This window comes from Mustela erminea, chromosome 6 (assembly GCF_009829155.1).
Source record: "Mustela erminea isolate mMusErm1 chromosome 6, mMusErm1.Pri, whole genome shotgun sequence".
Taxonomy (NCBI): domain Eukaryota; kingdom Metazoa; phylum Chordata; class Mammalia; order Carnivora; family Mustelidae; genus Mustela; species Mustela erminea.
In genome coordinates this window covers 54,452,288-54,586,283 of record NC_045619.1, presented here as the reverse complement: position 1 = coordinate 54,586,283, position 133,996 = coordinate 54,452,288, and the positions used below count along the sequence as shown (strand labels likewise).

At 40.1% G+C, this 133,996-nt stretch overlaps 3 protein-coding genes and 1 pseudogene across 14 annotated transcripts; 3 read left to right on the top strand and 1 right to left on the bottom strand.

Annotated features, from left to right (window-relative positions):
* Positions 1-22,478: 22,478 nt before the first annotated feature.
* Positions 22,479-23,052, top strand: LOC116593275 (40S ribosomal protein S10-like). Its single transcript, XM_032347316.1, has one exon. It carries the CDS (start codon positions 22,509-22,511, stop codon positions 23,004-23,006), a length of 498 nt encoding a protein of 165 aa, XP_032203207.1. The 5' UTR covers positions 22,479-22,508; the 3' UTR covers positions 23,007-23,052.
* A 17,960-nt stretch (positions 23,053-41,012) lies between these two features.
* On the bottom strand, positions 41,013-44,543 carry LOC116593482 (annotated as a pseudogene).
* A 3,888-nt stretch (positions 44,544-48,431) lies between these two features.
* Positions 48,432-73,728, top strand: YBX3 (Y-box binding protein 3). 2 transcript variants are annotated; one of them, XM_032347313.1, is made up of 10 exons: positions 48,432-48,907; positions 52,924-52,987; positions 54,026-54,059; positions 56,710-56,799; positions 59,946-60,068; positions 63,856-64,059; positions 69,356-69,453; positions 71,306-71,477; positions 72,140-72,239; positions 73,703-73,728. In XM_032347313.1, the coding sequence occupies exons 1-9, from the start codon at positions 48,646-48,648 to the stop codon at positions 72,203-72,205; spliced, it is 1,113 nt and encodes a 370-aa protein (XP_032203204.1). In that variant the 5' UTR covers positions 48,432-48,645; the 3' UTR covers positions 72,206-72,239; positions 73,703-73,728. The 2 variants fall into 2 exon arrangements, with proteins under 2 accessions (XP_032203204.1, XP_032203206.1); XM_032347315.1 differs by lacking the exon at positions 63,856-64,059 and having other exon boundaries at positions 48,435-48,907.
* A 14,687-nt stretch (positions 73,729-88,415) lies between these two features.
* STYK1 (serine/threonine/tyrosine kinase 1) lies at positions 88,416-128,995 on the top strand. Of its 11 annotated transcripts, none has more exons than XM_032347303.1 (12): positions 88,422-88,524; positions 108,206-108,432; positions 110,485-110,638; positions 114,367-114,514; positions 114,968-115,102; positions 117,851-118,117; positions 118,802-118,983; positions 120,586-120,669; positions 122,831-123,039; positions 124,574-124,614; positions 125,227-125,323; positions 127,925-128,995. In XM_032347303.1, exons 4-12 carry the CDS (start codon positions 114,469-114,471, stop codon positions 128,127-128,129), a joined length of 1,266 nt encoding a protein of 421 aa, XP_032203194.1. In that variant the 5' UTR covers positions 88,422-88,524; positions 108,206-108,432; positions 110,485-110,638; positions 114,367-114,468; the 3' UTR covers positions 128,130-128,995. The 11 variants fall into 11 exon arrangements, with proteins under 11 accessions (XP_032203196.1, XP_032203194.1, XP_032203202.1 ...); XM_032347307.1 differs by lacking the exon at positions 88,422-88,524 and adding an exon at positions 105,634-106,749; XM_032347306.1 differs by lacking the exon at positions 88,422-88,524 and adding an exon at positions 106,843-107,122.
* Positions 128,996-133,996: the final 5,001 nt, after the last annotated feature.

Below are 133,996 nucleotides of genomic sequence, written 5' to 3'. Positions count from 1 at the left end.
TTGGACATTGTAGAGAGGGTCCAGGTGGGGGATGATAACTTTCCACAGCACCTTGGAAGGAAATTTAAGACAAAGTAACCTCTATGGAAGGGAATTAGAGAGGTAAAAAGTAAATAAATAAAAGTTGGCTTTCCTGCACAAATGTGAAAGGTCAGCTCCAGTGATTTCCATGAACTTAGGACTTGGTTCCTCCATTTATTGTCTCTTTGAACTTGACCATTAAAACCTAAACAGTTGATGAAGTGGAATGAGAAACAAATGTCAACATAATAATCCCAATTACAAATATTCAGAAAATCTTAAAAAAGAAAAAAAAACATAAACAGCTGAACAAAATGCTCTCTGAAGATATACTTATGTCAGCTGCTGAGAGTCTGAATGGAGGTTTTAAGGATAGAAACTGCTATTTTATCAATTGTTTATAGAAAAATAAAACAAAAAATAAAAAACAAAAAAACCCAAACCCAACCTATTTTTAGAACAAGGAAAATTCATGTTTGAAAGAATACACCTAAAAAAGGAAACTCCTTTCTTTTTTTCTTTTTTTTTTTTTTTTAGATTTTATTTATTTATCTGACAGAGAAAGAGAGATGGTGAAAGCAGGAACACAGCAAAGGGAGTGGGAGAGGGAGAGTGCGGGCCTCCTTCCTGGGACCCTGGGATCAGGACCTGAACTGAAGGCAGATGCTTAATGACTGAGCCACCCAGGTGCCTCAGCTCCTCTGGTTCTAAGGAGCAGAATACGGGGGCTAAATTTGTGCACTGGTCAGATGTCGTTTCAAAATCAGTCCTCATCACTCATTAGTTGTATAATTTGGGCAAAATAGTCAATCTCTCTAAGTCTCATTCTTTTTGTCTATAAAAGAGAAATAGGAGTAATTAGCTTAAATTGTTTTTTGTGAGAATTGAGGAAAATGACCCACATAAAGTGCTTGTCCTGGCTTACCAGAAATGATCAACAAACATTAATGATGAGAAAGATGATGATAGTGACATGGTATTTCTTAGAACGTACGAATTCTTTTTTGGTGTTAACAGATGGATGAAAGAGAGAATGACCTCCCATCTACGGAGCCTCTAACAGTATAAAAGGTAGGTGTGGGGTGGGGATCGGTGGGTGGGGGATTGACAGGTAAGAGAGTCAAGAAGAGAGTTGAAACCATGATGTGACCCAAGGCAATAAAGACAACGTTTTGAGGGTTGGGGTGGTATTGGCAGAACAGAGCAGAATCAGAGCTATCTCCTAAAGGAGAGAACTTTGCAGCTGCCGTGGAGGAAGAGTTTCCTCTGCCCTTCCAAGTCCTACTAGCTGAACTAAGAATCAACCCAAGATTGTCACTGGGGCCCAAGGCTGCAAGGGCACCTAGCTGCAGATGTTCTGAACAGATCAGGTTTGGACACTTGCCACTGATCAAATCCCAAGGCAGAGAGAGGAGTGGTGATAAAACAAGAAAGGAAATTATTTCAGGGAAGCTGACACCGGGAAGACTAAGGCTAATGTCTCAAAGACTATCTCCAAAGGGGTAAACCTACTTCTTGGTTTACAAGGCAAATGTAGGACAAAGGACAGTAGACATGCATGTGGGCAGTATTGTCAAGTCAATCACTGTCTTGGGGTCAAGCATGCAAGGTCTTCCTGGCATCAGGGCAGTTCTTACTGCTTAAGGGAATAGTTTCTGTTCACATCACAGGATGCTTTCCTTAAAGTGTCCTTTCCCTGAATTAAAGATAAGCTATAGAAAAATTTAATCAGAAAGTACAGATTATCAAAATTGAGATAAAGTCCTCTATCAAAGTGAGTCAAATCAACAGGAGAAAATAAAATGTTACTTTCCACACATGGGGAATCTCCACAGACATGAGAATTGCAAAGACAGGCACAATGAGATCTCTCTGTCATTCTGAACTAAGAAGGGTGTAGGCATCTGAAACTTCAAAGGGACAGAATCAATTTCCAGGAAGATTAAAAAGAGTAACGATTGGAAAACCAATGTGTGTGCCATTCAGAAACAATGGCATCTAGAGGACTTACATCAAACTGGCCTTGTTAGGTTCTTCTGTGTCTTCTAGACTTAGTTATGTAGGTATCTTGGGTGATAACTCTCTTTTGGGGGCAAGCCCCCTAGCTCAATTTTTCTTAGACAGTTGAGGGGAAGGTAACGAGTTTTCCCAGAATCGGCTGATTTGGTTGCTTTTTAACTCAAAAATAATCTTCATGCCAGTAATTTTCTTCTTGGGGTGACCTGCCCTTGGTCCCTACACAGCCAACTGTCCTTCTATCCTAACTTGTATATAAGGTAAGGCAGAAATTATTAAACAGGATAGTGTCCAGAAGTGTTGTATAGTATTGGGAGAGGCGGGTAGCTGGTCGTGGGACACAGGGACAACTGCTGGGGTGACCAGAGCAGCCTCAGAGATCAGGGACCATATGAACATTGCAGTATCTTTACAGTCTCACAAAATTAGGCCCAGCAGGTAACTGAGCAACAGTTTTTATAAACATGGAGCAATGCCACATTGCGGTTTCACCACTGCCTTTTGTTAAATTCTGCATTCTTATATTGATGTGGCCCTTTCAGTGAATTCCTATGGATTTCTTACAATTTCATACAAATATCCATTTCTAACCTTTCATTTTCCTTGCTGATTCAAATGACAACATTTATTAAGCATTAACAAGGGGTATGCAGCGTGCAAAGGGCTGAATAAGCTTAGCTCGTGCAATCACTACCAAATATCTTAAGTATGTCCTATTATTGTTCTCATTTGCCTGCAAATGTCACACACCTAAGGGTTTGCAGAACTAGAGGCACTCCAATTTCAAAAGCCTAAGCATCTTAGCTCTTATTCTGGTTGTAACGGGTACCTGAATTCCTCAAACATGAACATAAGATAAGCTGGAAAATAGTAAAGGAAAGAAAACTAGCATTTCTGAAGTAGCTACTATGTGCAAGCCCTGCTAGTTCACTTAGGCCTTGTAAAAACTAAAAAAGCTCACTGAAATGTTCCCCATCTAGTGTGTAAGGAGACCGAAGCTCAGATCTGTCCAAAGATATATGGTAACACTACAGTAAAAAAGAGAAAAAAAATCCAAGATATTTGTGTTTTGTTAAATTTGCTTCTCTTCCTATAGAAATCTCCACAGCTTTCCTAAGAGATACTTCAGACTATCCAAAGTCTGGAAAAAAAAAAAAAAAGACCTCACTTTTAAAAAAATTATTAATTTCTTTTCAGCGTAACAGAATTCATTGTTTATGCACCACACCCAGTGCTCCATGCAATACGTGCCCTCCATAATACCCACCACCTGGCTTCCCTAACCTCCCACCACCCACCCCTTCAAAACCCTTAGATTGTTTTTCAGAGTTCATAGTCTCTCATGATTCACCTCCCCTTCCAATTTCCCTCATCTCCCTTCTCCTCTCCATCTCCCTATGTCCTCCTTGTTATTTGTTATGCTCCACAAATAAGTGAAACCATATGATAATTGACTCTCTCTGCTTGACTTATTTCACTCAGCATAATCTCTTCCAGTCCCGTCCATGTTGATAAAAAAGTTGGGTATTCATCCTCTCTGATGGAGGCATAATACTCCATAGTGTATATGGACCACATCTTCCTTATCCATTCGTTCGTTGAAGGGCATCTTGGTTCTTTCAACAGTTTGGCCACCGTGGCCATTGCTGCTATAAACACTGGGGTACAGATGGCCCTTCTTTTCACCACATTTGTATCTTTGGGGTAAATACCCAGTAGCAATTGCAGGGACATACGGAAGCTCTATTTTTAATTTCTTGAGGAATCTCCACACTGTTCTCCAAAGAGGCTGCACCAACTTGCATTCCCACCAACAGTGGAAGAGGGTTCCCCTTTCTCCACATCCTCTCCAACACATGTTGTTTCCTGTCTTGCTAATTTTGGCCATTCTAACTGGTGTAAGGTGATATCTCAATGTGGTTTTAATTTGAATCTCCCTGATGGCTAGTGATGATGAACATTTTTTCATGTGTCTGATAGCCATTTGTATGTCTTCATTGGAGAAGTGTCTGTTCATATCTTCTGCCCATTTTTTTATATGATTGTCTGTTTTGTGTGTTGAGTTTGCAAATATCTTCTCCCATTCCGTGGGTTGCCTCTTTGTTATGTTGACTCTTTCCTTTGCTGTGAAGAAGCTTTTGGTTTTAATGAAGTCCCAAAAGTTCATTTTTGCTTTTGTTTCCTTTGCCTTTGGAGACATGTCTTGAAAGACCTCACTTTTTAACGTACGTATGTATGTATGTATTTGATCTCTACATATAGTGTGGGGCTCAAACGTACCCCCCAGATCAAGAGTCACATGCTCTTTGGACTGAGCCAGCCAGGCACCCTCCACCTCATGTTTTGAAAGAAACGGCCCAATAACTGGACTGTGGTCCTTTGGCCTGAATGCAACACAATTTGAATAAAAAGATTATTTGAATTGTATTTTAGAAAAAGTTAAGGGCTGTTTAGTTAACAACTATCGCTATAAAGGGAATATGTAGATCCAAGAATAGAAGGAGAAAGAAGTCAGCAGCCTAACATAACACCCTGTGTAATCAAGAGCAATTTCAAAGAGCCCTTCAGTCCAAGAAAAAGCTTTTGAGTGGGGGTAGGAATGGAAACTTTTCTCGGGATGAAAACCTTCCCTTTCAAATCTGAATCTTCAGACTTCCATCTCCTGTAATGCTCCTCCTCCAAGGGCACCATCTGCTGTGCAAATGTCAGAAAGAACACCGTGCTTTGTCCATGGATATCAAACACGTGTTTTCTAAACTGATTCCTACCACTTGTGCTCATAAAAAAATATCGATTCTCATGTGTATCAATAAAAGTGCCTATGACATAGTAAAACCAATTATCCCTAACTAGATGTTGTTCTTTCATTTTCTCCTTTAAAACATAAACCTTTAAATCAGCTTTATCAATCTAAATTTTATCACAAAATGATGACATTAAAATTAATATCTGAAAATAATTTTTATAGAATTTTTATTTTTAATATGAAGAAAGTGAAGTAAATTCCAGAGTGTTTTCATTATTCTTCTACATTCATATCACTCATTATGGAAGAAAAATGAGAAGGAAGACTTGGATCTTAACTCCCTAGAATGTTTTCTTTCCATGTGCCATATATCTTTAGGACAGTTTGAAATAGGTCTCAGTATAGAATTTGGGGGTGTTTTTCCCTATCTGAGTGCTTCCTTGGATACAAAGGCTGGTTAACTGTGCTCTGTCTCTCATTTAAAAATGGCTAAGTGACCATAATGGCCCTTTGGGAATTGTATACAGACTTTTGGTTACTGTAGTCAGAAAAAAATTGTGAAATGTTTAAAAATATTGCAAAATCATAAAACATCAATGTTTTGAAATGAATTTACTTCACTTTCTTCCTATTAAAATAAAAATTCTAGAAAAATTATTCTCAGATATTAATTTTAATGTCATCATTTTGTGATAAAATTTAGATTGATAAAGCTGATTTAAAGGTTTATGTTTTAAAGGAGAACATGAAAGAACAACATCTAGTTAGGGATAATTGGTCAACTAGTTGACTGGGCCACAACTGCTAATTACAAAACAAAAAATAAAGATATTTGCAATGCAAGTCTTTGAGAAGGGCTTGTATCCAGAAGTTAAAGAAAACTCCTTCAACTCAGTAGGAAAAGTGAAAATCTCTGTATAATAATAATTATTTGAACAGACACTTCATGAAAAACTAATTCCAAATGGACCAGAACATAAGAAAGGATGCTCATCTTCATTAATCATCATGGAAATGTAGTTAAAATAATTCAATTAGATATACTTGAGAAAAAAATAGAGGCAAATCTGGAAAAAGAAAAAAAGAAGAAGAAGAAGAAAAGCAAACACTAGAAACCTAGTCCACTTCTTCAGAGTAGGAGTTGGAGCAGAAATATTGCTCCTGCTCCTGAGGTACTACAATTTACTCACCGCCTGAAGAAGTCAGAAACCTTGGCTGGGAAAGGACAGAGCTTACAGAACAGCATCTACTGTTTCTCACCTAGACCTAGAGGGCACTCACTTTCCTCCAAATCAAGAGCTTAATTGAAGAATCAACTGACAAGTCCTCTAGTTTGACTGGAGAGGTCGTTCTACAAGCATATTTATAAGTAAAATTTTCCCAGGCTATAGAATTAATATCTATGCACTACACTGTATATAAATTATTCCTCCAAAAAAGTTAGTTAAAAATCATAACATAAGAGTAATTCTCCAGCTGAAGTAACTTTGGGGGCAATAAAGGAGACTCCTCTAGGGGACAGCATTCATAAGCCTGAAGAATTTCACTAGGAAATACCAGTGACAGACACAGTAATATAGGGCTAACTGTTTTGGGGTTCCTGCTGGAGACGAAGACTTACATCTTCGAAGCAGAAGACTTGCATCTTCAAAGCAGAAGGCTTGAATGAAATCTAAGGTTGCTTCGATTTCCATATTACATATAAGGGAATCCTATTTTAAAATATACTTTGGGGGTGCCTGGGGGCTCAGTGGCTTAATTGTCTGACTCTACATCTCCTCTCAGGTCATGATCTCAGGATCATGGGATCAAGCCCCCTTGTGGGGCTCTGCATGGGATTCTCTTCTCCCTCTGTCTCTCCCTCTTGCTTACATGCTCTCTCTCTCTCTCCCTCTGTCTGTCTAAAATAAATATATAAATCTTAAAGAATAATACTGTGAAGGGATTCAGATCCCATTTAATATTGTGATACTAGCAACAAGAGATTCAAAAAGGAAATGGAAATTCAGAGGTTTCTCAGAAACTAATAGAAAGAGGAATTTCTTTCTTTCTTTCTTTCTTCCTTTCTTTCTTCCTTCCTTTCTTTCTTTCTCTCTCTCTCTTTCTTTCTTTCTTTCTTTCTTTCTTTCTTTCTTTCTTTCTTCCTTCCTTTCTTTCTTTCTTTCTTTTAAGATTTTATTTATTTACTTGACATAGAGAGACAGAGAGACAGAGAGGGAACACAAGCAGGGAGAGTGGGAGAAGGAGAACAGGCTTTCCTCAGAGCAGGGAGCCCGATACGGAGCTCAATCCCAGGACCCTGGGATCATGACCTAAACCGAAGGCAGACACCTAATGACTGAGCCACCCAGACGCCCCAGAAGAGTAATTTCTTAAATCAATGTAGGCAATGTAGGCAATGTCTACAAAGAAGGCAATGTCTCTAAAGTGTTAAAGAAGACAGAGTTTTGCATTCTACTCCCTGAGAGATAATATATAGATAAAGCATAAGATTACTGCTAACTTCTTAAAGGAGGGATTCCTTCTCGTTGATTTTTAGCTCGTGATTTGTGGACTATGCACATTTGGTAGAAATTGATAGTCTAAGCTGAAAACAATATTTTTTTCCCCATTTTCCTACCTCTGTGGCTGGCAATAATAATAAAGGAATATTGCTTCTCCTCATTAAATGTTATTGGTCAAGGCAAGTTCTAAACTTGAGTATAGAGCATTTTTGTAATTTTTTTATGTGCTATTATTTTTTTTTCTTCAAAAAATAGAACATATGAGCCACTCTGGGTGGACAGCAAGAGGTGATATTTTTTAACTTTAGAGATTTAAGCATCCATAATTATTCAAGTGACAGACGGCTCAAGCTCAGTTACAACAAAAGGAAAGTAGAAGCCACTAGGTATCTGGTTGACTTGGATAAGATGAGCAGGAAATGAACTTGCAGAGGAGAGTAATTTGGAATTTTGGGTCTTTTTGGTTTTTGTGTGTTTTTTTCCTTTTTATTTTTTACATTTTAGTTTATAAGGCATGGAAGCTTCTCTTTGAAAAATTAATAATAGGGGGCATTTTTTTCTTTGGTGTTTTTCGTCATAAACTTTGGGTTCATTTTGTAACTATAGTACCGTGTAATGAGGGTTTATGGGGAAAGAGGCTTGCTTATCCTTCACTATACCCTTGTGTTCTTGTTCCCATGTTTCTAGACCTTCCTCCCATCCTCTGCCCACCTCCCTTTCTGTTCCTTCTCAGGAAAGGAAAAGATTTACTAATCTGCTTGTTCAGAAACAAAAATATCAGGGTATTAACTGGGCAATACCATGAGAATGCACTTTCTTGTTCATCTGTTTCCTAGAGTAAATCCTACCTAGGCTTATTCTCTTAAGGCAGACTGGTCATTTTCTCCCTATCATTTGGCTAGGTCCGTTAGTACATGAGGGTCCCCTCTTGGGTTCAGCCTTTTTTTTTTTTTTAAAGATTTTATTTATTTATCTGACAGACAGAAATCACAAGCAGGCAGAGGCAGGCAGAGAGAGGAGGAAGCAGACTCCCCGCTGAGCAGACAGCCCGATGTGGGGCTCGATCCCAGGACTCTGGGACCATGACCCAAGCTGAAGGCAGAGGCTTTAGCCCACTGAGCCACCCAGGTGCCCCAGGGCTCAATCTTTTTGAGAGAAAAAGAGATAAAGAGAGTCAGAGGCCTCACTTAAATCTCCATACTTCCAATCTAGTTTATACCGAACAGTCCTGTATTACCTAGTGCTTACACAGATAATTTCCAATGTTGCAAAGAAAGCTTTCCACACACACATTTAGTTTATCAAAATATTGTATTATACACTGATCATCACTTGTACTAAGTACAACCCAGCTGAAGAGAGTCAATGTATATTAACAAATGTAAGGAAATTTGTGGGATGGATTTGAAGGATTTCTGTGACAGAAAGAAAGAGGAAAAGAAAGTGTGTTTCCTGTGGCCAGACATACCAGTGGTGATGGATTTGTTAAAATTCTTGAGAGACAGATTGAAGAATTAACTAAAGGCACAAAAAACATTGACTAACAAGGGCTTACAGGACCTGATATATAGTTGTAAAAATGAAAACAAGTGTAAAGTACTTTAACTTGAGGCATTTACAAGATTATCATGGGTAATTCTATCAACACGGATTTTCACCTTGTGTTCTGACTTTGCTTCTTTTTTTTTTTAAGATTTTATTTATTTATTTGACAGAGAGAGATCACAAGTAGGCAGAGAGGCAGGCAGAGAGAGAGAGGAGGAAGCAGGCTCCCTGCTGAGCAAAGAGCCCGATGTGGGACTCGATCCCAGGACCCTGAGATCATGACCTGAGCCAAAGGCAGTGGCTTAACCCACTGAGCCACCCAGGTGCCCCTGACTTTGCTTCTTAATGTGTGTTAGAGACTGCTCTAAGGCAATGTGCTTTTCTTTTGACCACTGTTCTTTTCATATAAACTCCTTAGTCCGACCCCCGTGGCAAAACCGTTAGGGGCAGAATCCCGGATGACTGTTGTAATGCCATCTACAGCAACCAAATCTCACTCTGTCTTCTAGGAATGTTTCCTTAACAATCTTTCCTTTCTACATCCATGGTACTGGCTTCAACTCCCTTTATTCTGCCTCATGACTCTGGAAAGGTCACCCTCCTCTCCACATGCCCTGAACATTCTGCCCGGAGATAGAGATGCCCCCTGATGATCAGCACAGTCAGCGACTGCTGGAACAATATCCCTGGCCACAAGGGAGCCACACTGCCCTTGTTCATTATGGTGAACTGTAAAAATAGCTCCGGCCAGCAAACCTCACTGAGACAAACAAGAGGACCTGTCGTGGCTGGCGCGACAGATCTACCAGGAATGTGAGGGTAAGAAGATGAAGAAAAGAACTCGAGAAGCAGAGAGATAGGGGCAGGAGGAACACTGAGGAGGATGTCCAACAGCGCTAAGTTTATTCAAAGCACTAAGGCCATACATATAGTGATAATAGGAGAAGCAATACACCTGTGTCTAGTTAAACAACCATGAGTTCCCATAATAAGTTTCACATTTAACTATAAGCAGACCTCATGACGCCCAATGGCTGATGCCAGTACAATTGTTCTGTATTGATACAGCAAACCTGAAAGTAATTTATGGGCTGTACTAGGGCAGCAAGGACCAGCAACAAATTTTTGACCCCAACCGAATTGTTCTCATTTGTTTAGCAAGCGTGTGGGAAATCACGTAGGTGAGCGCACAACACATAGCACAGACCCTTTCTCAGTGCTACTCAACTTTGCCCATCCTAAACCTTTTGTTAGGTTATTCGGACTTTAAAGGAGGCACAAGTCAGGGTCTGGTTTGGTCCTCATCTCAAGCCTTACTGCGGCCTCCCACAAGGACCATTTCCATGGTTCCTTGCCTTGACTGGAGCTCAGGTGTCTTTAGTCTGCCCTCAGTTCTGTCATCAGTAGCAGGGTCCTGCTCCTCCCTTATCTCTCTCCACAGGCAGGGTAGGTAGAGAACAGAGGATACTTTCTGTTGACTTATTTAAAGTACCCAAAGTCAGAAATCTTTGCCCATTTTGCTCACTGATATGCCCCCAGATGCCTAGAAATGTGCCTAGGACATGGTGGGCAGTCAGTGTATACCTGATAATTTTATATTTATATATTAATTACAAAGTATATTTATTGCACAAATATTAATATAAATTTAAATATTTACAATTAATTATATATTTATATCTTAATATACACCAATTTATTAATATACTTATATATTATTTATATCAATATGTAAATATATAGAAATAGTTGTATATTATTATGTTATTTATCTATATGTTTATATTAAAAAATGTTTGGAACCTGGAGGCTATTTCTTATTGGCTCATCCTGGAATAAAACACAGTAATGACGTAAGTAATGGAAGAATTTTTATATTCAATGATCTCTGATCAATACACACAATACACAGGAAGTTTAAATTTTTGATTTGTCTTAGACCATTCAGACCGGTATAACAAAATACCACAGACTGGATGACTTATGGACAACAGAAATCTATTTTTCACAATTCTGGAGGCTGGAAGTCCAACATCGGGGTGTCAGCATGGTTGGGCAAGGCCTTCTGGCGGACTGCAGACTGCCTCTCCCTGTGTGCTCATATGGTGAAGGGGGAAGAGCTGAGGGATCTCCAAGGGATGTATCATAAGAACTCTGTTCCCATCCACAAAGGCTCCATCCACATCACTTTAGCATCTCCCGAAGGCCCCATCTCCTCATACCATCACCTTTGGGATTAGGATTTCAAGATACGAATTTGAGGGGACACAACCACCCAGAACATAGCAGTTTCCTAGCATACTACTTGCAGCCCATGAACCCACTGATGCATATTTGTTCCATTTCGTTCACCTCCCTCTGGAACCTTGCAACAACAAAAACAAACAGAAGACCTATCCTTCTCTTTGCAATAGAGACCATGTGTCCAAAGACCTGACCTTCTTACCTGTCACTGTCAGATACTTTGTTTCATTTTGTAAAAGATAAAAATGGTAAAGTTTTGCTTTTGATTCTTATAGTAGAAACCATGGGTGTTCTTTTGTAACATTTTCCAGCAGTTTAAAAGGCAATTACTGGTACATCGGGGTGGTGCAGTCAGTTGAGCCTCCAACTCTTCATTTCAACGAAGGTCATGATCTGTAGGTCATGGGATCAACCCCATGTTGAGTTCCATGCTCAAGGAGAAGTCTGCCGGGGCTTCTCTCTCTAACTCTCCCTCTGCCCCTCCCCCTATCCATTTTCTTTTTCTCTCAAGTAAATAAATAAATCGTTTTTAAAAGGGGGGGGCAATTATTTTCCAGACATGACTTTGGGAAGATAACATCCTAGTCACTGTAATTGACCATGAGTATGTAAGTCTTTTGAGTGGTACATTGTCAAATGATTTCATGCATTAAAGCCCTTAGTACAACTGTAATGCCTTTGTTTTAGCAAAATCATTTTTTTAAAATATTTTATTTGTAAGTAATCTCTACACCCAATGAAGGGCTTTAACTCAGGTCCTGAGGTCTTGACCTGAGCCGAAATCAAGAGTCGGGATGTTCAAGAGTTTCATGCTCTTCCAGCTGAGCCAGCCAGGTGCCCCTAGTATAATTATATTTTTTTAACCACTTGCTGACTCTTTTGGTATGTAAGCTCCATGAGAGATAAGAGAATTTGACTTGTTCTATATAGTTTCTCTGGTACATTTTATATTGCCTAGAACCTAGAAGCACCAGATTAAGCTAGCACTGCAAATGGTTAGACAGTACTTATATACTGTGTGTATATTTGCACTTTTGGAGCGTTCTCTTTTTTTCTTTCTGACCTTATCCCTAAATTCAAAAGGAACTTTAAAATTAGTCTTGGGGTGTCTTGGTGACTCAGTCAGTTACGCATCTGACTCTTGATTTTGGCTCAAGTCATGATCTCAACATTGTGAGATAAAGCCCCATGTCGGACTCTGCGCTGGGCATGTAGCCTGCTTAGGTATATCTCTCCTCCTCCCTTTGTCCCTCCCCCTGCCCCTGTGCACATGTGCACACCCTCTCTTTCTCTCAAAAAAAAAAAAAAAAAGGTAGTAAAAGATGGTGGATATGAGTTCAAAATTCTAGTAACAATCATAATAACAACATGATGATTTATTGAGTACCGATTATGTGCTTGGGACAGTTCTGAGCTCTTTCAATCTAATCCTCACTAAAATACTTTGAGGCTAGTACTAAAATTAATAACATTTTGCAGACGAGAAACTAAGAGATGGGGAAATCCAAAGGTGATGCAACTCCTCTATAATTGAGGTGAAGTTTGAACCCAGACTGTCTTGATGGAGATTTTGTGCTTTTTTTTTTAAAAGATTTTATTTATTTATTTGACAGACAGAGATCACAAGTAGGCAGAAAGGCAGGCAGAGAGAAGGGGGAGGGGAAGCAGGCTCCCTGCTGAGCAGAGAGCCTGATTTGGGGCTCGATCCCAAGATCCTCAGATCATGACCTGAGCCAAAGGCAGAGGCTTAACCCTCTGAGCCACCCAGGCACCCCGATTTTGCACTTTCAATAGCTGTGTTAGAGTGGGCATTAAGTTTACTCTGCTGTGTACTAATAGTGTGAAGTTCAGGTAATCCTCAAGCGTGATTTTCTCAATTTGTTATTATAATGTTTAAATAAGACTTGTGGAGAGAATTTGGTGAGCTATATAAATGTTTTGGAAAGTGCAAGATGATCTCAATGTATATAAAATGACCTATGATAATTATTCAGTTTTACTCAGTCCAGTGTTTCCCTGATCAATTGATCAGAGATTGTTGGATACAAATATCCTTTCATTACTGGTATTAAGTGTGGTTTTCTAACAGCTGAGCCAACAAGAAATAGCTAGAAATGAGAATTACAATTAATAAATGGTTATTAATAATGAGTAAGTAGGCATTGGTACCAGAATGGGCAAATGCAACAAACTTCACCTCACAACAAGTCTTGGAAAATTAACTTAAAAGTAAGGAATAAATCCTTAACGATACTGGAAAAAAGAAAGAATGTCATCAGGATAGCTGAGATGTTTATCTATGTCTAAAGGATAGAAATCAGACAGGATTGAATTGTGGAAGGAATTTCGGTACAAAGACAGCACATAAAATGGCGGATCTGGGTGAGATTAATTATAAAGACTTTTCTAACTCTTAATTAATAAAAATAAAGAAGAAAAGGGAGCCAAAGACAACCATTAGGGTGACTACATAGAGAAGGAATGTAAAGCTATCTGGCAGGCTGGCTCTGTTACCACACCTGTGCGTGCATGTGCACACACACACACACACACACACACACAAACATCCACTTCCAGACTCAAGAAGCCAGTGTGAATAACCGGGTCACAGCCTTACAGGTTCCAGGTGGCTGGCAGCTCTCAAAAGGAACAGCGAAAATCCTCATAGGAATAACAGGAAGATTGTTTACTGGCAGATTCCAATTGTCTCTACTCCAACACTGGAGGCAGGCAACCCTGAATCTGTCTGCAGGCAGGAAAAGAGGAATTCTCAAATGCAAATAGAAGCCTACAATCAAGAATAGTGAAACACCCAGGGGAAAAACAATTTCCTTAAAGAGAGGTGTCAAATAAAACAGCAATAAAAAGGATTAAACAAATAAAAGGAACAGATATTGAAAAGAAAGCAAGGAAAGAGTCACATAACCATAGGTGATATAATTGCCTTTCCTTGAAATGCAAGAGAAATCAAATGACAGGAAAATTCAAGGGAGGAAACAAATTTGCCAGGGAAAAGATAACTAAAGGATTTAAAATAATGCCTGGCACATAGTTAGTGCCATGGAAGGATTAGCTGTTTATATGGCAGTGACTAATTGAAAAGGCAAGTTTGAAAAGGAAACAACTATAAAACCTTAGTATAAAAGCTTTAAAAGAAAAACATAAAATGTTACTGAAGGACATAATAAAGATGTAAATAAATGGAATAATAAACCATGTTTAAGAATGAGAAGAATAAATTTCTATAAAGTTATTAAGTCTTCCTGAATTTTTCTATAAACTTAGTGAAACCTCAATCCAAAATCAGAATAGGATTGCTCTGTGAAATTTATAAATTAATGAACCATCATTGTGCACATAGAGAGCAACAATTCCAATTCTCAGAACTAGGAATTTTAAATATAATCTGAAAAAAAAAATTTTCAGTGCATTCCTGAGCTGGCAAAAATAAAAGGAAATGCTCATAGCTTTAACAAAATTAAGCAAAAGCAATAATCCACAGAAGGAAGTAAAGCCTGAAGTTGAGAGCTGCCCTAAGGCTCTCTGTCCAACCAGAGAACAGCCCTTGAGAAAAAACACCAGACACAAAACGAGTACTCACTCAAGTTCCTTCCTAATGAAAAATCATTATTGAAGCTGGAGTGTAATTAATGGAAATGAACCCCTCCACACACATGCACCTGGTACATAGAAACTACCCTCTCATTGTGAGGCGGAACAAATTAAAGCAACAACAACAATAAACCACTCCTCTCCTCAGAAAAACTTTAAGATTTGAACCTTGGAAATGAGGGGAGAGCGGGAAAGTTGAGAATTCTATAACCACAGGGGAGCATGGGTTGCTCAGTTGGTTAAGCATCTGAGTTTGGCTCAGGTCATGATCTCAGGTCCTGGGTTGGAGTCCCGCATCATCAGGCTCCCTGCTCAGCAGGGTGCCTATTTCTCCTCTCCCTCTGCCTGAGGCTCCCCCTGCTGTTCTCCCTCTCTCTCTGTCAAATAAAGAAATAAAATCTTTAAAAAAAAAAAAAAAAAGATTTCATAACCACAAATCAGTCTTCAAACATGTTTGGATAACATTTAGTTCTCAAAACCTCAACCTGAAAATTTCTTTTAAAGTGATACCATCAGCTGCCTCAGAGAAGCAGAAAACAAAACCATTATGAGAGAAAGCAACTTGAACACAGATCCCAACTCATAGATAAATTGCTGGGAACTAAAAGTTGTGGGCGAAGTCAAACCCTACCTCCATGCTTGCTTTCTTGCCTGTCTCATACACACATGTGCACAAATGAAGACCTGGGCTGACAGAAAACCAGTAGAACAAAAAGCAATAATCTTCAACAGGTCAGAGGGTTTTGTTGTTGTTCTTGTTTTCCTGCTTGCTTGGAAAGGTGGAAATATGATTTTTTTCAAAAGGGGAAATGAAAACAGGGACATACACAGTGAATCAGGAAATACATATTAATCAGGTATATGCTGGGAATTCAAGCGCTCATGGTAACACAATTAAGACAGAGTCTTTGCTTTCAAAGAGGTCATGGTCGAGCTGAAGAAAAAATATATCCATGTTAAAATAACATACAAGTTGGGGTGCCTGGGTGGCTCAGTGGGGTAAGCCTCTGCCTTTGGCTCCGGTCGTGATCTTAGGGTCCTGGAATCGAGCCTCATATCAGGCTCTCTGCTCAGCAGGGAGCCTGCTTCCTCCTCTTTCTCTGCCTGCCTGTGCCTACTTGTGATCTCTCTCTCTGTCAAATAAATAAATAAAATCTTTAATAAAAAAAAAATACAAGTCAGTGATAGACCCCCCCCCAAAAGAGATAGCCCTAGTCACTGTCGCCTGAAAGTCTCAAAAGAATGAGAGGAACCTGAAATGTGCCCTGAAGAAATAGGATTTGCACAGCATCCGAGATGGGGAGGGATATTTCAGAAAGCAGACGGAATACACAGAACCAGAAATTTGCAAGGGATCTTCAGTGGATAGGCACAGGCTCTTGAACCATTGTCCAAAAGTTCCACCAAAAAAAATAAGAATGACAAAAAATGCTTCTGAAAAAAGAACATTGGCAGCACTCAGGAAAAGAGCAGGATCCCATGTAAATACAGTACTACATGGCAAATTAATTAACTGATCAACTAACTACCATCTACAAAATAAGCACATAATGAAAAAATAACCACTAGCTAACTGTAGATGTAAGCATTTATTGTGTAAGAGGGAAGTATGTTCAATTGGAAGTCAGGGGCCTAAAATTCTCTTCCTGAATTGACTACTGGACAGTCTGAAATTCAAATTATTGAGGATTCAGCGTTTATATTTAAATTGGGGAGGAGGGAGGTCTATAGAGGAGGATGGATTAATTAATGATTTCATTCCCTGAGGGTGGACTACATTCAATTTTATAAACTGAAATGGAACACTGAGGGTACTCATTCCTCCAACGCTCAGAAGAGGGCGCTCACAATGATGATTTCAGTAAAAGGACAGTAACAACAATCCCCCTTTTAATTTCTCGGTCTGCTTCGTTACTCAAGAAATCCACAGGGTGGCAATACTCCTGAGCTTAAAAGTAAATTCAAAGATGAATTCTAAGAAAAAGGTTTCTTCCGTGGCCCATGTTTACAGATTTCTCTTCCCTGTTTTTTTATGATGTCCCCAAGGCCAAAGAAGCTGGGAAAACAAAGGCTACACAGAAAGCAGGCTGGTGATGATTCCCACCTGGGAACCAACTACCATCTAGACCTTCTGCTCTCCTCACAGTCAAGCAAAGGGAACCTAACCATCCTCACCCTTATTTTGCAGAAGAAAGTAAGCAGCAAGAAACAAAGTAAATTATCCAAAGCAACAGAGAGTAAGTGATGGTACCGAAATTCAAAAGTTAGTGGCTCTGGTCAAAGTCCATGGTCCTTCCATCACACTTGCTGAGAGTTCTGGAAAAAAAAAAAATCCATTGGACTAACATAAAGTTACCATTCTTCCTTCCTAACCACCTTCATCATTATGTAGAAATGAGATGTTTGCTATTTTCTTTATAACTAAAAGGACTTTTTAAAGATTTGTTTCATTTTTATTTTATTTTTTAAAAGATTTTATTTATTTATTTATTTGACAGAGATCACAAGTAGGCAGAGAGGCAGGCAGAGAGAGAGGAGGAAGCAGGCTTCCCGCTAAGCAGAGAACCCAATGTGGGGCTCGATCCCAGGACCCTGGGATCATGACCTGAGCAGAAGGCAGAGGCTTTAACCCACTGAGCCACCCAGGCGCCCCAGATTTGTTTCATTTTTAGCATAGGACAAGACAAATAACTTTCCCAGACACTACTAAATAGTAGATTCATTGCTAAAGCAATTTCAGTTCTAAGATTTATTTCAGGACCACTCACATTTATTTCCTGCCACTTAAATGGAGCAGGAACTTTTTTTTTAAGCTTTTATTTATTTACTTATTTATTTGTTTGTTTGAGAGAGAGAGCGCGCGAGCGCACACAAACAGGGGGAGTGATGGAAGGAGAGGGAGAAACAGGCTTTCTGCTGAGCAGGGAGGCTGATGCAGGGCTTGATCCCAGGACCCTGGGATCATGACCTGAGCCAAAGGCAGATGCTTAACTGACTAAGCCACCCAAGCACCCCAGGAACATTTCTTCATTGGCTGTAATGTTGAGGCACCTTGAGTTAGTAACAGAATTTCATTCAAACTTAAAGAAAAAAAAAGAATGTGTTTTCAATGGAATAAAGGTAGGTGCATTTCAAAGATCCCAGGAACAAGAAGTTTCTTTAGGTGATACAAAAGATTAGAATCATTATCAAATCATTGATCAGAATCATAATACAATTATTATGTCAAAACTTAAACGCTTGGTGTTAGTCTCCATAGGAACCATGGCAATTGCTCATACTCACTGTCTCTTTCTCTCCATGTTCTCCAGTATATGATTTTCTTGACATGTCTGGGCTACTGCTTTCAAATAACTGGGCTTTCTCTTCTCTACACTGCATAACTCCTGTATTCACATACCTTCAGCTCCTAGCAGAGACTAGCCCACATCTTTGAATCTGATTCCCAACCTCTGAGAAAAACTTCAACATGGTATGACTATGGTTATAGAGTAAAGCACAGGTAGGGGTAATGATTATCATGGAAGAATGTTCTGAGTGGGTAGATATCGCAGAAAATGTATGTTGCAAATGCCTAAATATCTTTGTAAGAAATTAGAAAGGACATCAGGATGAAATTCTAGACTGTATGATATGTCCACATTCCCCCTATGCTGATGGTGAGAACTATCAAATCATAATTTAGGGCAAAGATTCTGATAATTTTTCAGAATATCTGAAGTTAGGCCAAAATTAGAAAATTTTGGTCTTATAATATCTATACCTCTGTCTGCCTATTTAAATATGAATTGTAGGGGTACCTGGATGGCTCAGTCTCTGGATTCTTGGTTTCAGCTCAGGCCATGAACTTCTAGTCATGATTTCCTAGTCGTAGGATCAAGCCCTGCATTGGGCTCTGAGCTCATCGTGGAATCTGCTTCAAGCTCTCTCTCCCTCTTCCTCCTGTGCAATCTCTCTCTCTCTCTCAAATAAATAAATAAAATCTTTTTAAGAAATGAATTGTAAAAATAAAAATGTGCTTTAATGACAGATCAAGTAACAATACACTTAAAATCACAAAAGATTAATTTAAATTTGACATACAGAAAAATTTTCTGACTAAAGCTGGAGTCACTAAAATAGGTTGTCACTTGTAAAGAATACCTCTTTCTGGAAAGTGCTCCTTGAATAATAAAGCAGATCTAGCAAGGATATTTAATATTCGAACCAGGTCAATGGAATTTTAGGCAACATCTTTAAGTTGCTTACAACCAACATTTTTTCTTTTTAGTAAAAAAGAAACTTGAAAGTTACCAATATGTTAGAAACGCTAGCTACTATCAAGAGCTAAAAATTACATGTTGCTTATATCCTACATCAGTGATTTTTAAATTGTAGTGCACTTCAGAATTGTCTGGAGGTCTTGTTAAAACACAAATTGCTGCCTGGTCCACCTCCTCCTGCCTCTCCAGTTTCTAATTCTTTAGGTCTGGCTAGTGTCTGGGAATTTGTAATTTGCATTTCTAACAAGATCCCAGATGGCACTGAGGTTCCTGGTTCCAGAGACTGCACTTTTGAGACCTCCTGCTCTAAACACTCAAGGCAAAGGAATCATTTCCTCTGGCCTCCCTCCCTTTTCTTTCATCTTCCTTCCCTCTCTCTCCTCTCTCTCCCTCCCTCCTTTCCTTCCTTCCTTTGTAACCTTATGGTCCTTTTCTATATTCATTTTAAAAAGTTCAGCAGTGGGGGCTCCTGGGTGGCTCAGTGGGTTAAGCCTCTGCCTTCCGCTCAGGTCATGGTCCCAGGGTCCTGGGATCGAGCCCCTCATCGGGCTCTCTGCTCAGCGGGGAGCCTGCTTCCCTCTCTCTCTCTGCCTGCTGCTGTGCCTACTTGTGATCTCTGTCTGTCAAATGAATAAATAAATCTTAAAAAAAAAAAAAAAAAGTTCTGCTGTGGGGGCACCTGGGTGGCTCACTTAGTTGAGCTTCCAACTCTTGATTTCAGCTCAGGTCATGATCTCAAGGTTGTGAGATTACTCTGGGCAAGGAGCTGATTAAGATTCTCTCCATCCCTCTCCCTCCATGCCATTCCCCCCATACCCCTCCCACCCCCCACCCCCAATGGGGAGTGGTGTCTCTCTCTTTAAAAAAAAAAAAAAAAGTTCAGCTATGTGGTATGTCAAGTGTCAGTCCCGCTCAGACAGCATCATTTGGGGGCTTAGGTGATTAGGAAAAACTAAGAGGGGGATTCTCTTTGGCAATGCATTCATCCTACAGCTAACAAAGGGTCTGGAAAGGTTATATGGAATCTGGAATTTAATTCAGGTCTGTATTTTAGCATCTCAATGGCTGATCATCTTACTGCTCTCTTTATAGCTTTACAGGTTCTCCCCGCCCCATTCATATCTGTCTGAGCTAAAGGTGTGCACAGTGCAGAATGTGGTTTAAAATGTGTACAAACTTCATCCAGATACTTGGAGTTTACCCAGCTGTCTTTATATATAAATATAAATATAAGCTTAATTGAGCTATAATTGGCAAAATTGTGAGATATTTAAAATGTACTTCATATTGTCAATACAGGTAGAGACTGTGAAAGATTCCTCCTGTCTAGTTAATTTTCGTGTTCATCACCTCACATATCTATATTCTTTTTGTGTATGTGAGAACATTTAAGTTCTACTCTCTTAGCAAATTTCAATTATACAGTACAGTATTAGAACTATAGTTGCCACATTTTACATTAGAGCCTTAGACTTTATTCATTTGTAGCAGAAAGTTTGTATCCCTTTACCAACCTCTCCCTATTTCTTCCACCCTACAGTGCCTGGTAACCATGTTTCTACCATTTTCTCCTGGGTTGCTTTTTCATTTTGTTGATGGTTTCCTTTGCTGTTCAGAAGTGTTTTAGCTTGATGTACTCTCACTGGTTTATTTTTGCCTTTGCTTTTAGTGTCAAATCCCAAAACTCCTTATCAAGACTAATGTCGAGGAGCTTTGAAAACTTCAAGAACTCCTGCACTAAGCTCAGGACACAAGATCCATTTCTAACTGGCATTTGTCTGAGCTCAGACATTTATACCAAATACAACCAAATGCACTCAAAACCATAAGCAAACAAACAAACAGCAAAATATTTTACTGGCTTCCTTCTCAGGGTCCTGGTTTATCCAAATTGGACATGGGGATAATGGCGGTTGGCAGAGTTAGATACATGTACACACATTCACAAGTAATATACCATTTTCTCTCAGAGATGAATGAAAGCCCAAAAGCTGGCATCCAGGCTCATATTAGACAACTGAAAACCAAAGCTCTAGGTGTCCAATTGTCACATGTCTGTGAAGGATCCTGGTATATTGGAATTGTTACAGAATTTGCTGCCAGGCCATCCAGAGTTTAAAGACTAGGTCGGCTACTTGCCGAGTATGGAATCATATACACAGGTTCTCATAATACCAGTTAAAAGTGAATGTTGAGAACACTATCAGGTAACATATGTTTAAATGTCTGGCACATAGCAGGCATTCCCAACTAATAGCCCCCATATATTAGAGTCCTGCTGTGTGCATGGCAGACCACTGGGCACGTTAGCTTGTCTAGTCCTCACGAGATCCCCTCCATTCATGGTCATTATCATCATCATCATTGTAACAACCATCATTCACACATTGCAAACAAGAAAACAGAATCCCCAGATCACACAGATCACATTGCAAGGTCAAAGCCCCAGCAGCAGTGTGATACCAGAAGCTTGCCTTGCTACAAAGATGGCTTTTTCTTCTCCCTCTTAGCTTTCTCATTTCGAGTTGCCTGGCTGTGATTAGGAACCAGAGGTTCTCACTCCAGAGCAACTTAACTTCCTCATTGAGTTGATTTCTAAGCCAAGCCCTCAGCTTTCTTCTCTCTAAGCAATGTTCCCATACCTGGTATCTTAACCCATCAAAACCTTGTTGGCAGACCTAATTAGGCAAAAATAAAATGTGGGGAAAAGTTTACTTTTAATAATCTAGTCTCCACTTTTCCCTACATTATTCCAATAATCCTTCAGTCTTTCTGCTATTAGATTCTGTTCCCAGGGGGAAAAAAATCTGACCCTGAACTTCTTCGACATGTTGCTCATCCTCTCTGATTATTCAATACCAAAGAAACACTATTATAGCAGAACCGATCTGTATTGTATTGTCAATGATATAAATTATAAAAAGGCATTTTCATCCTCCCTTACTCTCCCTTCATAATATAGATACCTTCTCAGTGATAACTGCCACCTCTCCCAGTCAAATCTCATCTAATGTCATTTTCTTCATGACTCTTTGCCTTATTCTCAGATTTTTTTAGCCTCCAAATCCCCAAAGCACTTTAAGTCACATTTTTTGTGTGTGTTTTTCCTTGCCCAACTTTCTGCATTATACACTACTTGTTTTCTCTTATCCCCCACTAGATTGTGATTTTCTTTTTTTTTTTTTGAATTTATTTATTTTTTCTTTTTTATTTTTTTAAAGATTTTATTTATTTATCTGAGAAAGAAAATGCATGGGGTGGGGGGCAGAGGACAATGGAGAAGCAGACTCCCTATTGAGCATAGAGCCCCTACCAGACCAGGGTTTGATCCCAGGACCCTGAGATTGCAACCGGACCTGAAGGCAGATGCTTAACCTACTGAGCCACCCAGGCACCCCCAGACTGTGATATTTCTTGAGAGACTGATCATTTATTTATTCATCATGCTTTTGATGCCTATTTTTAGTCAGTCACTCTGCTGGTGCTGCAGACACTATATGGTAAAGGAGACCAAGAATCAGACTTCCAGCTCCGGCCCCGGACGTAGCAGCCGCCGAGATGTTGATGCCCAAGAAGAACCGAATTGCCATTTATGAACTCCTTTTCAAGGAGGGAGTGATGGTGGCCAAGAAGGATGTCCACATGCCCAAACACCCTGAGTTGGTAGACAAGAACGTGCCCAATCTTCACGTCATGAAGGCCATGCAGTCTCTCAAATCACGAGGCTACGTAAAGGAACAGTTTGCCTGGAGACATTTCTACTGGTACCTTACCAACGAGGGTATCCAGTATCTGCGTGATTACCTCCACCTGCCCCCTGAGATTGTGCCTGCCACTCTGCACCGCAGCTGCCCTGAGACTGGCAGACCACGGCCCAAAGGTCTGGAGGGAGAGCGACCTGCAAGACTCACACGAGGGGAAGCTGACAGAGACACCTACAGACGAAGCGCTGTGCCCCCTGGTGCTGACAAGAAAGCTGAGGCCAGGGCTGGTTCAGCAACTGAGTTCCAGTTCAGAGGCAGATTTGGTCGTGGATGTGGTCAGCCACCTCAGTAAAGTTGGAGATTGTTTTGTGTTGAATAAATTTGTAGCCAGGAAAAAAAAAAAAAAGAATCAGACTTCCAGGGGCACATGATCTGACAATCTTAGAATATGCTTAGAGAAGCTGGGGAACATGTCATAAAGAAAGTGAAGTTTGAACACAGTCTTGAAGGAATAACGAAAGCTCTCAGATGCACAGAAAGGGAAGGTATATTCCAGACAGATGAATCAGTCTGTAAAAATGCACAGAAATGCGACAGCACATAGAAAAAATAAAAAGGATTTCTAGGGGGTGCAATGCATTTATTTACCTAGAAAGGCAAATCGAGCTCAGGAATTCCCCCACAAACCCCTTATCCAACTGTTTTTGACATCACCAATCTATCAAGGTTCTCCTTCATACTGAGCTCAGCTATCTCAGAGTTCTTCTGAGCAAGGTGGTCCAGGTCGTCATTACCATCAACCGAAGTTCTCGAGGAATATGAAATCTACTGACAAAAACTTCCCTAGCTGAATGTATTAACTTCTATTTCCAGTGACAACCTTCGGTCCATATGACAGATAAGAGCAAAGAGATGTTGGTGTTGCTGAAGGTGGGTTAGGGATGCGGAGAGAGGAAGAGTGGTTAAAGGAACAAGAAAAGAACATGCTGAGTCAAGTTCTGAGGCTTCTGTTACATTTTTTCTTCCTCTTACCACTGAAGTGAGTGATAAGAAACAGACTGTTAGCAGGAGAGGGAGCGGAGCACCTTCCTGGGTGGTCTGAGTGCTTACCTTTCAGTGGCTTTTTTGAAATTTTGTTTCATACTCATTGAATTCTGCTTAGGTACAATGTACCTTGTTCCTGGAATATGTCTGCAAATATTAGTCCCCGTGGTCAGTCCATACAATATTCTGCAAAGCTCTTTACTGCCTCCACGGGTGGGTCATCAGAACTGCCCCCTCATCCCTCCATTCACAGAGACTGCAGTATTGGATGGGGCGGAAATACCCGGCATTATTTCCTTATTTTTATGAGTCTCTCCTAAATTATTGAAATCTTTTGCTCTTTTTCACGAGCTACTCCTCAGAGCAATACTGAGAAATAGATCAGCGTTGTTCTAATCCTTTACAAATAGGAAAAAGAGGTCTCAGTTTAGCAGGTTGTTTTCGGAAGGCCTGACAATAAAAAACAGGCTTTTTTTTTTTTATAACTGGGATCTCTTTTGCAGTTTGGTCATGAGCAAAATAAGGAATTAAAGAGAATAACGTTATTTTCTTAGTTATCTTGGAATTTTAGTAAATCTTCATAATAGGTGAGGTGCTGCACAGATTACAAATCTGACATATGTTAAGGTGCTTAAGCAGCACAGAATGTCAAATGTATAACAGCCCGTATTTACTATATATAATGTGATGCATATTTTAATTTGGGTGCTTAGACAGAGTAAGACATTCACTCTCTTTCCTTCTTCGTCACCCTCATTTTGCTCCCTTCCCTACTCTGCCTGTTGACCATAATAATCTGATTGTTACAGAATTGTGATACTGCTTTTAGGCCTTCCACTTCATGATGCCCAGCCGAGAAGGGCTCCGATTCTTCTTCTGTGCTGAGATCTGTGGTTTTATCATAGCAATAGGTCGAGTAATAAATTTAAAAAGTAAATCTGAGTCCATAGTCTCACATGATTCACCTCCCCTTCCAAAAAAAAAAAAAAAAAAAAGTAAATCTGATTTGTAATGTCAGAAAAATGTATTTGAATGCATGCAACTATATTTGAATATATTAAAAAATGTATCTGAACATACATAGAAACATTGTAAATACATACAAAAGGCATGAAAACATGAAACCCATGTTTTTAAAATTGTTTTAACTTTTCATTAGCAAATACTTTCAAACATACAGAAAACTGCAATTAAAGTGTACAATTGCAATTAAGGAAGAGAGCCCACGTGCATTTTACCCAATTCCATCTATTAACGTTTTACCCCATTCGCTTTATTGTTCTCTTTTTGTCTGGATGATTTGAGGGTAAGTTACATAAATCATGACCTCTTACCCCTAACTTTTCAGTATGTATTCCCTAAGAATCGTGATAATCTCTTCTAAAACCACAGTTACGTATAACTTCAATACATTTAACATCCATATAATAGTTTTATCATTAAGTCTACTGCCTGAATTAATTTTGCAAATTAACCCAGCTATGCTTTTATAGCATATTTTTTCTCCTCTAGCACACAGATCCAATCTAGTGCTGTGTTTGGTTGTCATGTCTCTTTAGTCTTCTTTAATCTGGAATATTTTCACAGCTTTTCTTTGTCTCTCATAACATGGGCATTTTTGAAAAATACAGTCATGCCCTTTAAAAAAAAAGATTTTATTTATTTATTTGATACAGAGAGAGAGAGGTCACAAGTAGGCAGAGAGGTAAGCAGAGAGAGAGAGAGAGAGAAAGAGGGAGGAGGAAGCAGGCTCCCTGCTGAGCAGAGAGCCCGATGCGGGGCTCCATCCAAAGACCCTGGGATCATGACCTGAGTGGAAGGCAGAGGGTTTAACCTACTGAGCCACCCAGGTACCACCCAGGTGCCCCCCCCACCCCGCCCTGCCCCGGTCACTCCCTTTTTAATGCAACAGTTCTTATTCTGGGTTTATCTGGCATTTCCTTGTTATTAGAGCCAGAGTACACATTTGCAGCTGGAGCACTACCTGGGCGATCCTGTGCCCCTCACAGTGTCCCTTAGCTAGAGACACAAGACCTCCATCTGCCTTCATGCGTGGTATTAGTTCTGCTCACTCGCTCAAGGTGCTGTTCAATTTCTCCACATCATTACTCCTTTTTCTCTTCTGACTAAAAAGGGATCTGCGGGTGCACACTTTAAATCCACAGAAATCTCTTGCTCCTCATCAAATCTCTTTCTCCTCCACAGAGTATCCATGGATGAATCTTAGCTGATACAGTTTGTACCATAACAGTTAGAAAAGGCTGACTTACAACCCCCGCCCATCCTCCACTATCACCAGTCGGTACTTAGCATCATTGTTAAGCAAGCACACTCCCTCTTCTCCATTTACTTGTTTTGATCAGTCTGATTCATGAACTCCTATTTTTTTTCAATGAGTTATATTTCATCGTGGTACTTAATTACGTAAAACAGATTTAATAGTGGTTATCTCCGATGAGTGGGATACATGGGGAAAAGCTTTAAAGAGAGATTTTAACTTTTTACTCTTACAGTTTATGCTTTTTAACAGAAGTAGTACATATTCCTTTAAAAAAAAAAAGATCAAATGGAAAAATAAGTCGTGAGAGGAGATTTTCTTCGGGAACTCTAGAGGCACCATGTCATGTCATGTTCTTGACAAGATGAGTCCTCCTCATGTTCTTTTGCTTATATAAGAATCAAACTTAAGAAAGCAAATTTCTGGGGCGCCTGGGTGGCTCAGTGGTTTGGGCTGCTGCCTTCGGCTCGGGTCATGATCTCAGGGTCCTGGGATCGAGCCCCGCATCGGGCTCTCTGCTCCGCAGGAAGCCTGCTTCCCTCTCTCTCTCTCTCTCTCTCTGCCTGCCTCTCTGCCTACTTGTGATCTCTGTCTGTCAAATAAATAAATAAAATCTTTAAAAAAAAAAAAAAAAGAAAGCAAATTTCTGGAATTCAAACACCAGCAGTAGTAATGAATTTGTACTGATGACTGATGGCCTCTAAAAACCTTATGATTGATTGGTTAGGTGTACAAATGAGCTAGGTAGAACTGGTTTTACAGTATACTGCTTAAGAAACACAGGAAGTGTGAACTGGTGCAGCCATCGTGGAAAACAGTATGGAGGATCCTCAAAAAGTTAGAAATAGAACTACCCTAAGATCCGGTAATACCACTACTGGTATTTACCTGAGAAATACAAAAACACGAGTTCAAGGAATGTATGCATCCCTCTGTTTATTGCAGCATTTTTTACAATAGACATTATGAAAATAACCCAAGTGTCCATTGACCAATGAATGGATAAAGAAAATGTGAGATATATATATATAGATATCTATATATATATATCTCCTTTATATATATGTATATATATTTTGTATATATATTCCTTGTGTGTATACACACACACACACACACACACACACACACACACAATGGAATATTATTCAGCCATAAAAAAGGAATGAAATCTTGCTCTTTGCAATGACATGGATGGAGCTAGAGATTATAATGCTAAGTGAAATAAGCCAGTCAGAGAAAGACAAGTACCATATGATTTCACTGACATGTGGAATTTAAGGAACAAAACAAATGAGCAAAGGAAAAACAGAGAGAGAGAGAATGAAACCAAGAAACAGACTCTTAACTATAGAGAACAAAGTGAGGATTACCAGAAACATTTTCTGCCTGTCCATTTTAAGAACTGAGTCCTCTTGGAAAAAAGATCCTTTGCTTCTAGAACAGGCTCATGTTTGCCCATTGCCCACTGACAGAGCTGGCCTAGGATCTGTAATTAGCCTCAGATAAATTGGAGTTTCAAAAAATGGAATAACTGTGTGGGGTGTTAAAAGATAAAATGAGGCCTATTTAACATTTAAAGAGTTTCTTTGAGTAAAAACCAATTCAGGGACACCTGGGTTGCTCAATCAGTTGAGTGTCTGCCTTCAGCTCAGGTTATAATCCTCAGGTCCTGGGATCTAGTCCTGCATCAGACTCCCTGCTTGGCAGAGTGCCTTCTTCTCCCTCTCCCTCTGCTTGCTGCTCCCCCTGCTCTCTCTCACTCTGACAAATAAATAACATTTTTTAAAAACAATCCATTCAAATCAGGCAGAATCAAATCAAAAGTGGTTATGAGCACTCCAATGACATGTGCTAGGGACAAGACTTTTCTAGAGGAGACAGAAGCAAAGGAAGGAAATTGATTGGCTACAGTGTAAGCTGTTCTATTATCTGGGAAAGCCTTGTCTATCTATGATTGGTTGTCCATAGGTTTTAATTTCTCAATCTCGAGGCATTAACAGATTTAGTTTCTGGTTTGCTTATGTAGATTAAGAGACATTTTAATAACCTCAGCCTAATAGCCTCCTTGTTTAATTAATTGAACAATTTCCCCTTCTTGATCATCCTGTCATACATGAGAGATTAACCTAGAATTTGATACTAGTGCCACTCTCGGTCTCCAACAAAGACTTGTCTTGTCATGAAACTAGTAGTGTATGACGTCAGGTCCAGGGAAGCATTGTTTTTATTCATCTTACTGTTCATCTTATGTCTGTCCCTATAAGCACAGCATGACCATCTAATGTTCATCACTGGTAATGACTGTGACCACATATTTAAGACCCTGTGAGAAGAGAGCACATCAATGATGACTATGAAGAGTGAAATCCCAAGAGACTGAAGTATGCTCCTTAGTCAGAGCCCCCATGAACCAAACCAGTTGGTATCAAATAAATCAAAGACTGTACCTCAAAGAGGTCATCTACCTGTTTCAGTGAAGTGGCTGGTCTGTTCATTTCTTGTATTTGCTGTTATCAGACGTGTTGGTCCAACAGGAAGTATTTACTATGGCACAGATTCCTCCTTGTTCAGATCTCAGAAGTAACCTTATTGTAATCCTTAAAGAACTGTCCGCCTTAAGGTGCTGTTTAATTCTGGGTTGGAATCTTCCTAGTTAACTCTAATATTAGATCTCCAGCTGGTGTGCAGTCTAAGAATCTGGAGGGGCTCTTTTTAGTTGGGAGATATGCACACAAGAAGTTTGGCTGCCCACTAGAGAGTGACCTGGTATGGTGTTTAAGAGCCTCCCTTCTAGAAACGTTCCTCCCTTCTAGAGAGGTTCTTTTTTTTTTTTTTTTTTTAAAGATTTTTTATTTATTTATTTGTCAGAGAGAGAGCGAGTGAGAGCGAGCACAGGCAGACAGAGTGGAAGGCAGAGTCAGAGGGAGAAGCAGGCTCCCTGCGGAGCAAGGAGCCCGATGCGGGACTCGATCCCAGGACGCTGGGATCATGACCTGAGCCGAAGGCAGCTGCTTAACCAACTGAGCCACCCAAGAGGTTCTTTGTTCTTAGTGATTCTAAGTTAGAAGGATGGGAGAAAATGGAAAATGTTAGCTCAGAGAGTCATAGACAAATATTTTAAGAAACCAGAAAAACTCAGGATCCAGTCTAATTTATAGGTAAATAAGACAATGAACAAGAATAGAATTTAATACCCACAAGACTATGCTAACTTTCCATTGAAACATAATTTTTCTCTCTGCCGGCGTGCCTGTTTCTAGTAAAGATAATCCAAATTCTAGAGGGAACAGGCAGGGAGAAAAAATGTTTCAATTCTACAAAGGTATACAAAGGTATACTTTACCAAATTGCCTGTCATCTAATCAGATTTTTGTCATCTTTCTATCAGATGGGAAAGGGTAGAAGGCTCCTTCCAGGGTGGTGTAAAATCCTTTTATGTGTGGTTTCCTCTTAGGGTGGGGGCCTCTTTCCCTGCCTGTCCTTCTTTCTTCCAAACTATCCTTCATTATTAATTCTTGTTCTGGTTGAATCCAGCTTTTCCATTAAAGTTCTGAAAATTCTCACCCAGTTCAGTGGTATGATCTCCAAGCATCAGAAACCTAAGTCATGGAGTATTTGTTAGAGGCCTTTCCATGAATCATCTAAAGATAAAACCCTGTTACAAAAGTGTCAGTACAAAACAGTAACTGTAAATGACGAAAAAACTTTAAAAATGGCTGTGGTTAAAGATCTGATGAGAGTTCATTTGATAAGGAAACTTAGTTATTTCCATGGCATACAAGAATTTAAGACAATAATTGGACAATGAATGTACTGATGAACTCCTGTGAACTTCAACTTCTAGAATACCTGTATTAGTAACATATACCCATACACATACAACCTAAGAAAGTTTATGATCAGTTCTATCACTTCTTTTTTTCATGGTAATACCGTTACATTTTTAAAATTTTTAATTGAAGTAGAGGTGGCATATGATATGTTAGTTTCAGATATACAATATAATGATTCAACACTTCTGTACATTATAAAATGCTCACCACGGTAAGTGTAGTTATCATCCTGTCATCATACAAAGTTGTTACATTATTATTGACTATATTCCCTATGCCGTACTTTTCATCCCTGTGACTTATTTATTTTATAACTGGAAGTCTGTACCTCTCAATCCCCTTCACATATTTTGCTCATCTCTCCACTCCTCTTCCCTCTGTCAATCCAGAGTTTTTCTGTGTGTTTGTTTCATTGCTCCTTATGTGACAGTGCTTCCCACATACGTTAACATGCCAAATAGGTCTCATTAGTTTAACATCTTCACAGAGTGAGAGACACATCCTTTGAAATTTCTTTCAGGGACCCCACAGGAAATTTCAAAGTCAGTTTGAGGACAAAAAGATTTCATTTCGATTTGATTTTGGGAAGTTGTAAAGAACACCAAAAGGTTGAAACTTTGATCAAATAGGATCACAGGTCTTTATGAAATAATACTTACCTTCTTCCCAAAAGTGTTCATGGAAGATTTTAAAGGTAAATATAGAAGGTTACATTGCTGTGAACAAAACTTAGCTCTTTTTAATATTGAGTAGATTCAGGTCTCCCCTAATCAAAGCCCTGATCAAGAAAACATGAAGTATGGGAAACTGTTTTGGTAAGACACAAAATCTTTGCTTTCCAGGCAGATCACACAAAAAGATAAAGAAAAACCTTTCATAATCTCTTCCGAGGAAACTGTCATCTTTATGGAGAGAAAACTATATTCTATTTGCATCAGTATACTTTTTGATATTAAGGCTCATAGCCAGTTTGACCACACATAAATTTTTTTTTCCCCCAGAATTTTTTTTCTACAAACCTTCTACAGTGTTTTTGCATCCATTTGGGTTTTGTCCTATATTTTTTCATTCTCAGTTTGGAACAACCAGTCATTTCACTTTAGGACAAAATGACTCTCTTTTTCTCTCTCTTTTTTTTTTTTAAAGATTTTATTTATTTATTTGAGAGAGAGACAGTGAGAGAGAGCATGAGCGAGGAGAAGGTCAGAGAGCAAAGCAGACTCCCCATGGAGCTGGGAGCCCAATGTGGGACTCGATCCCGAGACTCCGGGACCATGACCTGAGCCGAAGGCAGGCGTCCAACCAACTGAGCCACCCAGGCGTCCCGACTCTCTTTTTCTCTTAACAAAAGCATGTCCTTTACACCTTTCCTTATCCTAAAAGCGCATTGTACTTTTCTTACCTACCTTTTATACAGTTTCCTTTCATTCTTATTATTTCTAGTATTTTTAATTACATACACTGATCAGAATTCTTAACCCTTAGAAACCTTCATTTCTAGTGAAAACTATGAAATAAGCAATTATGGACTGTTTGTTATACCTGCATTCTGTGATTGGGAAATTTATAAATACTTTTCATACTTTCTAGAAGTACATTCTTCCTCGTAGTACGTTTTTCAGTGTGACACAGGCATTTATACTAACTTTTTAACAAGAAAGCAAAAGTAGATAAACCTAGGTTTGGTAATTAACCTTTCAAAGCTTTATCTTATCTGGAATGATCTAGATAGTCAATGAATATCCATCATATTACTTAACAGTAGCACTTTAAGGTTTCAAGTTACAAAAAGATTTTGGAAACTATTTTTAAACAATTATGTTTAAATTGCTCATGAAAATTTTGCGTAAGACATTAAACAGCTATCTTCTTAAGTTACTCTTCTTGCTGACAAGTTCTGTAATGAGATAAAAGAGCTAACTAGACTTTTAGTAAACCTAGGTAGGATAAAAGTTGTATTTCTGCATTGTATTTCATGCTGATAACTCTGAAGACATGCCAGTTTTTACTAAACTAACAAAACAAAGTGGATTCATTTACTGAAGGTTATTGCAGATCACTTGAACTTGAAATATATTTGAGTTATTTTTCATATTTCTGCTAGAAAAACTGATGTATATAAGCCCTTAACTTTACTTCAAGCTAAATAAAAAGCTCTTTTACAAATTAATTTTGGCAATACCATCTAGAGGTAGAAAAATCACAAATCTATATGTATATATAACTAGACATAAAACATATAGATAGACACAAACAGACCTTATAGCTTGTATTTAAAAATTTTTTAGCCACAAGACAGGTGCAGTAGTGCAAAAATCACTGGTTCATAAAAGAAGAGTTCCAAACTGTGTTTCTGGCGGAAGGGATAATTTAAGTTTACCTCCTTATTTAGCTTAAACTTTGTGCTAATATTTATGAACAAGATTTTTTTTTTAAATTTTATTTATTTATTTGACAGAGAGAGAGCATAAGCCGAAGTGGCAGGCAGAGGAACAGAGAAAGCACGTTTCCCACAGAGCGGGAAGCCTGATGTAGTGCACGCCAATTCCAGGGTCCTGGGATCATGGCCCAGCCCAAGGCAGATGTTTAACCAACTGAGCCACCCAGGTGCCCCTATGAACAAGATTTGTAAGATTTTTTTCATTTGCTCAATTTCTACATAGCTTCTTCTCCACCCCCCGCCCCCCGCCATGGGAATTATCTCCCTGAAGTTTACATTTCAAAGAGATGGCTCTGGGTTCTTACCAAAGACTAGGTCAAAAATTTACATCTCAAAGGCACGGAGAAAGGATGTAAGTTTTCTCCAAGAAGGTGTTTTATTTCCAGTGTCTGGATCTTTTTCAATATCTGCAAGCCTTTTGAGGCGAATGGGAAAGGTTTGAGAACTGTTAAAAAGGATTGGTAGGCCTTGAATTGCTTCTAGTGTTGCATTTCTGTTATTTAAAACAAGCACATTTTTTGTTTTTAGTTTAGTTTAGTTTTGTTTTGTTTAATTCCTCAGATAATTGGGTTGCGACCTGCAAGATTATCAAGGGGCTGACCCACCCATCCAAACTATTTCTTAATACCAAGAAGATTTCCACCTAAGATGAAAATCAAAAGATTTAGAGCTGCATTTCTTGGGAATGTCTTAGTAAATCCTTCCACAGTAGTTTCAGGATGTTTCTTTCCCTCTGAGCACATTGTCGCATGTGAGCTGATGAGAGGAGGGCTTGAAAAGAGTTCCAGTCAGGCTCTAAATATCAGCTTCCAAGTTGACCAGTTTTTGACCATAGAGCTCATTAAAAAAAAATCCTTTCAAATATTTAATTATCAAGTTTTAGCCAGGACAAACAGAAATATTGCTGACTGTATTGAACTCCTTAATTTTTTTTTCTTTTAAGCCAAAGTTATATATTCAAATGATCCAAAAACAAAATCAATAAACCTTTTTTTTAAATAATTTTTTAAAATTTCTTTTCAGTGTAACAGAATTCATTGTGTATGCGCCACACCCAGTGCTCCATGCAATACATGCCCTCCATAATACCCAACACCAGGCTCACCCAACCCGCCCCCCCCCCCCGCCCCTTCAAAACCCTCAGATTATTTTTCAGTCCATAGTCTCTTATGGTTCATTTCCCCCCTCCAATTTCTCCCCATCTCCGTTCTCCTTTTATGGCTTAATCACAGACATAAGAGGCATCCTCAAAGAGAGTTTAAAAGCCATAGTCCTCTTAACATGCAGAACCACTCACAAAGATGACCAAAAGAAAGGAAGACCTGGGCAATTTTGGTAAGAGCTGCCAAGAGTCAGTAGGACATTTCTGCAAACGGGGTGAAATCCACATTTCATTAAGTATTTCTTTTCTTTTTCTTTTTAAAAATATTTATTTATTTATTTGAGAGAGGGAGAGAGAGAGAGAGCTCAAGGGCACAAGCAGGGGGAGTGGCAGGCAGAGGAAGAAGCAGGATCCCCACTGAACAGGATTCCAGTGGGGACTCAATCCTAGGACCCTGGCATCATGACCTGAACCAAAGGCAGATGCTTAACTGACTGAGCCACTCAGGTGTCTAAACATATTCTTGGGGCCTCAAACCTGGCTGTTAAACTGCCTTCACACACAAGAGCTGGCAACATGGATGCCCCAACAGAGAAAAAGCCAAGCCAAGTTCTCAGGACAAAAAATGAAACAAACAAGAAAAGAGTAGGGTCCTTGGTAGGGAAAAGATTGATAACTAATGGGCACTGAGGAAACAAATCACTAGAATCTGAATTTGGAAAGGAAGAGATAAGCGAAGTTTACTTTTCTTTCTTGACCAGGCACTCTGGACAGAAATCCAGAAAGCTGACTTTAGTAAGAATTCTTGCTCTTTGCCAGCTTCTGCTAGTTTTCCCAGGATCCCATCTGCAGGTTCCAGAAGGACAGGGGTGTCCCAGCAGGTCCCATCTGGATCATCAGAAACTGTAGGGGAGGGAAAATAATTTTTCCTCTACCCTTCTGAGTTCTTGGCTGAGACTCCTTTTTCTCTAGGGCACCTTATAAATGGATAAATTTATCTAGGTTAAAAGTCTCCCACTTCCATTGTAATTCAAGACTATCTTTCATAAGTTTAACCCATTTGTCCAGACAAACTTAAGTTCTGGGTTCATAATTTATGTACTTAAAATTAGCTGGGATCCTGGACTCTTTGGACTTGGAAGCACCTCTCTCTCTCTTTTTCTCTCTCTTTTCCTTAAAAGAAAATTTTATTTACCTGAGGTCTCACACTGGACCAGTCTGGTTTAGGTAAGACCCCATCTGATTTAAGTTGGACCCAATCCAATAAAAGGAATGCTCAAATAAAGTCTGGGGGCTCATAATGCAAAATTGTAGAGCTCATATATTTTAGAGGGACTTACTTGTGACCCCCAAATGGAGAAAGAATGCAGTGAGCACAATGAGCTCTGTGTGTGCCTATGCACGTTTACTGATCATTGCTCCCAGGGGTCGGGGAAAGAGAATCCCACTACTGACACCAGAATAGTAAAAAGATTAACAGAGGCTTATTAATAATTCTGAGAATATGTTTGAACAAAAATTGACTCAAATTGGCCAAACCAGAAATGATTAGGAGCACTCCACCAACGGGAAGTAGGGGAAAGACTTTTGTAGTGAAGACAGAAAACAAAGCCAGGAAATTGATTGGCTGTAGGTTTAGCTGTTGTATTATTTGGGAAAGACTAATTGACTGTTGGTGATTGATTGTCCTTAGGTTTTAATTTCTTAACCTTGAGGCATTACAAGCTTAGATTTTGGTTTGCTTACATAGATTACTAAGGCATTAAAGCCACTTCAGTCTACTGGTCTCCTCGCTTAATTAAATTAACAGGAGATTAGGACAGAAACACAGGGTCCATTGGTAGAAAGAAATTTGAGTTTCTCACTCAAATCAAATCTTTAGCCAAGCCTCCTCATCCTTAGAGGCACCATCTTCCTCTTTTTCCTCTCAGCCTTTTGGTCAGAGTCTTCTGCTCACATTCATCCATGTTGAGGTTGTACCTCTCTTCCCTTCAAATTCTGGTGTATTTATTATTTCCCGAAATCCTTCCCCAAATACAGCTCAGCAAATTTTCCAGGAGAAAGTCTTACAGGAGAGAAATTATCTGGTAATAACTAATAACTCATTTTCTGAGAAGATTGTGTAGAGCTAATGCTATTTGATTCATGGGCACATAAAGTAGATCATAAAAGGGTTGAGTTAAGGGGCTATGAGTCAAGCAAAAGAGGTGCCAATTGCGTGTGACCTCTACTGAGATGACAGTGGCCTGGGAACTTCAAAACACACCTTAGTCTTTCCTTCCCAAGCACTCATTGTATACCCAATCATGGAATGTGCATCTTCCTCAAAGGCACAATAAAAAAACAGTGAGTGTATCCCCTAAACTGTAAACAGCTCTCTTATAAATGTGTTTCTTCTGATGAAGAGGAGGAAGATAGACACTCACTGAATACTTTCCATTGGACAGGTACTTTTCTAAGACTTTTATATACATTAGCTTATTAAATCATCACAACAAGTTTATAAAAGAAGTACTATTATTATCTCCATTTTACAGATAAGAAAACGTAAGTAAGGAGAAATAAAGTTTCCCAAACTTACACAGTTTGGAAGATTAAAACCCATATTTCCTGGGTTTTAACACTATTCTTAATACTAACATACAGGTCAATGCTAGCCTCACTGTGGGGTCCACCTTTTTTCAGTCACAGGCTCTCTGTGGGTGCCTCAGTCCATCATACTGATTGCAAATTAAGGTCTATGAAAATTTGGTGAGAGAACCAGGTTTCACTCATCACAGAAGCTTGTTCTCAGGGGGAACTGGAGAAAGGAGAGGTAACCACCTCTTCCTATCTAAAACTCTGAAAAGTATCTGGCATTCAGAGACTTTTCCTGCCATTTTAATTCCCCATATACTCTTGCCTGGTTTGGGCCAATCAACTGAAGAGGACCAGTTTTCCTAAACTCGACCTCCCTTCTGTGGAAGCAAACAGCTTTTTCTTATTCCTCCTTTCTCACCAGCCTCACCTTTGGCAAGAAGTTTGGAAAGTGTTTGATTTCAGTCGGGTTAAGGTTTGCACAGGGAGAGATGCTCATCTTTTCTTCTGGCCACACTTGTGCTAAGTAGATAGCTCCACTTTTCCTCAGCCTTTGAGGGCAGATTCCTTTGTAACAAAGTCTATAAACTTACTATAAGTATAGTCAGCTTTCCCTAGCTTTCTCATAATACTTAGGAGGTTTGCCTACTATATTCTCTGGATTTAAGCCCTTGGAACCAACTCTCAAGCACCTTCAACCGCCTCCACTGACACATTTAATTGAGAGGGCTAATGGTCTCCTCAGATTGACCTCCTCAGACATTCCATAGATCATGTTCTTTTCTCAGCTCCCTGCTATCTCAAGATTAGCTTTATCAAGGGGAGAACTGTCTTTTCTCTTGAGATGGAAATTGTCTCTCCTAAAAACACTCTCAATTTCTGATGATCATTTCCATCACAAGCTAAACGGCCTTCCGTTAGCTCTATCATCTGCTCCAACATGTTAAACCATGCCTCAAATGGCATGTCCAGCTTTGGAGAATAATTTTAACCTTGTATCCAGGATTCTGACAATACTGCTCCTCCATCTTCAAGGAGTGATTTAATTTTTAACATTTTCCTCTGAAATGAAAGTCTTATATTCATGACCCACCAAAGGGTATTCTTGAAACAATTATTGAGCAGAGTGGTATTTATCCTAATTTTTCATCTCCTTCTGGAAATCAACTGGAAACATTATAATACCCCCTCGCTTTCCTCCTGACCTCACCCCAGAATGGGGAAGTTTCTAAAGATCTTAGGTCTGAGGGGACAAGGGGAATAAATGGTTACCAGAACCCAACCCAGAGAGATTAACTATAAGGGAGGACCACCAGGGTGCCTGGGTGGCTCAGTTGGTTAAATAAGTATCTGGCTTTGGCTCAGGTCATGATCCCAGAGTCCTGGGATCAAGTCCAGCATTGGGCTCCCTGCCTGTGGGAAATCTGTTTCTCCCTCTCTCATGCTCTCTTTCTCTCTCAAATAAATAAGCAAAATATTAAAAAAAAAAATTAGAGAGGGTCACCAAGTGGAATATGCTTTCTTCAGTAAAGGGGCCCAGTCAACCCACAAGAAGGGATCCTTGGAAGTAAATACCCCAGTTCATTCTCTTCTGATCTCCTCTGATCTCTGATCTCTTGCCCATGTCTCCCAATGACTGGACACAAATGGAATCCAGGGGCAAAGATGTCTACAGAAGATGCCTGGAAAGGTTAGCCCCTGAAGCACGGAACGGGGAAGAGAAAGGTAGAGAATGGATCTAAGGGACAAACAAAACTATAGTAATCTTACTTAAAGAACCTATCCCATCAAAGTTGTAAAGAAATTCAGTTATTAGTGGAATTCATACAGAAGTTCATATATTAATCTTCTTTCCCTTCCTGCCTGCCTGCCTTCATCCCAGCTAAGACCTTTACTGCATAGGGCAAACTAGTCTACATTGTATTTGTGGTTGCTGCTGAGATGGGCATTATCCAAACTTGCAAGAATGTCCAACAGCTGGGACTGAATTATAGCATTTATGGGAGTTTTTACCAGAGTTGAGAACACAGAGGAATGTGATACTACTACCCAAATGTGTACACCATGCAGAGAGCCTCCACAATACAAAGCCCTTCCAGAAAGTGCTAGGGGGGGCAGATCCCAGTCCCAGTTACCTACAGCGTGCTACTGTCCCCTTCCCAAGCTTGAGAATCTTCTTGCCATGGCCCCTGCTTTTGCGTAACTTTTTACAAGGACACTAGCTCCTCTTCCACTCAAAACACCTTCACATATTATCTTTAGTGGATTTGGGTTTTTATAAAATAAAGAGAAGGCTTCTTGAGTCCGCTTCTTTTGTCAGTCTTGCAGACTACTACCTACCAAAATCTTAGCTTTCTTCCTGAAACTAGGAAGAAGAAAACCACAGGGGGTAAAAAATGGTTAGTTAGAATTCTCTCTGATTCTTCTATTGCAACATAAATAACATACAGCTTGACTTATAGAAATCATACTGGAAATTTAAATTGTGTTGGAGTACTATTGAAGGGGAAATTGAGATGAATCCTAACATGTAAGACAGAAACCAGAAAAAGATATGTAAGTGAAGGAAATCAGTATATAAAAAGACAGAAAAATGGCCATAGCCTAGTCACTGAATTCACTCCTCATATATTCTTTCCCTCTTCTCATTTTGCTTCCGTGTGTCTGAGTCTCTGAGTGTGATAGAAATGGAGGGATGTGGGATGATACGAGTAACCACATAGTGATACGGCTTCATGTACCATTTTTAAACAAACTTACCCCTCTGAATGAATGTCAGGTTACTTTTTGGAGCTGGTAGCCTCACATAATCTATATGGATAAGAGTTAGGGGGAATATCACTGCAGAGCTGAAGAGATGGTTCTGGCTTTAGACCTTGAAAGACCTGAGTATGAATTTCTGTTCTATGATGCACAAGGTCTACGACCACTCTAAGTTTTGATTTCTTCATCTTCATTTGCAAAATTAGGATAATAATACCAACCTTGCAGAGCTGATGCTAGGATTAGAGATGATGAATATGAGACCCTGTTTAGTTCCTAGACCATGATAGATAGCAAATAAATGATGCCTCTTATTAGTATTTGAGCAATTGTACCCCCGTCACTACTATAGACAACAAATGAAATCCTAAGAATGGCAAAAGGAGGGGCACCTGGGTGGCTCAGTCAGTTAAGCATGTGCCTTTGGCTCAGGTTATGATATCAGGGTCCTGGGGTGGAGCCCCGCAATGGGCTCTCTGATCAGTGGGGAGTCTGCTTCTCCCTCTCCTTCAGTGCTCTCTCTTGCTCTTTCTCAATTAAATAAATAAAATCTTCAAAAAAATGGCAAAGAGAAAGGGTTAGCTGAAGAGAATAAAATGTCTCTAACTAGGAGCTATTTTTGTTTCTCTCTCTCTCTTTTTTTTCTTTTTTGTTTGTTTGAGGGATCCTGATCACAAAACTTGCTCTCAATATGAGTTTGGTCCTCATCTGGAGGAATAGGCATCAGCAATCCCAATTTAGCATTTTCTTGACAGACTTGTATTTCAAACAACACTGTGGCCTATTTCTGAAGGTATGTACAGCTTGCTTAAGAGTTTCAGCCATAATAGAGGTCAAGAAAGTGCCAGCTAATCTTAAGAGACTAGAATACCTTGCGATCAGAAACTCAGGTTAAGGTGTGCCCAGTTATACTTGCTGAGCAGCCATAACGCATCTTGTTTTCTGAGCTAAAATGAAGGGTCAAGTGATGGGGTGAAGTGGGCATTGCCCACCAGAGAAGATTCCCACTCTTGTCAAATCTGGGTTAAAAATAGCAATTAAACACAACACTGTGGGTCTTTCACAGTAAGTCAAGACTCTCTCCAACTACCAAGCAACCTCCTGCCTACAAAGATTGTTTCTGGAACCTTCCCAAATAGGAACACCTCAAAGTCATTTTGTCACGTGATGGAATTTCTCACCGTCTCAGGGTTAGATGCTATTAAACTGAGTTCCTTCTTGGTACGATTTCACTTGTGTTCTTTTGATTTACTCTTGTTAGAGATAAGAAAATAGCTGGCTAGCATTTTTATACATTAATAAAATTCAAATAAATGGTCATTCTTCAATTTCGTAGGCCTCAGTAGTGGGTTCCTTTAGAAGTTAGGTTTCATATGTTAACTTTAGGACAATATTTAATTTCATTATAGTTATAGATTATGAACCTTGGCTCTGAATAAAATCTCCTAAAATTAAGATACAGGAGAATAAGAGTAGCCATAGTTAAACAGCATAATACATGTCTTTACTATTATCTCGAAGCCATGTTTTGAGCATAGTGGGGTTTTTTTTCACAGTGGCAGAGTAATAATAATTATAATACATTTACATACACACATATGCAAACCATCACCCCAACAACCACCAAAACAACGTAACCTGCTCCGAAAACAAACAAAATCACTCCACTTAATTCCTGCAATCTTGGTTTTAAAAATTAGCCTACCTGAATTTGTGTTTCTTGTAGATATTATATAACTCTGAGTCTTTTTCATTTTCCATGTAAACTCTCACTGTGAGGACTCCTAGTGTGGTGTAACTTTAAATTCAAGAACATCTGCTTTCATCTTTAAAAACTCTTAAATTGCAGGATGCCTGGGTGGCTCAGTCAGTTAAGCAACTGACTCGATTTTGGCTCAGGTCAGGATCTTATGGGGTGAGATCGAGCCCTGCTTGGGGCTCCCGCCCAGTGGGGAGTCTGCTTAAGATATTCCCTCTTCCTCTCCCTTTGTCTCCTCCCTGATCTCGCATGTGCACTCTCTCTCTCTCACAAAATAACTAAATGAAATCTTCAAAACAATTTATTATTTTTTTATGAACATATCATGTATTATTTGTTTCAGGGGTACAGTCTGTGATTCATCAGTCTGACACAATTCACAGTACTCCCCATAAGACATTTCCTCCCCAATGTCCATCATCCAGCCACCCCATTCTTCCCATACCCTTCCACTCCAGCACTCAAAACAATTTTTAAAAAAACTCTGAAATTGCCGCATCCTTTTTAAGGTTTATTCTTATTTATTTTAAAGATTTTATTTATTTATTTGAGAGAGAGCAAGAGAGATCACAGAGGGAGAGGAAGAAGAAGACTCGCTGTTGAGTAGGTAGCCCAATGCCCGTCTCCATCCCAGGACCCTGAGTTCATGACCCCAGTTGAGTGGGGAGGCAGACGCTTAACTAACTGAACCACCAAGGCTTCTCTTAAACCAGAACATTCATCGTGTGACTAAATCCTGGAAATCCTTAAGATGAACTGGATACTCTGACAGCTGGCCTCTTGGTTTTGGGTGTTGTTCCTTCGTGGAATTCAGGTCTGAATCTGTGGTATACAATTTTTAGGTGCCTCACCCCACCAGCCAAGTGGTATTTTAGCTTTGGCACTCCAGTTACCCTTTCTCTTTCACTTGTCAGCATAGCTGCATGTGCTGCTGGTGACTTATAAAGGTGACAGCCCTTAGATCCACAGTGGCGACACAACGAGGGCGTCTTATTGTGATGCTTTCTAAATGATGAAGTCCGCTTCGTCCTCTCCTTTCTGCTGCCGAGACCAAAGACTAAGATCGCTCCACCTCTAACAATGAAACTACTCTCTTATGCGTCGCTTCTTTTCAAGTTAAATGGCATAATAAGTCAAAGAGAAGAAAAAACTGCCTTGTTGAGAGTCAAGAGGTTGAAAACCACTGTCAGTTGTCTAACCAGGAATGCAAATAAAAGAAAGACTATTTTACTAAAAGAATTTTTGAAAATATATTTCATGTCTCACAAGAACAGCAGTAGATGGATGTGTTTCTGGGAATTTGCAACAAGCTTATATGTAATTGTAAATCGTAGTTAAATACAATCTAGTTAGGACACAGGTAACCCATCATAATACTGATTTTTGTTCAAACTCAATGGTGACAAAATGACTTTCAGTTACCTCTGTTTGGGGAGGTTCTAAAGACAATGTTTGTGAGCAGGAAGTTGGTGGTGAAATAGAGTCTTGACTTATTGTGAAAGGATGTGTTTAACTGGGATTCTATGACCAGGATTTGACAGGAGCGGGAGTCTGCTCTGGGGGGTGATGTGTACTTTACTCATCACTTGACTCTTATAGCTCAGACTCGAATTCCCCAACATCCTCTATTTAGACCAACAGTGACAGGTGCAAAGAATTCAGGTGAAGGCAGAATAAAAAGAAGAGGACTAGATGGGGCACCTGGCTGTTTCAGTTGGGAGAGCATGTAACTCTTGATCTTGTGGTTGGGAGTTTGAGCCCCACACTGGGCATAGAGATTACTTAGGGGGGTGGGTGGAAAGGACTACAAATAGTTTTCTCAGAATGCAGTGAGATTTCTAGAGATCTAAACACTTGAAAGAGCTAGATATTACTCTGTTTAGTTCCAAGTGTAAAAATAAGTACACATTCATATTATACTAGCAAATATTGCTACTTTATACTGAGTTTTTTTCTTCAACATTGTGAACTCATCATATGGAAGTCAAAAGTCTGATGGTACTTAGTTAATATTAGTCTTCTCTCTTGCAGTTTTATTAGGAGCTACTTTTTCCCCTTACCCTTACAAGTTTCTTCCTTCTCAGTTTCTATTTCAAAGTTCCCATATTCAGGGAATATCACAATCAAATTGAACAAGTGTCCCCCAAACCAAAATAGGTCACTACAGGAAGCAGTTACAGTTGCTAACAGAATCTGACTGAGAGGAAGAGTTCATATTAAAGAGGAGAAAAGAAAGAATTTTGAAGAGCAAAAATTGAGGAAGAGATCTATTAGATGCTTTCCCTCTTCTCTTTTCTGGTTAAGGATTTATTTCCCAGAATTATCATATCCACCAAGAAAGGGAGGAAGGAAGAAAGAAAGAGAAAGGAAGAGAGGAAGGAGGGGAGAGAAGAGAAAGAAAGGAAGGAAAGAAGGAAGGCAGGAGGGAGGAAGGAACGGAGGGAAAGAAAAAAGAAACACCCATAAGGGATTAGATTTCCCAGAGTTAGGATTAGGTATCCAATTAGATTTAATTTTTGAACAGGAACAAGTAAAGATATAAATGAAAGTACTGAAGAAGATGAAAAGGAATAGGGAAAGTGGATTAGAACAGGAAAAAAAAAGTAATCTGCGTAGAAAGAGACAGAAGAAAGCTTTTTCAGGAAGAGGAGAATTATGCATTGTTTTAGAGAGTCAGTTCCAAATGCTATAAACTGAAATTGCACACAGCTGTTTGGTTTCCTCTCCAGGGGTCCTGGAAAGATGAATATCTTCTAGTGGCCAAAGAGCCTTGCACAGCTGATTCTTTCTCTCTCTCTCTCACTCTCTCTCTCTCTTTTTAAAGTAAGCTCCAAACCCAATGTGTGGCTTGTACGCACAATGGGAAGATCCAGAATTGTACGCTTTACTGACTGAGCCAGCCAGGTGCCCATCAGTTGATTCTATTTCTGAGGTGAGTTCAGAGTGTTTACAGATTTCTGTACGTTTCTTACATTCTACCAGATTCCAATTCTTATAAGCTTAATCAAAGAGAAGTTGGGGCGCTGGGGTACCTTAGTGGGTTAAAGTCTCTGCCTTTAGCTCAGATCATGATCCCAGGGTGCTGGGATCCAGCCCCCGCATCTGGTTCTCTGCCTGCCTCTCTGCCTGTTTGTGATCTCTGTCTGTCAAAGTCAGTGACACTGTCATACCACTAATCAGAATCATGGAATTATGATTCATGTAAGTTCTTTGGGTATTATGTCATAGGGAAGCTCATGTGAGCCTGACACCTAAACTTATCTTAATGGGTTACCACAGATAGATGTGTGTTCAGATTTCAAGGCTAGGACATTTTCACAATGGGCTTGTGGAGAATTACTCAGGCTAAACTTCTCCTTGTCTAGGAGCATCTGGCAGGCTCAGTTGCAAGAACATGTGACTTTTGAGTTCAGGGTTGTGAGTTTGAGCCCCATGTTGGATGTAAACATTAGTTAAAAAAAAAAAAAAAAAGAAAGAAAAGAAAAGCTTAAAAAATTAAACTTCTTCTTGTCTAGAATATTTGTACAGCTCAGTTTTGGTAACCACTAGCCTCACAGAGCACTTTAAATGTGGCAAGTCCAAACTGAGAGGTGCTGTAAGTTTAAAATACACATCAGAGTTTAAAAACAGTATCCAAAAAAAAAAAAAGTGTAAAACAGATAATTAATAACTTTATATTGGTTATGTGTTGAAATGATAATATGTATTTTGGATATATCAGGTTAAGGAAAATGTGTTAAAATCAGTTTAATCTGTTTCTTTTTACTTGATTGTTGTGGCTGGCAGAAATTTTAAAATTACACATATGTCTCATATTTGGGGCTCAAGTTGTATTTCAGTTATGCAGCTCCTTTAATACAGGGAATATTCTGGTCTTGATTTGCATGATATCTTTAGCACCTAATGTGAACGTATAATAACGTGCTGAATGCGTTATTCAACAGTGAGTGCCAAACAGACTTCCAGTCAAGCTATCTCCTCCCCTGGAAGGAGAAGAACATTGCTGAAGACCATGACTAGTCTCCTGCTCTCTTAATTCTGTATTTTTTATTCTAAACAGACCATTTGCTCACCTCGGTTGTTTTAGCATCCATCAGGTTTAGAAGAGCACTGTTTTTCCATCTCAGATATGCTAATATATCAGTGCTTACATACTTTAAAGCTCTAGTTCTCTGAATGGCTTAAACTCTCCTTAATCTCTGTGAGTCAACTGTATTTTCCTCCCTAGGGTGATATGCTGGATATAGTCTCTGGGCAACTCAACATCACCCTTAGCCTCTTCAAAGGCAGTACTGTATTTCCCAGAAGTTCCTTCCCTGTATGGTTCCAGGTTGGAATCTATCAATGAGACTAGTTCAAGATTTAGTTCAAGATCTAGAAGGCAGAATAGAAGGATGTCATTGTTTTCCAGTTAGTTACAGGAAGATACCTGGACAGACAGAGGTTCAAAGCTGCTTACAGATAAACTTCTTGAGGAACTCTAGCATCTACGTTGCTGATTAAGGTAGCTGGTATAGGGTGGACACATGCAGACACACGTAACTAAGGATGTATAGACCTAAGGGGCTTCTTTCTTGCAGGGGCTCTTTCAAGACTATGAGAGTAATTTTGTATTCATTATTTTTTTCTTAAAGAGAGGTTTGTAAATTGCATAAACTGTAAGTCTTCCCCAACCCAGCTATAGTCTTGAGTGGTTGAGAGTCTCCTACTAGAGATCTTATAACTCTAGTGGCATTGGGAGGGTTCCCAAGAACCACTGGCTTTGGGGCTGGATTTGTTATCTTCAGTGGAGTTTCTTGGATTTTCTCTCACCCCCCAACCCTCCAGCTCTTGTGGAAGTTGTGGAAGCTCCAAGTTTCTTCATCCTGGAACAGAATGGCTTTTATTTTCATCATCGAGTCAGTCATTGCTTAAAAATGTTTGCGGTCAACAATTAGATTACAATTCGTTTTTTGTATAGTCCACTTAATCTCAAATTTAAGAAGTGACATTTTCTTTTCTTTCTTTCTTTCTTCTTCTTCTTCTTTTTTAGAAATGACATTTTCTTAAAAAGGGAATGATAGTGAAAAAAATCATTTAACATCACATTAAAAAACTAACCAAACAAACAAATAAAACTTCAGTGCAAACTTCATTTTGGTCCAAAGTGGAGTCTCATAATGTAGCATTTTATCTGTTAGATAGTGTAGGCTTAGTAACTACGTGCTCAGTGAGTGTGTGAATTAATGAGTGAGTGAAGGACTGGAAGACTTTATGTGCATCTGTATCCAAGTTGCTCTTGAGTTATGATAATTAAAACAACATAGCTCTTGGGGTGTCTGGGTGCCTCAGTCGATTAAACGTCCAACTCTTGATTTTTGCTCTGGTCGTGATCTCAGTCAGGGTCATGAGATAGAGCCCCAATTTGGGCTCTGTGCTCAGCATGGAGTGTTTGAGATTCTCTCCTTCTTCCCCTCCTCCTCCTGCTTTTGCATGCTCTCTCTCCCTAAAATAAATAAATAAAAATCTTAAAAAAACCAAAAACAAAAACAACACCATAGGTCTTGTTTGTTCTAAATAATCCTCTCTAGATTTACTTAGCACAATACCAAGAATTACCAGCTGCTCACTGCTTTTTTTTGGATGTAAATGATGAGTAGTTTTGGGAGCCATTCCAGCACAAAATTCTAGGAAGTCCCAGGATGCATCTGTAAGTATTTTTGGATCTCCCAGAGGTTGGAAACCCTACCTGTTAACTAGGAATTATTTTCCAAGGGTGAATATACATACATGTTTCTCCTGCTATTGTTATGTAGAGTGTTTCCATGAGCCGGAAATGGCTTAAAAACACACACAAAAAAACAACAACAAAAAAATGGTAAATAAATTACCATTTATTTATATGAAAAAATTCTTGAGCATTCCCAGACCCAAAGATAATCTCTCTTGGGCTTTTATGATACCTTAGGACACATCTTGCTAACAGATGCACAAAATAAATCAAGAAAGAACACAGATGCTCAAAGACACAGTTCAAGGCTATGGCAGCTTGATTCTGAGATGCTGAGTGGGCTCCTGGGGAGAGAGCTTGGCAGGGCCATCCTCACTGCTCTGGGTGCACACTGCTCTGTGATGACTTGCCACAAAACGAATGTAGAATGCTATCTTCGATTTTTGCCTTTTTTTTTTTTTTTAATAGTAGCAAAATCCTCTTTGGATTTCTTTCTGTTAGTTGAAAACTGGTACTAATAGAGGTCTTTTGTGAAAGTGAAATGGCTTAATGTGAATTTTTGAAAGGTGGGGCATATGTGCATGTATTTTTAAAAAGGTCATGAGAATGGGGTTTGAAGAGTTCAAGCCCTCTCTTTTCTTGCGATCCAATTCTACATGGTAAACAGCATTGATAATAACTTTGTTGGCTAAGAAAGTCAATGGCCAGTCTTTGCCAGAATCAATCATGCTTATCATATAAAGACTAAAATCTTTAAAATTAAGAGATACTTTAATCATGCTAAGTGTTTGACCAGTATTTTAAAAAACGCCCACAATTAACATTACCATATACTCCATATTGAAGTCAAGCTAAAATATGAATCTGACATTTAGGCATTAATTATTTTGAAAACATATAAGTACATGGGAAAGTTTAAAAATCCCACATTTTGCTATTTTTTCTAAGAATTTATTTTCTTTAATTTGTATTTTTTCATGAATGGAGGAAGGAAGTAATAAAACTATAGTTAACACACTTGATAATGGGTGTGTTGATAAGTTTGGAAAATTTTGGTCTTTTTGTTCATTTGTTTTCATTTAGTAAACATTTACTGTGTTCTAGCTCTCTGCTAGCTAGGTACTGTGTTAGCCAGTGGGGATACGATGGTGAATTGCACTTGATAGCATCCCCTTGATGTAGCCACAAAACAGACAATTCCAGGGGAAAACAATAGGTAAATGATTCAGGACACTATGAAATGAAGAAAATGAGCTTTTGTTGGACAAAAGCAGCAGTTAACATATGATGATCTGACACTGGAGTTAACGTATGATAATCTCATCTCCTTTCCATAGTGCCTTGGAGAAACTTTAAAAGGAGGAAACACCCTCTGTGATACTTCACATCTAGTCTAAGTGAACTCTCTCAATAAACAGCACCACTAGAATTTTTACCTAGGGTTGCCTGGACCCTCTAGGCAAAGAACGCCAAATACTCCTACTAAATTCCAAATAGGCGCAGGGAACAGGTAATAAAATAGTCCCTCTAGCTACGCGTTTAACATCACCCAGTGCATTCTTTAAAGGCCATGTGGACCCTTCAAACTGGGAATATGTTTATTCGGTGCTTTGTTTCTCTGTACCCCTCATCCCTGAAGCTAAGAGGGCTCAGTTGCTTCAGCTTTCACCAGCAAGAGATGCAACCCGAGCGGAAGGTAGGATGTGAATTTATTCTCTAAGGTTTGCACTTCAGTTTCCTTACTTGTGGGTTATAGATAAAATTATCCGTAAGTTATCGCTTAGGAATAAGCGGCCAAGTAGAGTTATGATTGTTTCATTCCTAAGTGTTGTGTCAGAAATAATTTCTGGTACTTCATAAACGCTGAATGAATAAATAGAAAGGGTTTAAAAACAAGGGTATGGAGCAGAGAAGCGCCGCGTAATTCGGATCCCCTATTTTACTTCGCCCACAGCTCAGTTTCAGGTGTCTAGATGTCGCGAGGAAGGAGCCCCGCGGCCCGCTCCAACAAAGGGCCCGCAGCGCGTGGTCCCCAGCGAACCCCAGGCTGCAGTGCGAAGCTTACCCCGGCTTCCTCGCCACTCCAACGCGGCCCCTGCGCTTCCCTCCCGGGCGGATTGGTGGCCTGCAAAGGGCACTGGGCGCCTTTAAATGCTAATGAGAGTCGTGCCCAACTCCGGAGCCAACTTTCCCCACCCTCTTCCCTCGCCCGCCCTTCCCTCCCGGGCCGGCGCGCCGCCTAGAAAAACTTGTGCGGGGCCATTTTTGGGGCAGTAAGATCGAGCGAGGAGCCCAAGACCGAGCGCGCAGCCCGAGAGCTCGAGCCGCCTCCGCCGCGAGACCCCACCTCGGCCGCCGCCGCCCGCGCCGCGAGATCCGCACCGGCCTCCCCGAGAGCGAGCCCCGGCCGCCGCGACCACCAGCCGCGCTAACCGCCGACCAACCGCCACCGAGGTGCCCGAGTGAGAGCAGAGGAGGCGGCATGAGCGAGGCGGGCGAGGCCACCAGCACCACCAGCACCACCACCCTCCCGCAGGCTCCGGCGGAGGCGGCCGCCGCGGCCCCCCAGGACCCCGCGCCCAAGAGCCCGGTGGGCAGCGGCGCGTCCCAGGCCACGGCCCCAGCGCCCGCCGCCCTTGTCGCAGGAAACCCCGGTGGGGACGCGGCCCCCGCAGCCACGGGCACCGCGGCCCCCGCCTCTTCAGCCCCCGCCGGCGGCGAAGACGCGGAGAAAAAAGTTCTCGGTGAGTCAGGCGGCGGAGGGTGGGGGCTGCTCCGAGTGGGGCCGGCGGCCGCGGGCGGCTGCGCACGTGCGGGCAGCTCCCGGCTGCATTTGCCAGCGGGGCGGCAGCGTGACAGTCGGGGTGCCCGGCGCCGGTGGCCGCAGCCCGCCCGCCCTGCAGAGGCTCCCGGGTGAGCGCGCGGCGCCCTGCGCTCCTGTGTGCCCCGTGCGCGCCTCTCCCGGTCCCGGGCCAGCAGGTTGGGGCTTCACTTTTGTCACCTAGGCGCGAGCACTGTCACACACTCCCGCAGTGGCGAATACCTCGGTCCAAAGAGGAAAAGAGCGACGGTCTGGGAGGGGGTACCCAGGGTAGGGATGGATGTGGATGTAAGGGAGGGACAGACACGTGGGACGGGGACTGTGGAGCCCTTGCTTGGGATCTGGGTGAGGGGAGGATTTCCCTCGGGGAAAAGTTGGGGAGAGGGGCACAGGGAGGGCAAGGTGGAGAGGCTTCTTGCTGAGAAGGCTCAGGTGTCTGTCCCGGATGCCCTTCCCACATGGGCACGGGAAAGACGCCATGCTTCTGGCGGCCACATGCCGGCTCGGAGGTGTTGCAATCCTCTCCGGGAAACTTAGGTCTTGATCCTATGTCCTCCCTCTGCCCGTTGCTGCAAGAAAACCATTCTGTGTTTGCCAGTCGCTTACGCGTTTTCTTCTCCCCGGACTGTGGGAATGCGCTTGGGGCAGCAGCTGAAAAAACTTCGTCGATAGGGTGGGTATGACGTTTGTTCAGAATTTCCTTATCTAGGGACTTGTAACTTAGCAAAACAGATGGGAAGATGAGACGTTCGGGTTGGTGGGGCACAGCAGTGGAAAGGGTTTGTGCGGTCATTGTTGGTTTTGTCGCTTATTCAGCCTTCTGGAGGCTGAACGAACTCCCAGTGCAAGGCTTTAAGCAGGTGGGTGGTGAATAAACTGAAGGGTGTGTGCTTATGTCATTCACTCTTTTTTAAAACAGGAAAGTTAGGAGTTGGTGTAGGATGCTTCAGAGCAATTTTCCAGTATTTTGGGGTGGGGCATGTTTGATCTCTCTGAGTCTTGCCTACCCAATTTCCTAGGAAGAAAATTGAAGGACTAAGGTGAAGAAAGTGTAATACAATTCCATGCCCCGCCTCCCCCCTCCCCCTCCCCCAGGCCCGTTTTCTTGTTCTTCCAGGGCTTTTACTCAGTTACTGGGGTACAACATGCTAAATGTAACCTGTGTAGGTTAAGAAACAAAATTGCCCTAGTTTTGCTGGACTGAAAGTTACTCCAGTCTAGTCACTGTTGTATTGAGATATTGTTTCCAACAAGTGTTTCTTGGAACATGTCCATGTACAATGTCTGAGAGAGACAACCTTGGGGTTATACAAAGCAGTGTTAAGGTATATTCTTAATATTCACAACTTGTTTTTATATACAGGAACGTTTGCAGGTTTTCACTTGATCCTTGCATCCTTTTGAATCTAAACTAAACTGCTGGATTTCAGATGGAAGCAGTTATCTTTAAAGATGAAAGGAACAGAGAAATTAATTGTTTTTTCTTAACCACCAACTTCTCTTAAGCCTCTACCACATCCCAGGTGATCATTCTGGAGGTTTTTCATGTTTCCATTGTAACTCCAACTCTTAAAATGAAGAACAGCCTTCCACATGACATTTCAGCACTGTTTGTCCCTGTCCAGTGTGTTCTGCCATCTCCTCTCCTTTGCCAGGCAAACACATGGGTGCCTAAAATGTGCCAGGCACAGTGCTGACTGAAATGGATTCTGGTTTTGGATTCTCTCATTCTACTTCCTGCATACAGTCTTTAACTTCAGTGGATAGCCAGCCATAGGCCAGAGAAAGTAGTTTACCTGAGTGAAAGAAAACTAATAAATATCCTGGAAGCCATATGGTCTTCCTCGGTACATGCCCCCCTCCCTGCCTTCTCTCTTTGGGTATGTGAAGTGAGTTTATGGTTATAAAACAAGAGGTGTGCATGGATGTTGGATCCCATGATGTTGGGAGTATTTGTGGAATTAGGACATTTAAAAAAACTACTTTGAGAAGTAAAAATGGCCTTCAGCTTGGATTGAAGTTAGATTTGAAAATTTCATCTTTTTTTCCCATAAACATTGCCTTTCTAATCAAGATCATTCCTTTGACAGTGTTAGACATTAAATACGAAAATGAATCAAACAGTTCCTGTCTTTATATTTTTCGAAGTCATTAATTTTTGGGCAAATGAAAGGAGGCACAAAAAGCCTATTATTTGAAATAATGTGTAACTTAAAAGCATATGATTTATCAAAAATGAGCCTCTTCTGTGTACAGTTAGATCTAATACATTTTTTTTTTCTTTGACCTGTTGCTCTAATTAGAATGCCCTAAAACTGAAGATTCCAATGGTTCAATCTCTGCATTGGAGAGATCTTTGTTACTTGGACATAGAGCTGGAGATTTCTCGTCAGTGGTGGGCTGAATGACTTTGGAGGCATAATGAGTTTTTTTTTCCTTTTCTTTGTTTCTTTGTTTCTTTCTTTCTTTTTTTTTTTTTTTTTTACAAAGAAAGCTGACATACTTCTTTAGGCAAATCAATATAGCAAAACTGGACAGCATTTGGCCCACAACAAAGCAAAGCACTAATTACTATTTTAGTCTTGAATTTAAAAACCAAATCCTTATTGTTTATCCTTGGAAATTATCAACTTTGTACCTCAGTGTAGATTGTTGTTACTTTCATTCTCTACTAAACTTTTTTTTAACCATACTCTTATTGTCATATTTCCTGTTTCATTGAGTCTTGATAACTGCTCTATGTATTTCCTGAACGTAGGCGTTTCCTAGACATTCTGAATTTAGCATTCACAGTTGATTCAAAGGAGTCTTCTCAAATCGTGCTTGAGGGCTGACAGATGAATCTCTGAAGGACAAGTTATATGACCATAGTATTTGTTTAGATTCTCTTGAATTCCGTTGAAGTCTGGTGTTGTACAGAAGCTGTCCTCATGATGGAAAGTGGAGGTAATCAGGTTAAAGAGGGGGATTTTGTAAAAAATGCTGAGTTTGACTCTCACCAACTGCAGAGAGTAGGGTAAACAATGAAACAGAAGCCCAAATTCATCACTCTGGTTTGGAAAGGCCTGTTACATCATGTCTCGGGGTGGTGAGTACAGACTGGGATTGAGACAGCATTGGTTCTATTATTACTCTTGACTCCTCTGATAGGCCCCCAGCTGGCAACTACACGAGATACTTTATATCTTTGTAGATTAGCTACAAAACAGTAGCTTTGTAGGAACTACGGGATTCACTTACTCAAGTTTGCTTTATATGGCAAAGCTTTATATGTCAAAATGTGAAAGTGCTGTGTTGGAGTCATTGGTACTTACTTTAACCTTGTTCATCGTCTGCCTTATCTTTCATTGTGACCTTCTTTTGCACTTAAAAATTTTTTTCAGCATTGGGGCGTCTGGGTGGTTCAGTGGGTTAAAGCCTCTCCCTTTGGCTTGGGTCATGCTCTCAGGGTACTGGGATCGAGCCCCTGCATCGGGCTCTCCACTCTGCGGGGAGCCTGCTTCTTCCCTTTCTCTCTGCCTGCCTCTCTGCCTACTTGTGATCTCTCTCTGTCAAATAAATAAATAAAATCTTTAAAAAATTTTTTTCAGCATTAAAACTTGGAGTTTTAAAACTTAGAGTATTTTTTGTTTGTTTTTTTCCCTTAAATAATGCTTTCCAGTTTTAATTCCTACGGAATTGTATAGACTTATGACCACTCTTTATCTTATGACTTTACTGAAAAGTTTAACGAGGAAGAGAGGTTTAGTCTTCTAAAAAGTGTTTTCCTGTGGTAGCTTCCCTTGCTCCATTTTCTTTTCCAAATATATTTTAGATTTAAGCCTTTAATGGTTTCCTCAGGTATGTTTAGGCTTTATATAATGCTATCAAGACCTTAGTGATATGAGCTTTATCTCTTTGTAGGTCAGATACTAATTTATCTGCTTAATCTTATTTTAGCCACCAAAGTCCTTGGCACTGTCAAATGGTTCAACGTCAGAAATGGATATGGATTTATAAATCGGTATGTGTGTATATCTCCATACATGTTTTAAATGCATGTTTACTTTATGGCACCAGGAGTTTATAAATCTTTACCATACTTTTTAAAAGGCTTATGTAAGTTTGTTTTGTTTTATTTTTAACTGATGTCTGGAGTAAGTTTTAAGATTTGTAAGTACTGTCAACATTCTCATTTGTAAGCTACTGGTGTTGAATATTAATTAAAATACATTTCCAGAATACTGATAAGTAACGTTTTATAAAATTCCATCATTAAAAGAAAAAAGGTGAGGGAGATAAATGAGAAACAGGTAGGGACTTAGGATAATTGGGACCATATCCATAACTTCACAGCTGGAGAAATGGAGTCTTAGACTGGTTAAGCAACTTTCCTAAGGTCACACAACTAGTGAGTAATTGAGCTGGATCTGTAACTCAGGTCTGGCCTGAGTCCTATGTAGAAAGTGTAGTGTTTTCTTTAAGTGATTGTAGCTTCTAACCACATAAAAACGAGAACACAGCTGTAGGCTGTTGGGAGTATGAGGCTATTTTACATGATATTGTCCTTTTTTTTTGCCCCTGCCCCCGCCCTTAAAAAATTCCTTAATTTCTTCCTTATCTGATTTGGTGGGGTGGGGGGTGAGTTAGGGCACGAAGGATGGAGGGGTGCTGTTTTAGGTTTCAGTGTAAGGAGAGCCTAGTTCACAGCTGTGCCCTGTCCTTTTAACTGTCTTACTTTGCTTTACTGGGAGGGAAATCGCAGGCTCTGATTACATTCCACGTGATTTAGGAGGAGATGCGAGGGAAGGGATGTTTCTGTAGAATCTGCACATTTGGATCTGAGCACTCTGGTAGTATGGAGGAGTAAGACAGGTATCTTGCAGGTTTGAAAGTTTTTCACAAGGGCTGATTCCAGGCATCTGAGTTAAGTTGAGAGATTAAACAAAAATTTATGTTGTCTTTTTGAAGTCTTGGAATCAAAACCCATAAAAACATATGTTCTTTTAAGTATTTCCATATACCTAGTACTTTTATTTGTGAATTTTTTGTCTCCCAACAGAAATGACACCAAAGAAGATGTATTTGTACATCAGGTAAGAAGAATAATAAATGTTATATTTGCTGTGTGAGGGGAGGGGTGTTTGTGATCTGCCCTTGTCTTTTTTCCAAAATGAAGTCCTATAAACTATTATTCTACTCTAAACTCTTACTGTGACTTTTATTTTTTTCAAGGGAGCCCATTTCCACATTTTTAAGATTGGCAGGTAAACTCTTCTATCCCACGATATTAACTGTTTTTAGTTTTTATGTTTGCAGTAATATTCAAATGGAGTAATAATCAGTGAAGACCAGTTTCTAATTTTAAAGCCTTTGAGGCCTTAACAAAGTTGTTTCCATGTTAGCATCTTATTTTGCTGACTTTGTGGTTCCTCAGTGTTTGGCTGGAACTGATCTGACTTTTGCCTGGGTGGGTCTTGGTTAAAGCCCTTCTACCCGAGGAACTCTGACTTGAGGTAAATAAAAGCACAGTGAAGCAGATGGTTAGAGTGTGTGTATCCAAGACATGAGAAAACTCCCCAATTCCCAGAATAGTCCTCACTCCTGTTAAAATGAGGCATGGTTGGGGCACCTGGGTGGCTCAGTGGGTTAAAACCTCTACCTTCAGCTCCGGTCATGATCCCAAGGTCCTGGGATCAAGCCCCGCATAGGGCTCTCTGCTCAGCAGGGAGCCTGCTTCCTCCTCTCTCTTTGCCTGCCTCTCTGCCTACTTGTGATCTCTCTCTGTCAAATAAATAAATAAAATCTTAAAAAAAAAAATGAGGCATGGTTAGCACATCTCCGGGTCAAAAGGTCCACATTCCTTTGGATTCAAAGGAAATGTAGAAAACGGGTAAAATATGGGAACCGCAGGCTTCTCTCCTACTGGTATCTTTGTCTGTCCTTACATTCCTGGCCTGGGATGCTATTTATTTCATCATGTATCCTGGACTTGTTTTATAATGTTGGTTCAAAGAAGATATGCCTCCCCTTGTTCTTTTTATATATTTAATTTTCAGTGACTTGTTTCAAATATGTGGGAGCTCTTAGCATATAACAGGAAGGTATAGAGCCAGGTACCAGCACGTGGACCTGCAGGGCTGTCAAGTGGCTGGTTTTCTGTTTTTGTTTCCTTCTGTTTGGTGTTGTGGGTGGCTTTGAGGTGGGTGTGGTGACGGGAGCTGGGGATATCTAAGATTAAGCTCTCTAGTTGTGGTTTCTCTTGTTTACATTTCTGCTTGACTGGATATGTATCAGTCGTACCTAGATAAGGTGAATAGATTTTGTTGTTGTTGAGATACAGTGACTTTTGAAATCATAACAGACTGAAAGTATTGCATTTAATACCTAGAAGCTAATAAACAGACTTTTTGGGTAAAGAACTCTTGTGTCTGGTGACTGCTGTAGTAGAAGGACCTCCCAAGTTTCTGTACTGGTGGCCAGCATCACTAGCCTGCAAGCATATGACCTGATTCCAGCCCCCATGAGGTTGTGTGTGAGTCACCTCGATGTGTTGAGGCCTGCCCAGTTTAACAGGAAAAAGGGAAGGAGCCGGCAGGGAGGGGCTGTTTTTGGAATGGCTGAATGTTCTAACCGCGGTACATGTATCCTGTCCTGAGCTGCCTTTCTTCCTCTGTGGGTGAGGTCTCTGCCCTATTGGCTCAATTTTTTCCCTCCTCCCTCCCACTCGAGTAAGGGAAGGGCTGGATTACACATGCCTAATCGCTTTATAAAATAAGGTTGACCTAGTTCCACAGAAACTCCGAGCCCCTTTAACTATTTAGAGATACCAGCTAAAGAAATGGAAATTCATTGCAGAATTGTTCTCTCCCCTCCACGGACCTGAGATAGGGAGAAAGGGAGGCCTTTTAACGCCGCATAACAGCTTCATGAACCTTTTAATGCATCATCAGGGAATATATGTGTAGGGATGAGTGAGAGATGAATGGTGTGATGGGGAAAATACTGAATAAATATTATACAGTACAGGGGTATGCATTTCCACCACCCACTCCCCCTATACTTTCCCCACCAGGCTGTATCTTTTAGGCATTCTGCTAAATCACTAACCAGGCTTGTGTCTTCGTATCCATAAAGTGGTGGGGGTGGGGGCGGGTGGGGGGGAAGGAAGAGGCCAGATTATGATGATTAGTAATGTTTCATTCTTGAGATAATTTTGTGTATTCTGTCAGAAAATGATCCCTTTCGCATTTTTAAATTCCTTTTTTCTATTCTTCATCATCCCTCCTTTCTTCATATGTTTTACAGTTCCTCTTGAAGTTAGCAGTATCCCTTGTTTGTAGAAACCTCTCTACCTGCAATATGTATTGTGTGTTCCTTAAGATTTCATCACAGCAACTACCCCACCCCCCGCCCCCAAATGATGGATGTTCAGTCTGAATCTTAGATGCTTAATAGTTTGAGGGAACTAATAGTATCCAGTATCACAATCGGGTTGTAACAGAAGTGTGTGGTAACTAAACACTCTGTTTAATCCATCTATCAAGAAAAATTTCAGAAGATAGCATGAATCCAGAAAATAATGTGTAACATAGTTTTATAATGGCCTTTGTTGGTTTTGGAGATCAGGTTAGTGGGAGAATAATTTTAAAAAGTAATTAATAATACACACAGAAAACTTGAAAGATGAAATCTGTGGCCAGTATTGATGTATACTTCATTTAGAATTTTATGTTCTCTTGACAGACTGCCATCAAGAAGAATAACCCACGGAAATATCTGCGCAGTGTAGGCGATGGAGAGACTGTAGAATTTGATGTGGTTGAAGGAGAGAAGGTGAGAAAATACTGTGGCTGGGTATCAGAGTGTGCAGGCCTGTGCTTTTCTTGCATAATAAATGGTGCCTCAGCTCCTTTTGAATTAACATTCCTTTGGATTTTTGACAGGAAGAAGTGACATTTAAGTAGAAAAAAATTTATTTTAAAGATTTTATTTATTTGACAGAGATCACAAGTAGGCAGAGGCAGCCAGAGAGAAGGGGGAGCGGAATGCAGGCTTCCTGCTGAGCGGAGAGCCCAATGTGGGGCTCAATCCCAGGACCCTGAGATCATAACCTGAGCTGAAGGCAGGGGCTTAACCCACTGAGTCACCCAGGTGCCCCTAAGTAGAAAATTTTTGATTATTGAATATCATTATAAATGTTCTTTGACTTGTTATAAAAGGGCATTTTAATTTCTCACTTAATAAATGATGAACCCTGTTCAGTTATGGAGGGAGAAGCTAATTTTTCAAAATTTAAAGGAAATATTTTGTTTTGCTACCAAATATATACTCAAGTGTAGATTAAAATTTAACTTTAATCTCTGTACTCAATATGGGCTCAAACTGACAGCCCCAAGATCAAGAGTTGCATGCTTTGCCAGCAGAAACAGCCAGGTACTCATAATTTTCATAGTATTCAAAATAGATAAAAGTTGCTTTGGGGAGAAAGATTTCTTTTTTATAAGTATAAAATTTTCATACTCTGATTTATAAGCACTTCTGCAGAAATAGTACACATTAAAGAATGCCTTATCCTCAATAAAAGAAGATTCAAAAAGTTATTTTAAAGATTTATTTATTTGAGAGAGAGTGTGTGTGTGTATACACAGAAGGAAAGGGAGAAGCAGACTCCCAGCTAAGCAGGGAGTCTGATAGGGAGTTCGATCCCAGGACCCTGGGATCATCAGATCATGACCTGAGCCAAAGGCAGACACTTAAGTGGCTGAGCCACCCCAGCACCCCAAGAAGATTCAAATTTTTAAAAAAGATTTCTTTATTTATTTGAGAGAAAGAGAGAGCGTGTGCATGCACACACCTGGGGCTGGGGGCAGGACAGGGAAGGGGAGGGAAAGAATCTCAAGCAAGAGACTCCCCACTTGAGTCTGGAGCCCGTTGTGGGGCTCGGTCTCATAACCCTGAGAGTGTGTCCTGAGCCCAAATCAAGAGTCAGACTCTTGACCAACTGAGCCACTCAGGCACCCCCAAAAAGATTCAAATTTAACGTAATCACTCTGTTTTCTCGTTGGCTTGGATTTTGGAAAGCCAGAAGCATCTCCGTAGACTGTGTAACAGTTTTGGTCAGATCAGGAACCATACGAGAAGCTAATGGATCATCTTGAAATGTATCTACAGAACTTTTTTTATACTGTTACATATTTGTTCCAATATTAGTAATGTCCTTTATGCTTTGTTTTTAATCAACAGTCTATTACAGATATCAGTAAAACAATCTAGAATCAGAAAATATTTTAAAACCATATGTGGGGGGGCTCCTGGGTAGCTCAGTGGGTTAAAGCCTGCCTTCTGCTCAGGTCATGATCCCAGGGTCCTGTATCAGGCCCCGTATCAGGCTCTCTGCTCGACAGGGAGCTTGCTTCCCTCTCTCTCTACCTGCCTCTCTGCCTACTTGTGATCTCTGTCTGTCCAAAAAAAAAAAAAATTTAAAAAAAAAACCCATATGTGGTATAACTGCCATGGTCGCTTGTGACAGCTGAATTAGAAACCGAGAGAATGACTAGTGAAGTACTGTGCAAGTGCTCTTTCCACTTACATGCACATCATTTTGTGGTCCACACTCTTAACAGCTCTCAAGCTGTTTTGCTGAAAGAGCAAAAGTTACTGCATTTAATAGAGAAATTAAATGATTTTTTTTACCAATGTGATCCCTAGGCTGTCTTGCAAATCTAGAGTTTCAAGTCATCCACCAGTGAATGCTGACCTGTAGTGATTTCTGTTACCTCACTGAATCCTTAAAACTGTGTTGCCAGGTTATTTTTACCATGTATGTTTTCAGAATGTGAGGTTTTACAAATTGATGTAGAGAGTGAAATAGACTGTTTTGAATTGCTTGTCTGAATTTTTTATGTTTTTGAAGCATTATTTTATCTGCCCATTTGAGAAGGAGAATGTTAAGTCTGTTTCAAGGATAATAAGGAGGGCTAAAGTGGCACTACATTTGTGGAAAACTATGTCTTGCTAAATCAAGGACCCTTTTCTGTTGCTGCCAAGATGGGAGAAGTTTCCCTCTCAAACACTCTGTGCTGAACAGAGCCATCTGAGCCCATGAATAGCTATTCTCCTAGTGCCTCTTAGAATCATACAGGTTTCACCATTTTTCTTTTTTTCCTTTTTTAAATAAATACCTTTTTTATTTGAGACAGAGAGAGAGAGAGCGCGCGAGAGCGCGCACGAGGCAGGGGGAGGGGCAGAGAGAGAGGGAGAAGTAGACTCCTCACTCAGGGCTGGATCCCAGGACTCTGGGATAACGACCTGAGCCGAAGGCAGACAACTTAACTAACTGACTGAGCCACCCAGGCGTCCGGTTTCAATATTATTCTAAGAAGATAATGTGTCAGTTATTTTCCTTTGAGCAACATTCTTCCTGGCCTGGCATTATTTCTTTTATAATCGTATTATATTTACCAGTTTATGTTCTTAAAGAGGTACATCCTGTCTTGAACTTAGTATGCCGAACAGGAAGGAAAAGTTGAGGTTGTGTGAGCAAAGAAACTACATTCTAATTAGTACACCAAGCACCTTGCTCACCTTTTTAATACCTGGGTGTATTTTACTGAGGTTCTGATAGGAATTGTGAGTATGTTCTGCCAGTCTTTAACATTCTGACTGTCCTAGGCTGTTTTTTTGGGAGGTTGGAGGGGGATGGTGTTCAGCATCTTTTAATTTTGAGGCCATCTTTGTTTATTTTCTTTCTTTCTTTCTTTTTTTTTTTTTTAAAGATTTTATTTATTTGACAGACAGAGATCACAAGCAGGCAGAGAGGCAGGCAGAGAGAGAGTGGAGGAAGCAGGCTCCCCGCTGAGCAGAGAGCCCGATGTGGGGCTCGATCCCAGGACCCCGGGACCATGACCTGAGCCGAAGGCAGAGGCTTTAACCCACTGAGCCACCCAGGCGCCCCCATCTTTGTTTATTTTCTTACTCAGGGTGCAGAAGCAGCCAATGTGACTGGACCAGATGGAGTTCCCGTGGAAGGGAGCCGTTATGCTGCTGATCGGCGCCGTTACAGACGCGGCTACTATGGCAGGCGCCGTGGACCTCCCCGTAATGTATGTTGTCTCTCCTCTTAAATGGTGATGAAAAAAATTTTCATGTCTGAAATTAAGTGTGCATCCTTGGAGCAGATAGATGTATCTTTTCTTGGAGGCACAAAATGATTTTTTTTTTTTTTTGGGTGGGAAAATTTTTTTTTTTAAAGATTTTATTTATTTATTTATTTGACAGAGAGAGATCACAAGTAGACAGAGAGGCAGGCAGAGAGAGAGAGAGCAAGGGAAGCAGGCTCCCTGCTAAGCAGAGAGCCCGATGCGGGACTCAGTCTCAGGACCCTGAGATCATGACCTGAGCTGAAGGCAGCAGCTTAACCCACTGAGCCACCCAGGCGCCCCTGGGTGGGAAATTTTTAATGTCCAGCATTTTTCCATAGCCAGAGGTCTCTTTGGATACCTGCCATGCAGAAGTTGTATCAGTTTGTACAAATTTGGCTGCAAGTAACAGACAATTATCTTTTAACAAGAAGGCTTAATTAAGATAAGCTGTGCCAGGGTTGTCCAAAGGGCTTTCTCTTTATTTGGCTCTTTTATCTGGCCAGAACCTAGTCATGTGGCATTTACTGGCAAAGGGGTATGGGATTTCCATGATTGGTACAAACCTGTTGTTCATCTCTTGGCACTAGCACTGTTGACCTCTAAGAAAATAAGTGTTTGGTTGGCAAGGGAGAATGACTGAATAGCTTGGGAATAGGCAAAAAAACTCTACTGACCACAGAAATACTAATTTGCTTTGACCAAGTAACTATTTTATTTAGCGTAGCATTTCCCCATTATTTTTAAGTGAAGAAGCAGTAAGTAATTCTCCAGATTTCTAGTTCTTTAGATTGGTACCAATCCAAGTGAAAGGCTTTACAACCAGTGTTGTCTGCAGCTTACCTTAGAAGGCTCTATTTAAAGTACTTTCAAGATCTGAAAAGAATCCCATTCGTTTGTACTCAATGAGGATCCCATTAGATTTGAGTTATTTTTGATGTTTTAAAAATTATGACGTGGGATTGGCACTACAGAATAAAACTGAAGATGCTTTGTGAGCACTAGATTGTGGCTGTGTATATTATCCAAGAAAAGCTTTTGGAAAATCTCACCAGAACAAAATGTCTGCAGAATGAGAATGATTTATCCCCATGCTTTGGTAGGTTTACATCTTTCTGCTTACCTTAATGCTTTCCCTCTTCATTCTGTCATCTTAACACCCTGCCCAAATTGGTTTTTATCAGACACTTGTTACTTAGTTTTCTGTTTCTGTTTTTTTTTTTTAATTTTATTTTACTGTTCTCTAGTTTTTTTTGTTCGTTTGTTTGTTTTACATTTTTAAATTCCAGTTAGTTAACATAGAGTGCTGCATAAGTTTCAGGTGTATAATACAGTTATTCAACACTTCGTACATCCCCAGTGCTAAACCCGACCAGTACCCTCCTTAATCACCATCACCTGTTTCACCCACCCATCGCCCCCATCCTCCTGCCTAGTTCTGTTATTTTCTTACACATATTTTGCTTATCCTATTCAATTTTTAGTAAAAACCCATGCAGGGGTAGAGATAGGTATGAGTTACTATAACATTCATTATATCGAGTTAACTCTGTCATGTTCATCAGATTCACAGAACTCTAGTTTTGATGGCAGTTGACCCTTGGATAACAAGTGTTTGAATTGTGTGGGTCCACTTATCTGCCAACTTTTTTGGTGAATACAGTACAGTAATGTAAATGTATTTCCCTTATGATTTTCTTAAAAATACTACTTATTCTTACTTTGCTGTAAGAATACAGTATATCATATATATATCCATATAAAGTGGGTATTAATTGACTCTGTTATCATTAGGCTTCCAGGCAACCATAGGCCTTTAGTTAAGTTTTGGGGAAGTTAAAAGTTTTGGGGTTTTTGACTGCATGGGGTTGGCACCCCTAACCTTCACAATGTTCAAGGGCCAACTGTATTTGGATTAGTAGGTTAATTCAGAAGTAAAAATGATAGACAAACTTTTTAGTGAGAAATTTTTGTTTTCTTTCTTTCTTTCTTTTTTTAAGATTTTATTTATTTATTTGTCAGAGAGCAAGAGCCCAAGCAGGGGGAGTGGCAGGCAGAGGGAGAAGCAGGCTCCCTGCTGAGCAAGGTGCCAGATGTGAGGCTCTCTCCCAGGACCTGGTGATCGTGCCCTGAGCCGATGGCAGCCGCTGAACCGACTGAGCCACCAGGCATCCCAAGAAATTTTTCTTCAAAGATTTTTCTCCTTAGCTGGAAAGAACGTGTTTGGCAATGGCAGTGCCATTATTCTTATTTTATAAAACTCTTAATGAAAGATTTGGCTATAATAAATAATGATTTATGCAGTCTCACACTGAACTATTTTGGTGTATATTTTCTATGCTAGTATGTTTTTATATAGCTGGGCATTGTGTCTGATACAGGTTTTACGAAGTGTAGAGTGGCTTGATTTTTCTGACATTAGACTATAGTTGAGACTTTTCCTCTTTGGGAATTTAGTTGCCCATGTGGTGGTTCTGGAGGGTTCTAAATCTTAAAGAAATGGGTCATTATTTTGTTAGTTTTTAATTTATCCATTTTTGAAAACTATAGTTAAGTTTCTCTTGACTACCTTTGGCTTTTGCATATCTTTATCCTTTAAGATTTGAGGTAAATTCTTTGAGGGATGTTTGGCTGTTTGTTTTTAAATATAAAACATTAGTATTTGATACGGTAGCTTAAATAATGGGAAAAAAATATAAGGTCTAGTTTCCTTTTTTAATAAGGTTTATATATAGAAACTGCCCATATCTGTTACTACTATAAAAGTACAATTAAAACTTTATTACAAACACATGAGAATCATGCCATAAGTCAGTGGTTCTCAAACTTTTTGGTTTTTAGACCCATTTATATGCTTAAATGTTATGGACAATCCCAGAGTTTTTGTTTATGTGTGTTTATATGTATCAATATTATATTAGCAATTAGAGCAGCTATTTAAAAGATATTTAATTGATTTAAACTCATTACACATAAATATAAATAACATTTTTAATGAAAACTGTTCTTAAATTGAGTAAGAAGCGTGATGTTGCTTATATTTTTGCAAATCTCTGATATTTGGTTTAATAGAAGCCAGCTGGATTTTCATATCTCGTTCTGCATTTAGTCAGCTAAGAGGTTTTATGTCATTGTAGCTTTTTGGCACCCCTCCACATACCCATGAGAGAATAAGAGGGGAAAAGGCAAATAGTGTCTTAGTAGTGTTATGAGAATGTTTGAATTCAGTGCCTGTCTCCCACTTGGGAAGGTTTCGAGACCCTGTGCACACTTTGAGAACTGCTGTGGGATGGTTAGACTCTTAGGACAAACCTATTGAGAACACCACAAAGTACTTTATTTTTTCTTGCTTTGTCCTGACTTCACCCCAGTGGATGGCAAATGTTGGGAAATACTCATTTGGCAGAGCTAATTAGTACCAACCTTGTAGTTGTTTTTTGGGGGGTGGTTGGTCAACAGATCGTCTGTGACCAATTCTAATTAGATGACTGCTAAATTCATTATAGATTGCTCTCGCTTCTCTGCTGCTTGGTATTTTATCTGCACAGACCTGCTTTGATCTCAATGTTGTTTATCCCCGGTAATCCCATGAAAACCTGGGTTAAATGCATTCTGCCTGTGTAATAGAAGGAATTATTCTTTTGGGGGGGGGATTTTTTTTTTTTCTTTTGGTGATACTCAACCTAAGTGGTATTCTGTGGTTCTGTCCTTGCCGAAACTTCTTCTGAATCTCTGTTTCTTTGCTTGCTAGTACGCTGGGGAGGAGGAGGAGGAAGGGAGCGGCAGCAGTGAAGGATTTGAGCCCCCTGCCACTGACGGGCAGTTCTCTGGGGCCCGGAGTCAGCTGCGCCGCCCCCAGTATCGCCCTCAGTACCGGAGGCGATTCCCGCCTTACCACGTGGGACAGACCTTTGACCGTCGCTCACGGGTCTTTCCCCATCCCAACAGAATGCAGGTAAAATGCACCTGGGACTTGTCTTCAGCAGTCCTCACCCCTCCGTCCTTCCTCTGCCTCCTCTTCCTCCTCCTCCTCCAACGTCAGCCGCCGGGAATCAAACCTTGCCTGTGGCTTCCTGATGCTGCAGAAGCTGGGGCAAGGCCTTTAGTGTACGTTTCCAGAGCAGCCAGGCTAGTAATGGTACCACAAGCATAGCCACGGGAGCCATGCCTGTACTTGGGCAGCCTGGTGAATAGCGTGTAGTTTAAAGTTAGAGACATAGATGGGAATGCATTAAGAGCTTGAACTCTGAAGTCGGCAGACCTGGATTGGAGTCTTGTCTCTGCTGTGAGAATCTGTGAGCTTTCAAGAAAACCAGTTTAATCCTCATCCATTAAATGGGGGTTAATAAGGTACCTCTTCCATGGATTTATGATGATTAAATCAAGGGTAAAGATTTTAGTGCACTGCCTCAGGATAGATAAAATCTCTAAATAAATATTAATATTGTGAGATGGCATTGATTATTAAGAAAACCTAATGTAGACGTGGAGATTGTTGATTAGTTATTGATTCTCCTTTTTTTACTGAAAAATACTGGTACAGCTATTGTGAACTTGACCTATAATTAATAAACTTGTACCAATTTCACAGTCCCCAGGAAGTTTGGAAGACTTGGGATAGGATATCATTTTTGCTATCACTCACTATAACGTCTTCCTCTTCGTGTCCTTGTTTTTTGTTTTCTGTTTTTCCACTAAGTGTTTTGACTGAACACTATGTTCAGTCTGTTCTTTGCTACCCATCTCCTATCCCATCACGCATGACTGTGTTCTTTCTACATTGCTTCTTGTTATTTCCCTTCCACTCTTTAACAGCTGTCCCTGACGAATGTGCTAAAAATAACGAGTAGACTTGCATATATGGAGAGATTGGGTCCACGAGGCATAGTAGGTTTCTTTAGAGCAGCACCCAGGGCTTCTAGGAAATGAGAACAGGAAGAGTCAGTGAGATTGTAATACACATTTATTTTTAGGGCATTAGTTGTACTTTCCTGAAATAATCTTTCTTAGTATTTAGCACGTCCGTATGTGTCATTTTTTTTTTAGAACATGCTGGTTCTTTTTTCTGTGTTTTTAAAATAAATCATATTTCATCTTAGGAATTGAAGATTGAGAGCAAAATGATTCTTCAGTGCTAGGGGGAGCAGCATTTGCACAAGCTGGCTGAAAACGAATTTTGAGAAATGTATGCTTATTCTGATAATTGCATGGAGTTGTTTTAACTTGAGCTGAACCTCTCATCCATTCCATATATGAAATAAAGACTGTGCTTAGATTCCTTTAACATCTTTTCCTTAACAGTCTTTCTAATACTAATCTGCTTAAGGCAATCAGCAGCATCAGATGAAAATCCCTAAAACTCTTCCATACAGCTAGGCTACCTCCAGGCTGTTAGTGTAATGGCTTAAAAGTGTAGAGAGATCTCTAGGGTGTTAAAATTCTTGAGGTCAGGTAGAAAAGTGTTTGCAAACATTTTCTACTACATAAATACTGAAATTTATTGGATGCAACAGGGAAAAATGATAATATACAGGACAATAGTGTTTCCCTTATGTACAAAGGACATATATAGCATGATACATCAGTGACCAAATGACTTCTGTTTTTTTAAAGATAATATTCTAGCTTGATTTTAATTTAATTTGCACTTGGAAGTTAAGTAGAACTGGTTACTGAGCGAAGAGCAGCTATTTGTGGTCTTTGAGAAAAGAAGTGTATGAGGAAAGGGCATATAAATTATTTGGCCTTGACCAGGTGACAGATGTTTGAAATCAGTGCTCATTCAGTCTTCCCTGTAGCTTTATAAAATTGGCAGTGGTTTCCATATTTTTTATTGGTGGTGTTACAAATGAAGAGATTTGAGTATTTTTTAAAACTGGCAACTTTTACTTAAGGTTGCGTGGGCAAGAAGTTGTAGAGCTTGATTTAAACTCAGTTTCTGCTGATGCTCTTCCCATCTTACCATTCTAGTAAATTCTAATCCTTCATACATGTTAATTGCTGCTGCTTTTTTTTGTGAATTAGAGTTCCTGGGGGAGAAGCAGCTTGGCTTGTTAAGAGCACTACAGGGAGGCTTGTGTGGTTAGGACCGCTGTGAGGGAGGCTGCAGGGGGTGGCTGGGAGGGGAGATTAGGGTAGTGTTTTAGAGCAGCTCCAGCCTGCCAGGTAGACTGGTGAGGACTGCTGACCTGCTCTAGATGTGACAAAAAGCCAGTAAAGGGATATAAGCAGGGAAGACACATATTTAAGAGCTCATGGGACTATTTGTGGAAGCTAGACCACAGGAGGCGGGAGTGGAAGTAGGGAGGCCAGCTGCTGTAATCTCCCCGTGCTGAGCTGGTCACGGCATGGATAGGAATGCTAGCGGTGGAGGTGTGCTAAGGGGCCAGGTTTAGAAAATGTTTTAAACCCAGAAGCGACGGCATTTGATAATGGAGTGAATGTGTGTTGTGAAGAGTAAAGGATACCTCTGTGGCTTTTGATTTAAACAAATAGAGTTAAGACCGAAGAAAGATCAGGTTTGGAGGAAAGGTAGAATTCACCTAGAGATCTCCCCTACCATTCCTTCTCCGTATTAGTTTTCCCTGGAGATGTGAAGTAGGCAGAAAAGGAAAGCACAGTCAAGAGGGATAACGTGGCTTAAGTTAGGAAGGTGTCATTTTAGATTAGGTGTTTGTCAGAGCCTTTGGGGTCATAAATGAAGGGAGGGAATGAGTCTTTCAGGTATTGGGAAAGGCTGGGATTGGCAGGGACAGAGGCCTAAGGGAGTCCAGGAGTTGTGGGGGGACTTGGTAGAACTTCAGAGTCATAAGGACTTATTAAAAGGCCTGGCCTGGGATGGTATTAACTATCAAATGAGTGTTGGTTGAAAATTGATCCTTGGACTGAGTCCTGGGGCACACTGACAAGGCAAGATGAGGAAGATGAAGAAGAACCAGATAGGGAGAACATATTTCAAGGAGGAAATGCTGTGTTAAATGCTGTTAAGCATAGGAAGTTGGGCTGAGAATTGATTACTGGGTTTGGTAACTTGGAGGTTAGTGGTCTGGTAAGAGCAAAAGTCTGGTTAGAATGCATTGAAGAGTACAGAGGCTGAGGAAGAAAAGATATTAGATTGTCCCTTGAGGTTTCTGTGGCGGTAGCGTTAATGGTTTTCTTCTATGTGTGTGTCTGTAGAGGAACTCAAGTGGGGCAGCAGCTGGAGGAGGATATGGGATCACGGCAAGGTTTTGTTTGCTTTTTGTTTTGACATTTAGTGAATTCTTTCCTGGCCTCCCTAACCCTTCTCTCCCCGACCGCTTACTCCTAAAGCCATTATAGAGGGGCGAGTCAAATGTGCTCTACATTGACATCCCCGCACACACATGTATAGATGTGCAGCTCATACTGTGTATGTATCGGTATATATTACCATGTGTGTGTCCCTTGTTTCTGTCTACGGGGATGGCCTGAAAACACAGACTCCTTAATAACACTGAGCGTACCTGATCTCTATTTTTTCATTTCTAAGTACCATGCTCCAATAAAAAGAAGCTCTCTTGGAGAAATGGCTGATTTCAGAGCTGGGCCAGAGAAAGTACAATATGAGCCCGGAACATCTTGTTGTGCCAAAAAGCAAGAAAGTACTCAAAGAATGTTGGAGACATGTCAGAGGGACATGAGCCAGCTTGAAAGGCTTCCCATTGGCCAGTAATGATAGTAACAGATATAACTCATTGAATAAAATAGAAAACCTTGAGCCTATACAGATAGAAATACATAAATGAATATGTTGAGGATTTGATGAGGAGGGAAGTACTTACAGACTTTGAAAGTACTTCTCCAAATCCTCATTAAGGACAAAGAGAGAAAGAGTAAATTTACCACGAAGTAGCCTTGGCAGATACGACCTTAACTACTTCTGAAAATGAACATTGTCAGTAACGGTACAAATTGAAACCATATGGCTTCCAGCAGAATGCAGTGAGAAGAATGCTCTATGACTTCTGTGGCTTCTCTGCCAAAGATGCACAAGCTAAATCATGAGGAAACACCAAACAGCCCCATATTGAATAAAATAACTGGCCTGTAATCTTTAAAAGTGTCAAGGTCATGAAAACCAAGTAAAAATGGAAGAACTGTTCCAGGCAAAGAGACAGCTAAATTCATTGCATGTCCTGCGTGGGTCTTTTTTGCTGTCAAGGATGTTATTGGAACAACTCATGAAGCTTGAATGGGGCCTGGGGATTAGGTTCTGTCCTTCCAACTTTTCTGTAAGTTTGTGATTATTTTTTTAAGCATTGCCAAGTATGGGTGCTATTTTCAGCCTGTTTTGTGTGCCTGGATAAAATGAGGGTGTAGAGAAGAGGGAAAATTATACAGTGAAGGGGAGGAGGGATAGCGAGTCAGAGTGTTCGAGGTAAGAGAGGAGTTGGCTTTGGACCTCAGCATGGACCAGTCACCCAGGGTTGGGAGAGAGGAGAAAATTACAGCGAACGCAGGTTTGTGGGCAGATTGGAGAATGAAAGAATGTGGAAATTCTTTGCCAGCTGCTTCTCTTTTCTTAGTGAAATATGGAGCAGGAAGGGTTGTTAGTGTGGAGGAAAAGCAAGTTGAGATGTGGGTGTATTATAAAGAATTCCAGAGATGTCTCTTGGGTTTTGTTACTAGTTTTTAGTCATTCCTTTCTCTGGGAGTTCCACAGTAAACTAATTTTATATCCCCAACCTAAAATAAATTTACCATCAAGAAAGTGTAATTTTATTATTTTTTAAAGGGTATACTTAAATAACACAACGAGATGAAAGGAGGAAATCAGAGGTGAAGGTGTAGTTAAGAGGTGTGGGAAAACCTTTGAACATAGAAACCATGAATGGTTGAAGGGTACCCTGTTCATAGAATCAGTGGGTCTGAATTGAAAAATGGAAAAGGTTCTCATAGGTCAAATGTGGCGTATCATTGTCTTTCCTTTTATAATGTAGAGGGTTTTTTTGGTAAGAGATGAATGGGGCACTTCAAAACGTTAAGTTAGTATTATAAAGTAAGGTGATCTGTGATAGGCAAAGGACTGTTCTAGTGGAAATAAGTTTTTCTTTGCTATCATTCATGAAGATCTAAATCAGTAAACAGTTCACTGGTAAAGTTGATGGTTCTTGGCTTTATAATGAAGCCTCTTTTTACTTAAAAAAAAAATTCTGAATTGACTGGAGGCTCTATGTCTCTTATATCTGGTAGTATGACATTCATTTTCAGCTCTCACTGCCTTCTTGTAGGCTGGTGAGGTTGGAGAGATGAAGGAGGGAGTCCCAGAGGGGGCACAGCTTCAGGGACCGGTTCATCGAAATCCAACTTACCGCCCGAGATACCGGAGGTATGTGACCTTTTTCACTAACGCCCAGTTGAAGCACTTGTGAGTACGGTGGATGAGAGTGTTGTGGGTCTGTTTTATGGATCTCCTATATATATAGAAGAAGTGGCTGCATCCTAACTTTTGGGAGAACTCTGCAATAAGCTTTCAGATGGGCCGTGGGACATTTCCCCCTAATCTAACAAAGTATTTAGGTGCCTCTGTACCAAATGTTATTTGTATTTGTTAACCTTCATTGCTTCTTGGCCTTTTGGCTAAGATTAAGTGTCATTTGTTAACTTTCATGTGGTATGAATTAATACTTAATTTTTTATTACATTTAATGATATAAGCAGTAAATTAATTGATGGGTGATTACTGGTAGAGCTACAAATGGAGGAAGGAGTGCATGCCAGGAAAGTATTTGGGATGTTGAATTCAGATAACCAAGGCAGTGTAGGTATTAAGTCAGGCTACAGATCAGATTGTGTTTAAATTCCCATCTTGCTGGCAATTAGGACCTGTGTCTCCTTTCGAGATTCCTGGACACTTCAGACTTATACCAGGTCTCTTAAGATGGAGATTTAAGAATATGTTACAATTTTTAAAAGTACGAATGAATCTCAGATAAAGGTACCTGGTATATAGTAAGCCCTCAGTGAGCACGAGACATTGTTACTACCAGTGATGTTCATATTAGTGAAGGAGTAGGTTGTGCTTTATCCCTTGTGAAGACTGAGTTGGGCTAGACTCCTTAAGATCCTTGTAAAGCTCTTTATATCAGAAGCCTTCCTGTTCCTCTCCCTGGTCCTTGATGTGAGTGAAAAAAGTGGACCTTCACTCCTGATCGACATTGACACCATCTTGAGGTTTGGCAATATGGGTTTATTGAAAGGAGAGTAAGTCTGTCATTTTGAGATAGGATTTGTACCACTGTGTGTCCTTTTTCCTTGCAAGATTCATTCCAGTTTTAGAATAATCAACTCCTAATGATTAATTACTAAGGACTTTCAAAAATAAGAGACTTAATGGAGGTGTCTTAAGGAAAACAGAAAGGAGACAGTGGTAATGTCGGCTCCAGCTCTGTTGATCCCTGGCTGTGTGTGATCTTGTGAAAATTCCATTTGACCTTTGTCGACCTATAAAAAGCAGCATTCCTTAGGGTTCAACCAAATACTTGCCCTCTCTACACTACTCTTGGTATTCTTACCATAAATCCAGTTTCAACTGCATTGAATCCACCTGGATTCAGTTGGCATTGAAATGAAATATTTAACACCAAATCATCCAGACCAGGGTCTGGCACATGGTCATATGAGTTTTCCTCCATGTGTAATCCCCGTAGCTTCCACTAAAGTATTCAAGGAGGGCAGATACCAGACACCACTTTTCTTTATAAATCTTCTTGTCCTTGGGGCCTGGCCAGTGCCTGGTGGGGTCCTGGTGTATGTCCAGTGTAGCTTTGGTCACTACAAATCGGTATTCAGAAGAAAAGGGAAAATAGTGGAAAAACAGGTTTTTTTCACAAAACTCTCGATTCTGTTTGCTGCATTAGCCTGTGTGTAATTCTTGCAATGAATACTGAATCATTGACTTAATCTTTTTTTTTTTTTTTTAAAGATTTTATTTATTTGACAGAGATCACAAGTAAGCAGAGAGGCAGGCAGAGAGAGGGTGAGCAGAGAGCCCAATGTGGGGCTCGATCCCAGGACCCTGAGATCATGACCTGAGCGGAAGGCAGAGGCTTTAACCCACTGAGCCACCCAGGCGCCCCTCATTGACTTAATCTTAATTTAATCTTAAAAAATAAAGATTGTACTCAAGACCCCCTATCCTTCGCACCTGTGCTCTTTTCCGTTTGTGTTTTCTGCTGTAGAGGCCCTCCTCGGCCCCGACCTGCCCCAGCTGTTGGCGAGGCTGAAGACAAGGAGAACCAACAAGCAGCCAATGGGCCAAACCAGCCATCTGTTCGCCGTGGATACCGACGCCCATACAACTACCGGCGTCGCCCCCGTCCTCCTAATGCTCCTTCCCAAGATGGCAAAGAGGTAGATTGAGACAGCCGGAAGGGGTGGTGCCAGGTCGTCCTTAATCGTGTCAGACCCTATTTTGTCTTCCAGCCTAACAGTGGTTTCATAACCTGGTAACTGATGATTAGCATTTTTTATAAAATGTTATTTCTAATAACATTTATAGGAATTTCATATCCAGCACTCTATATATCTCATATAGATGATAATATATTGTTAATATATAATATTTTGCTTAAACCTATATCTATATAATATGTTATGGAGAGAGAATGGCCTGTACATAACACAAACAAAATATTTGAATTCGGCTAATTAACATTCTCTGAAAGAATTATGCATATGAATGGAGATTCAGAATTAGCATGTTTAGGGCCCTCTACAAAGGACAGCATTTAGGGAGGAGCCTTTCTAAGTATGGATTGAAAACAGTTGGGTATCAGGGACTTTTTGTTGTGGACAGTGGTGGTGCTCTGTTGTCATTTATGGGCCTTTCTTCTGTGGTACTGGTTTTTGACTCCTACTTAAGAACAGTTAATTTTGCATGGTGATTTACCCTCATAAGCAGCAAGATGCCAACTTTTGAGACCTTTTAGTCTTAAACTTTGTCATTGGACAAATTGTCCAATTGTCATGTGGACAGATTGATTCCTGACCTGTGGTTTTGTTTTGTGTTTGAGACCAAGGCAGGCGAAGCGCCGTCTGAGAACCCCGCTCCAGCCACCGAGCAGAGCAGTGCTGAGTGATGCCAGGCTCCCCAAGCACCTTCACCATCACCAGGTAGGAGCCCCCAGGCTTCTGGCCTGGACCAGCTCTGTGGCTCCTCTGGGCCCACCTTTTGTCTCCTTGAGGGTTCTGGAGAAAGGATTTGTAGTGGTTAAATACGGGATTTGACCTTAATTTGCTAGGCCCTTGGGGGTGTTAACATTCTGAGAGTTAGTGAGAATAAATATATATATATATATATATATATATATATATATATATATATATATATATATATATATATGACAATTTTTAATACTAATACCTCTTAAGAAAACTTTGGAAGTTTTACCTTTGTGACACCTACTGGCCAGTTTGAACGAGACTGATTTGCAGAATAAACGTAGAGTGTTTTCTTCCTTCTCTTTCATAACCAACAATTTATTTTGAGGCTGTGCAGTAGACTGTGTGAGGGTCGGGGTTTCTGTACTCTATACAGGATCTCCTACGCATTTGCTGGATGCTACCGGGTGGTTTGTTTATCTGCTACCTCGGCAGAGTGGTTTTTTTATCCTTTACCTCGGCAGTGTCTGCTGCTGATAAAACAGGGTGCCAGCTAGATTTACTATGGTTCTGTCGAGATTTAGCCAGAGAACAGGTACGAAGGGCTTGAATAGGGCGTGGTAAAGCGCAGCCTCTGGGTGAAGGTCAATTTGCATCATAAAGATCTTCTGCTTTCCTGTTTTCCTGGTGAAGACCTTGGAAACTTTATGTAGCGAGAAATATAACTGGAAAGACTAACCCAATTGTGAAGCCACTCTTAAAGGAATTTAGAAGCCGTAATAGTAGTTCTCAGTCTGGGTTTTTTAACCTGGTAAGTCCTGGGACTTAAATTTTGAGTATTTCTTGGTTGTTGCCCTTTTCATTAAATAAAGAATTAGTTTTTAGTTAAAAGAGATTGTTAAACTCGTAACGTTGTGTCAGACATTTGTTATGCTGGATTTGTTGTATTTTCTCTCTAGGTTCTGTTGGCAGTGTATCAGAATTAAGGTCCCTATTTAAATTTGCTTGCATTAACTGACTTAGAACTGTGTTTCCATCATTTGGCTGCATACTCTTACTTAGTAACATTATTTCTAGGTCTTCTAAGGAAATAATCGAAAATATAGGGAAACAAATATTTCTACTCCCTGTAACCGAACCTTGGGAAAGGGCTCCGTTTGGGGGTACATTCATGTTAGGAAATACTATGCAGCCACTAAAATGATTATGAAGAATTGGTGATACTGTAGAATCATTTATTTGAAAAAGCTTCATTTTGGTAATTTTCTCTTAAATAATTTTATAAAAATATTACTACCATGTGCTGAATGTTCTGGTTTATAAAAATTTTTACTAAATGTATACTTTACAAGTCTATAAATGCAAGGATAGATTCCGTTTAGAGCTTCTGAAACACTGTTTTTTGAATTACATTTTGCCTTTTTATTCTTGAACTTTTGGTCATTTTGTCACTCTTGGTTTTAATTTTTTTCCAGGTGACCTAAAGAATTAATGACCATTAAAAAAAATAAAGCAGAAAGCAGAACATGACTTTAACCAACACCAAAGAAACATCCAAGCAATAATGTGGAAGACTAATAACCAAGATGCGGACATTAGAATGTTTACTATTATTCTTTATGAAACAGACAACTACAAAAGGAAAACATCAGCCAATTTTTCTAGCAAGCTGAGATCCCGGGAATGCCTGCACAAAAGACAAGAGAGCAACCTCCCCAGTTTCAGCAACCACTAGGTTTATATTTTTTTCCTGGTTTTTACTGTTTTGGTAATATGAATTGAAAGAAGAAATATTAATACCACGTGGGGAGAACCCCAACCAAAGGAATCTGAAATATATAGTAAATGCTTTTTTTCCCTTTTTTGTTCATTTTGGATGCTGGTGCTAAACTTCCAAGTGTCGTGATTTAAAAAAGAAATTTTATGCCCTTCTTATTTATTTCTAGGATGAGGGGAGGATAACATTTTTGCTTTCTTATGTGACTCTTTAAAAATGTGCAGTATGAAGTTCCTCAAAAATAAAATTTTTATCCTTGAAAGGAAAAAGGTGTATGACTGGAGCATGCTTTCCTATCTTAGCATTTGTTTTGTCTTTTCACACTACTTAAATCACATAATAGTAAACTCAGAACCAAACGCAAAGGTGCCTGAATGCTATTTGATAAATGGAGGCATATGAGCTTGAGACCATGGGATTCCTCTTGGAAGGTACAGCTGGAAAGGAACACGTTCTTGTCTGAGTTCGGCAATAGGCATGCTTCATTCCCTTGCTCTTGCATAATCTTCGCTGAGATGACATGATGGTGTTTAGATTAACAGTTTTCTTTATATGAAGGAAGGAGTTTGGAGTTCTGACCTTCTTGAACGTCCAGCCTCAGGTTTTCAGCACCAGCTGCCGTGTTGTATGTTTACATGTTGTATGTTTACATATTTCAGAAAAGAGGAAGGGGGCTTCTTTCCAACCACGCTAGGAAATTCTTCCCCCAGCAAAGATGGTGCCCTCGAATTGAGAAATGTTACAGTATGTGTCAATGCTATGTGGTTACTTCTCAGATACACTGCACCTTTCACATTTATTTATCCTTTAAATCAGGTACATTTTAGCCCTAGGTTTGTGCCAAGAATTATTCTGGTGATGAGGTGGGAACAAACCAACAAAAGACTCTAGTCCCACTGAGCTTACATTTTAGTAAGCAAATATTGGGAATAAATAAACATTAAATAAATGTGAAATTTAAATGTCAGATACTAATAGATATAATAAAAGAAGAAAAACAGTAAAGGGATAAAGATTGTCATAATTGTAGGAGGTTTATTTTATTTATTTATTTATTTATTTATTTATTTATTTATTTATTTTTAAAGATTTTATTTATTTATTTGACAGAGAGAGATCACAAGTAGGCAGAGAGGCAGGCAGAGAGAGAGAGAGAGAGAGGAGGAAGCAGACTCACGGCTGAGCAGAGAGCCCGATGCGGGACTGGATCCCAGGACCCTGAGATCATGACCTGAGCCAAAGGCAGCGGCTTAACCCACTGAGCCACCCAGGCGCCCAGGTTTATTTTAAATGGGGGGTGGTCTCTACATGATAACAATCTATAAATGGATTCATGAGGTGGGAAAGCTATAAGAATATCTAGAGAGAAGAACGTTCCAGACAGAAAAGATGCAAAGACCGCAGGGAGGGAACATGCGTGCTTGGCCTGTTTAAGAAATGGCAAGCAAGGGAAAGTGGATTGTTCAAGAACCTTGTATTGCCTTGCAAGTTCAAAAAAAACCCCAAACTTGGTTTTTTGCACAAGGCAAAAATACTCAAAGGTATAAAGTATTTTAAAGTATTTAAATACTTTAAAGTATTTAAAGTATTTTAAGAAGAAATGTCATCTTAGTTCTGATTCCCTCAAGACCACCAGGAAGTCTTTTTCTGTTTTTTGTTTTGACCAGTCTCTTTCAGATCTTTTATGTTCATGAGGGTGTGTGTGTGTGTTTGGCAAACTGATGCACTTCAGGGAAGGGGAAGAGGTTTTAATTGTTATTCTTACAACAAACATTAGATCTGTTTCTAGAATCCTATGGGTGAGTTTACTGCCCAGCTGGTGTTCTAACTGTCCCTCACCCCTTCCTGCTCATTTAAAACAATTTTGTTGTGGTGTCTTTCAGATATTGTTTAAGTGTCCTAACAATATACACTTGGCAGTGACATTTTTTGCCCATCTGATTATCCTTACTGTTACACATTATCAAGCATAGGTAGAGTCCTCCCCTCATTTGTACTGGCTGCACAACATTTCAGTTACAGAGCTGTCCATAGTTGTGTCCGCCCTCTTTCTGGATATTGAGAACTTTTTTTTTTTTTTTAATTTTTTTTTTTTTTAAAGATTTTATTTATTTTACTTGACAGACAGAGATTACAAGTAGGCAGAGAGGCAGGCAGAGAAAGAGGGGAGGAAGCAGGCTCCCCGCTGAGCAGAGAGCCCGACGCGGGGCTCGATCCCAGGACCCTGGGATCACGACCCGAGCCGAAGGCAGAGGCTTTAACCCACTGAGCCACCCAGGCGAGACCTTTTTAAAAATTAAAATTATAAACAGTATTTCACAGTTAAACATCCTTACCTCTAAATTCTATCCATCTGTTTCCAGGTTTACTGTTTCTCTATTTCTAGAGAAAAAAAACAATGTCATGATGCATGCAAAGAGTTGGGGGGAAAAATCTTTGGGAGTGGGTATAAGTACAACCCTAAAACACTGTAGGTACCAAAGAATATGAATTGGGTGTGATGTGAGGATGGGCCTGAAATAAGTTGGTTTTGTTTTTGTTTTTGTGTTTTTGTTTCTTTTTACAAGAAGGGATCAGGGACTTGTATTGCTTTATCAAGATACAGAGGCTGGATGGGTGGGAACCAAGCCGAGATAACTAGAAGGTTGTCATCCTGTCCTCAGTGATCCCACAGTAGCATAGGTGATGGAACAGCCCCCACAGAGAAACCCTACGCAACTTGATATATTTGCATGCCAAGTATTTGCCAACAGTGATGCTTGGTGCTTTTTTATCACAAATAGCTCAATTGATGCAGTATTCTAAGGGGCTCCTGTGTTTATTGCAAAAGTGCCATTTCTGAAAGTACTTTTGCTCTTTAATGGAATGGAATGGAAAAAGGTATTTAAACAGGCTAATACTTTGAGATTTTGAGTAATAGAGTTCTTTAAGTCTTAGAGTGGATGCAGATTGAAACTTCTGGGAAGGTAGTACTTGGTTTTAGTTGAAAGAGAAAATAAATGTAATCTCTTGACTCCAGAGGAGAGATTTTTGTATATCATGGCATAGGAACCTTATTAAACAGGAGAAATCTAGAAAAGAAACAGGCCGTTAAAAATCTCTAAAAATTAGCTAATCTTGTCCCGTAAGGGTGATACTACATTAGTTTTGTCATTATCTTCGGGTAAAAGCATTTCATTTGACACTCTAGCTCCAGAACCACCCAGATTTTCACAACGGGGATGGAAGGCTGAAATCACGGAGCTGAAATCCATGCTGGTCACGTGACAGGTTGCTTAGCTTGTCCATGCCTCCCTACACCTCTGGAGTCTGCTCAGTATTCTGTTAAGAGAATTATGTAATGGAGGCATGTGACAGAAGAGATGAGAAATCACTTCTACGTTATTACCATAGTATCTTCTCGTGCCTCGATCTCACTGTTTAAAGAGGACTTCATGTGGGGTTCAAAACTTGACTCCTGTGCCTACTGCATGGACATGGCACCAGGGGTAAAAGTCCCTTTCATCAGTTGAGAACAGAACTCAAGTAATAAAAATACTGGCAATAGTGTGTGTGTGTGTGTGAATTTTTTGTTTTTTATTTTTTAAGATTTAATTTATTAGAGATTAAGAGAATCAGTGGGAGGAGGGCTAGAGGGAGAAGCAGACTCCCTGTGAGCCCCACCCGGGACTTGATCCCAGGAACTCAGGATCATGAACTGAGATGAAGGCAGATGCTTAACCCACCAAGCCACCCAGGTGCCCTGAATCAGGTTTTTCAGTTGGTGGTTAGAGCGAAGTCATTTCAGAATTATCCTCAGCCTTCCCTCCACTCTAATACACCGTTGTCCTTTGTGCCTTACTCTGCCACTGGTCACACCTAGGGCTGGGACCGGAGAACTTTATTTCACTGGTTGAGATTCGTAATCTATATCTGTATATAATTACAGGGCAAAGGTTCGTGGAGGCAACAGCCAATGTAGGTTCCAGGTGTGTGGGAACAGCCTTGCACTGTGAGTGTAACTCAGTTAAGTGAGAGGCTGAATGTGGATGGCATACTCTGCCCTCCGCTCACTTTGTGTCGGTTTAGGATAGTTTAAGTTGTTAATACTAGAGCTTTTTTTTTTTTTTTTTTAAAGATTTTATTTATTCATTAGACACAGAGAGATCACAAGTAGGCAGAGGGGCAGGCAGAGAGAGAGAGAGAGAGGAGGAAGCAGGCTCTCCGCGGAGCAGAGAACCCGATGCGGGACTCGATCCCAGGACCCTGAGATCATGACCTGAGCCGAAGGCAGCGGCTTAACCCACTGAGCCACCCAGGCGCCCAATACTAGAGCTTTTGACAAGCATAGTTTGAGATAACCCTGAAGCTGTTCAAAGTAAAATAGACTAGTAATGGTTAAGAGTTGACTGAAGTCATACTCTTTACAGAGCTGAACTTTCCAGGTCTTTCCCTACCTGTATCTCTGCTTCGCCCTCTCCCCTCTCTTTCTTCATAGACATTCAGTTACTGCTGGTGCCGTGTGCAGTTAATCATTTCCATCTCCCAGATAAGCAGCAATCGGTAGACATCAAGATAGTGGTTGTTAATCATCCCAGTGCCATCTTCCCTTACAGATATCAGGGCAGCTGAAAGAGAAAACCCAGGAAGACTTTTCCAGTGCCTTTGATTTGCATTTCCTTTCTCAATCTCACTCCTCACAACCCCCGTTTGTATATTTCTAACTTGGAGGGTGCAGGGGGCTTGTTTTTTTCTCCTGCCACCCCTCTCAGGAATAAATTCCCTGAAGTTAATAAGCGGAAAACTCCACCGTGCAGTTTTTCTCATGATACTTTGCTAGTGATTCCATGTGAATTTATTTAAAATTTAGATAGCATCACTACCATTGAGAACAGTCCTCTCTCCCTGTTCTTTGAATCATCCATTCTAATAAATCAATTTGAATCAATTTTTTAAAGTGAGCATGCACCCCGATACATCTATATTTTTTTATATAGACCCCATGTATGTATGTATGTATGAGTATACACGCATAGCTTATGTTATAAAAAATAAAGATGAAAGATGAAATACTGGGCAAAAAGTTTGTATTAATGTACCAAACGTCTTAACTAAAATATTTTAATAATAGTATGGTGATTTAAAATGTTTCAATATTTGTAAAGGTATTGGCTTATTCTATTTCTTTGTTCAGTGTAACTTGATAGTTGGTTTCCATGGCTCTAAAAGCTGAAAAGAATATATGGGCTCGAATGGAAGAGAAGTATTTTGCTGCTGTCATATATAGTTTTTACTGCATCCACCAATTATTGAAATGTTTTTGTTGAAATTTGCATAGAAAATTTCCATTTACCTGGTATCAAAATACTTTATGTACACCAGTTAGAAATTGTTATATACCAATAACTTTCAAAATAAATGGAAACTAGATAAAGAGGTTAGTAAATTCTTTTAAGTTTTATAGTATGTAAATGAGAGAGAATTCATAGATGAGCAGTACTTCACTTCAGCAACAAAAGACGAATAGGAACATTTCCAGAAACCTATTTTGAAACCCCATAGCAAAGGTTATTTAAAAAAAAAAATCAATTTTTGCTCACTGTGAACACTTTTACTCATTGTAAAGAAAATCACTTTTGCTTTGAAGATGTTATTTTTTTTTTTTAAACTATCTGCTAGGGGGCACTTGCCAGTCACGGATCACAGAAAAGATAGCAAATCTAGGAGACCCGCCTTTATAGAAAAGGAAAATGGATAACATTTTAAATGTGACAATTCTCTTAAGTACTTTGATGGTTGTTAAAACAGTAAGCACCTGAATAGGACAATTTTTTCCCTTTATTTTCCTTTATTTTTTTTTTAACTTGTAATTTTTTTGAGTAGAGTTGACATACAATGTCACATCAGTGTTGGGCGTACAACATAGTGATTCGACTTCTTTGTGCTATGCTCACTCTAGGACAAATGGTTTTCAGGATTACTCCCCTTTGCTTTCCAAAGTATTGCTATGTTTATACTACTTAATGGTTTTGGTGCTACAGGATAAACCACAGTGATATCATCATAGTTTGTATTATGTTAAACCTACGTGAACAAATACATATTGCAAATGACCAACTCCTTTGTTGCATGTGATTGCCATTCTTTTCCCCAGGAACCCCATCTTCCATTTGTGATATGTGGACCCCCTGACAGAGTGTACCATTGTCACTTTTATATGAAAACAGTGAATTTTAATGAAAGTTCATTTTTACACATTTCAAGGTTAAAGTACAAGCATATCTTTGTACTTTTCTCTTATTTATATAACTCTCACTCAAGTAACCTCAGTACCAAGCATTGTACATATATTATATTCTACCTTCATTGTAAGACATACTACTTTGCTCTTACTGACCAAAAACCAGTGGCTCTGAAAAATTAGGATACCTGCATTCGTCAAGAGTAATTAATATGAGCTGCTGTAACAACCAATCTTAAATTTCAGTCACTTAATATAATTTTTTTTTTTCTTGCAGGCATATTTGGTTAGGTGGCTCTCCTGGGCAGGTTTCCACCCAGGAGCTACTTAAGAATAGTCTCATTCCAGGCTGTGGCTCTGTCCTCTTTAATATGTGGTTCCAGCATTTCTTGCTGTCATCCAGCCAGAAGATGGGGCAATGAGACAGAGTCTGCTTCAGACGATGTGGGACATATCACTACTGCTCTTGTCCATGGGCAAGAGCTAGTTACATGGCTGTACCTAGGTGTAAGGGGGCTGAGCAAGCCCTTAATAGCACCTGGAGAGAAGACATAGGTTAAGTGAACAGAACCCACCACAGTCTGCCACGATTCCAAAGCATGAAGTGTTAAGAGACAAATCTGGTCTTCAATCATGGTCTGATTGGCTATAGGATCTGTGTTTTTCTCTTATGCCCCATTACAGTGCAAGGCAAAGGAAAGACCTACAAAAAGACTAATTGGTTCTTCATGCTGCACATGGTGGGTGCATAGTCATGATGAAAAGTTTATGCTCACTCATAAACTTTCTATTTGTTAGCTCACCAAGGATTGTTTAGTGCTAGGTTTACCAAACAGGATTTGTTAGAAATGACATCTTAATAACCTAAACTTAAAAACTTTGCTGGGTTTATTGATAATTTTTCTCCTCCCTATTCTAGGGTGAATTACAGTGGTATACGACACAAAAAGATCAAACGAGTGATAAATTGACAAAAGAATGGGGGAAAGGGCAAATAAAGCTGGAGTCAAAACAGAGGCAGAGTTCAGTCTGTTAGCCAGGAAATCCTATACAGAGCAGAGTGGGCAATGAATCTGGCTCTAAGATAGGTAGAAATATGGTTCTAGGATAGAAACATAAATAGCTATGAGGTGCACTACATCTATGAGAAGAATTAAATCGTTTGCTTCAAAAACATGTACAACCACAATACATATGTAAACCAGAAGAAAATATAACCCAACTCATGGACCATTGATTCATCCATTCATCATTTCATGAATACCTACTGAGTGACTGTTATGTGTCAGATGCTGTTTCAGTTCTGGTGTTACATCTGTGAATAAATCAAAATTCTGTGCCTATAGTTAGGGAAGAGAGATGATAAATAAATAACTTTTTAGTGTGTTGGGGGCTGACAAGTCCTAAGGGGAAATTCAGTAAGGGTGATAGATGAACCAAGCAGGAGTGGAGGAGAACTTGGAGGAGAACCAAGCTTCACTGACCAGATGACATGGGAACAAAGAACCAAAGGGGTGGGGTTGGTGCTTAGCTGTGCTAAAATCTGGAATGTTTCAGAAGCACTAAGTGGCAAGGGCACTGGTCTGGAAACATCTTTAGAGCTTTTGAAAGACATTAGGAAGCCAGGGAGGTGCAGTCAGAGAGATACTGTAGTACTGTGATATTTCCGTACAGTAACAATGACCATACAACATGTTCACATCATCTGATCAAGGCATATTCCCCTAGGCTATGTTGAACGCACTTGACAGATTTTGCTCTTTGGTTTTCTTTTTCTATGCTCTATTCAGACCACTGCATTATTATTATAACAAAAATGAGTTCTTAATAAGATTTGGATTTCCTATTCCTATCTGCAGTGCGTTTCTTATTTTATTTTATTTATTTGACACAGAGAGAGAGAGAGAGAGAGAGATCACAAGTAGGCAGAGAAGCAGGCAGAGAGAGAGAAAGAGGGAAGCAGGCTCCCTGCTGAGCCGAGAGCCTGATGGATCTCTTTCTTCTATATAAATTGTGGTCTGTGCTCTCGGGGAGAATATAGCCTAATAGAAGAAACAGATCCTAGGACCCTGAGATCACGACCTGAGCTGAAGGCAGAGGTTTTAACCCACTGAGCCACCCATGTGCCCCTGCAGTGCATTTCTTAATCATGTCTTAGAGACTATAGTTATTTATAAATATTTTAAGGTTGATTTTTACTAATAGTGTTCAGATGTTTGAGTACAAACATGTATTTAATAAAGCATTTATCTTGGAAAGAGAAGATCTTGGTTCAGTTCCTGACCCTGAAGCATACTTTCTGTAACCACAGATAAGCCACAATCACGGAGTCTCAATTACCCTGCAGTACAATAAAGAAACACATGTTCTTCACAATATCTGTCCTCTCTGCCTCATAAAGCTGTTCTAGGTAGGGATCAAAAAAATGATCAGTCTGGAAGTATGTTGAGACTTCAGTTTAAGACCATTGCTTTCTCTGATCCATTTCCCATATTTGATAACCTTGTGCCAGATATTTCACTAGGGTCTAGCTACAGTGATAAATTGTGGTCTGTGCTCTTGGGGAGAATATAGCCTAATAGAAGAAACAAGACAAACTTCTACCAGGGAGAACCACTCTGGGTGCTGAGAAGTTGGAGAAGGGCAGACAGTCTATGTGGGAGAGAATTCAAAGTGAAAGTCAGAGACACTTCTTAGAGGTGAGCGGAACCCTAAAGAATGGGGAGGAATTGTTAGGAACATTAGGAGAGGAAGGGCATTGCAGGTATGTGGAACTGAGCATGCAAATGCTTGTAGAGTCAGAGGACTTAGTACTTCTCATTTACCTTTTCTTATTGTAGGGAATATGGATGTATGACTGGAAGATATTGAAACATGGAAAGAGAAAGGCATTTATGGACATCATTAAAAGATTTAATTAATTAAATCATTAAAAGATTTAATTCTGTAATAGTTTAAAGATTCCAGATGGGAGGAGGTGTTCTGTGGCAAGACTTGCTTCTTGGAGATATTATTCTAGTGGCAATATAAAAGATGAGTGGATGGTTAGACTGAGAGATGGGGACCAGTTAGAAGACTTACAGAGATTCAGGCAAAAGAAGAGGGGATAAACCAGACAACAGAAAAGGGGAAGGAGGGATGCTAGAATTATATAAGGTAGAAGAACTTTCTTTGATGCCGTTTGATGGGGTGGAACGGAGTGAAAAGAGTGATATGCCATGCAGCATTTCTTCAATGTACTGATAAGCCTCAAAAGCTGCAAAAAGAAAAAAAAAAAAAAAAGACTTGAAGCATATCTCCCCCTTAGGGAGACAGGTAACTTTTTGGAAAATCATATCCAGATAGTGTTTGCAACTAATTAGTATCAATCTTTAAGAATTATTTAATGGTATGTACTAAAATCCTCTTCTTTGGGGGCGCCTGGGTGGCTCTGCCTTAGGCTCAGGTCATGATCCCAGGGTCTTGGGATCAAGTGCCACTCCTGTCAGGCTCCCTGCTCTGCGGGGAGCCTGCTTCTCCCTCTTCCTCTGCCCCTCTCCCCTGCTTGTACACACTCTCTCTCTCCTTCTCTCTGTCTCAAATAAATAAAACCAAAAAAAAAAAAACCAGAGATAAAATCCTGTTCTTTTTACTGTTATCAATGAAGGACATAGAAAAGAAAATTAAGTAGGTTATACACCCATTATGAACTCACAACCCAAAGATCAAGAGTTGCACATTCTACCAACTGAGCCAGCCTGGTCCCTCAGGAGATATGTAGAAGTTTTTTAATAGTTTTTTTTTTTTTTAATCAACTTGTAGTTCACCATGTCTCAATAATACAGTCAGAAAACTGTAAGTCAGAGGTTGATTCAGGATTATCTTTAATGTTTTGCCTGAAGGTGACCGAAATAAACAAGGTGAAATTAAAAAGATATAAATGTAACCCATCATAGATCGCACAGAGGTTAATAATAATCTAGATTGTTATTGTCAGTAGTATCAGATAATAATATGGCCATTAATATTTATATAGTGCTTTTGATTTTTGAATACTTTCAAGTGTATTTTCTTACATGAACTACTCAACAACTTGATGAGATCAACATTTTTCACCTCCATTTTACGAATAAATAAATTGGGGGTTTGGTGAAGCTAAGTCACATTTTTTATTTAGTATGAGGAATAATGTTCTGGTAGTCAGAGCTTCCATAGATGGAATGAGGGGCCCAGAAGCAGCTCCTCATACTGAGGAAGTTTAGACAGAACTGGTCAGTTCCTGCCAGACATGGCGTCCTGTGAGAAAGACATCAGTAGGCAAGAATTTGGGGCAGAGGAGTTTTTTGTGTTTAAGGGTTAGGGAATCATGGGATGCAAAACTTGACAAAAACTTGGAGCTAACTTTACTCCATCCTCTTCATTTCCTGAGTGAGAGGACTGACACCCAGAAAAGTCAACCTGTCCAAGTTGGCGCAAGCCGTGGAAACTCACTGTAGGTCACTGATCTCTAAGCTACACTCAATGATTCTATGAGAATCTTGGGAATCTCACAAGGGAAGGAAGGGAAGAAAGAAATGAGTGGAGCATATGGTTGGCATAAAGCCTCAAACCATCACATTTTCCCCCATGGGGAATATGAATATTCTTTCCCAGAATAAAAGTAGTTGGCAAGTGAGAGAGTTCTTTTGTGGTCAGCAACCCTTAACTGATCTCTCACTATTTGCAGGACTATAAAGAGGTATGAGATAATGCGCCTTGTGCTAAAATCTCGTCCAAGCAAGTTGTGGTAGGCAGAGTAATACCCCCCACCCCAGAGAGTTCATAATCTAATCCTCGAGAGTTGTGATTGTTATTACACAACAGAAGGGACTCTACAGCTGTGACTAAGATTATAGACTTTTTAGATGGGAAATTATCCTGTGGGCCCAATCTAAACATCACAGGAGTCCCTACAAGTACAGAACTTTCCAAGCTGTGGTCAGAGACAGAGAGATAATGATAGAATAGGGGTCAGAGAAACACACATGTGATGTAGGATGGACTAGACTGGCCACTGCCGGCTCAGCTGAGAAATGTGGGAGGTCTAGAAGCTGGGAAAGCCAAGGAAACAAGATTTTCTCTAAGAGTCTCCAGAAAGGAACACAGCCCTGCCAATACCTTGGTTTTAGCCTAGAGGGATAAGCGCTGGACTTCTGACCTAGAAAACTGTAAAATAATAATTTTGTATTGTTTTAGCCACTGGATTTGTGGTAATTTGTTACCTCAGCAACAGGAGAAGAAACAATGTATGCATGCAAAGTTAAATACACATAATCCACATTCCCTAGGACATAGCAACCTAGGTTAAATGTGAGGCCAGACTGATAGGGCTAGCCCATGTTCTTTTGTCTTTGTCTTTAGTTAGTTGCAAGACCTCAGTATTATTTCAAAAAAGCAGTTCCTCGGCTGGCCCTGGGAGCCCTCAGGGCAGCGGAATACCTCATAAATTTTTGCCAATCAAATCCCGGCTCCAGCATGGAGTCTCCTAGCTTCCTTCTCTGCCTTTGATTCACCCTGCTGATGTCTACTGTTCTCTTGAGGCCTGAGGAGCCCCAGTTAGGTGCCAGGCATTGGGACTGGGGCTCTATCGCTGACTCCATTTACAACCGCCCACCAGGATTGCTCTGTTTCCCTGCGTTAGCCTTCCAGGTGCCGCCCTCCTGTGGTGAAGCTGGGCTGCCTTTTCAGACCAAGTCTGAAATCTGTCTGCCTCAGGTCTATGTTAAAGGCCTTTGAAACAGTTCCAAGGCAATGCTACCCAAGGTCTAATGCCTTCTGTCGTTGCTTTGTGCAGTAACTCTATCACTTACTGTTCCAGTCTCCTTCAGCGGTAAGTCCTGCCCCGAGTCTCTTTTCTCCTTGTAATTAATGATTTCCTGGGGGTTTCTCCATGCCTCCTATAAATAGATTTCAGGAGTATCCACCGCACCAGATTGCAAGTGGGGATTCCTCACAATTGCAGGAATCGTACAAGAGAGAATGTGCTAAGTAATACGGAAATGGATGGCTGTTGCAGGAGTTCTGAGGAGAGCAGAATCTAGCATAATCTGGTCTGGAGTAAACTGCAGGATGGAGAGGTCCCCGTGGGTATTCAGGGTGAATTCCTACCATTCAACACTTTACTTGAGCAGCGCAGATAATGAGCACTGAAACCAACAATTATGAAGTAATTGCGATGCAGAAATAACCAGCTGGCAGGAATGGCTGGAGGGGAGCATTGCTGAAAATGAGTCAGAGGGCCAGACATTTGAGAAAGAGGCAATAATTGAAATTATAAGGGAATGAACACTTGGAGAGTACCAAAAAAATAACAGATATCTAGTCACTTTATTTATTCATGAGTATAAGCGTGGGACCTCCTGTTTATACCTTAACTAGCACTGTATCTAGAATGTACTTTGGTGTTTTTGTGTCTCAGCGTCACTATTTCCAGAATTTTCTCTATTTCAGAAAGTTAAAAAATTTCCATCTTTTGTTTGAACTGCTCAATAAAATTGGAGAGTGAATTCTGACCTCTTTCACTTGGTTGTATTTTGCTTTTAAAAAAATCCCTATGTATGGGGCACCTGGGTGGCTCAGTGGGTTAAAGCCTCTGCTTTCGGCTCAGGTCATGATCCCAGGGTCCTGGGACTGAGCCCCACATCGGGTTTTCTGCTCAGCAGGGAGCCTGCTTCCTCCTCTCTCTTTCTCTGCCTGCCTCTCAGCCTACTTGTGATCTCTGTCAAATAAATAAATAAAATCTTAAAAAAAAAAATCCCTATGTCCTAGAGGTGATAACTTCTATCACTGTAATGGGTTCCTTCACAGTAATGGGATTTTTTTTTTTATTTATTCATTTGACAGAGAGAGATCACAAGTAGGCAGAGAGGCAGGCAGAGAGGCAGGCAGAGAGAGAGAGAGAGGAGGAAGCAGGCTCCCCGCGGAGCAGAGAACCCGATGCGGGACTCGATCCCAGGACCCTGAGATCATGACCCGAGCCGAAGGCAGCGGCTCAACCCACTGAGCCACCCAGGCGCCCCACAGTAATGGGATTTTTAAATAAAATTTTGTAAATTAGAATGGGGATGTAGCAGTCTAGTAAGGTGCTGCATAAATTAAAAATATGAGCCATCTGCAGCCTCTGCCTCAGGAGATTCCGATGCTTGGGAAAGCAGAATCGGAGACTGCATAATATCTAATAGTAATAATAATAATGGCAATAATAATATTGCTCAGATCAGTTCAATCGGTTTTTTAAAATCAATCATGACCTAAAGGATGGGAAGAACAGTTGGCTGATGAGATTCCATCCTTTTTATCTAAAGAAAATTAATGTAATCTTCATACACCATAAAGTTACACATTAACCATTTTAAATGTACAGTTCAGTGACCTTGAGTACAGTTCATCCGATTTTAAAAGAGCTCTGAAGGAAGAAAAATTTCCATAGAGAAGCTTCTAGCTCCACATTACATTGCACCTGAAATCTTTCTGTTTTAAATAGGTGTTTCTTTCTGTTTGGTATGCTATCAGTGCTGAGCAAACCGGTCACCTATTTAAGGTATCTGTGACCCGCATTTCTCTGAGAGAACTTGTATTAAGTGTTGGGTATCTGCTTTGGAATTCTTTCAGCCATGTATTTTCTGTTTCCTCTGATTGTAAATTCCATGTGGGCAGGTAATATGGCTACTTTCGTTGATGCTATATCCCTAGAGGAGAGCCCAGAATGTATTTAGGAAGTATATGCTAATGACTGGTTACCGACTACTGATACTTTTATTTCCAATATTCCTTAGCGATTCCCCAGCGAAGGCTTGAGGTTGCCAGTGTTTCAGGAGAGGACTCATCGAGCTAAATCCTGATCAACTAGGGACCTGTCAGAGCACCCATGAAGGCTGCTGCTACAAGGTCGGACATGAGGTGGCGCTGTTGCGCTTTATAATGACTTCCCCTTCTCCACCAGGACTGACGTCTCCTTTATACCTGACCAGGCGGCAATCACTAAAGGAGGAACTCAGTAAGTAGATCAGTAACAAGTGCAGCTTTCACAGTTTCAGCGGAGGTTTCCTGCTGGCTAGTGTGTGGTGAGTCCCGGAAACCTCAGTGCCCACAGACTTCCCTTTGTGGGGAGCCCGCCCAGACTCCATCCTTTGCTGGCAGCCACGCCCCACCAGTGGGAAGGAGGGACTGAAAAGCATTTCCTTGAGGCTGGCACACCTTGTCGTACCCAAATTGATCATTTTTTTTCCCCCTCTGGCTGGGCCAGTTGCATCTGAGAGCAGAGCGGCCGGAGAAGGGACACGGTAGTGGACGGGGATTGGGGGGCAGGAAGGGTGGGAGCTGGGTGCCAGTGATGCAGCAGGGGTGGACCTGGACACTTGGAAAGAAAAGAGGGAGGCCCAGAGTGGGACGGTTGTGAAGGGAAGTTCCAATTTTATGTGAACGAACAATAGTCATTACGTGAGTGAACATGTATTTCTTTGGAAGGAACATCTTGTGGGTTTTGACTTTTATGTATTTATGACTACACAGTATGATATACTCTTGGTGACCGAATTTCTCTAATTTGTCTTCCTTTTTCTGTGCCTCTTTTCCTTCTCCCTATCCGTCAACCCGGTCCCCATTTTGTCTCCTTTCCTCCCCTTTCATTTCGGTGACCGTGGACTCATTTTGTTAGGAATCCACTAGCCATGTGAGTTTCTCATACATTTCAGACCAAGCTTTCTTCCTGATAGAGCCATCAGCAGTTGTGGAAATAAAGCACTAGAGCTCTTGTAGGGTGCAGCACACACATACTGAAATGCACCTGGAGGTGTCCTTCACCTGAATGAACCTCCTCAGCACTCCTCACCCCTGCAGGGGGCCAACCTGGTCTCTAGTGAGAGGAACAGGTGCCCCATGAACAACCTGGGTTTGAGTTGTGTGCATCCAGTTATATATGGATTTTTAAAAATAAATTCAGAACAGCACTGTAAATGCATTTTCTCTTCCTTAGGATTTTAAAGTGTTTTCTCTAGCTTACTTTATTATCAGAATATAGTATGTAATACATATAATCTACAAAGTTAGTGTTGCTCGACTGTTTATGTTATTGGTAAGGCTTCCGGTCAACAGGCTATTAGTAGTTAAGTTTTGGGGGAGTCAAAAGCTATATGCTTACTAGCTGCTGCTCGGAGGATCGGTGTCCCTAAACCCTGCATTGTTGAAGGGTCAACTGTACAGGCAGACATCAGAGATATTGCGGGTTTGGTCTCAGACCACTGATATAAAGTGAGTATTGTAATGGAGGGAGTCAAATGAAATGTTTGATTTCAGTGCAAACAAAAGTTATGTTTATACTGTACTGTAGTCCATTAAGTGTGCAATAGAATTATGTGTAAAATTTTAAAAAGTGCATCCTTTAGTTAGAATACTTTATTGCTCAGGCATCAGTTGGTTGAATTTTGCTTTCTTGTGCTGCAAAGACACTGTGTTTTTTATGGTCATTTAAAGTGCCAGGCTCTTGTTTTCTGCTCAGATCATGATCTCAGAGTCTTGAGATAGAGCCCGGTTCCAGGCTTCATACTCAAGTGTGGAGTCTGCTTAAGGCTCTCTTTCCTGTACCCCTGGGTGGCTCAGTTGGTTAAGGGTCTGCCTTCAGCTCAGGTCATGATCTCAGAGTTGTAGGTCCCTCAGGTGGGAGCCTGCTTCTCCCTCTGCCCGCTGCTCCCCCTGCTTGTGATCTTTCTCTCTCCTGGACAATAAACAAAATTAAAAAAAAAAAATTATCAGAGGCATCTGGGTGGCTCAATCACTTGGGAACCTGCCTTTGGTTTGGTCATGATTCCCAGGTCCTAGGATCCAGTCCCACATCAGGCTCCCTGTTCAGCTGGGAGCCTGCTTTCTCCCTCTCCTCCCCACCTGTGCTCTCTCTCACTATCTCTGTCACAATCTCTGTCTCTCTCTCTCAAATAAATAAATAAAATATAAAAAAAATTATCATTATTAAAAAAAAAAGACTTTCTTTCTCTAGGGGTGCCTGGGTGGCTCAGTGGGTCAAGCATCTGCCTAGGGCTCAGGTTGTGATCCTGCGGTCCTTGAATGGGGATCCAGCCCTTCCTCATGCTCCCTGCCAAGCAGGGAATCTGTTTATCCCTCTCTCTCTACCCCTTCCCACTGCTCGTGCTCTCTCACTGTATTAGTTTGCTGGGGCTGCTCTAACAAGGTACACAAGCTGAGTGGCTTGAGCAACAGAAATTTAGTGTCTCATAGTTCTGGAGGCTAGAAGTCTGAAATCAAGCTGTTGGAAGGGTTGGTTCTTTCTGAGCACCAGGAGGGAAAGAGCTGTCCCAGGCCTTTTTCTTTGGCTTGTAGATGGCTGTTTTTTTGTTCGTATGCTCTCTCTCTCTCTCAGAGAAATAAATAAAATTTTGGGACACCTTGGTGGCTCAGTCCATTAAGCATCTGCCTTTGGCTGAGGTCATGATCCCAGGGTCCTGGGATAGAGTCCCACATCAGGGTCCTTGCTCATCAGGGAGCCTGCTTCTACCTCTGCCTGCTGCTCCCCCTGCTTGTGAGCATTTTCTCTTTTTCTCTGACAAACAAATAAAATCTTAAAACAATAAAAAAAATGAAATCTTTTAAAAAAACTCTTTCCCTCCCCCTTGTAATATAAAGAAATAAGTCTTTTTAAAAATACTTTACTGCTAAAAACATGTTTAACTGTTATCTGAGCTTTCATCAAGTCCTAATCACTGATTGCAGACCACGGTAACAAATAAAATAATAATTTTAAAAGTTTAAAATGTTGTGAGAATAACCAAAATGTGACACAGAAATACAAGGTGAGCAAATGTTGAAAAAAAAATGCAAGGTTGCCACAAACCTGCAATTTATAGAAAACACAGTACCTGTGAAGCATGAGGAAGCGAAATTCAGTAGGACTGCACAGAACTGTTTTGCTTTAGAGAGAATTATACACTTTTTTAACCACTGTATTAGTTTGCTGGGGCTGCTCTAACGAGGTACACAAGCTGAGTGGCTTGAGCAACAGAAATTTAGTGTCTCATAGTTCTGGAGGCTAAAAGTCTGAAATCAAGCTGTTGGAAGGGTTGGTTCTTTCTGAGCACCAGGAGGGAAAGAGCTGTCCCAGGCCTTTTTCTTTGGCTTGTAGATGGCTGTTTTTTTTTTCGTATGGCTTCCCTCCTGCATATATGTTTTCAAATTTCCTTCTTCTTTTTTTTTTTTTTTAAAGATTTTATTTATTTATTTGACAGAGATCACACGTAGGCAAAGAGGCAGGCGGGGAGAGAGAGAGAGAGAGAGGAGGAAGCAGGCTCCCTGCTGAGCAGAAAGCCCGATGCAGAGCTTGATTCCAGGATGCTGGGATCATGACCTGAGCGGAAGGCAGAGGCTTTAACCCACTGAGCCACCCAGGTGCCCCAAATTTCCTCCTTTTAACAGGATACTAGTTATCCTGGATTAGGGCCCCCTTGAATGACCTCCTTTTATCTCAATTACCTCTGCCAAGACTATTTTCAAATAACTTCACATTCTGTGGTACTGGAAGCTAGGACTTCAACATCTGAATTTTGGGGTGGCACATTTCAACTCATAATAGTACCTCCTTCTTGAATTATGTACACATTCAAAGTTAGTTGAGCGCATCTATTTCAGGTGTCTTCTGCAGAAACTTTGTTTCCACCTTTCCCAACCAGCTCCTGCAGGCATGTGCTTCAAACTCCCCTGGGGAGTTTTGTGATTCTGCAGCTCTGTTTTAAACTGAGCATGTTAGTTTCCTTTTGAAATTTTATTTTTTAAAGAAGAGAGAGAGAGAGAATGTGTGCTGAGCAGAGGGTGGGGTGAGGGGAAGGGCAGGGCAGAGGGAGAGGGAGAAGGAGAGAGAGAATTTTAAGCAGAAAGCCTGACACCAGGCTTGATCCTGCGACCCTGACATCGAGACCTGAGCCCCAAATCTAGAGTCAGAGGCTTAACTGATGGAGCCACCCAGGCGCCCCAGGCAGGTTAGTTTCCTATTGTTGCTGTAATGAATCAGCACACATTTGTTGGTTTCAACCAACCCAGATTTTTATCTTACAGTTCTGGAAGTCAGAAGTCTCAAGTGGGTAGACAGGCCTGCATTCCTTCTGGAGGCTCAGGGCAGAGGCCTTTTCCTTGCCTTTTTTCAGCTTCTAAAGACTGCTTACATTGCTTGGCTTGTGATGCTTCCACCTGCAAAGCCATTTTAAGTCATTCTCACATTCCCTATGCCGGCAGTGACACCTGTGCCTTTTTCTTCCACATTCAGGGTCTTTGTGGTGACATCAGACTCACTGGATAACCCAGAATAAGGGTTTCAAGGTCAGTTGCCTAATTCTGTCTGCAATCTCTATTCCCTTTTGCTATTTTGACACTCTTAAAAAACTAACATATTCATAGTTCTGGAGAATTGGACATAGATGTCTTTGATGGTTACCTGCCAGCCACACTGAGCTTTCAATGACTGGGTTCCCTTTATTGGGTTTATTGTCCTATTTTCACTCTGGGGGATCAATGTTTTGCTTGCTATGTGTAGCAGAGAACTACATATCCTTGTTATAGAGACAACCAGCATCCTGCCTAATGATAGAACTAAAGATATGTTCCCATTGAGCAGAGAGCTGGGCACCCTGATACTTCCTATCTAACACTGTCAGAAACCACTTCCCAGCCCTACTGTAATTTTAGCATTACAATTAAATTCTTTATACCCAATTTATTTGTGTAGGTTATTTTTCTCTAAATATTTTTTTTTTGGATCCAGTGCTATTTTTATTTTTTAATTTGCTAAAGATTTAAATATTTAAATATTTTAAAGATTTAAAATTTGTTAAAGATTAAAGATAAAGATTTATTTATTTATTTTAGAGAGACAGAGTGAGAAGGTAGTGCTGAGGGAGAGAGAGAATCCAGGTGCACTCTTTCCCAAGTGGGCTGCCTGATGAGGGGCTTGATCCCACAACCCTGAGATCATGACCTGAGCTGAAATCAAGAGTCGGACTCTTTTTTTTTTTTTTTTTAAGAATTTATTTATTTGACAGACAGAGATCACAAGTAGGCAGAGAGGCAGACAGAGAGAGGGGCTGGGGGAAGCAGGCTCCCTGTCTAGCAGAGAGCCTGATGCGGGGCTCGATCCCAGGACTCTGGAATCATGACCCTAGCCGAAGCCAGAGGCTCAACCCACTGAGCCACCTGGGCGCCCCAGGAGTTGGACTCTTCACTGACTGATCTACCCCGGCGCCCCACCCCTCAGTGTTATAGGTGAAGTTAGCAACTTTTTTTCATTAAACAAACATATGAATTTTGGTATGTGTTATACGATGGTCTAGATGGGAAGGATACAGTAATGAAAAAAGAAAGTAGACGAAGGCCTGAAATTCTTGTTCCATAAAGGTGTCTCTCTCTCGCTTCATTCTTGGCCTTCCCACCAGCCTAGGTTTAGCCAGTCTCAATGCCCCACCATACTTCTGACTTCAGATGCCCTCTGCCTGATTCTTGGCTGTGCTAATGAACGGCCTAAAGAAGCTGACCATGCCCTCCAGGAAATTACCAGCTGGTTGGGAAGAAACAGATAATAGGCCAACCGATTAAGCGAGTAAGCAGCTTGGGTACTCAGTACTCTGTATTAGCATATCATCTATTGGACACAGTTTCTTTCTTTCTTTCTTTCTTTTTTTTTTTTTTTTTTGGATACAGTTTCTAACAGGGAAAATGAAAGTGGAAGGGAATGAGCACACACCCACACCCACCCATGAAGCAGTTACTTTCACCAACAACTGTGTAGGATGCAAAGAGTCTGGTCCGGAATGCAGGGACCTGAAATCTGTTTTAAGCTCTGGCACTCTTTTTTGTGCTCACTTTTTTATGATTTACCTCATTGTCATTCATTATCTCCTATTTCCCCCCTACCCCTTAGCGAATGAAGGGTTCATGTAGACTGGGAAACCTCAGGGGAATCTTCCTGGGTTGGAAAAATGAGTCTCTTGTTTTTGAAATTCTCACCATTTCTTTCAGTTTCCACCAGGATAATAATGAGGGGATAGGTTAGAATTTAGCTGGGGAGACAGTCACGTCTGGGCAAGAAAGGAAAGTGGGGGTGGGGTGAAGGGGTTCCCGCCCATCCCCTGATTTCAGCCTCTTTTCCTGAGCTGACTACTCTTACCTCCTCAGCTCAGGTGGCCTTCATTACTTGCTCCTGCCTAGAACACCCACTGAGCTGGGCAGGCTAGATCCCAGCGAATGCGACTTCGGAAGGTTGAGTTTTCAAGGAACTGAAGGATCTCCCGATGCTCCTGCCTTCGTTGGCCCTCATCAGTCTCTGTCATGTCCCAACTTCTAAGAATTGTCTCCACCCCGTAACTCAATCTGTTTCCTCCATTATAATTACAATCTTTCTGGCAGTAGCCATCTAACCATATAGCTAATTTTTAATAATGCCCGTGGTCAAATCAACTTGAAGATAGTGATAACATTTTTCAAATCTGCAGTTGTAGATTTTTAGGTACTAAATTATTGTCAAGAAGTATAAATGAAAAGGAAGCCTGTTTTAATTTTCCTGCTGTAGCTGTTAATCTCCTATAGCCCCACATAGTAAACTGTCCCATTTGTATATATTTAGCAGTGGTTTTTAACATTGTCAGGTAACAAAAGACAGAAATATGGTGCTATTTCTAGAACACTGGCCTAAATTAAATTTACTATATGCACATAATTCTAGGAAATGTTAGAATTCTACTAAGAACAAATTGTAGCAGAAGCTAAAGGTTAAGAAGAAACTGTATCAAGATATACATTATGGCCATAGGTAAATCTCAGTAATGAACATATAATACTCATATTTTAAGCCAGTTTGCTTTCTGGAGAAAGCTTCAGAATTATTAACTTTTGTCTCAACAGTTTTGAATGATTTAAGCAAACATATTGTGTTGGGTAAATACAGAGTGTTGTGTTGAAGAACTCCAGGAGACAAAATGTATGTTTATATTCATATTATGCTGTTAACTGAATGATGAAAAACATTTGTGAAAGGTGATAATTGGAGTTTGGAGAAATTGATCCTAAGCACGTTTTTCTTTTCTCTTTTCTGAAAATATTTTAAAAATTTATTTGAATTTGGGGCACCTGGGTGGCTCAGTGGGTTAAGCTGCTGCCTTCGTCTCAGGTCATGATCTCAGGGTCCTGGGATTGAGTCCCACATCGGGCTCTCTGCTCAGCAGGGAGCCTGCTTCCCTCTCTCTCTCTCTCTCTCTCTGCCTGCCTCTCAACTTACCTGTGATCTCTCTCTGTCAAATAAATAAATAAAATCTTTAAAAAAAATTTATTTGAATTTATTTTAAAATGTATTTATTTAAAAGAGAGAGAGAGAGAGCGCATGAGCAGGGCAGGAGTAGAGGAGAGAAAGGGAGAAGCCAGCTCCCCACTGAGCAGGGAGCCCAATGCAGGACTCGATCCCAGGACCCTGGGATCATGACCCGAGCTCAAGGGAGATGCTTAACTGACTGAGCCACCCAGATGCCCCCTAAGCACATTTTTCTGATGGTACTCAGCTATTAGGGCCAGTCGTATATCAAAGCCTCCCCTCCCCAGCCCCAGTTTGTATCCTTTGGGTCAACTTCTCCAAATCCCTCTTAAGTCAGTTGGGTCTGGCTTGGCCCAGGCAAGAAAAGCTCCTGTTGGCTCTTGCCACCATGCTCAGTTGGGGCCCCAGTGTAGTGCTCCTTCTGGCTGGTTGGAGGCTAAGGCAGCAGGAAAGGGCTTGTTGAGCTGAGTAGTAGAGGTGACAGGCTTGCTTATAGTTCAAGAAAGGAGAAGGAAGTCTAAGAAAATGCTAAATATTTATCTTTATTGCCTTGTTTTTCATCAGATTTGTAAGCAGATTCCATAAATCCAGCCAGTCTGGTCTGTAGCTGTCCTGCTTCCTACTTTTGTGGTTTCTTCCTACAGGTTTCAATACTTGGTCCCTTTAGTTGTTCCGGGGGACTGATGTCTTATTATGAATCAAAATGAGTTCTGGCAGAGGAAGAAGAAGGAAATAAAGCATCCACTAGAGTATTCTTAAAGCCCTGTAGTGCCTGCAATGAAAACACAGCTGGAATGTGAAGTCTCTAGTCTTCAACCTTGGACACGTAGGGCATAGATTTCCACAGGCTGGTCCAGACATATACACAACCCAAGATCCAGCAGGCAGAAGAAACTATGAAAGTATGTGCACATCAGGAATTCTAAAAACTAGTATCCTTTTCCTTATCCTTGCTCCTACAAAACTTAACTGAATGACAAGGGGTCAAATCTCCAGTCAGCCTTATGAAGGGTGGAAAATGGTAGCAAAAGAGAACCGGGGGGAGATGGAAGACACACAATAGAAGTCTTAGCTTAAGTGCTCATTGACTGTTGAAAGTCATCTCTCTTGTGTGACTGAGTTTCCTCATTGGTAAGATGAGGAGGCAAGTTTTTCCTATTGCTTTTAGAGGGCTCTGCTGCTTGTTCAGCATTCTGCGGCATTTCTGGAGCGTGTGTTGCCCTCCATAGCATGCTCCTCAGGCAGAATAAGAGATGGAAGGCAGGGCTGCTCTTTTGTTACTTTAGTGGGGAGGTATGGCTATAGCAGCCCAGAAGGCCCAGCAGTGGTTACTTCCTTTACAGCATGGAAATCGAATGGCTTGTTGATATTGAAAGTTGAACCTGTTGTATTTGCATCTGTTCTTGAAGCCCAAGCATCTCATGTATCACCACCAGGTGACTCGGGTTTCACTGGCTGTGCTTCTCATCCTCACCCACATTCCATTTATAGGATGGTCCAATCTAGAATTCTAGATCAGGAGCATTCACATCTGATTAGATCTCTGATTTATCTTCTGACCTTGGGCCAGTCACCTTAGCACTCAGACCTTTGTTTCCACGGATGAAGTTGTTAAGAGAGCTGTAGAGTATTCGGAAGTGGCTTTCTATTATAAAAATGAAGAGGGACGCCAGGGTGGCTCAGTCAGTTAAGCGTCTGTCTTCGGCTCAGGTAACGATCACAGGTTTCTGGATCAAGGCAGGCTCCCTGCTCATTGAGGAGTCTGCCTCTCCCTCTCTGTCTGCCACTCCACTAGTTCATGTTCTCTCCCTCTCTCTCTCTCTGTGTCAAATAAATAAATAAATAAATAAAATCTTAAATAAAAACAAATAAATAAGAATGGAAATATTACAATTCTGTAGGACTGGGGAAAAAGAAATATTAAATAAACCAAATGTGATCTTATAATGATCTATAAAGAACTACCCCTTCAACAACATTGCTTTTATCTTTCCAAGTCTGCTTTTCTTTGGCTGATATTAAAATTGACTATTTTTAACTCACTGAGTTAGCATTGGCTGGGGAATGGAGTCAAGCCGACTTAAAAATGGAAGCATGAGCTCATGTTAACTACAAACAGATGGCCCATAAAGATCTGAGAGTATCAGCATGGCCCCAGGTTGTGGGTTTATAGATATTCAGATAGCATATGAGATAAGTCCCTCACAAAAAGTAATTCACTGAACCTTGGGATAGAACTCTCTGTGCTAGATGGAAATCCTTATTATTTTTACTCTGAGTTATAGGATTTAACAGTGATATCGGGGTTGCTCCTTTGTGGCTTTTGTTTAAACTTTAGTAAAACATATTTTGGGTGTCCAGGGAGCAGTGTTCTCCATAGATTACATGTGCAGAAGCATCTATGTGGATAGAAATTTAGAGATGTCATTCTTTGAATACCGTCTCCAGTCCCACCAATACAGGGCAATCTGAGAAGCTAGGTGAACTCAGGCTCATCCAAGAAAATAAACTGAGTTCTGACAGTAAGTACAGAATGTGATGTTCTGTGGTCTGTGCATTTATCCAAACATGAGAAGGAACAGTAGTGGCCTTTTAGTATGCTACGGTATTAGATATAGATAGGATGTCTGGCCAGTCTCTACGAGGCAGATATTGTCCAACCTGTTCTAGAATGAGTTTTCTCAGAGACAGAACATTCTGTGATAGCACCACGTCAGACACAAATTCTGGCTTAACTTTTAGAGGCCACAGAACTGTGAATGTTAGCGTTGACAACAAATGAGACTTGCCCACTGAAAACTACAAAATATCATTGAGGGAAATTAAAGATCTAAATAAGTGGAAAGACATCTTGTGTTCTTAGGTAGGCAGACTTAATATTAAGATGGCAGAACTCCCCAAGTTGATTTATATAGTCAATGTATTCTCTACCAAAATTCCAGAAGACCTTTTTTACAGAAATGGCCAAGTGGATTCTAGAAGTAACGTTGGAATGTAAGGATCTTACAATATCCAAAACAACCATTGAAAAGATCAAACTTGGATGACACATATTTAATGATTTTAAGACTCACTGGAAAGCTAAGTAATTAAGACTGTATACTATTGGTATAAGGATAGACATATAGACAGATTTAAGAGTCTTGAAATAAACTCAGACCTGTGGCCATTTGATTTACTACACAGTGCTGAAACAGTTTATTGTGCAGACACATTGGATATTCATATGCAACAGTAAGACACTGAAACCGTGCTGAAACAACTGGATATCCACATGCAAAAGAATGAAATGGAATGCTTACTTCACAACATATGTAGAAGTTGACTCCAAATAGGTCTTAGACCCAAATGTGAGAACTAAAACCATTATTCAGCCACAAGAAAGAATGAAGTACTGATTTATAGCTACAGCATGGATGTGATGGTTAAGAAATGGAGTTCAGATGGTGGAGAAGTAGGGGGACCTGTGGCTTTCCTCATCCCTCAACATAGCAGTACTGAGGTCTGGTCACTTGGAACACCCAGGAAACCCATCTAAGGATTGGAAGAAGGATTTCCGTAGTTGGAGGGAAATGACGTGGCAGGTGTGAGGTGTGTGGAACTGAATTGGGAGACAGAAAAGCTGCCATGCTGTGGAGGGGAAGGACCCCTTTCTGCAGGGAGAGAAAATGGAGAGAGGGAGAGACAGGTTGAGAGAGTGTGGCATCAGGTGTGCACAAGAAGAAAACTTCTCAGAACCAGACTGTGGTAGTTAATTTTATATGTCTATTTGACTGGGCTGTTGAATGTCCAGATAGCTGGGAAATGTTATTTCTGGGTGTGTCTGTGAGGATGTTTCTGGAAAGGATTAGCATTTGAATCAGCAGACTGAGTAAAGATCTGCCCTCATCAGTATGGGTGGGCATCATCATATTTGGGGCAAATATGGTGGAGGAAGGGTCACTTCCTCTCTCTTGAGATGGGACTTCTGTCTTGTCCTGCCCTCCAAAATTGGAGCTCCTGGTTCTTTGGCCTTCATGCTCTGGGACTTAGACCAGTGGCCCCCAGTCTCAGAACTTCAGCCTCATAATGAATTGTACCACCAGCTTTCCTGGCTTTCCAGCTTGCAGACTGTGGGACTACTTGGCCTGCATAACTACATGGGCCAATTCCTATAATAAATCTCCTCTTACGTATCTGCATATCCATGTATATCTATCTATCTACATCTATATATCTTATTGGTTCAATTCTCCAGAGAACCCTAATACAATGGGTGACCTTAAAAACATGGTAAGTGAAAGGAACCAGACACAAAGCTACAGATTGGATGATTCAGTTCATATGAAATGTTCAAAATAGGCACATCCACAGAGACAGCAAGTAGGTGAGTGATTGCCAGGGGCTGGGGGAGTGGGCATTGGGGTGTGACTGCTATTGGTACAGATTTCTTTTGGGGGATGATGAAAATATTCTAAAATTATAAAGCAGTGATGGTTGTACAACTTTGTGAACATAAAAACCACTGAATTGTATACTTTAAGAAAGATGAGTTTTAAGGTTATGTGAATTATATCTTGGTCAAAAAGAAAGCAATATTGAAGGTAATTCTAATTTTGCAAAAAAAAAAAAAAAAAAGAGAGAGAGAGAGAGAGAAAAGAGCAAAGATTTTCAAAGCTCTGCTAGAAAGATGGCGTAATGTAAGAAAACAAATTCCAAAGCCACACAACCTGGAAATTCCAAATCCCTGTTACTAGCTGTGTGATCTGGAGCAAGTTACTTAATCTTTCTGTGACCCAGTTTCTTCATCTGTATGTGAAGTGCTTAGAACGGCACCTAACACATGGGGAGCACTGTATGAACGTTTGTCATTGTGTCTACATGCCATCAAATGCACTAGGCTGGAGCGGGAAGCTGTGCTAACCCATAAATGACCATTAAGGAGGGGCACAGCAGGGCAAAGTCCAAAGCAGATGGCTTCACTTGGTTTATTGTTTGAACGCTGCTCTGTGTTGACTCATGGAAAGAAATGGAGTTTAGTGGGAGAGGAGGGAGAGAGAGTATGGGTCTAGGATACAGTATCTATATTTAACTTTCCAGGGTCCTGGAAAAGATCTAAAACTATGTCAGGAGAGACATTCAGAGGAGGGAACCCGAGAAAGGTATGGTGAAAAGTACTTTAAAAATTTTTGTTGTTCAATTTAGATAAATATTAGGCAAAATTTTTGAGGGTTTTCCTCTGGATTTAGATAATAAACTTAGGATCTTTGTTCTTCCCTTCCTGTCTCTACTGGGATGTTGTTACCTCTTTCGTTACAAAATAAAATCAAACAGCTGTTTCAAGATTTTATTTATTTATTTATTTAGAATGTGGAGGGGAGGGGCAGAGAGAGAGGCAAGGAGAGAGAATCTCAAGCAGACTCTGTGCTGAGTGCAGAGCCCGTTGTGGGACTCGATTTGATAACCCTAAGATCATGAGCTGAGCCGAAATCACGAGTTGGATGCTTAGCGAACTGAGCCACGCAGGCACCCCCAAGCATATCTTTAAAGTTCATGCCACTCCCACATTTTTATTCCCAAGACAATCAAGAAGCCAAGGCCGTGTCAAGTATTTCTAACAATATTCGCGTCCCTTTGTTTTCAACTGCTTTCTGCATCCTTGTAGGGTGTATTTACTCTTCCTAACTTTTCTGTAGATCTGATTCTTTCTGTCAACATATAGCAAAGAAGGACTAGATTACGCAGCCATATTGAAGGGATGGTAGAAGGTATTAGATTTCTTACTTAAAAGGATAGAGAAAAACTCAGTTGTCCATCTTTCCTTCGGTTCTACACTTCTGAATTCTCTTCTATGTGAATATATGTTACATAGCTTCAGATCATAATTTTTATTTCTTGGATACTAAATAAATAATTCTAATGCCTTATATTTTTACTTTATATGTTTCATGATGCTTTGTATACAAACCTCTACACAGAGATGTTAATTGGTTTATGTAAGGTCACACACAAGATGAGGCTAACCCAGGCGGTAACTGAGATCTCATATCCCCTTTGCCTGTATAAGCAGAGGATCCTTTTCTTTCTTTCTTTCTTTCTTTTTTTTTAAATATTTTATCCATTTATTTGAGAGGAAGAGAGCACTCATACACAGAGATAGAGGGAAAGGGAGAAGCAGAATCCCTGCTGACCAGAAAGCCCTATGCGAGGCTCAATCCCAGGACTCTAGGATCATTACCTGTGCTGAAGGCAGATGCTTAACTGAGCCACCCAGGTGCCCTGAGGATACTTTCTTTTCATTCTACATTTCTCCTAGAACTTTCTATTAAGAAATAATCTAGGTGAGAAAAACATGACCAGTTCTAGGGCAGAAGGCAGCTGAAGCCAAGGTGAAGATTAATGCCAGAGCCTCATTATACTTGTTAGTATATATCCATGCTAGTATAGAAATAGTATTATTTAATTTTCATATGATCCCAGGTTTTTCTCCAAAGGGCATCTCATATATGCATTAATCTGTCTTCCTAAAAATTATTGGCATTAATATATGAGAGAAGAAAAATTATGATCAACAAATGATGGAACAATGAGTAGAATTGGCCCTATTTCCCAGTCATTTACTATTGAAAAGTTCTAACTGTGGGCTGCAAGGATACTTCAGACGAAAGAGCCCTAGGCACGTGGGGGGAGGGGGAAAGAGGTAGCACGTTACAATTCTACCTTAGACCTCTGAAATCCATTAACTTTCTTCTAGTCTAAAATTTTAAGTCCTGTTGTATGTTTTATCTTATTTGTCTTGCCAGAACATCTCTGATTAGGTGGTTCAAGGATTATGATCCATTATTTTATGGATTAGAAGTTAAAACCCAGGGATGTGATAAAACTTGCCCAAAATGACAGAGTCAGAGAGAGACAGAGATAATGTTAAAACATGGATGCCAATTTAGAACTTTATTAAACTAGGGCCTGATAAATTTTAAATCTGACTACATTACTTTACCCACTAACTTAAAAAGCCATTTATTAAAAACTTCAGCTGAACATAAAATTGAGCATAAAATTAATGAACTTGAACATAAAATTAATATATTTATAGCAGTCCATTGTCCAGTTGTATGAAAATTTGACATCCCTCTTTGTATTCATTAAGGTTTTCCAGAAAAAATAGAATGAACAGAACATTTATATGTCATCTATGTATGTAGCTATCATCCACTGAGATTTATTTTAAAGACTTTGTGGATAGTTGGCAAGTCCAAAATCTTCAGGGTAGGTGAGCAGGCTGGAGACACAGTGAAGATATGCAGTTTAAGTGCAGCATGATGGCAGAATTTCCTCCTCTTTTGAGGAGGTCAAAGACCTTCAACTGATTGGGTGAGGCATACCCAAATTATGGAGGGTAATCTCCTTTACTCAAATTTCACTGACTTAAATGTTAATCTCATTTAAAAATTCCTTCACAGGAAGATCAATGTTTGATGAATTATCTTGGTACCATGGCCTAGCCAAGCTGACACATAAAATTAACCATCATACTCTTCTTTTTTTTTTTTTAAAGATTTTATTTATTTATTCGACAGAGAGAGATCACAAGTAGGCAGAGAGGCAGGCAGAGAGAGAGAGAGGAGGAAGCAGGCTCCTCGCTGAGCACAGAGCCCAACGCGGGACTCTATCCCAGGACCCCGAGATCATGACCCGAGCGGAAGGCAGCGGCCCAACCCACTGAGCCACCCATACATAAGTAGTCATCTTACCATCCTACTTATTTGCTTTTGTATAATTGTGAAATTTTCTAAAATAAAAAAATCAAAAGTAGAAATAAAAATTTTCAACCATCATACTCTTCTTGATGAAAATTTTTATTTCTACTTTTAATTTTTTTATTGTAGAAAATTTCACAATTATACAAAAGCAAATAGGTAGGATGGTAAGATGACTACTTATGTATTTAATAACCCAAATTTAATGATTTTCAATACCTGGCCAATCATGTTTCGTATTTATCTCTGCACACTTCCATTGCTTAAATCCGGGGATTGTTTTGAAGCACATGCCTATTTCTGCTTTCAAAAGAAATAAATAACAGTACAATAATTTTTTTTTTTGCATGTTCAGACTCATCTTCCATTAAAAAAAATCCTCTTAAGGGATGCCTGGCTGGCTCAGCTGGTGGATTGTGTGAATCTTGGTCTTAGGGTTGTGAGTTTGAGCTCCACAATGGGTGTAGAGATTACTTAAAAATAAAGTCTTAAAAAAATCCTTTTATAATTAATTGACTCTTGGGAGAGAAAATCCTGGGTCAAAATTACGAATGTCATTAAGGCTCTTTTCTTACATGTTGCCAAATTGGTTTCCAAAACTATAGAAATTTAGATTCCCTGTGGTTCTTCAGAGTATCAGAATTCTTTTTTCATTTTTTTCTTCTTAAGCGGATAGGCAAAAATATTCGCATCTTGTTTTTACTTGAATGAGTATTATTTAATTACTAGTTAAGGTAAACATCTTTGATCTTACATTACCCTTCTTCCATATTTGTTAAATATTAACATTTTAGTTTGGTATGTTGATTTTCTTTTCTTTTTTTTTTTTTAATTTATTTTCAGCATAACAGTATTCATTATTTTTTCACCACACCCAGTGCTCCATGCAATCCGTGCCCTCTATAATACTCACCACCTGGTACCCCAACCTCCTATCCCCCCACCACTTCAAAACCCTCAGATTGTTTTTCAGAGTCCATAGTCTCTCATGGTTCACCTCCCCTTCCAATTTCCCCCAACTCCCTTCTCCTCTCTAACTCCCCATGTCCTCCATGCTATTTGTTATGCTCCACAAATAAGTGAAACCATATGATAATTGACTCTCTCTGCTTGACTTACTTCACTCAGCATAATCTCTTCCAGTCCCATCCATGTTGCTACAAAAGTTGGGTATTCATCCTTTCTGATGGAGACATAATACTATAGTGTATATGGACCACATTTTACTTATCCATTCGTCTGTTGAAGGGCATCTTGGTTCTTTCCACAGTTTGGCCACCGTGGCCATTGCTGCTATAAACATTGGGGTACAGGTGGCCCTTCTTTTCACTACATCTGTATCTTTGGGGTAAATACCCAGGAGTGCAATTGCAGGGTCATAGGGAAGTTCTATTTTTAATTTCTTGAGGAATCTCCACACTGTTCTCCAAAGAGGCTGCACCAACTTGCATGCCCACCAACAGTGTAAGAGGGTTCCCCTTTCTCCACATCCCCTCCAACACATGTTGTTTCCTGTCTTGTTAATTTTGGCCATTCTAACTGGTGTAAGGTGGTATCTCAATGTGGTTTTAATTTGAATCTCCCTGAGGGCTAGTGATGATGAACATTTTTTCATGTGTCTGATAGCCATTTGTATGTCTTCATTGGAGAAGTGTCTGTTCATATCTTCTGCCCATTTTTTGATATGATTGCCTGTTTAGTGTGTGTTGAGTTTGAGGAGTTCATTATCGATCCTGGATTTTAACCTTTTGTCTGTACTGTCATTTGCAAATATCTTCTCCCATTCCGTGGGTTACCTCTTTGTTTTTTTGACTGTTTCTTTTGCTGTGCAGAAGCTTTTGATTTTGATGAAGTCCCAAAAGTTTATTTTCGCTTTTGTTTCCTTTGCCTTTGGGATGTGTTGATTTTCTTTTGTTTTTCAATTTTCATGACCACTTATTTATTGTCATTTTAGTAATTTTCTTACTATAGTTACTAACTTATATAAAATTTCCTTGTTTTTATTCATTGGTTGATCCTTTGTGAGTTTTTTTCCCTATTGGAAGGTATCTTCTCACTCTCTCTGTATTTAAAAATATTTATTTATTTGAGAGAGAGCAAGCACACAAGCAGGGGAAGGGAGAAAGACAAGTGGACTCTGGGCTGAGCCTGGAGCCTAGTTTGGGCTTAATTCCATGGGGAGGGGTCACTACTGGAGCTGAAATCCCAATTTGGGCGCTCAACCAATTGAGCCACTCAGGCGCTCTAGGAGTCTTCTCTTTTAGACTAATCAAATCCTCACCAATCCAATATAACTTACACTGTTATTTTTTGTTTCTTAAAACATATAATCATTTTTACAACTAAAATTTAATTTTGCATAGGAATGAAGTAAAGATGGAAATTAAAATTGCCAAACGAGTAACCATAATATGCATATTATGCATAATCCACATAATGATAATCAATCTTGATAGTTCTCAATCTAGCTGTAATTTAGTATCTCCTGGGAACAGTCCCTTTTTTCAGGGGTGATAGAAATCATAATTATGGGATTCATAATCATCACAATCTCTTCCAAGATCCACATATATAAATGTTATCATAATAGGTGTTTTGTTTTCTTATTCAGAGTTATGGATGCTTACTGATTGGTACAGCTACTCCCCAGCCTGGGAGATAGGTGAAGGAGGGAGGAAGGGAGGAGAGACTGCGACGGATTGACTGTCATGGGTTGGGCACCATACTAGACTTCTTACATAACGTATGCCGTAGAGCTTTCAAATGCCTTGACAGATATTATGGTCTCTACTTACAAGTGGAAAAACAGGCTCAGAAAGCCTCATATATGCAGTTATGATGAATGGTGGACCTGAGATTCAAATAGTCTGATTCCAAATCTCCTTCTCTTACCACGATCCCATAGGGAATTATAGGCAGGGTAGGGATAGGGATGAAACTTGGGAGTTTCTGGGCCTTCTGTGATATGGGTCAGAAGATGCCAGTCTGAAGGAGTCTTCAGAATTTGAGAGGCAAGGCGGTAGAGCTGCTTGAGGGGACTTGCTTGTTGCCCTGCCCCTTTACTGGTGGGATTCATTTCTTGTTGCTCTCTGTGGTTCTTCGCTGCCCTCAGGAGAGAAAGAGGCGTCTTGCTCCCTAAATGAGGAAGGGAAGGCATGGCAAGTTCCGGTGTTATGTCTCTGGATGCTTGTTGAATAACCTATCAAGCCAGACCAGGACCTCAGACTTCCGACTCTGTTATCATAGCACCAACTCTTTGCTGATTCCGGGTCTCATAATTTCCAGAATGCTTAGCTCTGCAGCATGCTGACTCACTCCTGAAGAGGGACTCTGCTGTTTGCTCCTCGAGGTGCCAAATGACATTCCCAGAGGCATCTTTTTTATCTTGCCAGGCCTTTGTTGTTGTTTACCTAGGATTACTTTCTATGTATAGAATCTTTAGAGGGACACACCCTGAATGACGTGGCCTTGAGGTAAACGGCAGTTGAGCTGATTTCCTGATTGTGAAATCCCCTGCCCATTTTTCTCTCTGCCGGCCTGGGTCTGGGACTCTCTTATAGACTATTTCTCAAAATGTCTTCCTTCTGTCCTGTTCAGTGTGGCTCTCCTCTCTGCCAGAGGGCAATGTACTAGGATAGGCTGGGGAAGTGGCAGAGCAACAAAGGGCTTCTCATTTATGGGGGAAACTGCCAAGATTTTAAAAGTACCAGAAGTCTCCCCACTACCCTGAAAGAAAAGTCTAGCAGAGTGAGGGGGACTGATCCTTGGAAACACACTGTGACTGAAGACAGTTGGAGAGAGGTGTTTAAGAAGCCCCCAGCAGGTGTCTTCTGGTGTGTCCATCAGGTAGGACGAAGGGGACGCAGATGGAACAGAAGCGATTCTGTGTTTGGGGCGGGCCGTAGTTGTGTGTCCTTGGCTTTTCCCTGATTGAGAAGTCTTATCCTGGACTGGGGAAATGGTTGTTTATTAGTGATCTCGGGAACAGAAAACAGTCAGTGGGAGAATATCTAATTTGAAATATATATGTTATTTCTGGGCTTTTGAGGTTCAAACATGGTAGATGAAGAATAATGGAATCAAGAATGTGCAAAATAGAATGATCCTTATAATAAAAATAAAATGTCTTGAATTTGTACAACACCTCAAAGGAAATAAAATGTAATCTCTGTAATCATATTTAAAATCTGATGGGGCATGTAGGGTTACTGTAATTCTTACCTAAATGTTAGGGAGCCTGTCTTGCAATCACATTGCTCCTCTATAAAGCAAATTTTGGGGGCTATACCAGAATGGAAGTTAAGCTTTCTTGTCTCTACCTGTGTAGCACATGCTTTAGGAATTCCTGTAGATATGTAAAAATAAGAAAAGTTGATAACACTCAGGCTCATTGTTAAAAGAAGGTCAGGACCTTTTTTTTTTTTTTTTTAAAGATTTTATTTATTTATTTGACAGAGGGAGATCACAAGTAGGCAGAGAGGCAGGCAGAGAGAGAGGAAGGGAAGCAGGCTCCCCGCTGAGCAGAGAGCCCTATGTGGGGCTTGATCCCAGGACCCTGGGATCATGACCTGAACCGAAGGCAGAGGCTTTAACCTACTGAGCCACCCAGGCGCCCCAGAACCTTGGTTTAAACAAGGCCAGGATTCCCAGACACACAGAAGACTCTCTTCCAACCATTTGTAAGTGCATTTCAAACTCCGGGTTTCTAGGAAAGCAGGGGAGGCTGAAGATCACAACAGCCACAGTCCTTCAGCATCTGAGAACAGGAGGACAAGGGATTCCTTCTGGGTAACCTCCCCCTCTCTTTGTCTCATCCACACTATGTGGTTTCATGCTGCACAAGGCAAGTTACCTACACTGGTCAGGTTTTCTGGATTGCAAGAGGGTCTTTCAATGTGCCTTTCTCTTTACTCTTTGTCCTCTGACCAGTGTGCTTCAAGAGAAAGGTGGAGGCTTGGGTGCTGCGTGGTGATTCTACCCCTGAGGCCAGTGACCTGTCTCCTGGTAGTTCTAGCCCCTTCCTGACCCTCATGCTCTCAGTGAAAGATTGCTAGTTCTGGAAGCTTTTTCTCAAAAAGCAGAAGGTAGAAAAAGGATTAAGATGAGATCCAGGAAGGTGAGCAAACAAAGAAAATGATCCAGGATTCTATGATCTGGTGAGTCCTGGGAAAAGTTTCTGATACTACTTTTATTTTCTGAATATGTTTTGAAGACAGACATGCAGACATTGTCTGTGTCCCTGTAAGGTCTTGGAGAACTACTCACCCGCCCTTCCCAAATTATGTTGTATTTGTTGGTGAAGTTTGGCTTCAGCATTATTCTTTCTGTGATTTTCTTGGATTCTCTCATAATTCTTTTTTGACGCTGTTGGTCTTGTCCATTTGAATGACAAGTACAGATGCGTAGTAAAGTAGTTTAAGGAATATTGGGTCTGTAATTAAAAGATGGGGGCATGAAACCTTGCTGTGTCATTTACTTGCTTTTTTGTGTTAAACCTTGCTGTGTCATTTACTTGCTTTTATGTATTTATTTGACAGAAAGAAAGAGAGCGAGCACATGAGCAGGGGGAGCGTTAGGCAGAGGGAGAAGCAGATTCCCTGATGAGCAAGGAGCCAGATATGGGCCTTGATCCCAGGACTCTGGGATTGTGACCGGAGCCAAAGGCAGACGTTTAACCGACTAAGCCATCCAGGCACCCCTGTTTTAACTTTTTTTTTTTTTTTTTAACCCTGGCTTATTCAAAACATGATCTTGCTGAACTGCAGTTTCCTCATTTCTGAGAAAATGCCTAACATATACCTGGGACATTGTAGTTGCTCAGCATATGTTTATAAGAGCTGAAAATAGGAAGGACAGCTTGCTTTTCAGAATGTTCAAGATTAAGTCATTTTGGAATCCTGTAGATAGAGCTGAGAAGTTCTTTTCTATCTCATTTCCAATTTAAGATGTTTATTCCAGAAGCACTTGGGTGGCTCAGTGGGTTAAGCCTCTGCCTTTGGCTCAGGTCATGATCCCAGGGCCCTGGGATCAAGCCCCATATCTGGCTCTCTGCTCAGTGGGGAGCCTGCCAACTCTCTCTGTCTGCCTGCCTCTCTGCCTACTTGGGATCTCTCTCTGTCAGATAAATAAATATTAAAAAAAAAATCTCGTGGCAAATTACAACCTAAATATTAAAAGAAAAATGTTAATTCCAGTAAATGGTTTTTGGTTTTGGTTTTGTTTTGTTTTGCTAGACAGCTCGAGGGTGGGGATAAAGGGGGAGGGGAAGAGAAGGTGAGTGAGGTAGAAGGTGGGCTGCCTCAGTCTGGGGGCTGCCACTTCCATATATTTTACCCTCCTCACCTGAGGCCTTTGAGCTGTCTGCCTCATAGCCCACAGCTATTAATAGCTCCCTTACCCAGCGTGGCATTCATCTGGGTGGATGGGTCGCGTGTCTTCATTAAAAACATGGCTGGTAGACCCAGTTGTGTTGACACACAGATGAAAAGTTTGAGGGTGAGGCTGGTGTAACATTAATCATATCTTATGGGAACAGGGCCTGGTGTTATACAGAGGTCACCTGAGGAATTTCTCATAACACGTAGGCAGATGGAATACAGAAGAATGGATCTAATTCTTAAAGTCTATTTGTAGATATATTTTGGTAAGAATTTCTTCTGGACACTTCTGAGTAAATTGCTGACTATATCTGGGAGATTATATTGTGCTCACTGGATAGAAGTGTTGCTAGTAGGAGTTGTTCTTCTTGCAAATAGAACTGTGTTTGTGTATAATGAAGCAGGTACAAATACGTGGCATAGTGTTATGCTTGCATTGTGCCTACGTATAAGAGTTTGGAGAGTTTGGGGCGCCTGGGTGGCTCAGTGGGTTAAAGCCTCTGCCTTGGGCTCAGGTCGTGATCCCAGGGTCCTGGGATAGAGCCCCGCATTGGGCTCTCTGCTCAGCGGGGAGCCTGCTTCCCCCTCTCTCTGCCTGCCTCTTTGCCTACATGTGATCTCTGACTGTCAAATAAATAAATAAAATCTTAAAAAAAAAAAGAGTTTGGAGAGTCTATGTTCATAGTTAGCTTAATTTCAGTTATAACCATTCACTTGTCTGGTCTCCAGACGGTAATCTTGCCAAAGATTTGGGCTGAACTTTACCCCCCATTTCACTCTCATTTTCTTCCTTTCGAATCTCCTTCCTCGTTGTGCTATTTCCTCTTCTAGATTCTCAATTCAAGAAGGGAGCTGAACTTTGCAGTATGCCAACAGAAAGCCAGAAGTGGTTGAGAAGAAAGAAAATAAGGAATGATAACCACAAATGAGGCGATAATATTGTTTTAATTGGAGCCTTACCTGAGGAGATTTGGCACTGTTAGATGTAGGTATATGTAAACTATAGGCAAGCTGTGTACATATTTTCCAACCATTAAATGGAATTATCAGAATAAACAAGTTCCCAACTTTACTGGATCCTTGATTATAATGACTTGAATCTAGTAATACAGGGCATAGGGAGAGAACTGTGGGATAATGTTTCATATATGTAAGGACTTCTTCTCTTACAGTCTAGGTAAGAGAAGGAGTAGCCAACATACATTTTTTCTTTTTTTCTTTTCAAAGATTTATTTTATTTTTATTTTTAAAAAGATTTTATTTATTTATTTGACACAGAGAGAGAGATCACAAGTAGGCAGAGCAGCAGGCAGAGAGAGGGGGACGTAGTTTCCCTGCTGAGCAGAGAGGCTGATGTGGGGATCGATCCTAGGACCCTGAGATCACGACCTGCGCCGGAGGCAGAGGCCCAACCCACTGAGCCACCCAGGTGCCCCTCAAAGATTTTATTTTTAACTAATTTCTACACCCAACATGAGGCTCAAACTCACAACCTTGAGATCAAGAGTCACATGCTCTGTGGACTGAGCCAGCAGGGTGCCCCTACATTTTTGTCTTAACACAAGGAGAAAACTGTCTAGACGTAATCAAAGGGGATAGACTATTAGCCACATGCACATAAATGTTGGTCAAGAACACTGATAAGTTAGAATCTAACCAAGAGGAAGAGTCATCCTAGAAGGTTCTGGCATGAAGGCATGTCTTTTCTCAGGTTGACACAGGGGGCACGCAAAGTGGTGTGGTAGCTGAATATTTTGCTGTAGAGAGGAAAGTGATGTGGAGAGGAATATTGTTGCTACAAGTGAATATGAGCATCTTCTAATAGAAGTGGTTTGGTGGGCTCTAAAGGTGGTAAGGCTTCCTGTGTAGGCTTCCATGCCCCTGGGGGTGGGAATGCCTGGTGTGTTTACCTTAAAAATTCTAGACTCATTTTGTATATTCCATATGTCCGTAGCCAAACTGTAACAGTTGGAAAGAGCTTATTGTACAAATGCCTGGAAAGCAGTCTATGAGTGGCCCTCACCATAGCACCCCCCCACCATGTTTGTTTCCCTGCTCCAGCATCCAATTACATTGGGCTTCTAGTTGTTAACTACACCCAGGTTCTTCAAAGTATCCATGCCCAAATAAAACGACACAAATGAACCTTGTTCGGGAAATGTCATAGAAGGTCATAGTGTATCCAGATGACCACCCTGTGCTCTGTAATAAGTGTGACATGCTGGTGCAAGGGGATAAGCATGAGTCACTGGGTGTGCGTGGGTATGTTTGGCCGCATGCCTGTAGTTGTGTTTGGCCTGCCATGAGCCATTCTAGCAGGATACGTGTGCACACAGGCCTTTACATTTCTTCCTGCGGTAGGTAGCAGTGGGTGTATAGTTTGGTTTCTGGGCGGAGCTGGCAAGTTGGAGCTGGCTGCCGACCGACTTTTTTTTCTACTTGTACTGTGGTTAAGAGAGATTATGTTCACGAACACTCCTGGGAGAACCAAACTCGTTAAACTGGCTGCTCCCTAAATGAACACAATTACATCTGATAGTGCACTAAAGGGAAGTAAGAGCAAAGGAGAACAAAATGAGAACGGCGGTGAGAAATTTCCAAGCAGCTTTGGAATTCTCCTGACTGTGCTAATGTCTTGTCATTTAAGATCCTCTCCTTCTCTACCATCTCAAAGCTCCCTGATTCCTACCCTAGCACCAGTGCTATGTGGTCTTGTGGGATGTGGAAACTTTCCCAAATGACTTTCACCTTGCCTTCTTGGGTTATAAACTAGAAGAAGATGGACATCGTTATCTTCTAATTCACCGACTTTGGAGATCTCTTGTCCTGCACAAACCCACAAGGTGCCTCTCCTCTCCCAGGTCGCCCTCTTGCCTACTCCTCTGTGTATATGAGCTTCTGTCAACCAGCCACACACCTGTCTTTCTTCTGAGTTATAAGAAAATTGTCTACTTCTCATCTCACAGTACAAGCTCATGGAGCTCCAAGAAGAGTGAGAATGGGGGTGAGGCTGAAACTGGAAGACTTCATGTATGTGTTTCAGGCACTAAACGACTCTGCCTCAATAAGTCGTATCGTGGTTCCTAGTATCAACAATAAAGCACAACATGTAATAGAAAACCACATATATGGTATAGAGCACATATGTACAATATAGTGTTCTGTAATTCTGATTTGTAAAATTTTTCTTATTAGCAAATCACTATAAAACTAGATCACATACGGGGCGCCTGGGTAGCTCCGTGGTTTAAAGCCTCTGCCTTCGGCTCGGGTCATGATCTCAGGGTCCTGGGATTGAGCCCTGCGTCAGGCTCTCTGCTCAGCAGGGAGCCTGCTTCCCCCCCACCTCTCTCTGCCTACTTGTGATCTCTGTCTGTCAAATAAATAAATAAAAATCTTTAAAAAAAAAAAAACAACTAGATCATATACTTAGGATGACCTGGACAGTTTAGAAAAATCACTTTTTTTTTCAGATTAGTCAGAATTAATTGGAACCAGGGAAGACTTTTGCTAACCAAAAGCAAAATAAAGTTTGCGGACATCTATAATATATCTATCTACAAGTTTACATATATGTGTGTATGTGTGTGTATACGTATGTATGTATAGACACCAGTTCTCTTCAGAAAGAGCGAACTGGGTTTTGGGAGATGTAATTTCATATATGTGCTGACCATACAGTTAAAAGTGATGGACCTGAAGAATCTGTGGCCCAGTAAGCAAGAAGCTAGTTTCCTTGGAGGATAGTTCGGAACTGAATAAAAGGAGAAGGATGGGGTGGGAGAAAGATTTTTATGGTATATCACTTTAGTTTTTTTTTCTTTTTAGTTTCAAAACTTATAAATATATATTATATATATAAAAATATATATTTATATATTTATTATAATATTTAATGTCATTAAATATTATTATATTTAATATTAAATATATTAAAATATATATTATATATATTACATATATATAAAAATATAAAAAATATTTTTTTTTAAAGAGAGAGACACAGATGATGGCTTGGTTCTGAAACTCCCTTTAATCTACATACTAGTAGGAATGAATGCCTGTGTCTGTCTAAATATAATGACCAGAGGAAGATCCAATTAAAAAATAAGGGATACACACACAATAAAATTAAACCTGCTTAGGAGTATAGGGGACGTAGATCAATCCTGCCGGCCACAAATGCTCACACAGGTGCTGGGAACGGTGAATTTGAGCATTGGAGCGGGGGTCTTGGGTAGGAGGGGAAACTTTAAAATAATTTGAGAAACAATGGCATGAAGAGATAAGGCCATATTAGGGCTATATTTGCTGTACAATAAGAAAGACAAAAAAATGCTAGGAAAGAGCAAAGTTCTTCATACTTCAATATCAGGTAGATGGACAGAGATGAAAGGGTGACTCAAAAAGTTCCAGGTAGCCATGTACTTAATACCTAATGATTTTTTAAATTTAATTTAAAAAAAATTTTTATTCATTTATTTGATAGACAGAGACACAGAGAGAGGGGGAACACAAGCAGGGGGAGTGGGAGAGGGTGAAGCAGCCTCCCGGCAGAGCAGGGAGCCCAATGCGAGGGGCTTGATCCCACGATTCTGGGATCATGACCTGACCTGAAGGCAGAAGCTTAACAACTGAGCCACCCAGTAGCTCCCCTAATGACCTTTTGAGGGGCCTTAAAATTATCTGCATGCTCCGTTTTATTTTTTTCAGAATAACTCCATTCTTGGGAATTATTCTCAGTGGTGCTCTGTGCATTCTCTGAGGGCCAAGCAAAGGAGTGGACAGCTGTGTGGCCTGGGAGATGAGAGGGGCATGGCACGAATACTACTGGAATGCAGTCTCAGTGACAAGCTGTGTGGTAAGGGCAGACACCAGAGATGCCTATCTTCTGATTCCAGGATGACAGAGACTAAGGTCTGCATAGATTCCAGAAGGAAGATGAGTTGACTACTGGTAGAAATGAAGACAGTGTCCATAAAGGAATGGGCACCAGGGGTCATTGTCTTTGAAGAGGGACAAGTGCCAATCAGAGATCCAGAGGCTACATCCTTCATCCTACATCACCTCAGCAGGAAAAATGAGAGATAAGACACAGAGCACACCTGATAGACTGAGATGTGGGGACACTGGGGTTTCTGATTAGAGAGCTGCTCCCAATAATGGTTCCATTGTATGGAAGTGGAGGGGAAGAAGGAAGGGATAATTATTTCAGGAATGAGGAGCTGAGGACTGGTGGGTAGGGGAAGTTGTGTGGATGTGAGATTGGGGTTCTTCTGCAATCTCTCCTCTCCCTGCCTGATTTCCTACCCAGTTGTCCGGGAGCAGCAGTACGAGATTATCATCATCCCAACCATCCTGGTTGGCATCTTCCTTATCCTTCTTGCCGTCATCCTGTGGCTTTTTATCAGAGGTCAAAGAGCTCAGCAACAGTCTCCTGGACTCCGAGGTAAAACTCAAACTGGGGCTGGGAGGAGGGCCAGGGAAGATGGAGATTACAAAAAGGAAGACCCAAGTCTCAGTAAGCCCAAGTCTAGAAGGTGAGGTCCTTGCTATGGGAGAAGAAGTATGGGTCCTGTCTCGTGGAGTTGAGGAAAGGTGAGCTATTCTCTAGGAATTCATGAGTAGAAACTCTGTAATGCTTGTTAGTTGAAACAACAGTGGGCAGAAGAGACTTCATGTGACTTGTTTCTATCTTTTTTGTCCTATTGCTCTATCAAATATTTGGCCATAGAAGTGTCTACATATTGGGGAGGAAGTTTAGTAGGTAAAGCCCTAGGCTTTTTTTTTTTTTTTTTAACCAGCCTTGAAAGATGATATTTTACTCCGTAATACATCCCAGCTCTGCTCTGTGTTCTGGACTGTACGATGAGAAGGGGTGGCCTTTATAGCAGTCTTTGGAGCATTAAGTAGGAGACAATGTCCTGTTCTGATGTACCACTGGGTGTACCACTGGGTGTATAATGAAAATGAATTAGTTTACATGAAATTATGAGTAAAAAGAAGAAAAAAAAAATCCTGACAGGGATCAGAAACTGTTTGGTGGCTGTTCCCTATTCCCTCTCTAAATGGGAATTGGGTGATGGGCATTAAGGAGGGCACTTGATGTCATGAACACTGGGTATTATAAGCAACTAATGAATCACCAGATTCTACCCTTGAAACTAATAATGGACTCTATGGGAACTAAATTGAATTTCAATAAAAATTTAAGAAATTAACCCAATTCTCTTCTAATTCATTTACAGAAAAACTTCTCAGAGAAGTGGTCTAACTTCACTCCCATGACTTCTACTTGTCACATTCTCTTTCGAACATACTAAAATAAGGCTTTTATCCCCACCACTCCACCAAAACAGTTCTTTCTGAGATTGCCAATGACAGCTATAACTGAGTCCTCTTCTCAACCTGTCAAAAGCATTTGGAACAAATTTGCACCTTCTCCTTCTTGAAACACTCTTTTCCTTTTAAATCTATAGTCACTCCCTTAATGGTCTCATTTTCAGTCTTACGGATTCAAACACTTTCTCTCTTCTAATTGTAGTCCCCCCAAACTTCAGATTCCTATGTTCAACAACTAATTTCACAGTTTGGATCCAATACACATCTCGTATGTAATATGCCCCACAGCAAAGGTCCTGAAATTCCCTCAGAAATGTCCTCTGATTTTCGATGTGTTCAGTTTAAAATCTTGCAGATGTCCTTGACTCCTTTTTCTCTCATGCTTTGTATCCAATCCATTAGCAAATCCTGTTAACTCTTATCTTCAAAAGAAATGCAAGCCTCTCTCATGTCTCATAGATCACTGCAATACACTTCTAACTGGTTTCCCTCATTCTCTTCCTATCCCTTCATCCACTGTTCTCCACAGAGCAGCAGAATGATTCTTTTTTTTTTTTTTAAAGATTTTTATTTATTTATTTGACAGAGAGAAATCACAAGTAGATGGAGAGGCAGGCAGAGAGAGAGAGAGGGAAGCAGGCTCTCCGCCGAGCAGAGAGCCCGATGCGGGACCCTATCCCAGGACGCTGAGATCATGACCTGAGCCGAAGGCTGCGGCTTAAACCACTGAGCCACCCAGGCGCCCCCAGAATGATTCTTTTAAGGCCTAAATCAGTCCTGGCCATTCTCTGCTTGGAATAAAATGTAGTATTTTTTAGAATAAAAAAAGACAAAATTCTTTCAAGGCCTTCTAGAATCTGGGCCCACTCAGGCCTCATCTCATGTAATTCTCCAATTATCCCACATGGCTCCAGCTGTACTAATTTCATTCCTCTTCCTCAGATATGCCAAGCATGTTTCTTCCTCAATACATCTGCTCTTCCTGTTCCCTCTGTCTGTAATATCCTTCCTGATACCAGTGTGGTTTGGTCTCTAATTGCTTCCAGGCACTTCTCAAATGTCATCCCATCAGAAAAGCCTGTCCTGGCCTTGAAATACAGAATGGCATCACAGATAGCCTCTGATTCTCCTGTTTTCCTTTATAGCACTCATCCCTGGTATGATATTATCTACTTCCTCTAGCCTACCACAAGAAAGTAATCATAAGAATCTGGACTTTGCCTATTCCCAACACCTAGAATAGTTCCTGGCATGCAGGATGTGGTTGGTATCTGTCACATAAATGGGTAGATTAATGAGTGAATGGTGGTTTAATGAGAAGAATGAATTTCTCTTTCCAACGGAGAAAAATTGACTAAGAAAAAGGGAAAGTACCAAAATTTTTTTTTTTTTTTTTTTTTTTTTTGGCTAAGACTCTAGGAAATACGTAATTAATTTGACTTTGGGGACATCTTAAGGGAGGAAGAATAACCATGCCTTCGAGTTGATTGACATAAGCATTAGTCCCTCGTGGTAGTTACCATCACTTTATAGATATCAGCGGTTTGAGTACCTATTGAGGAGCGTCTTAAATTGTTTCTATACTAATGCTGAGCTGTAATCCTGAGAAAGGTAGAAAGAAAATGACATTACCACTTTTCAGAGGTCCATCTTGAGTTGTCTTAGAAGTAGTAGGGTTATTATAAATGTTTTCCAAGGTTCGTGTTGATGCTGGTTCACACAAGGTAACACCACATCGCGTAGAGAGAAAATTGCTAAAGGAATTTCCTTGTTGTCTGTCTGTGTGTTCCAGGCTCTGCTCTCCTGGAGCCCCTAGGGTAGGGTAAAGATGACTAGTATCATCTCTTTGTTCTAGGCATTGGCCCTGTGCCTCCATCTAGGGGCCTAAGCTGGGAGGCGGCAGGGCATGGAGGAAGTGTGTTTGTGCCACTTAAAGAGACCTCCGTGGAGAGCCTCCTACGGACTACCACTCATGCTCTGGCTAAGCTGCAGGTGCCCCGGGAGCAACTCTCTGAAGTTCTGGAGCAGATCCACAATGGTAGTTGTGGAACCATCTACCGAACCAAGATGTACACGGGGGACCCTGCTAAGCCAAAGAGTGTTGTCCTCAAGGCTTTGGAAGGTAAAAGGAGAAGTGTTTGACTTCCCTATCTCTTTTTTAATTTCCCACAGTGAGCCCCCAGCCCTGAATGCTGACAAGCTTATGGACATTAAGATGTTAATCAACGGATAGCTGTGATCACAGTTGTGTGCAGAGGAAGAAAAGGATAGAAAGTGAAAACTGGAGGCAGAAATATTTTTCTTGGGGTCTTTTCCTAGCTCAGTGTTGCCTATGGAGGCTGCTGGAACTGATTTTTTCATACTGAATCTTAGTGCATGAGGATTTTGAGGTGCTTCCTTCATTTGTCTGCACTATCACTTTCCCTAATATTGTTTCCTTCCTTCCTTCCCCACTTCCTTTCTCTCTCTTTATATGGACCAGTAGTAATGGATACATAAAACAGAACAAGAATAAGATAAGCAAGAATACTAATTGAAAGGCCTAGGCAGTGATAATATTTGAAAGTGAACACTTGTCTATTTAGGCAGATGAAAGTCTATCCAGTTCTAAAGCCTATGATTGTTTGCTTTGACAAAAAAATCAGTGATATTGAGAATTATCTTCTAATTAGTTCCCCTTTCTCTTTACCTTTTGTCAGTATTTCTTCTCCTGTGGAGTCTTGAAAATTACCATAGTCTTCCCTCATACCTCCCGTTGTATTGATCATGTTCTGACCACTTCCCATGGCTCATCTGTCCTTCACAGAACCGACTGGGCTCCAGGAGGTACAGGATTTCTTAGGGCGGGTCCAATTCTATCAGTACCTGGGGAAGCACAGGAACCTGGTGCAGCTGGAAGGCTGCTGCACGGAGAAGCTGCCGCTCTATATGGTGCTGGAGGATGTGGCCCAAGGGGACCTGCTCAGCTTTCTCTGGACCTGTCGGCGGGTGAGCAGCAGGGTAGAGGTGTTGGGAAGGAAAGGCTTGACCTGGCTGATGAGCTGTTCACATGTCAAGTAGCCTGGCCAATGACAAAGCAGAAAGATCTTATAGCAACATAATAGTGATTGAGTATTACCATCCAATAGAACTTTTTACGATGACAGAAAAATTCTCTTATCTTCTCTGTTCAAAATGGTAGCCACTAATCACATTTGAAGCCCCTGAAATGTGGCTGATGTGATTGAGAGACTGAATTTTTAAAATTTTATTTAATTTTAAATGATAAACACTTAAATAGCCACATGGGGCTAATGGCTATCATATTGGATAGTGCAGATTTGGAGTATGAACTTTGCACTTTATATCCTACGAGCTATGTGACTTTGGGCAAGTCGCCCCTCTGAGCCTGAGTTTTCTGCACCTGTAAAATGGGAATAATAATAAGTTATTATTAAAGTTAACAGAAATTATGTATGTAAAAACTATTGTTAGTATGGATTGTAATTTTACTGCTGTTAGTCTTAAATGTGTCTTCTGTTCTATACCATCACTCCAATGTGCCAGGGTCGACAAGGAGAAATCCATCCTGAAAGTTACTGTACTTCATATTCATATTCAAATTTGTATTTAAACAAATTTAAATGTTCAGAAATTTCCAGAGTAAAGTGCAAGTCCTTTTCCTTGCCGTTTTTCTGCTTCTCTACATATTCCTCTATCTGAAGTACTGCATGTTTCCCTAGTTATTTCCTCACTTACAAGTTTAATATTAACCAAGCCTCCTCCAAAGACTGATGACTTTACTACTAAATGTGTATGATAAAGGGACCCTGTTAATACCTTACATCTGGTGGTGCAAATAGGACAATGTGCAAGTCTTGAGGCATTAAAACCTTTGTAAGAGGTTATTCGTCCGTAACTTGTTCTCTGCTCTAATTTCGCTATTCTGTTTTTCAAAACGATTATGCTTCTCTATTTTAGACCATCTACACATGCTTCTCGCATTACACCAAATGTCTCCCCTTTCCTTTTTTTACTTTTTTGCATAGTCATTGTCCGCTCATCCTTCAGATCTTTTTTTGTCACCATCATCTGCTCTCTTTTCCATGTCCTTCATGGAGCTTATAGATATGTAACCATATGTTTATATATGGTTATATACTTTGAGTTCCAGAAGGCAGCAGACGTGTTAAATTACTCACTCTTGTGTTCTGAGTTCCTAAGATGGAACCTGGCACATAGTAGGCATTCAGTAATGTGCTGAGTTAATGTGCTTAATTAATCACACACATACACAGTGCCCCAGGAAAACTGTTGCTTTATCCAGGGGACAGTCTTATGCATATCGGACTTTCTTAACTGCTATTCTGTTATTCCTTCCTTCTGTTGTTTATCTACACTCTTTATTGTTTATCTAAGTTGATATATCATTGTACTTCTTTGCGTATCTGAGAATCTCTCATATTAACCTCTCCTTGAATCTTCATCCTTATGTTTTTGTATCTTTTCCTTAGCCTTGACATCTGAATTTAAGAATATCTCTGCCCTTATTTTATTTTTTCAAATCTGTTCATGTCATTTTGATATCATGTTTTTTCTTTGTCTCTTTAGGATGTAATGACCATGGATGGCCTTCTCTATGATCTCACAGAAAAACAAGTCTATCACATTGGGAGGCAGGTCCTCTTGGCTTTGGTAAGGCTTGGCAAAGTGACAACAGTTGGTATGGATTTTTCTTGTTAGCCTGATATTTGACATCATATTTCTCATACTTATATTTCCAAATGGTATATAGATGATTAAGAAAACTGGATGGAAGTTAAGGGGCAGAAACTCAAGCACTGATAAATTGTTTTCAGTTCTTTCTTTATGAAATTATTTAGATAATATACCACAGGATTGGTAATTCTAGGCAGAAAGTCGTAGGGTTTGTAGAAGGAACAGGAAGGATTTTAAAAGGTGGTCAACAACCAGGGCCAAGAACTATATGCTTGACACTCTTACTTCCCCATATATACTAATATTAAGATATGTAAAATGAAAAAAAAAGATATGTAAAATGGCAAATAGTGAGCGAGTTGGGAAAAGAAACCAAATGGGTGAAACGCTACAGAGCTAAAAGAAGCGCACAATTTTATGCCTGAAAAACCAGAAAGACAAGTTCAGAACATGTTTGGCTGGAGACATGCTTTGATGCTGAATGTGATAGGAAATACACATACTTTAAAAAGAACAACAAACAAATGGAAAAGAAGAAATAAAAAGGGGCAACAGTGAGATCAAGCCTTCATTCTAAACCAACTTAATTAAATAAAGAGGTAAGAGAAAAATAGGATTTAAAGGGTTTAAGAGAAAAAATAATGTACCTTTACCAGAATTAGGAAATTTAGATGACTATTTCTATGAAGTTATTTAGATAACTGTGCTTAAAATTAGCATTTACTATACAGAAAATCAGGCTCTGTGAAACTACTATTTTAGGTAGTTGATATATCTTGCCTCCTTGAGGTGTGAAATGTATCAGGGATCTAAATGGAATCTGGGAAAGCTTAGAAAAGAAGCCGTGAGGTGAGAAGGAGGAGTAGTTAACAGTGGAAGTTCCCATGGCATAGGAGAGAGCACATCGTAGAAATGAATATTATCCACAGAGGTTGGAGGGCCTAGTTAGTTTGCGCCCCTGATAAAGTTAGGGTGTCAATATATAGCCTATCTCATATTCTGAGCCACAATTGCAGTGGTTCCCCAAAAGGATACACTGATCATGGGTCTGGGTTACTAGTTACAAGGCATTGTCATGCTATTTTTTTTCTTACTTGGACAACCTCAAAGTCACTACATTCTTTAATTCTTCTCATGACAGTATAATCTCTTTGTCCTAAAACCTCACCTCACCAGGGACAGAAAGCTGCTAGGTACTGTTTTCTTTAACATCAGTGACTGGAAATGACCATCTTAACCTTTTATGTATGTATGTATGTATGTATGTTATTCTTGTTTAGCAGTCATAGACCTCAATCTCTAGCTCTTTGGTCATGTACAGCTTTTCAGGTTCTTACACCTTGAATAGCCTCCTGTTTGGGGAAATGATTGCAGCAAATCCGTGCCATCCAGGCGCAATGGCTTTCAAATGCTTTGGCTGTGCTAGAATCATTGTGATACTTCTTAAAAATAGAGATTACCAGGTCCTTCTTCCTAGATTTTGGTTAGGTAAACCTGGGCCAAAAATCATATGTTTTAAAAAAGCTCTCAGGAAATTCTGATTTGTAAGCTGGCTAGAGAATTATTAGCAGAATTTGTAGTACTTCCTATGAATTAGAATACCCAGATCTGTTCACTACCACTTGAAACTGCGTGACCTTATGTAATTATTTAGATTTATCTGAAAGATACTTCCCTAACTCATCTGACCTACTTATTTTAGGGGCAGAATGAGATGATACAAAGCTCTGTATAAATTCAGTATTATAACACTCAATTTCACTTTGTATGTATTACCTTATTTGCAGGACTGCTGCTAGATACTTGAAACCTGTTTCCTTTTCCAGGATCTAGCTGGAACCCATCCAAGAGAAATGTAAACTCAGGCAGGGGTCAGACCTTGACACAGAATGAGTGATCATACGGTCCAAACCCAGTATTAATGCTATTTGGATTATTTGCTCAGTTTGGTAATCCTAACCATAATGCAAAAATGTCTGATCCATTATGGTAATTTGGAAGTAATCTGTCATTATCAACAAGACTTGTTCAAAGTTGAAAAGTCGTCTTTTTGAGGATTCCTAGGACTGCTTCTCCTTGTCTTTGACTGGAGCCATGACCTCAGACAGCTTATCCATTTTTGATCTTATGCTGACAGGAATTTCTCCAGGATAAGCATCTGTTCCATGGGGATGTAGCAGCTAGGAATATCCTGATCCAAAGTGATCTTACTGCCAAGCTCTGTGGACTGGGCCTGGCTTATGAAGTCCATGCCCGAGGGGCCATCCCAGCTACTCACTCTGTACCTCTCAAGTGGCTTGCCCCAGAACGGCTTCTGCTGAGACCAGCTGGCATCAGAGGAGATGTGTACGGTTTGTTCCTGCCCTTTGGACTTCTTCCCTTCTTGACCTAGGTGTCCTTCAGTTCCTGACCATGACTACATCTGTTGTCAATTATGTCTACCTGTGAAATCTCTACTAAGAAGTCAGACAGACTCTCCAGGAGAAATGTGTGTTTTGTGACAGAGCTCATACTTGGCCTCTGACTGCAATCTTTTCTACTGCCTTTTAAAGTATTCCTTCTGTATTAGATTAGCAGTTTTAATTAGGAAAGAGAAAAGAAATGTGAAAAGGTTCTTCATACCAATATCCAAGGACTTAATCTAGTAGAGTCCCTCTTCTCTGAAGGAGGTGGGTCCACTTAATCAAAAGTTCCTTTAAATCAGGAATTATTAAAATGAAAAGAAAATACATATTTATTGATTGATCTTTTGAGGGAAGGCCAAAGCCTTTTTTAGAGAATTGATCTGCTAAATGAAGTTATATATTGTACTTTGTGTATAAATAGCATCCATAACACATTAATTTTGAGGTTCAGCTTGGGATGATTCTGAGTGAAAAATCTGAAAAAAAATGGTAAAGCAATTTGACTGCTGATGATTATTATTTTTTTCCAATTTTCTACTGTTGGCTCACCCACACAATTTGAAAACCCTTTCTTTTTAGCAGTGTATTTTTATAGTATACTTTCAAAGCATTCAGCCTAGTTTTCAGGAGCTAATACTTCTTTGCATTTATATTTAATTGGTTACATAATTACATTGATATATCTGATGGTATAGTACTGTAAAGAATAACAATTGACTTTAGGTAACCATATAATTCAGCAGCTTGGAGAAGCACATAGATGTAACATATAATATCTTACTAGCATGAATGTCATGAGAAGCAGAGGAAATTTAGAACATCAGTTAATATGGTCAGTCAATTAAGAGATTTCCATTGCTGCCTCACTGACATCTGCTTTTCAGTAGAGATCTGGGAATAATAAGCTTACCTGGGAAATATTGCTTGTTTAATGGTGATATTATAGAATAGTGAAATTAACATGTCTCAAGTCATATTGCTCTGACAAATATCTATTTCTGTTATGTGTAAGCTTGTTCTGTTAATGTTTTTCCTAGGTTTGGGCAGTTAGATCTATGGAGGAAATAGTAGATAAATGATAAACCTCACTGGGACTTGTGCTAAGAATAAAGGCTAGAATTTCAGCAGGGATGAATGGAGAGGATGAAAAAGATGCAGAAAGTAGTTTCTTTATGTTTGGGTAGATGTGTGTGTGTGTTTGCATAAACACACACACCCACAATTTAGCAATTGATAATAAACATCCATTAATGTGAAATATAGAAGAAAGGAGACATACAACCACTCTGCAAAGAGATTAGACTTGATGGGGATTGAACAGAAATACTTTTTAATGATTTCTAATTATGTTATGAGACACCTTCAGTTCCCCTGTTTGCCTTTATATGGTTCTTACGAAGGCCCTGATAGTTTAAGTACTCTCTTTAGGAAAGGAAGAAATAGAAATTAAGTAAATGGCTTTGTTTCTTTCACAGCTGGTCCTTTGGGATCCTGCTTTATGAGATGGTGACTCTAGGTAAGGAGCGTCCCTAAAGTAATGCCTGTATGCAAATATAAAGTATGTTTACTGGGATGGGGGATGACATATGCTATGGGAAGAGGTTTCAGTATGATCTCTGAGGTTTGAACTGGGCCGACATGAAATCCCTTTACTCCTTTTAACTTTATTTGCTTTCATTTTCTTTCTTTCCCTCGACACTTTACCAATTCCAAAAGAGGTTTGAAAATCCAAAGAATAATTCCAACAATAACTTTGCATGAACATAAATATGTTGTCCTTAAATTTATTAACCCATTTGATAGAGAAAATGCAGTACTCTCCCACATTTGGGGAGTGGAGGGCAGGTCTTATTTCTCACTTCTCTCTGTTACTTTTATAAAGACTCAACATTTCCCTAAATTACCAGTTTTTTCACCCTTCTAAACACTTCTTTTTAAACCCCCAAACTCTCTATACTACATTCTTACTTGATCACCGGGGAGCAACTATATTGTATCTAACATTTTTCCTTTGGCTCTACCATTTGCAGGCAGTTAGCCCAGGTGGATAAAGAGTCATCATGTTATAGTTCATATTATAGAGGACCTAAAGTTCCCTTGCTACTCTCATTTTTTCCCATACCAATAGGGGCACCACCATATCCTGAAGTCCCTCCTACGAGCATCTTACAATATCTCCAAAGAAGGAAGATCATGAAGAGACCCAGTAGTTGCACACATACCATGTAAGTGGCTTTTAGGGTCTACTCTTCTCTCATTACAACTCATTTTTGATCATCATCAACTGCGCCCTTTTATTTTTTTTTAATTTATTTTTTATTTTTTTTTAAAGATTTTATTTATTTATTTGACAGACAGAGATCACAAGTAGGCAGAGAGGCAGGCAGAGAGAGAGAGAGGAGGAAGCAGGCTCCCCGCCGAGCAGAGAGCCCGACGCGGGGCTTGATCCCAGAACCCTGGGATCATGACCCGAGCCGAAGGCAGAGGCTTTAATCCACTGAGCCACCCAGGCGCCCCCAACTGCGCCCTTTTAAAGTGGCTCAGATAATCCCTAGCTGCCCTTTATGTGCTAATATACAGCCTAATAGACTACATACAAACCTAGGTAGTAGCATACATCTGCTCATATGTCATACACATATATATGTATATGTGTGTGTATACACACATCCCCACAAAGTGTTGAGGCAACGACTGAAGACTATATTAGGAATCTAAGCTGATAAAATTTAGTTCTTCCAGAAGCTTCTAAAATAGGTAAGAAGTGGACCAGATCCAATGTAAATACAGTAGTGTTTTGCTTGTCTAAATGTCAGTATCAGAGACTGCCAGTCTCGGTTCTGATAGAGCTGCCATAAAATCCATTGCTCTAGTTACTCACTGGCTCTTATTTAGTATTTAACTTTTAAAAAATATTGACTATTTTTCCAGTTCTGAGCAAATTAGAAGCCAACAAGAAGAAGGTGGGTAGGAAGAAATTAGAAAGATGGGAGAAGGAGTATCTAATAATGTCAGCAGAAGGGGAACAGCTGATGAGCTAGTGCAGAGGCAGAAAATGGAAAAATTAAAAAGTAAATTGGAAGGGGAGGTGAACCATGAGAGACTATGGACTCTGAAAAACAATCTGGGGTGGGAGGTTGGGGGAACCAGGTGGTGGGTATTAGAGAGGGCACGGATTGCATGGAGCACTGGGTGTGGTGCAAAAACAATGAATACTGTTACGCTGAAAAAAAAATAAATAAATTAAAAAAAAGTATACACAGAGTTTTATAACCTATAATTTACAAAAAGGGAATTTTATAGACTATAAGAAAAGGTTAAAATATTTGTAAGGAGTCAGGGGAGAATATATTACTATAAGTTTCTGATAAAATTATTGCTATTTTTAAAATTCTTCAGCATTGAAAGGGTAAATTTCCATCACCAGAGTTCCTTACCAATAAAGTTACTGTATCGAGCAGAATATAAATGTTAAATATCAAAACTGTATGTGTGTATATATATATATATATATATACACACACACACAACACACACACACACACACAAGCATGGATACAGTATAATCATACTATCTGGGTATACTGGAATGATTATTGAAAAATATTTCTTATAGGTTTTTTTCTATGTGTAAAAATCTGTCCTTTATATTGGGAGGAGGGACAACCAATAAAGTAATTAGAAACTAAACTAGTCCTGCTATTTTACTGAACATCGTTTACTTATCTTAAAATAGGTATAATGATAATCCTACCTCAAAGTTACTGTGAGGGTAAAATAAAATAATGCATTTCAAGTTCTACTACCATGCCTTATAAATAAAATAAGTAAGTTCTTGCTAAATGTTTCCAAGTGTTATTAAATTAGCATCTTTTATACAGTCTCATTGTACAACAATAAAGAGTATGGGAGACTCCGTGTGAGCTGACGCTTATCATGGAAGGTTGCCTAGAAGAACTGAGATCTAAAACAAACCTGTAGGAAATGATGACCATCAACAGGATGCTCAAGGAACTGGGCATTAACATGAGCAAAGACAGAGTTAGATGGGGTGAAGAAAGATGGGGTGTTAACATCTAAGGGATAACAAGACACTGACATGTCTGGAGGAGAGGTGTTCAGTTAGGCAATGTTAGGTCTCTGAGGAAGAGAAGCTAGCAGGTAGGATGTCAGTTTTACATTGCAGACAGTGGGACACCACTGTGGGTCCCTTGAGAAGGATAAGACAACTGGATTGTAAACTGGATTGAAGAAAAGACAGCTTAAAGGTGGGTACGTACTTTAGATTAAGGCAATTTCTTGGAGAAACAAAGTAATAAAGGAGGTCAATGACCTGGATTAATGAAAGGAAACATCTAATTAATTAGATTATTCAAAATTTGTGTGAATCATATTATTCCATAGCTTCTTATTTTGTTGGCTGTGAGGTAACTTGTACTGGGAGATACCTTATAGCTATGGTCTGGCATGCTACAAGTTAGTAACATCTAAAGGATAAGAACACTTCAGTTCTCAGAGTTTTGGGCAATAGAATGAAAAAAAAAAACAACAACGACAACACTGTTCTGTCATACTGATTCTAGTTTGAGAAAACTTCATTCGTTCTTCTTATAAAAAGGACCCTGATAAGAAGATGGTATTAAGCGATTTAATACTAAGAGGAGGAGAGGGAATATTATTCTCCAGGGAGAACAGGAGAGGACAATGAGAAGGAGATGAAAACTGCAGAATTTGTTGCTCCTGTTGTTAAGGTTTGTAAGGAGAAGAGACACGTTCCTCAAACATCTGCCTTGTCAAGGAAGCCAGTTTCTCTTATCTCCTTTCAGGTATGGTCTTATGAAGTCTTGCTGGCGTTGGAATGAGGAGAGCCGCCCCTCACTGAGAGAGCTGCACTCACGCGTAGAAATCGCCACTCGAACCGCAGATGACAAAGCTGTGTTGCAAGTACCTGAGTTAGTGGTGCCTGAACTGTATGCAGCTGTGGCGGGAATCAGTGTGGACAGCCTCTCCTACAGCTACAGCATCCTCTAAAGATCCTGGGGAAAGAAACATTTATGGGTGATCACATGCTGTTGGGATGGATTCATCCAAGAATGGAGAATAGCTTTCTAGTGGGACATAAAGGGAGAAATAAGATATTCCCCTACACATTTCCCTAGATACCTGAAATGATGCTAGATGAGGCTCTACACTCCATTTTCCCTGGAGACTGAGAAGGAGAGTTTCATTTCTGCTGTCCCAACCCTGGAGTCCCAACCCTGGAGACCCATGGTAGATGAGGTGGATGGTCCCATTACAAAGCAAGTCTTAGAGATCTACAATGTTTGTCTGGCAATTGCACAAATAAGCTGGTCCTCCCACCACAGGCGGACGTCCACCTGAAGCATGCTTTTATCTAGATTATTTTAGGGTCCAGAGAAGTTGGAGTCAACTTAGGGAATAGAGAGTCAATAAAGAAGATGATGAAAAAGAAAATCAAAGGTTCTCTTTGTTCAAGAGTACAGACATGGACCAGGGTCATCCTTCAAACAGAGGGTGGAGGAAGGAGATGAAGTTCCTCAGCCCTGGTCTGTTCATGTAGGACTGGAGGAGGACCACGAAGGAAAACTTCCAAGTTTCTTTGTGGGTATAGATAAGGGAGAGATGGCTTCTTTTGATCTACGAGACAAGTGAACTCTGCTGGGACTACTTTTAACTAGAAGCTGGAGGGGTCCTTTCATGATTAACAACATTCATCAGTTATTGTTCATCAGACTTGCTTCCTGGTCCCCATAAAACTAGGGAAACTGAGCCAAGAGAGTCCATTAGGCTGTTAGGAATACACAGTTGACCCTTGAACAACATAGGTTTAAACTATGTGGGTCCACTTATACATGGAGTTTTTTTCTTGATAAAAACAGTGCAGGCTTATCAATGTATTTCTCTTCCTTATGATTTTTTTCTAGCTTACTTTATTATAAGAATACATTATGTAATATATAGAACATACAAAATATGTGTTGACTGTTTGTTTTTGGTAAGGTTTCTGGTCAACAGTGGCTATTACTAGTTAAGTTTTGGGGGAGTCAAAAGTCATACACAGATTTCTGACTGTGCAGGGGTCGGCACACTTAATTGCTGTGTTGTTCAATGTACTATGTACTATATGTGTGTTTAATAAGTAAGAAATGTGAAAGCCAAGAAAGAATGCTTAGTTGTCCAGAAGGTCTTTGAAAGGATTATAAAAGGGTGCAATCTGAGACAGAAGGATAGTAGTTTCTGATTCAATCATTTATTGATGTACTGTGAAGTTTATTTAGTTAAATTAATATTTATTGAGTAAAGGAGGATTTTTCTTGTACACAGCTGCCAAAATCTCTGCAATAGGGAGGATAAAAGTAAATAAACTAAAAAAGTAAATAAATGGAAGTTAATGTCAACAGAAAAATTCAAGAGACAGTCTACATTGTCAGAAAACGGATTCCTCATGTGTGAAGTGGGGATAATACCTACTCATAAGGTTGTTGTGAGGACTGAACAAGAATATACATTTGTAGAGTATTGGGCTCATATGTGCTCAATAAATGGTAGTTTCCTTCCTTTTTCCCTTCCTGTCTTAGAATCTTTCATCTCTTTTTCATATAAAATCTGCGGTAGCCAGAAAGAGAAGCTCAATGTGTCAGTCAGACTGCACAGAAGGACATACTGAAGGATGGCATGGTACAAGTACCACGTGACTAAAATCATGAGCTCATCATTTTTGTATGAGTTTCTAGATGATGCTAGTAGCCTCAAACAATTTAAAAATACTGAAAATAACAGGGTCATGACAATGTACTTGAACATGTGATCTATGGTTTTAAAGAACACTCTGGGTGCTTCGGGAGGGACACTGAAGGCTAATGTAGGAAAGATGATTGGCAGTTGACAATTCTGTAGAAGTTGGAATCCTTATGAGGTCATGATTAGTCATCCAGCTGAATAATGATTCTTGCCCCTGCAGAATACCACATGACGAGTAAGGATGCGAGTGAGTGTTAAGTTGCAATAGGGAGAAGGGAGGTAGAGGGCTTGGCACGCCATGATCAAGTCCTATGGAACCTCATTGTTGTCACTTGCCTGTTCATTTAAGTCAAATTTACAAAATATTTATGTATTAATTCAACTATTTAAAAAAAGGTGAGTGCTAGGTCCAACTGTGCAAGGCACTGTTCTAGGTGTTGGATAAAACCGAGAGCTTTCGATTACAGTCTAGAAAGTCAGAGACTTTAGGTATATCTTTGTGTGGTTATAATTACAAATTGTAAGTGCTATGAAGAAAACCTGTAGGATAGTAGAAAGAAATGTAAAATGACTCCCTGAAGAAATGGCATTCAAACGCAAACCTTAGGGGCAGGTAGGTAAACCTGACAAAGAGTGAGGAGAAGAGCCATCCGGGAGGGGAGTGGGGCTATAAGTATGTATGTATATCTGGGGCAAGGAAAAAGGCAGGATTTGTTTGAGGAACTGCAAGTAGGCAGTGGATGGGGGCATAGTGAGGTTAGGAGGAAAGTGGTGCGTAATTCATCAGAGCACCGCTCTTTCATACTGTATGTTAATAGTTGTTTTGGTAGGAGGGGAAGCAGCAGACAATTCCTATTTAAAATTTTTACCCTTAATTTTATTTGTATTTCTGAATATAGGTTTAGAAAAATGGATAAAATAATTGTTTATTCTAAGAAAACTGGGTTTTCCCCCCTCCCTCGGCCAGGCTTCCTCCAAAAGGGGGTTTATATTTTTGGCATTTTATCTGGACAGCCAATTCAGGCATTTCTGACCTAATGAGTGAAAAAGAGAATTAGAATATTTACCATTCAATTAACTTGAATCTGGGCTAGGATTTGTTTTATTGTTTTGATTCCACCCTCCTTCTTGTTTTTCCAGTTTATGTTTTATTGTTTAAAAAAGCCTCTAACAGCCAGGAACTGACCAAACACCCACCTAGATACAGAGTCTAATTGAAAGTTGAAAATGTAGTTTAACTTAGAATAGTCTGAACCAGTAGTTTCAAATGACGCTCATGCAGAACACTAGTGTTTTTCAGGGTGGATTAAGGTGTTATTAAAATTGAGTAACTTTTTTCTACCATTTTTAAAGAAAAAGTAAGGTAATGGATAGAATTTTCTTAACCTTGCTGTAATAATTTTTATTAAATTTTTTCTTTATCATAGCTCATTTAAAAAAGTATGGCAAATACAATGGAAACTGGGAGGATAGCCTACTATCCTTAATTTAGAGACTGTTTTTTTTCTTGTTTTGGAAATAAGAGTGAGTGGTCATGCTATGTGTTGGAAGCATATGATATTGTCATATACTGGAAAAATTATTAGTCTGAATACTGGAATTAAATATATCTTCATGTCATAATAATCTAGCAATAGTGCCTACCACATAGGAACATAGATCTGAGAAACAATGGTATGAAACTTTTGGTGTTTCTGCGTAATGGTATTTCTCTTATTAAAAATGTAATACCACTAAGTGGTTGAAAAGACATTTATTAATGTTCAAAATCCATAGAGAAGTCTATTTTATTTTTTTAAAGATTTTATTTATTGATTGATACATTTATTTATTTGAGAGTTTTATTTATTTGAAAGCAAGAGACTGCATGCATGTTTGCAGCAGAGGAGGCATAAAGGGAGAGGGACAAGCAGTCTCTGTGCTGATTGTGAAGCCCCACGCAGGGCTCCATGTGGGGCTCAATCCCATGACCCTGAAACCATGACCTGACCTGAAATTGGGTCAGAGGTTTAAGTGACTGAGCTACTTAGGCACCCCAAGAAGTCCGTTTTAGAAGAGAGAAGAGAAAGGTGGGTGAATGGCACACAAAGGCTGAAATAGACCATTTCATTCTGACATTAAAAGTTTTTTGATTACCTTAGAATGTTGTTTTAGATTATGTAATATTCTTGATTTATTACTCTGACCCATTTAATGGAATGAGATAGCCCTGGCAGCTTTTGTTCTGTAAATACAAATTCAAACTATTCAAAAGCTACTGATAAAGAAAACAAATGAAAACAACAACAACCAACAACAACACCTCTCCTCTTTAGTGGTTATCTCAGGAAATTCAGGACATAATTGTGAAAATTTTAAGTAAGAATGATTTGATAATTTTAAATAGGCAAAAGGCAAAAGAAATGTGTGAGGACAGAGCAGACTCGAGAGATCAAAAGAAGAGAGAATCTGAGATGCAGGAAAAATCAGAACATTTTAAAAATTAACACTTCTAAGAAATAATCATCTCTGACCATAGCCCTCTGACTTGATACATCACTGTGAAGCTGAAAGCAGTAAAGTTAATATATCAGGGGAAAATCATTATTCTATCAATGAATATTGTGTATTTGATTAAATCATTAAGCCTTAATTTTGGCTGGAGTTGGAAATAAAATGTGTATTTCTTAACTACTTCAGAAGGGTATTTTAAAGCTAATCACAGATAGGTTGCTTTGGCAAAGGCAGAAATAGTTCTTTATTTGGCTTCATTTAAGCTGCCCAAACATTTGTTTTAATAAATAAACTCTGGTGATCCCGGTAAGTATGCTCTAATTTGAACCCTACAGCAACTAAGATTGAGAGTTCTCAGTGTTCGAAAAATATTTTCACTATTTCCAGCCCAAGTAAAAGTATATGAAGTGGTTCTTAGGTAACTTCACTGTCCAACACAGTAGTCAAAACACACATGTAGCTAGTTAAATATTAATGTAAGTTCATACAAATGAAATAAAATTTTAAAAAAATTTTCACTTCCTGGTCTCATCACTCATATTTTAAGTGCTCAAGAGCCGTTCAGAACATTTCCACATCTCTGTTGTATAACATCCAAGAAAAGACCACAAACCACAAAAACTTTATCACTCTGCAATCCTTATCAGATAGAAGAGAGAGTGAGGCTTATTTTTTTCATATAGATAAAGGATTAAATACATAATAATTTCACATTTCATCCTAAAAAGAGATAAGGTTAGAGAGGATTAGTCTCTACCTCAGAAGGGGATAAAGACAGTAATTGGCCTATAGATAAATATCTTAACACTGTGCATTCCACACTCACTGCTTACATCGTAGTAAGTTCTGGTACCGGTAGCTCGCTCTCTTACATAAGCATGAACATGAACACTGGCATGTGTGCCAGAAATATGAAGGACATGCACTAGGGAATCTAAAGATAATGAGTCTCCCTTCCAAAAACAAACCAAATGGATTACTTCTTATATTTTCAGAGCTACTATGGGATATTGTAGCCAAATTTCTGTGGGTTTTTCTTGTAGTAAGTTCATCCCTGTTTGCCTGGGACTTTGCAGGTTTTAAAACTGAAAATTCCACATCCCAGGGAACTCCCTAATCCTGGTCGAACTGGAACAGTCACCTTAGTGGTAAGGGATAGTGCTTTATGTCTTTTGAATGTTTTCCATAATGGCAGAATAATCTTTATATATTAACATTTATGCAATGATCAATATAGATTGCTATATTGACAGTTATAGAAGTGTTAATATAGACTCCACATAATCTGGCCCAGTCTGCCTTTCTAGTTATTCTACTTGCATGAACCTTATCGTCTAACTATAGTGATTTCTTCGCTTTCCCAAATCACACACTTTCATAACACTGTGCCTTTTCTAAGGCTGTTTTCTGCCTGGAATTCTTTCCCTCCCTTTGAACATATACTGAACTTATTCAGTGAGGTCTAATTCAAAATGTACCCCTTGTCACAAACCTTTCTTGATACTTCCCTTTCTACAGTTTCCCCCATTCCCCAATAAAATGACTTGCTGCTTCTGCTGTCCTACCAGCATTTTAAAAATATTCTTTCTTTCCTTTACTTAACAATTGATAATTTATTAAAATGGCTGATTTAAGCATCTGCA

Excerpts from the sequence above, each read along its gene's own strand:
- YBX3 (XM_032347313.1), top strand. The coding sequence starts at position 48,646 with ATGAGCGAGGCGGGCGAGGCCACCAGCACCACCAGCACCACCACCCTC. Across the intron at positions 52,988-54,025 it reads GGATATGGATTTATAAATCG|AAATGACACCAAAGAAGATG; the intron begins GTATGTGTGTAT and ends GTCTCCCAACAG. Across the intron at positions 69,454-71,305 it reads TACCGCCCGAGATACCGGAG|AGGCCCTCCTCGGCCCCGAC; the intron begins GTATGTGACCTT and ends TTTCTGCTGTAG.
- LOC116593275 (XM_032347316.1), top strand. The coding sequence starts at position 22,509 with ATGTTGATGCCCAAGAAGAACCGAATTGCCATTTATGAACTCCTTTTC.
- STYK1 (XM_032347301.1), top strand. The coding sequence starts at position 92,197 with ATGGAGCCACCCAGGCGCCCCAGGCAG. Across the intron at positions 92,224-114,366 it reads CACCCAGGCGCCCCAGGCAG|AATAACTCCATTCTTGGGAA; the intron begins GTTAGTTTCCTA and ends TATTTTTTTCAG. Across the intron at positions 124,615-125,226 it reads TTATGAGATGGTGACTCTAG|GGGCACCACCATATCCTGAA; the intron begins GTAAGGAGCGTC and ends CCATACCAATAG.